Below are 136,661 nucleotides of genomic sequence, written 5' to 3'. Positions count from 1 at the left end.
CAAATGAAGCGCAGGAGTTTAGTGTAAAGTGTACAATTCTGTGTAAGTCTCCTGTGTTTAAAAACGGTTTTGAATTCGTCGGTACAGGTTGATGCCTTAAAAATGTTGGGAATGTAGATTGTTTATCAACAAAATAAATTTAGCTTGCAACCCCAAAATCACCATGCTCAAGTCCAAACAAACATACTTATTCTCAAACTTTCCAGTATTCGTCAGACCGTTACAGAGCTGAAAAAATTGAAAGGTGTTTTTCTGAGAAATGTGAGACTTGTAAAAGTATTTTAAGAATCGGCGTTAAACCACGTCATCCAGTGATCGCATATGGTATATTTTCATTCAGTTGGTAGGCAAATGCATTTTGAATTAACTTTAACTAATCTCGTATTGCTCTGCAGTTATGCTTTAATTAATGTTCACCTTCACACATGCACATAAGTTTAATCCCCCTTCTGCCGCACCCTTATAGTTCCTCTACACAGAGCGGTCGGATTTTAAATGCAACACCAAAAAAGGAGCTATTCAGTAAATAAGCAGAGACTTGGCAGGCTGCTTGTTCTCTAGGCATGTAAGGGAGGAAAGTAATTCCCCTGGAAGGTGGAGCCTGAGAACGCTGTCCTATGGGCGCTGCTTTTTTTGTTGCAGTTGTAAAGATTTACAGTACGCTCAGAACACTTGTACGTAGAAATTCCTCACGAAGATACGTCACTCTGGAGATCGTAACCATGTTTAGTGGTACGCTCCCCCCCAGTCCCACTCCCCCCAGCATATTACCAGGCTGAAGCCTGCTAATTATTGGCAGCTTCCGATTCGTTTGTCTTTTTAAGAGCGTCTTCTTCCTTGGCTGAAGTTGCCTTTTAATCGCAGCGTTAACTTCGTCACAGCTTCCTTACAGGGGAATGCTCGCGTGCTGCATGGTTTATAATTAAGACATTCTGTAAATATAAAACACCGTATGAATACAACGTTTAAGCTGTAGCACGTACATTTATTTCATATATGTATTTCACAAATCTCTCTGTAATGTAAATCCTGGGATTACCCAGGCATAATGTGATTTTTTTTTCCCCCAAACGATAAGCTGGCAGCATGACAGAGCGAGGAGCCGTATACATAGACCTGCATAAGACACCAGATTTCCAAAATGAAATATTGAGGTCTTATTCATGTATATATATATATATATAAAAGCAATCTGGGTCAGACTAATGTCAGTGTTTCCTTACAGTGGCGTACCTGCTGTGTACTTTGCATTTCCATATTTGCCTGAATTATTGGACATTTGATACGCATGAAGTCGCATCTGCTGGAAGCATGGGCGCAAATTATGGATGGAGTGGAGGATGTAACCCCCCAATAATCAAAACCGGCCAATACTCCCCCCCCCCCCGATAATCATGTCTCCCCCTAAATGGGTGGATACTTACCCTTACCCCCCTTCAAGGTTCAAACCAAAGTTACGCCCTTAGCTGGAAAACAAATGTGTTCTTCGAAGTTTATAAAATGAGACTTTACTTCAGCCTGAGTCTTGGCTGATCTTAGTGGAGCTGCTTTAATTTAATTTAAAAAAGAATAAATTGACACCATTACAAGTGTCGTGTTGTCTCCCTGAACCCCGTCCTGTTCCCTTTTAGCCACCAGAGGTCACTGCTGGCCATCCTATGCCCTTTCGCTGGGGTATATCGATCCAGCTGTTTCCTCTAACTTACCATCTGCCCTTCGTGTACTCCTCGTTACCAGTGTTTGTATGCGGCCCTCCGCATGGGCGAAAATTTCATTTTATTGTTGGTGGAGACAATAAACCGAAAAACAGCGTATGCCATACCATTGTATGTCCGTTTTCCTTCTTGCCACTTTATTCCTGGGTGCCAACTTTGGTCAGCCGCGGCTGGCAGATTTTCAATTCAAGACAAGAACACGCATTAACATCTATATAAGAGTTTTATTACTTTCTAAATAGTCTGGAGGGTCTGCAAAACTACCGCAAAGCTTTTGATTTAGTTAATTTTAGGATTATTATGGAATAATATAGATATACCGTAAGATTTCTTGTGTGAGCGTGAGTATCACGCAAGATGTGTGGGATATGGCGACCTTGCATTTTGGCACTTAATGCAAAACACTCGCAAAGATTAACGTGCTGACGTCAGGCATATTATAAAAAAATTGTAACGTGCTACTGTTATTTCTCTCATTTTTATGTGTACAATCGCACGGTTGGAGTCGAGACAGCAATGTACTACACTTAATTTTGAAATGTAATAGTTGTACAGTAATATTTTGTTGTCAAACTATATATGTTGTTGAGAGTATACAGCGAAAAAAAGCATGTTTGTGGATTTCAGAACAACTGCAGTGTATGACGGGTACGATATTTGGAGGCTACTTAAATTTTATCGTCTGCAACTGGCATATGTGAAGTGTGAATTTGGAAAGGGGTGGGGGGGCACGGCCCATTGTACAGTTTTCCGCCACTGGATTTCAGTACATATTGTAATGAACACGCAACAGGCGTATCACAAAAAATGAGACCTTTAATGAACCGTAAACGGCCAGAGCCCACACCAAACTCAAACAGGAATCCAATACTATCAAAATCAAAAGAGAGACACCATTAATGTTCTCCAGTATTATAGGGCTGTGTGGAGGCTGCCGCTTCTCCTTTTGCCCACTCTGCAGGTACCCCACGTTCCTGCTATCTCTAAATCCCCAGAGATCGGCTGATAAGGGGTGGGAGGACTGCTCTATAATAAACATTGCTAGTCCTTCAGCCACTACAATAGTATTTAAAATGACATAGTTGTGTGTGTGTGTGCATGTGTGTGTGTGGTGGGGGGCAGGCCTCATGAAGGGGGGGTTGGGGGGGGGGGGGGGGTTCTGACGCCTATGCCTCACTGTTCTGCGTTCCCCAATTCCGACACTGTCGCGTGTTCTGAGTCCGATCTCCACGTAGATCTACACAAGTATCTACTCCCCTCTGTGGTTTCCCTAATAAAATCCCCTACGGGGGAGGTAGGGCGTTCTCTGTGCCAAACCACCCTCTGGGGTTTTCACTCCTCCTCGCCTCCTCCGACACGACAAGCTTCCTTGCATTTAAAATCATTTCGCTATGAAATGTGAACTAAATACAATTTGTGAACTACAAATACAATACCTTACAAGAAGCACTGAATAGACAGCTCAGTCGAAAATAATAATGAAGAGGTGAACTGACAGCATCCGACAACGGGATGAACTTCCTTGTTTTTTTTAAATACTTTTTAACATGGTCGGATAGGATTTGATAAAGATCCTATATTATAAATAAAAATAGACATGTAATCAACCTCTTTACTGTCGTTCATACAGCCTTATGCGTACTTACTTTGCTAACCACGCCCTCTTCTGTTGTGATCCGTGTTAGGCGAGCGGGCAGGATCGGGGAATCAGTCAGGTAGACGGTGTTCGATCACACAGGGCTTTATTTGGGGCAAACTGGGAAACACACCCGACATACGTAAACGGGGGAAACAGATGCGGACTGAAATACACTGGACAAGCTGGAAATAACGCCAAACTGCTGATCGCAAGGAGAGACGTGAGACTCTTCGTTACACCGGAGGAGTTTCTGGCCGTGTGCTAGCGCTTTTTGCGACCCGTTCTTATTTTATTTTAATTATTGTGGCTTGTTTTTCATGAAAATGAAATGTGGACTGCTTATATTAGCTCTTTTTATTCAGGTAAGAGCACTTTGCTGTATTCTCATGTAATTTTTATTTAAAGTTTTATTTAAGTACGACGATCAAGTTTTTATTTTTACAAAGAAATGGGATTTTACATACGCAGAATTATCATGCATCTATATTTTATATATTTTATATATATAAATTTAGTTTATGCAGTTAATGATAAATGACGACATTGCACTTTCACTTTCACTTTATGCCTATTTGAATTTCGCTAAAATAATGTTTACAAAACTATGTATTTCAAAATATATACTAATACCTTATATTAATCCAATTAAAATACATTTTTGGTTCATGAAATTGTTACAGTAGGCCTGATAATAATAATAACCAGTAGTTTCCGGGAGGCGGGAATTTTAGGCTACTTTACGTTTCTTTTTCTGTATTTGCAGATCGCTTTGCATTCGACTACACCATTTTCTTTTCATTCCCTTCGTGAGGGAAGACGTGTGAAAAGGGAGGAATGCCAGCATGGTGATTATGTATACAAAGGGGAAAAATGCTGTAAATGTCCACCTGGTAAGAATCATCTATAATGGTGCTTTTGACCCCGAGTTATAAATCCATCCATCCATCCATCCATTTTCCAAACCGCTTATCGTACTGGGTCGCGGGGAGTCCCGAGCCTATCCCGGAAGCAATGGGCACGAGGCAGGGAACAACCCAGGATGGGGGGCCAGCCCATCGCAGGGCACAGTCACACACCATTCACTCACACATGCACACCTGGGGGCAATTTAGCAACTCCAATTAGCCTCAGCATGTCTGTGGACTGTGGGGGGAAACCAGAGTACCTGGAGGAAACCCCACGACGACATGGGGAGAACATGCAAACTCCACACACATGTGACCCAGGTAGAGACTCGAACCTGGGTCCCAGAGGTGTGAGGCAACAGTGCTAACCACTGCACCACCATGCCACCCCCCGAGTTATAAGTGTATACTTAAATATGAAGTGTACTTTAATTGTAATTGACTGATGTACTCTGTTAAGGAAAGCAGTAATCTGATTTCCTGTGTGAAGTTTTGCAGAAATACTCTGTTGCTTCCATTGCTACTCCGAAGGTTCATGCTTAAATGTAATTTTAAAAATGACATAAGGGTGCGCTGGTTTCCCTGTACTGTTTGTAGCGTGTGTTTATGCGTACTTGTATTGTTGTGGCGGACTGGTATCCCACATGTGATGCACATAGCCGTTTGTGGCCTGTGTGTTTTGGGAAACTCTCGTGAAAACTCCCCAAGATGGCTGGTGTCATTGTGGTTCTCATTGACCGATATTGTGTTATTGTTCCGTTTTATAGGTTATTATGTCAAAACTAACTGTGGGATAAATGTTCAGACAAAGTGTGAGCCGTGTCAAGAAAACACCTACTATGAAAAGCCCAATAGCGGGACGGAATGTGAGCGATGTCGGTCCTGCAATGCAAACGGTATGTACCATAAAGAGAGAATTGTTTCTGTTTTTAAACAGTGTGAGGTTGTGGCTCAGCGGGTCCTCTGTCCAAAAAGCTGGGTAGCTGAAATGGTATCCTTAAATTGCCATAGTGTGGTAGTATCTGATTGGTTACCTTGTGATTGACTGATGTCTTATCTAGGGTGTCCCTATCATGTGCCATTTGAACTCAGTAGTCGGAATTTTCTTTTTTGGTTTTAAGCCTAAAAGCTTTCAAATATCAACAAAGCAAATAATTGCCATTCGGCTTTAAACGTGTATGATTGTAGAACACATAAGAGATTTCAGTCAGAACTTCCGTGTTATTCGAGTGTTGGTGTTCTGTATCAGCTGATGAGATCTTTATTCAATTTTTCTTCCAGTGCATCAGGAAACAGAAGAGAAATGTACAAAACTCCAGAATACAAAATGCAGGTGTATGCAAGGATATTGGGGGGTCTGTCAGGATAACTGTCAGTGCCATTCTTGTGACAAGTAAGTTCAGACATTCAGCTGTCTCTGCTTGCTCCCATTAGCATTAACATCCACAAACGCTGTTCCTCTCCTCGCTGTCTCTGCTGGCTCCCATTAGCATTAGCATCCACAAACGCTGTTCCTCTCCCCGCTGTCTCTGCTGGCTCCCATTAGCATTAGCATCCACAAACGCTGCTCCTCTCCTCGCTGTCTCTGCTTGCTCCCATTAGCATTAGCATCCACAAACGCTGTTCCTCTCCCCGCTGTCTTTGCTTGCTCCCATTAGCATTAGCATCCATAAACGCTGTTCCTCTCCCCGCTGTCTTTGCTTACTCCCATTAGCATTAGCATCCACAAACGCTGCTCTTCTCCTCGCTGTCTTTGCTTACTCCCATTAGCATTAGCATCCACAAACGCTGTTCCTCTCCTCGCTGTCTCTGCTGGCTCCCATTAGCATTAGCATCCATAAACGCTGTTCCTCTCCCCGCTGTCTTTGCTTACTCCCATTAGCATTAGCATCCACAAACGCTGCTCTTCTCCTCGCTGTCTTTGCTTACTCCCATTAGCATTAGCATCCACAAACGCTGTTCCTCTCCTCGCTGTCTCTGCTTGCCCCCATTAGCATTAGCATCCACAAACGCTGCTCTTCTCCTCGCTGTCTCTGCTTGCTCCCATTAGCATTAGCATCCACAAACGCTGTTCCTCTCCTCGCTGTCTCTGCTTGCCCCCATTAGCATTAGCATCCACAAACGCTGCTTCTCTCCTCGCTGTCTCTGCTGGCTCCCATTAGCATTAGCATCCACAAACGCTGCTCCTCTCCTCGCTGTCTCTGCTTGCTCCCATTAGCATCCACAAACGCTGTTCCTCCCCTCGCTGTCTCTGCTTGCTCCCATTAGCATTAGCATCCACAAACGCTGCTCCTCTCCTCGCTGTCTCTGCTTGCTCCCATTAGCATTAGCGTCCACAAACGCTGCTCCTCTCCTCACTGTCTCTGCTTGCTCCCATTAGCATTAGCATCCACAAACGCTGCTCCTCTCCTCGCTGTCTCTGCTTGCTCCCATTAGCATTAGCGTCCACAAACGCTGTTCCTCCCCTCGCTGTCTCTGCTTGCTCCCATTAGCATTAGCATCCACAAACGCTGCTCCTCTCCTCGCTGTCTCTGCTTGCTCCCATTAGCATTAGCGTCCACAAACGCTGCTCCTCTCCTCACTGTCTCTGCTTGCTCCCATTAGCATTAGCATCCACAAACGCTGCTCCTCTCCTCACTGTCTCTGCTTGCTCCCATTAGCATTAGCATCCACAAACGCTGTTCCTCTCCTCGCTGTCTCTGCTTGCCCCCATTAGCATTAGCATCCACAAACGCTGCTCCTCTCCTCGCTGTCTCTGCTTGGTCCCATTAGCATTAGCGTCCACAAACGCTGCTCTTCTCCTCGCTGTCTCTGCTTGCTCCCATTAGCATTAGCGTCCACAGACGCTGCTCCTCTCCTCGCTGTCTCTGCTTGCTACCATTAGCATTAGCGTCCACAAACGCTGTTCCTCTCCTCGCTGTCTCTGCTTGCTCCCATTAGCATTAGCGTCCACAAACACTGCTCCTCTCCTCGCTGTCTCTGCTTGCTCCCATTAGCATCCACAAACGCTGCTCCTCTCCACGCTGTCTCTGCTTGCTCCCATTAGCATTAGCGTCCACAAACGCTGCTCCTCTCCTCGCTGTCTCTGCTTGCTCCCATTAGCATTAGCGTCCACAAACGCTGCTCCTCTCCTCGCTGTCTCTGCTTGTTCTTCTGTCAGGTTTTCCGGTTCATTTCCGCTCTCATTGGATTCCAATGGCTTTATTGCTCTATTGTGTTATGTCTATATTTCGCTTTAAGTATTTTACAGTAACTCTGGCATTTATTGTGGATGTAAAATGTATTTTTCCCTTTCAGATCAAAAGTCAAACAGGCAAAACGTAATTTAGGCCAATGTATATCAACACAAATGATTTTAAATATATACATTTCTTATACATTTCGAAAGTTCAGTTTGCATTTGTTCCAGTTTAACTCAAATTAATTAATGATGTCGGGTGTAGTGTTAGAGGTGATGGAGGGGGCCTGAGAGGTGCAAGATTGCCGAGTGCACTGAGCCAGTGGTTCAGGGGCTGAGCTCTGGCACCTATTAAGTGCTGGTGACGCAGCTCAGTGGATGCTACTGATCTCCAAAGTTGGGGCTTCAACTCCCAGCCCCAGATGTGCATGCGTCAGAAGTTTGAGTTTGTTCATGGGTTTCCTTCCTCATTCAGAGAGTCCCTCCTTCTTGTTCTGTCAGCAGTTTCAGAATGTTTGAAATCGTATTACTGTCTTGGTCTGAAAAATAACTTTTTTCTTCTGCTTGAAGATGCGAGGGCCATGATATCCTTGCACCCTGCACAGGCACAAACAACACCGTGTGCGGAGAACCCTTCGGTAAACACCAGATCTTTCTGTAAACACACACGCACACACTGCTGATGCGTTGTTCCTGCATGCTTCTCTATACGGCTGTAATTTGAAAAATAATAATAATCAGGCACAGGTACTGGGTGACAAGTGGAAACACCACTAATATTTTTCCACTATAATCCCAATGTTTGATAGCCATCTATATAGTGAGAATGCTTTAATGTCGATCAAATGACAGCACACAACATGCGTTTATATACATGGCCAAATAGCGATCAGTCAGTCAAGACTATCTTCCTGCATATCAGCTATAATATTAATTGTCACAGATGATGTAACCGAGGTTCTCTCCTCTGACCTTTCCGTCTAAACCAATATTTCCCAATCCGGTTCTCGGTGAACCACAGACAGTCTACGTTTTGCTGTAGGAGGGAGCAAAAATGTGGAGTGTCTGGCCGAGTGCTGAGAGGGAAGAAAAGCAGGGGTCGTCAGGGGGTTCCCGAGGATCGGGTTGGGAAACACTGGTCAAAACACATTCCTCTATTTGGACATTGTTTTCTGGAGCAATGATGTGTCGTTATGCTTGTTTTAGTTCAGGGGTAGCAACCCTGATCCTGGAGCACCGGTACCCAGCAGGTTTTCCATCCCACCTGGTCTCTGATGAACCACATCTGATCTCAGGCAGACAGTAACTCATCCACGTAGGATAGAAAACCTGCTGGATACCGGCACTCCAGGATTGGAGTTGCCTACCCCTGTTTTAGTCCAGTGTTAACTTTGTTGTATTCATTGATTATTATTTTTTATTGTGATGTTGAATAGTTTCTGTCTGTTTTAGGTGACATCCATCATAAATGGATTGTTCCAGTCATAGTGATACTGCTTTTTCTTGTACTTGTACTTGTACTTGTACTTGTACTTGAATTTTTCTGGAAGAGAAGCGGTAAGTACCATTAGCAACAGCAAGTGCCATAAGTGCATAATGACCGTCAAAGTGTAATTAAAAAAAATCTAATTTTAGATATACATAGATCTAATTTGCTTCATTTTTGTAAATAGGAGCTGGCAGGAGTAATCCAGAGGTAGGTAACATTTCATGCTTGCATGTATATGGTTGAATATTTAGTAAAAATGTCTAGTGGAACTGAATATGTGTATGGTTGAATATTTAGAAAATTGTGTGAGGGAATTTACACGCATGCCACATCCTTATTAAGCTAATTTAGTATAATTGTTAAAAAATTAGTTTAATTAAATAACCCAGGAATGGGCACCAACCCATTGCAGGACACACTCACACACCAATCAGTCATACATATGGGCAGTTATGATTTTGGACTGTGGGGGGAAACCGGAGTACGCGAAGAGCATGCAAACTCCACACACACGGAATCCAGGTTCCCAGCACCATCATGCCGGCCATGATTAATTAAATTACATTTTGATATTTTCTTTATTATGCTACTTATCTAATAAACTATATATAGTTTTCAGATCTTAAAGTAGCTCATGAAAACCTGCAACTTATATCTCCACTCTGATCAGACTATCCCACTGCTTTTTTTACACTCTTTTTTAGGAATAAAATTTTTACTAATACAACAATAATTGTGATGTGTACGCAAATTAGTCTTCAATACTCATATTTCAGTAATGGGAGTATCTTGGCACGTTTCCTTTCTATATTCTTCTCACTGTTAAAGCCAGCAAGTACAGAAAATAGTAAAACGATAAACAAGCACCCTAAGTAGCTTAATCTACGCTAAACTCAACCAGTGGTTCTCAAATAGTGGTACTCATTGTGATCGTAAATAAGAAACTGCTCTTAATGCTTTGTTCGCTAAAATAAAGGTTAATGAATGAATGAATGTACTCGGAGTGCTCCCAGGTGATATACGACAATCATGGCAATTTTCAACCATCTGGTATTAGTCTGCTATCGCTTGATCCAAAGTGCTACTTGGTCCAACAAGTTTAAGAAACATTGATATAGAATATTTAGTGGTGTCTGTATGCCTGTTTTTTCAAAATAAATATTAGATAATAGATAATAAATCTAATCTAAAAAATGCAAAAATTTAAATGTAACTAGTGCAATTTATTTGTCTTTTCTAGGAAGTCCCCTTAGTGCCAGGTTAGTACACTATTCTACATATTTTTTTCTTTTCTACTTGTTTTTACTTAGTTTACTACAATTTATGACTATTAGCATTAAATATTGCATAATATTATTGCTTGCAGACTAAGCCAATATAACCTCAGTTCACAATCCCAGATTTGCTTAAACTCTAACAAAGGTGATTTATTGTTTTACGGAGTGGTCTGCTGTTAACCTGGAATCTCCTGACCTTCTGTAGGTGTCGACCTCTCGAACCACTTGTACGACATCGTGGAAGAACTAGGACCGCAGCTGGTTAAACAGCTGGCAATCGGGTCGGGCGTGAGGGAGACCCAGATAGAGATGCGCATCACTGAACACCCACAGAACATTAAGGAGCAGTGTTACAGCATACTGAGGGACTGGTACGAAAGAAAAGGGCTGAACCAAGCGTTTCCAGAGCTCATCAGGTTCCTGCAAAGAAAAGGCAAAAAAGATAATGCAGAAAGACTTAAGAAGTTAATTAACCCGAATCCCAGAGAAACTGCATCTGTAAATATGGACAATCCTGAGCACCCTGCCTAGCACTTCCATACATTTTTAAACTTCTGTTTATTATACATTTAATACATGTTACAAATGTAACATTATTAGAAAACTTTGGGTGACCTTTTGATAATTGCAGATGCCAGTTTTCCTTGCTACAATCTACTTTTATGGGGAAAACAGCATCTTGTGTGGTCAAAATTGAAATAAATGTTTACGGAAAGGTGTACAGTTTGTACCAATGGGTCTGCCTTTGCTTTTTCGTTTTTCAAAAATTCCAGTGTCATTTAAATTTCCTGAATTATTTGAATGATATGTGTCATATCAAGTATAAGGTGTTTTTTTGTGCAATTGATGTTATTTTTAGATTAGCAGTGACATGAGATGTGATGAATGAAATGGTTATTTTATTATCGTGTTACATAAAGTGTTTGTTTAGGCCTTGATGTTTACATTTAGCTGCTTAACTGCAGATATTTTTATTCAAAGCAACTTACAGTGTTACTCATCTGAATATTTTTGTGGAAAAGTTCAATAAGCACAGAAAGTTTTGTACTTATAAAATAAGTCCCAAAACTAAGAAAATGGTCAATTTAAACAAATTAGGCCGCTTTTCCACTGCTCCAGGTACCGTTATTTTGGTAGTAAAAATTTGGTACTTACCGGGTTCCAGTCAGGCACCCAAAAGTAGCAGTAGGCAAAGTACCAAACCAGCTGGGGTACTTTTTCGGTACTTTGGGGCGGGACTTTGAAATGTGTTTATTGTCAGTTTGGTTGTGCAAATAACCATTCTAGCAAACAAAGAAACAAAACATCTGCTGTCCTGAAGAAGTAAACGATACAGAAAACAACGATAAATTAAGTAAAAGAAAAAAAGTAATAATGGACACAAGGACAAAAGAAGAGACTCAAATTTTAATTGACAACTGGTCAGAAGAACAGATTATTCTTTTCTGGGGTATTTATAAAGCAAAAAAGGACTGTAAAATACATTTCTTGCTAACCCATCTAAGAATGAGTTAAACACTAAGGATGAAAATGATTGTGATTGTCTTGGAGAGCGAATGCAGAGCTCATGCAAAAGCAGTAGGAGTAAACTTTTTAAACATACACTAGATAATCTTGGAAACGAACAATCATTAAAACTGCAAAGCTTGATAAGTTTCGTTTCCTACAACTGAATAAAATGTTTTAGTGAAACTTAAACCCCCTGCACTATGATGTCTGGACAGGATGATGAAGCCTGATCTCACATCAGCTGACTATCGCGGTCTTTACGATGCGAGATCTGCATGTTTTTAAAATTTATTTAAAAATACTCCACCTTGTTGTGATGATGTCATTCAGCACCGGTACCAGTTCTCATGCCAGTGGAAAACAGAAGAAGTACTGTAGTTCTGGTGGTTCTTCAAAAAAGTACCCGGTGCAGTGGAAAAGTGCCCTTAGCAATATAGTACCACACTTCGTACCTTTACCTTTGGATGATTTATACAAATCTTATTGTAATTTTTGTGATGCAATGTAAACTTATGATTCAACAGTATTTGTATAATAAAGCATAATTTCTTGCTTTGAATCACCTAGTACTATCCAGCATAGAGACGCTTTGATGACCAGTTTTGGACAGGATAAAAATGATTTGTATGTTTTCAATAGCTGTTTTTCCACTGAGAGCCTCAGTAAAGAGGAGGAAAGTTACTGTAATAAAGTTACAGACAATGGCCCCTGATTGATTTCATTTTTCTCACACAAGCTATTGCACACAGTGATAATACATGTGAATGTGATGTGAGTGTACAGGGATGTTCGAGAGAGAGAGAGATGATACTGTGATAAATGCAGTCAGCAAACAGTAACTAATGGGACTGACAATATCTTGTATGACTTCTGGGTGCCCCGTGACCTTACACTATATTTTTTTTTTGGGGGGGAATTAATTTTACATGGGGGGGTCTCCAATGATAAATACCCATATTAGAAAATGCCCTTTATGGCCACTATTGTAAGTTAATCTTTCAACTTTATGAATTTGTTCATGCATTTATGTCATAAATAGTAAGTACAGTATTACACCTGTGTAATGTTTTACTGACGTGTGCATATCCTATGTTTTAGTTAGCGTCTGCCTTGAGTTTGAATGTCCTGTAAATTTCAGCCTCCCCAGTGCCGCTGTTAGTTTGAACGTTGGCAGTGGGCCGTCATTAAAAGCTGTTTTAAAAGAGATGTCTACTTTATTTAGAATGACTCTAAACCTTGCTACAATACTGTGTATGAGAGAGTTTGAAAATGTGTGTGAGAAGCAGGACTGCTGTAAGCCCCCTCCCCTAGTCCCCCCCCCCCCCCCCCACCCCCGCACATCTATTTCCCATCTGCATACAGTTCAACTGGTTATCATTCACATATAATGCATGTTCCATTTGTACACTGCAAGGAACTTTTTTCTGGAACCAGAACCGTTTTCCGGAACTAGGTACTTTTGCCAAGCTAGCATCACAAGAACTTGACCCCATTGTGGTTCCTTGGAGGCTATTCCAGAACTCCTTTTTAGTTCCTACTACTGACTCCATACTTTTCGTTCAAATACGAAGTACTGGGGAGGAGCTTACAACGATATCTTGGTGATTGATTGACTACAAGCACAGACGCTAACTTGGAAATTACTCAGAAGTGTGGGGAAAGGACATACTGTGAAAGTAGTGGAGCGAAAACTGAGCAGATGGAATTCTTTTTGTACTTCTGTTACATTCAATGCATTTTGCCTGCATCTCCATATATCTGCCTCAGGAAATTGATCGATAACTGATATACCTTTGTCTAATATCGCCAGTGCCAGTGGTGAAGCTTACCAGCGCTTATTAGCGAAATATTGTTACATTGTTTTGTATTTTTTGGAAAATGAGAGTTCAATCTGTTTTCCAGATTTACTAATGAATTATAAACATGTCTTGGGTCATATAAATAAAATAAATGGCTCTGCCCCATTTTGATCAGAGTCGATCCTCCCAATAGCCAACAAATAGCAAACAAAAAGTTTACCCAAATACAGTGATCCCCTGCTATATCGCGGTTCAGCTATGGCTCCCCCGCTATATCGCAGATTTTTCCCTGACACATCACAGTTCTTTGCGATGTGTGTGTGTGTGTGTGTGTGTATATATATATATATATATATATATATATATATATATATATATATATATATATATATATATACACATTACATATTATTATTATTATTATGTCACTCATATCCTTAGCCCGACATCCACATATCATATGTGTTTACAAAGTGTGTTTTAATAAGTTTACATGTGTTTAAAGCGTGTGGGAGGGGTATTTTAAGGCTTAAACTATAAAAAATGTTTATTTATATGGTCTTTCTATATCGCGGATTTTCACCTATCGCCGATGGGTCTGGAACGTAACTTCGGCGATAAGCGGGGGATCAACTGTATATATTTTGGCTAATTATTCCAGCAGATTATTTAAACGTTAGATGTCCCTTTTGGACCGCTGTTGGCCCAGGGACAACTGATCCAGTTCCCTCCTGCCAGTGGTCCTGGTGAGAAGGACAACTGTGTGTTTAAGAGAGTGTGACACAACCTCTGAGAAGACGAAGTAGGGATTTTGGCCTACGCTCACATACATGATGACCTCATTGTGAAAAGAACCCAACCCAAATGAAGGTGCAGCATGTAAAGGGGTGGATTAATATGTAGGTTATCTAAGGCTACAGCCTAGGGCCCTGGCAAAATCAGGAGCCCCGCCCCACCTTCAGGAAAATGGGACGGTTTAATATATTGAATCTGGTAAATCTATCCTCTGCTACAATGCCCCTCCTGGGGAAGTTGTAACACCAGCACCCTGCGATATTGATCGATGACAGCGCTGACCTTTATTCGACGTCAGAGCTGACGTTGATTATTGATGTTGCATCACTTTTAATTCAATGTTGTCAGCTCCACTAAATAGCTCAAGTGGCCATATTAGCCTAGGGTTCCAGGAGGAGTTAGTCTGCTCCTGTAAACACACAGCTGAGTCTGGACTTAAAAAAAGCATCACTACTGTACTTGGTATCTGGTACCTCCATGTGCAGCTATGCAGGCAGTGTCCCTTGATCTCATGCTCTGTGTAAGGTTACCTAGGACGGCCTGGGGCATTGTGTCCCTCTCTTCCTGTAGTGCCCTGTAGCTGAGAACATCGCATAGGTCAGTAGGATTCAGGCCCAGTGGGAATGGTACCCAGGGCATTTTTTGGGAATTCTGTTGCTGCTACTCTTGTATAAACCAAGCTGCATGAGGAGAAGTATTATCATGTTGAAACACAGTGATGTTTTGGTGCTGTTGCAGGAAGGGGCTCAAGGATTTGGCCTATGTATCGTGAGCAGTGAGTGTGTCATCCAGTGTCACAAGAGTGGTCCAGTACCTGCTGGGGATTCCAGCCTGCACCATTACGTTAGGTAATCCCCAGCGATTACACTCTCATACGGCACATCGGGCATACCTTTCACTAGGTCATCAACAGACACGTCCTCTTCAGTCAGGACAGTCTACACAAGAGCGTGATTCGTCATTTAGGTCCGCTCCTCACATGTCCGACGTAAATGCCTTTGGCATCACTGCAGATAAGACAGGATAAGACATCGCAGACGTCTTCCTGTACAGAGCAGCCGATCATGCAGTGAAGAAGCTCACTGTATTATTGCCGCGCAGGAGTTTCAGGATACAGGACAACACGTCTCTCTTGGTCAGGGATTCCAACCCAAGGCCTGCCAAGTCTGAAGTGATCGGTGTCCCAGTGCCTGCATACAGTGTGATTTTGCAGCCTCTGAACACCCTAGACATGTAGCAACTCATCTCTGATTCTCTCCCGCTGACAACGTTCCTGCTGCCTGAAGGTGCTGCTCCAGGATCAGCCATGGCTTCTCTAACTTCTTCAGTTTTTCCGTTCTTCTCGCCACGGCATAATGACAGCAAGGAGACACACGACACATCCTGAATCTGACTTCCAGCCTATACCTGCTCACCTTGTTTGCAAATTGGTTTCTACAAACTCAGTCAACCACTCAGTTCTCAATCAACCATGGTCAGGTGATTGGCTCAATAGGTCCTTACCTTAGATACTATAGTACAGTATTATATACATTACGTCACATCACAGAAATTGCACACTACCCCACTGAATACCTCAATACCTTTCTTTTTATGGTCAGTGTTTATACTTTTTTTAATCACATTTCCATTTATTTCATAAACTGCAGATTTTTTTTTATTCTCGTTAAGCATTGGAATGATGAATAAACATCTATAAATGAAAATATAAGTCAAATAAAACAAATTTCCACTATAACATGGAAAGAATATGTAACAGTGCATGTCTGACATCCTATTAACTGGTTGTGTGGTGATGGCATAGATTTTGGCATTATATCTCTCAGCTGGCCTTGGAACGCCTTGGTATTCCCCCAGTGAGAGGGAGGTCTGGGCATCCCTGCTTTGACTGCTGCCTCTGTGACCCCACCCCGGATAATCGTCAGAACATGGATGGATGGATGGATGGATGGATGGATACAAGCCAACATCAAATACACCTGATATCCAAATTTGGCTTTGAAATGTTTCTATGGACACCATTACTGATAGCACACCCTTCATAAAATATTTATTATTTTATTGATGACGTGATGTGAAACGTTAGTTAGCGTGATCTAGCCCATTTATCGCAATGTAACAGAAACCCAACCTTTAACATGGTCAGGGTGGCCTAGCCTAATGCTTATATACATGTTGCCTAATGCAACATGTATCATACAATTATCTTCACTCCAAACCCTATACCAGGTCGCTGTTTTGGAACGTTTCTTACACGTAGTGATCATTATTTTGTCTTACAGGATGATGTGCCGCCTGCGCGCCCTCCCTGACTATGCTGCATGGAATTTGGGAATTTTGGGTAGGGGAATTTGGTCTGCTTCCCTGCGGTTGGCTGGTATATAAAAAACTGGCAATTCGCAAAGCGAACGGGTGGGGGCGCCAACGATCTAATTTTTATGGACACAGTCTGGTTATCTAAAATAACACCCAAATTTCGTTAGATGAAACACGTCATCGTGATTAATATCATCCATCCATCCATTTTCTAAACCGCTTATCCTACTGGCTCGCGGAGGGTCCGGAGCCTTTCCTGGAAGCAATGGGCGTGATAATGTTTTATCATTAAAACACTAAAACACTTTCAATGTGATTTCACAGGAAAGGGTGGTCAGTGACGGGATCTGTGGTTAACTTCCAATACTGAAGTTTATCCAAAGACAAATACTGATCTGAACTTAATATAAACAGCAGAATGGTAAAGTACACACACGAGCACTGACGCTATGCGCTTGCAAAGGTCATAGAATGATAATATATTAATAGAGGTTATAACAAATCAATGCTGAAGTAAGGTGTCTGAATTCGGTTATATTTCCAGAAATAATTTCTTTAATAAGCGACATTAAAATAAATAAATAAATAAAAGTAAGTTATTCCGTGAAATATATGTCGTGATGTATACTGTCTTTACTGTAGTGTGGGTGAACGTCACCGTTTTTTTAACAGTATAACAAGTGTGACGGCACAACTCTCCCCGTTTTGTTTCCTAACCACTTTCCGGTGTTATTTCTTGCAGTGGATACGAAAGTGCACTTTTCTGCAATATATGAAATTGTTATTTCCGACAGAGACATGGGGAGGGCACGCTTTACAGTATTAATCACTGTTATTTCCGCTCCGGGAATTTCCATTGCATAGCGACCCTACGATGTCCCTGCTTTGACAGTATTAAGGGAGCAAATTCAGTCCGTTTTCTCTAAATCCCATTAGCGAAATCGCTGATGATAAGGTTTCTTAATTTTGGATTTTTGTTGTACTACACACAAATGTCTGCTAAAAAGTTTAAATGAACTTCTGCCCCCTGTTCCCTTTGTACATATTTGGGAAAAGGAACCGGATGTAACGTCCAGCCCATATATGGTAGTTTTGTCGCAAGAGAAAAGCCCCCTTTTTCAGTAGAGACTGATGCCAATCGAAAGTGCTTATTTTGATGTGGGCAAACCAACAAATGAACTCACTTTACACAGAACACATCCATCCATTTTCTAAACCGCTTATCCTACTGGGTCGTGGGGGGTCCGGAGCCTATCCCGGAAGCAATGGGCACGAGGCAGGGAATAACCCAGGATGGGGGGCCAGCCCATCGCAGGGCACACTCACACACCATTCACTCACACATGCACACCGAGGGGCAATTTAGGAACTCCAATTAGCCTCAGCATGTTTTTGGACTGTGGGGGGAACCCGGAGTACCCGGAGGAAACCCCACAAAGACATGGGGAGAACATGCAAACTCCGCACGCATGAGGAGACTCGAACCCGGGTCCCAGAGGTGTGAGGCAACAGTGCAAACCACTGCACCACCATGCCGCCCCCACAGAACACATGCCCAGACAAATTTAGGGATTAAATAAGCATTTCAGGGCAATATGTTGGGGTAATCAAGTTTGGACATTACAAAGCTAAAGGGATAAGTATTCGGAAATAGATCCGAAGTCACATCTTAGATTGAGGTCATGTAATGTCATCCCACTTGGTATTTTGAGTTTCATTCTTTAGCTGAACGTAATTGTTTTTAATCTGTTTCTGATTTTTTTTTCCAGGATATTCCAGATAATTGTTATATCTGAACCAATACTACTAAATGTCACGGTGGGACATGGTGTGGACAGGAAGAGAGTGACCATCCACTGGCGGCTCTGAGATCACAAGGGGCTTATTAACAAAATGAATCACACTGCAAAATCAAAAGGACAAGGTCATAAAGAAACAGGGAAAAACAGTAAGTTGATAAATTAATACTGACACAACCAGGAAACAGAACTATTAAGGACTAACTAACCAAAAGGAAACAAAATTAGGGAACAAGGCAGCACCACGAGCAAAAATAGGTTAAGGAACAAAACAACTGATACACAGTATCATAATCACAGCACACCAGCACATCATGCGGTGACTGATTCAAGAGCAGGACAAAAGCAGGGCCTAACAAGGGCCAGGTGTGGCTACACAGGACCAGGGGCAACGGGGATCAGGTGAGGACGATCCAATCGATTACGGCACAAGACAACAGGTGGAATAAATTACAAACACAGGAACTAGAGAACATTGTCAAATACTGAGGGCAAACAGGAATTGACAAGGACTAGGAACCCGAACACGAGCAGAACAGAGCAGAACCAGACAGGAGTAGGATAAACCAAAACAGGAAGCAAAGATTACTAGTAAACAATAAACGAAAATCAATAAACAAACAAAGCAGGTGAAGCTGGCCTCAAACCCATGACCAGAGGGTTACTGCCTCGGTACTGTACACTCTATTGAGCTATGCAGCAGTCCAGGGCGAATGAAAAACACACGAGGGGCTTAGAACTAAGACAGAAGGAGCGGGCTGCTGGCTGAAGGGGGATCGAACACATAGGACAGCGATGGACAGGCACCGACCCTGACACTGAAGTGTTCAGATAAGGTAAGACAGGGGGTGTCGTATGATGAATTTTGCCCACCAGCTCACCGGGAAATTGCCAGGCATGCCAGATGGGCCCACACCTGTACCAGCCTGCCCCCGAGCACAGAGTGTTCCACTGGTGCCAGCCCAGATAGGGTTCCTCTTGGTACTGAGTGCATGCCCCTTGCCTCTCTCTCCTAATGTAAATGAACAATGTTTTCTGTATTTTGAACGCAATGCTAGCTGTGTCGTTAACTTTTTAAGTTTTCAAAAACTCTTGCGTCTACTAGTGGCTGGGGGCTGGTTGGTTGCAGGTAGCCAGTACCACCTTACTAGTGCAATGCATGATGTAGGCTTCGGATTTGCTCGGCGCAGTCATAAAAAAATGAACTCAGGGCCAGACAAGATAACAACGTTCCTAATATCTCACTTTCAGAGCTGTCAGGCACATCAGATATTTTGAGGATGTTTCTTAGAGTCAAGAGTTACGGTAATAAAACAATGTGTGCTGTATGTAAGATGTGCAAAATATTTATAAAATACAACAAGTTTGTCTTAAAATCATCCCCACCCCCCCTTCCCTCTCCCCAAGATCCGGATGGGACTGGGATTCATTCTTCCCGGATTGGGATGGGACTGGAATTTTCTTGTGGGAATGGGACAGGACAGCAGTGAAAACTCACGCTTGTGTCACCCTCTACCACAAACCATCCATAAAACCTATTCAGTTCAGTATTCAGTAGAGTGACATCAGAAATGGTAATCTGACTTTACCCTTTGTGGCTAGTAATGGCTTGCAGGCCCGTCCACAGATGTCTTGTGTCAACATCTCAACATCTCCACACAGTGACTCCATCCTGCCTCTGTAATCCGGTCTTGCATGTTCGATAAACCCTCCCCAATCCGAGCCTGACTGCCCAGAACCGCTCACGGTTTCCGGAGTTCAAAGTGTTCCCTATAATTTTCTCTTTACATCATCATAGAAATATGGATGCAAGCTGGTTACAACTCATTGCCATCTTGGCTGTGATAGAAATTTAATAACTAAATTATGTTGCTAGTAGGCACTTTATCCTTTTTTGTTTCCGTGTTTTGTTTCTGTATTAGTCATTTAATTAAATGTAGACTTGCACTATGTTAAAAAAGATCATTATAATATATAAAGGACAATTAATTATATTGTGATAGGTGGTGTTCATTTACTTCTTGTTGTTACTTGTCAGTTTCTTTTTTTTTTATTCCCTGGATGGGAATAATGTCAGAGTGTTTTTGTCTAGACTAAGTTTTCCCGTCCACTGTAAACAATGCTATTCTGTTTATACAGCAGTCAGGCATTGCTGCTGATTCCAGTAAACAATTTCTCTCTAGCTTTTGATGGATTCCATGTTATGATTTCTGTAAATGGTTCTCCCTCAGCTCTCCAGGCTTTGCTGTCAGCCGATGTGCAGGAAAGATACCGAGTTAGATGCTGTTATGGTACTAGATGGGTTCCTTGAAACTACAAAACCAAATCTGTCAGATAATAAACAGCAAAATTTAAAACACTGTATTGTGTCTCCAATTAGTTCCTGCTTTTAGGGTAAGACTTTACTTGACAGGGCACAAATAATATAAGAAGGGTGTAATTATAATATATATCGGGAGGGACATGACCTCCCAATATTCAGATGTGCTCACAATGTCGCCCTCAGTAAATTATGATATATCACAATATAATTACAGCCCTGATCCACCTTTGACTCCATGGCTATGGCCTTGTAATGTTGCATTGTACTATTTCTTATGTATTGATTAACCACAAACTAAGTCTTAGTTACATACTGACCTCTTGTAAATTCATCATTAATGATTTGTGATGCATGTGTTACCTGACGGAGTTATGATATTTGTTACTATATCAGAATCATAAAAAACTTTATTGATCCCATAGGGAAATTGCTTAATGTCTGTTAATTATGTAAACCTTTTTAACTACTGAAGGAACTACTAAGGAATAACACAGGTTGTTGATCACATGTTTGTTCGTCATTAATGAATCCCGATGCATTTTTTTTGTCAAGTAGCAACTACAGTGGCGATCAAAATCAGAGAACAAGAGAAGTTCTTGTAATATTCAAAGTCACAGCTTATCCAAATTCAAACATATTCTAACACGAATAGAATTTATTTTGTGATGTGGAAATAGTGTTCACTGATGAAATATGATTAAAATGAATCTCTTCTATTCATGTTAGAATAACTTTGAAGTCAGATAAGCTGTCACTGTGTATATTACAAAAACATCTCTTGTTCAGGAATTTTGATCTCCACTGTATATTTGTTCATTATTTGTTCATAACTTGTAATTCAGTTGTAACTGAGTTATTACTAAGTGTACCCCGTCGAGTAAAGCGTTGCCTCTTTCAGCTGGTTGCTGCGTGCTTTAACAAGCCCCTCATGCTTTTCTGCCACATGCATGGCGTTTACTCTGAGTTCGTGCACAGGCAGGACTGCTTTCGTAATGCATCAATGAGCAGAAGCGCAGTTAGCGGGAAGGTTTCAGAAACACTGCTTCATAGCATGCATTGTCGGGCAGAATGAAACTCATGTGCCCCGAATTACTCAAGCGGTGGAGCAAAATGAAAGATAGGTATAAAGTATTTATCTGCCCACCTAGTACAGGCTTGTAGTGACTCAGAAATTTTAAGAGATACCAGGAATAAGGAATAAAGAAATACAGCTACTATTTGCTAACAAACAAGAGATACCTTATTACTCTCTTAATACACAGAAATGAGACATTGTCATTTTCATTGTCATGAAAATTGACTTTCCTGTTAAACAACCTGCCTCAATGGACTATCAGGACATTAATAAAACATTTCTTTGCAGCTGAGTGTTTTACAAGAGGGAAAGGCAATGAAGGTTTGTAATAGCAAGGTATTAAAGGTATTAAATCCTCCAGAATACTTGTGACACACACAGTGGCAGGACAATTATACACTGGACCCTGGGGCTAAAATGAACCACGCCCCCCCCCCCCCCCCCCCACTTCCTTAAATTTTCACACCTAAAGCCAGTCTACACCAGATGCAGCAGTTAAACAGCCGCCCAATGTCATATCCAACATCCCATCATGCATTGCAGTAGTTAGCAGATTAGACAAACATACTTTTTTCATTAAATACATGCCTCGGCAATATAGTTCGACTACAAAATATTACAACTATTACAGTGCAAAATTGTTTTAAATATAGTACCGTTTTTTTGTTTTGACTCCCACCATAATAAGATTATAAAATGAGATACATACTGTAAAATAAGGGCTATAACAGTGGCATGTGAAGAGTCTGTATGTACAATGTCAGTGCCTTGATCCTCCGGAGTGTTTTGTATATATGTGAGAGTTGTAGTTGGAGTATTATTTCAAGCCCACACCTGTACCAGCCTGCCACCGACCACACACTTCCAATGGTGCCAAATGAAAAAAAACAATGAATCACATGCGTGATGAATAAGATATCAACTGGCCTTCACCCTGAACAAGAAGTTGATCACACATATTTTCACTCGCAGTAATACTGTGGGAATGTACGCCATTATTTTGTTAGTGACACATTATATGTCGCAATTCATTAACTACAGACTCTTGCAGAATCCTTAGATGAACCAAAGAACCAAGGGACAATACTTACCATTCAGTTGAGCATAGAGAGTCATAGTCACAGAGTACTCAGCCGATTGGTTGAAACAAAATCCTGGTTTGGATTTTTACTTTCTGAAATGTCCGCCTCTGCCATTCAGTGAAAGAAACTAGCAAGGAATAAGAATGGAAGTAGGCTTATGATGATGACTAAAACCTACTTTACAAGCCCATTTTGTCTTGGGAAACGTAAAAGAAAATAAATAATCAGATGCCAGAAATCTATTAGTACTAGTTCAAGCAAAGGGGGAAAGTTCAGGTCCAGAAAGAAATAATCCAGACCAAGATTTTGTTTCAACCAACTAGTTAAATGTAAAGTGTCACAGTCGACTCAAATGCTTGGCTGAAACGAAATCCAGTATTCTCTACTTTCCACTTTTTGTTTATGTAAGACCTGCTTTTGTTTGTACTTTTATATAATCATGTCAATCCAGGTTCTTGCTCAACTATAACACAATCACAGATGACTGCCTTTCCCAAAACTATTCAACAAAATATTCTAGAGACCCAAAGACTAAAATCGAGCTGCTAAATGTCAGTGTTACAAGATGCACTATAGGCTTTGGGAGTGTGAATCACTGGCCCCTGGGTGATTCGATTGAACTGCGATTATTCAGTGAGCAAAAATTTCTGTTACAATTTGATCATCAGTTATTTTCCATCCATCCATTTTCCAAACCGCTTATCCTACTGGGTCGCGGGGGGCCCGGAGCCTATCCCGGAAGTAATGGGCATGAGGCAGGGAACAACCCAGGATGGGGGTAACCACTGCACCACCATGCCACCCCCTCCAATGGAATCGTCTCCATTATTTTAGTAGTGGTGTCTTTAGTTCTGGTGCTGCTAATTTTGAATACTGATAAAATTTCAATATCAGCTAAGATCGACACATCGGTATCCTGATGAAAATCGGCCGATACCGACATGTTGACCGGTATCTTGTGCATCTCTGAGGCTATGGCCTGGAACACACTGGATGCATGGCGTGAGCATCGCAGCTGCCAAAGTACCTGCATGAGACAAGTGTCTCACGGCTGGTCTCTGCGACGCCTCATCTAGAGATTCTGAGAGGCACCTATATTTCACTCGGGCGGTAAGCATTTCTCAGCAAATACCGACATTAAAAGATCTTTTGATAGCCATACTGAAATCATTCAAATTGAAATATTACTTAACCATTTTCCAACTGCATGTTATTAAAGGTGAAACTGGAGATTACATGTGTACTCTATAGTCCGAGCAGTAAAGACAGTGTAGCTATAACTTAGTTTAGAACTTTATGGAATAGCTTATCTTACCTTTATAAAGAAAAGTAATTTTATTTTACAAGAACATATATATTAAGCTAACCAGAAATTAGATTACAATAAGTGTATTAAAATGTATTATTTGGGAGTTGGGAGTAGATAATGAATATTACAGACTCCACAACCCTTGAGGGCACAGAATACTTTCGATGCAGCAGACCATCATGAAGACGGAAAAAAACATACTGCGGAAAAAGACTGAGCCATTTTAATAAATGACATGACATTTTAAGATGAACGTTACTATCTTTATTAGCATCCTGTCACGCCCACACTGCGAAAGCAGCTGACGCCAACTACCACCAATTGACAGCCGGTACTTAAACCTCACACTGGCAACAGCAGAGTGTGAGGTACTGTTGCTATGCCTGTGCTAAGCGATTTAACTCTGTATTTTTTGCCCAGTTGCGTTCTGTCTTTCTTGCCCTTCCTGAGCCCCCCGCGCTTCCTGTCTGCCCTCCTGCGAAGCCCCTTGTCTATTTCCCCGTGTTCATCGTCTACGTCCCAGGTTTGGCTTTTGGCAATACGATCGGATGGCTATTGGACAACGACTTGGACCCGGCTCACGACCACCCCTTGTTTAATCTCAAATAAACTTGATTGCCTGGATCCACTTCCGTCCGTCTTGTTTGGCAGGACACATCCGCTATCATTTTAATACTAGCAGCGGCACAGACAAAGAAGCCAACAATTTACGCGACATTCAGAGATACCCGCTAAACACACGCATTGTCAGGGCTCACTCTCATGCACACGCAGGAAATGATACATCAAAACTATATTACATTAAGTCAAAACACTCGTTATAAAACATCATAGGCCTTTGTGGCACCATCTATTCCCTTTTTTTGTCTAGACCCCAAATATAAGAGGACACCACTTTTTCCAGACGCATTTTGTCGGGAAACACCCACTTACGTATATTGAGGTAAACATGGTAAATTAAGTTTGTAGTGAATTGAAACCAAACGTTTTATTATTGATGGCCATTTTCCAAGGTAAATTCAATGCAGAAACAGCGAAGGCAGTGGTGAGAGGAAAGGTCATATCGTTGTCATCATGCAAAAAAATTAACAGGAACCTGGAAAAAAATCTCGAACAAAAAATCAAAAAACTGAATGGCACTTATGCTAAAACAGAGTGCAAAAGGAATCTACAGACACCAAATAACAGTGCAACAATATTATTAATAAAACACAATTTTAGACATTAAATTCTTAGACATTAACATTTTGAACACAATAACAAATCAGGGAAATATCTGGCCAACCAACTCAAACAAAACGAGGCAAAATCAATTATACCAGCAATGAAGAACAGATCTGGGCTGACCATGTATTCAGACAAAGAAATAAACCACACTTCCTGTACAGTATTTTGGGAATTTTGCACAAAATTATACACCTCTGATAAAAAGCCCAATCAATCAGATATCACCACCTTCCTTAATACCATAGATTAACTGTAACTTAATAAGGACCAAGTAGATGAATTAAACACACCCTTAACAGCTAAGGAGTTCCATATAGGTAAGGAGCGTGCACTGATTACAGAACGTTGCCACACCCACCACTTGACAAACCACCTGTTTGAGAACCTGAGTGCAGCCATGTGGCAGGTGATACCTCAGCACCACACTAGTCCAGATGGACCTGGGTGAGGTTTTTCCCAGTGGCTGGACTGCCAATCCTGCCACTAACCCCCAACTTATTCCCGGTAAGTTGGAGGACCTCCTTATAGGGCTGGATGTAGATTAACGTCATACCCAGCATGATGCAATTGCAGGTTAAGGACCTTGCTCAAGGGCCCAACAGAGTAGAATCACTCCGGGCATTCACGGGATTCAAACCAGCAACCTTCCAGTTACTAGCACAGATCCCTAACCTCAGAGCCACCACTCCAGTCATAGAGCTCCATATATTACTCAATAAAATGCCAAATAATAAGCTTCCAGGATCTGATGGCCTTTCTGTCGAATTCTGCAAATATTATCAGAATACAATCCCATCACTGTTTCTCAGAATGGTACTTGACATTAAGCACAGTTCCAAAATCCCTCAGCAGATGAATACAGCTGTCATCACATAAATAAAACCCAGCAAAGACTCACCCCTTTGTTCCAGTTACCGCCTCTATCACTCATCAGCGCAGATCTCAGAATTGTCAATGGATTAAAGCATTAAACCGGTCATTAATACATCCAGATCAAACTGGATTCATGAAAGGTAGACATTCATCAAATAGTATGGATAATTTAATTTAATCCTTGCCTCAAAACAAAACAAATTGGAAACAATAATTGTATCTCTAGATGCAGAAAAGGCTAGATAGAGTAAATTGGACATTCCTGCATGAAACACTTCTTAAATTTGGTTTTGGAGAGTCGTTTATTCATTGGATGAGAATATTATACAGCTCACCAATGGCCACAGCGGCTACTAACGGATTAACAGAGGTTGACACTACAAAGAGCAACCAGGTAAGGGTGTCCACTCTCCGCATCACTTTTTGCCCTGTTCAACGAACCTCTCGCCACTGCAATACACCAAAATGATACTATCAGAGGAACCTAAATCCTCAACACCAACATCACATTATTACTTTCCAACAATTAGTCCAAAAGAATGACACTGAGAAAGAAGAAAACCTTCAGCACCTCCCATTAAAGTATGTTAATCTAAAATCAATATATTAAACAACAATTCATTACAATGTCCACTTGTACAGTAGAAGAAATTTAAAAAATATTGCACTAATATGCACTGTACATCCTTTCATCTACTACAAACACTGAATTCTGACCTCAAGAATGCAAGAACACCTTCGCGATGGCTAAGTACACTAACCTGCAGCTAATTCAATATAAGATATTTGACAGGGCAAACATCACCCAGCACAGTGTATAAATGGGCATTCAGGAAACAGACACATGCTCACAGCGTGCACTATGAACACCAGACACCTACTTTCACTCCCTCTGGCTCTGATCATCAATTCAAAGTTTCTGGAAATAAATGACTAACAGAATCTCCACTACCCTAAGCTGCAGCGTCCATTTCCATTTGTCTACTTGGAGATCCCTCAAACATAACCCCACCAATCGAAGATGCACAACCCATACTGGTCGCCTTAATTTTTGGCAAGAAAACTATCCTGTTGAACTGGAAAACCAGGCGCACAGTAAATAGCAAGTCAAATCTGAGCAGACCCTCAACTTACTCATAAAGTTAATAATGAGTTACCATAATTATACCGGTGCATTTCAGCAAATTGGAATATCATCAGAAAGCTACTTTATTTCAGTAACTCAATTCGCAAAGTGAAACCTATATATTACATAGATTTATTATACATCGAGTGATATATTTCAAGTGTTTATTATTCTCATTTTGATGATTATGGCTTGCAGATAACGAAAACCCAATATTCAATATCTCAAAAAATGTGAATATTGTGACAAAGGGCGATTAGGAGGCCAGATCTGAAAGTGCCAATTTTAGCCAGGATATCAGGGTACCAGCGCTGCCCTTTCAATGATGCTCAGGAACCTTCAATGACATCAGAAAGTCATAGATGATAATTGCAGTTTTTAAAGCAGGTGGAATGTTTCCTGTCCGGAGGGAGAGATTAGTAATTGAAGTTATCAGGCCTTAACCAGAGCTGGGGGGTAATGGATCAAGGGGGCGGGAAGAGAGTTTTGTCCCACTAATGATGTGCACAACTTGATTGGTTTTATCTGTGAATTCTGGGATTTGGTGCAGCGTCACAACCAAAGCTCTCACTGTGTTGAAAAGTAATGTCATGTATTGCCTTTAATGTTAAGTGGTGAAAATAGTAGTGTGCATGGGTCCACCGTGTGGAGTGGGTAGTCAGGGTGACCGCATGGTAGGCAGTGTGTGAGAGTTGTTGGAGTGAATGTTCGGGTGCAATAAATGCTACCTTGCCATTGAATCATAATGCCTCTGGCCTTTTCATTGCACCATCCAACTCCATAGGAGAACTATATGCTACAATGTCTTTTTATTACTTTATTGCAGATCGTGAAGGAAAGTGATGTATTACTTCACAAAATGACTATATAAAATTGCTCGTCTTGATTGCATAACTCAGGAAACATCTGCTTCCTAACGTCTACTTGGATGTTTTTAGATTTTCTGGGACTTTCTGCCAAGTTTTGCTCTAAAGATTTATTTTAAGAAACCAGCCAAATGACCGACATCCCATTTATCTTGAAAGGGCATCGGAGGTAAATTGTTTTTTATGATGATTACTTGCATGGGCACCACATGACTATGGGCTGGATGGTGTGGAGGAATGGAGGCTGAATTAAACAGGGCTAGGGCTGAACGATGTAACAAAATATTTAATCACAATATATTTTTTCCATATCAGTTGATAATTATCACAATATAATTCAAGTCATTATTTCTTTAATTTAAGGATCCATTTTTGCTTAAAATTCCCTTAGCATCCCCCTTAAACAGATTCAGAACAAGACAAATTGAATTAACTGCAAAGTGAAGTCTAATTTTAATAAATATATCAAACAAAATTTTGTTTTGGTAATAGAGCACAGTGTTATAGTTTTGATTATTGTTGCTTAGTTTTTATTTCATTTCATTTTCAACTTTCAAAATAATGAACAAATTAGGGGCGGCATGGTGGTGCAGTGGTTAGCACTGTTGCTTCACACCCCTAGGACCCGAGTTCGAGTCTCCGCCTGGGTTACATGTGTGTGGAGTTGGCATGTTCTCCCCATGTCATCGTGGGGTTTCCTCGGGGTACTCCGGTCCCCCCCCCCCCCATAGTCCAAAAACATGCTGAGGCTACTTAGGAGTTGCTAAATTGCCCGTAGGTGTGCATGTGTGAGTGAATGGTGTGTGAGTGTGTCCTGCGATGGGCTGGCCCCCCATCCTGGGTTGTTCCCTGCCTCGTGCCCATTACTTCCGGGATAGGCTCCGGACCCCCCACAACCCAGTAGGATAAATGGTTTGGAAAATGGATGGATGAGCAAATCATTACTTTATCAAATTGGAATTTAAAAATGCTAACAAAAAGTATTTTTCATTTGTTTTTTTCAGTTAGTTTATTTATACAATATTTATAGTTCTTGTTTATCTGTAGTTTTATTATTTTATTTTTATGTCATATTTTATTTCAGTTTATGAAGATGTATTCTTGTACTTTTAGTTTTCGTTATGTATTACCCTTGTAGGACGTAACACCAGAAAACGCCGACAATTTGCTTTGCTGTTTTTTTTCTCTGCTTGATTCGCTGCTCATTCCAAGTAATAAGTTTGATATGGTTGAGTTGCCATCAATCCTGTATTGAAAAATAAAATGCTGTGTTCTGCTTTGAACCAATACAGGATGTGATTTGTCTCGTATTTCGCTCCCCCCCCTCCCCTCCAGAAATTATATTGTCCAGGGGCCTGGGGTTAGGGTGGTGTCTGAAAGTTGATACCCTAATTGCTGGAGTCTGTGACTATGACAGCTTGCATTTTGTATGTGCTACTTGAATGCGATGCTTCAAGTGAAGAAACACATTCGTATTATTTTCAGTTTTCGTTGGCACAAGTTTTCATCAGTTTACAATTCGCTAACGCTTTGTTGCATTTCTGACTTTAAAATGCCAATGCACCGTCTTTTTATCTTGTTACTCACAATATATCTTTTTAAAAAATACGTAGTAGCTGCTGAGCTGTTGTTCTCTTCACCGACACCTGAAGTTCCCTCTGCGTGAGCCATAACCTCTCCCATGAATCACGTACTGGCCTGTTGCCAAAACGGTAGCATGCGGCGTGCTGTGCTAACTCAGTCAACCTTATTGTGCGCTTGTCATAGGAGCGGTGTCCTTTAAGCCTGCATTTGAAGACCTAATGTGGTCTAGAAATGAGTCCTTCTTTTCCCACTCTGTGAAGGATGCACTAGATGGATCCTTCTGGATCCTTTGCAGCTCAACATATCCCAAGGTTCATTGCGCAGAGGTAAAGTGGGGGTGTCCCAGCTAGGCGATAACTCAACCCTTCATGGCTCAAGGGTTAGGTTGGGGACAGCTGGCGAAGCAAATAGGAAATTATCTGTAAGCCAGACCGTCCAATTTGATAATGCGTTTTGTGTGCCTTCGTAGACCACGTCCTTCGAAGGATAAAGCACCTGAATTCAGTTACAGCCAGGCGGTCTGTTCTTAAAAGACAACTATATAATTGGTTGGACTTGCATTCATTTCTGTAATGTGATAGGCTGGTGCATGCTATCAAGCAATGTTCATTATCGTCACTTTTTCGAAGTTTATCATTTCCTTATCCTTTAAATGTTATATCACTGTAAGTCGATATATTGTTTACATTACCCAGCCCTAAGCAGGTGCTGACAGAATGAAGCCATTTCACCAGAATAATAGTGTTACGCCACAGCTGTTACACTCTGACTGCTGAACTGTGTTTATATCTTGATGAAGCTATTGCTCAATGCTGCCGTAGCAAGGGCTTTTCAACTTTCTTACACCATTAGTGTAATTCAGAATGAACCTTTTCATATACGCAGCTGCATTCATGAGCAAAACGTTTCAAGTTTAAGAAATTCCTATACGCTGTTAGATATTGTACAGTGTTGTTATTCCTAATGTGCCAAGTATACTGTTATGGAGGATGAAACGTGACTTAAAAACAAATCAATCAATCAAAAAAAAAATAAATCTTATTAATAAATTGACCAGTAGTAGATGTTAATAAATAGAGCAACTTCCATTTTAAACGTCTTATCATCTTCATTGCCATTTGCCACGATACGTTTATTTGCACTCTGTATGTGGGTCTGCTGTATTGTCATAGATCAAATAATGCAGATTGTTCTTACTGATGTGTTTGATTTTATTTTCTTCACTTGTATACTAATTAGTTTTGGTATAATGAGAGCTAAAATAATATTATTATTGGTGCACTTAAATAGCGGTTTTATAGACGAATATGTTGCTAACCTACCAATGTCATGCTGACTCGTTCATTTTTGTCTAACAGCGATGTCAGTGTCTTTGATGGAGTCCATAAATTGTTTCAGTTTTTCTAGTTTCTCATCTAATCAAATAAATAAATAATGCATCTTTGGTGTGTATTCGTTTGTTAGTTTATCCATGACAAATATTTAATTTGTTTATACCAAAAAATATTCTCTTTATTTAATCGTTTGCTTGTTTATTTTAACGTTACGTTTCATCCTCCACAGTGTTGGGAAAGTTACTCAGAAAAATAATCCATTACAGACAGTATAGAAAGTTTAGGTCTAGACCACGGTTTTGTTTCGCCCCGCCTGTTGAATGCTCTGTGACTGTGACTCTTTTAGGAATGCAGCAGTACACGTATTCGGACCGAAATTTTTCTTCACGGTTCTTTCGGGTCGTTACGCATAATTATGTACCGAACGAATGCAGCAAATGTGGAACCTTTGTGTGTTTCTGCATTTCCCCCGAGCAACATTCGGAAAGGGGCGGACGAAGCCGCGCCACTACGCATGCGCGTGTACCTCCTGACGTTTTATCTGGAAGCTGTTAATGTGAATACAAGCACAGCAGATGTGAATTTTTGAAATCATAATCCATCCATCCATTTTCCAAACCGCTTATCCTATTGGGTCGCGGGGAGTCCGGAGCCTATCCCGGAAGCAATGGGCACGAGGCTGGGAACAACCCAGGATGGGGGGCCAGCCCATCGCAGGGCACACTCACACACCATTCACTCTCACATGCATTCCTATGGGCAATTTAGCAAGTCCAATTAGCCTCAGCATGTTTTTGGACTGTGGGGTGAAATCATAATAGATATTAAAAAATTTTGTTACGCTTTGAATGTTTCAGACAATATTTGTGTTGCACAGTTCTAATATGAAGCTGAAAGCTGCTAATATGAATACAGTACAGATAAGGTACAGTTACATTTCTAAATGTGCATCTTCATGGATGTTTATTTTAGAGAATATTTATATTGATTTATATTGATTAAGTACATTTTAGTTTTTTATTAGTGGGTTGCAACAGTATCGACGGAGACTTTTTATTTAAGAATTAAAGTCATACTTTGTTCAGTAAACCACTGTTTAATGAGGAAAAAACGAAGCAATGTATGTTTTGTTTGTTTCAGCCCTGCTGTACCAAAAACGTACCGAACCGTGCCTTCGAAACCGAGATACTTACCGAACCATGATTTTATGTACCATTACCCCCTACACTTTATACTCAACTGGCTGGTTGAAACAAAAACTTAAGTCTGGACTTGTACTTTATGGACCTTAATAGGCGAATATGTTGTACACAATGGATTACTTTTCCACCACAGCTCCTCCTGCTCTTGCTGTTCCACCCATTTTCTGTAACTACTTAACCATGTTGCGAGAAACACAAGCCTCAGGCTCGGACCATTCTACCCAAAGGGCGATGCAGACGCACCAATTCACCTAACCCAATGCACGTAGGCTATTGCCACAAACATGGGCGGGAAAATAGGTGGGGCGGGAAACAACCCACAGCCCTGGAGGCATGATGTCACTTCACCATTACACCACTTGTTGTGTTACTAGCATTGTATAAGTAGCAGTATATCTTATTACATTCTGCAATTGAAAAGGCTGATAATATTAACCTTTGTGGGCCTTAGAATTCAAGGTGGTGTCGAGGTTCTTAAATATGTCTTTCCTTTTTACTATTACGTTGGGAGCAGTGTCTAGTGTGTAGCTCGGCATGTTAACGATCTGTATTGCTGGGTACAAATCCAGTGGCTGACAAAGCAAATTAAGAGCATCATCATATGAACAAGGTCTTAACCCCGGTTGCTTCTGTGATGCTGGATGCTGGTTGACCCTGCAGTGTGCAAAAGTATTTCTCACTTAAAGTATGACACAAAATTTTTGGGTTGTCAGATATTGTTTAAGGCTATTTATTTGGGTAGTAATTCATATTTGCTCAAGAAAAGAAGCACAATTATACATTACAATATATGCAAATGAACATTAACACAATAAACAATGAAAAAAAAATCTAAAATATCTGCTAGATGAACTGCTTCAGTTCCCAAACCTCTCCTCAGGGCACCTCAGCCGTTCCATGTATTCATTAAATTTCATCACCAGCTCGCTTAATTAAGTAACTTAATTTGAGAGGTATTCATTAGCTATAGAAGGAATTCTGGTGGTCTAAGGAATTCTGGTGGTCAAATACACGAACCGTATATTGGACGACTCCTGCAAATACTGGAGTGGCTTAAGAATAGGTTTTGAAATGGCTGAACTAACATACTTCGCCAGGTATAAAATCATAGTTTTATAAAACATAAAGATAATTTAAACATCATTTTCTTTGACACAGTGAAGTAAACTGTATTTGTGTGTCTCACTTGGAGAACAACATGAGTTATATGAAAGCATCTCCACAGAGATGAATGAAATACTCTGATTGAATTAAGTAATTCATTAACCACATCAGTTAAATGACAAATTTAAGCACTTGCATTTATCGCAGCATATTAAACCAGTCGTTGCATCTGTTTTTGATATATAATATTTTTTTAATTTGGCCTGTTTCTCAACCCAGTCTTCGGGAACCCCCAAACAACCCACAATTCCTCTCCTTCCCAGCTTCTAGCCAATCAATAACTCCAAATACCTTGCATGGGTGTGTTTGAAGCTGGGAGAGAACAAAAATATGGTGTGGGAATCCCCGAAGACTGGGTTAGGAAACATTGCCTTGTGATATTATCGCGCAGTCTGCAGAAGGAAACCCAAAAAAGCAAGGGAAAAACTTTCGTTTCCCTCACTGCGTCTGGAGGAAGTGAGAACCGAAGGGGTGCCAAAACAGGATATGTCTGGTCGATGGCGTAGTGGAATACCCCCAAATTATCGACTAATTGCAATAATAAGACTCTGGATTCCGGAATAATGTATTTTGGGACGATTTTGACTGTCTTTCTTTGTTGGACCATATGCTACATGCAGCTCTTTCTCCAGTACTGCTTGCACTGCTTGTACGGTGAGTGGCTCTACAGGCTGGGGCTCTGTACCCATGATCAGAAGGTCATTGGTTTGAACCTCCGGCCTTGACAGAACAGTTGCATGTCTGTAGGCCCTTAACCTCTAGCTCCAGGGTTGCTGCATGATGGTTGATCCTGCGGTGCAACACCCCCCCCCCCCCCCCCCCGAGCTAATAAGAGAAATATGGGGTAGGTTAAGAGACAAAGTCCTATGTAACTGTACTTGTGCAATAGCCAGCGAAGGATTATGCATGTACCTGGCCATGTATTAGAAGCTCAGCCTGGCCAAGCTTACGCCTCGATAGCTAATATGTGACCCGTCGCCACGAAATGAGTCTTATGTCGCACTGGTAGAACTGCACCCATAAGACTCATTTCGTGGTGATGGGTCACATATATGGGCAATTTGCCATTTGCCTCACAAAAGCATCGGCTAAATAAAGATAAGTAAGATGTAAATGGAATCTCACACACGCGGAAGGTCAACAATGTCGGGTTTTGACGGATGTTTTCCAGGAGTGTAATGAAAGAGTAGCAAGATCCAAGCCCATTTAATGATTCACAATCAGGAATGACAATCAAGGTAAGGTAATCGCGGTGAAATAGGGGACAAGTAAAGAAACTAGCAAGCAAGAAGTCATCTTCAGAAAACAGGCAGTAAAATGCAGCAGTGATACTGTATTTATGCAGGAAATGGGTTTTTATCACAGACACAAATACAAGTGAAGCTTGGGGGTCACAGCGCAAGGTCGGCCTGTGTCTGGCACCGCCGGGGAAACTGGGGGTTCAGGGCCTTGCTGAAGGGTCCAGAGATGACATCAGTCTGCCAGCCACAAGGTTTCAACAGGCAGCCATCTGATCACTGGCATGGAGTCCAAACGCAAATTCTAAGGCCGTTGTGACCAGTGGGGGTGTTCCATGGAGCAGGACTTCAGTTAGCCGGGTTAACTTAAGCTAACCAACACTGTCCAGCAGGAATGCGCCTTACCTAAACTGTACAATCATTACTTCTAGCTGAAGTTAACCCAGATAAGTCTTGACGGACAGGACAGAACAGTTTGCTTTGGGGGGTTGGGTGCCAGCCTCCCATCTCTGAGACCAGGTCTGGGTTTCCACCCCAGCTTTATGTGTCATTGTAGGGTTTCCCCAAGTACTCCGGTTCCCCACACAGTCTAAAAACATGCTGAATGGAGGGGTGTCGACATTTCCGAATTGTCCATAGGCGTTTGAATAAGGGGTGTCTGCCGCGTCCTGGGTTATTCCCCGCCTTGGGCCCATAGCCTTCGGAATTCAGATGCAGCTTCAGATTCTTGTGACCCTGCAAGTGGGCATGGAAGAGGAAGACGTGTTGCTTTGGATAACAGAGTGTTATTGTACTGTTGTACAATTGCCCCCACCTTACTGGTGCCCTGTGTTACCCAGTAGGAGCTTTATCACTCCCCCCCCCCCCCCCCCCCCCGCCCCTCCATGATCCTGACGAGCATAAATAGTTAAAAGACAGATGACAGATGGATGGATGGATGGATGGAACAGTATCTCTTATAAATCAGCATAGCCAATAGCATTTGTTGCATTTTCTATGTATATTTTATGTATATTTATGTTGCCGTGTGGCTGTTCTGTGCCACATGTGTTGCGTGACCCCCCCAGAAAAAAAATACCAGTACTCCTGACATACCTGGCAAGTGTTTCGGAATCTGAGTCTGACTTTATATGAAGAGCAGAAGTGAAAGTTTGTAATATGTGGCAAAATAAGTCAAGGACATCTAATTTATAACAAGTAGGGAAATGAAACATTTCACTAGTGCGGAAGTGGCAAACATTCTGAGAAGTTCCACTGTCTCGAGAGTTTTTCTACGTATACATTACTGTGTATGCTGTGCTGCTCTGACACACGTTAAGGATTCTCAGTCTAGATGGATGGATGGATGGATGCTTACATCAGCCTGAATGGTGATGCCTGCTTCTGCAACAATGCATCAGCAGATTAGGGTTATAAGCTATAGTCCGTTGCAGCCTGTTTATATCTGCCAATAATCTGCAGGGAGGCTCATTTGTCATTGGTACGGCAGAGCCTTTGTAATTTGTGACAAAGTTTCTAAATGTTGAAATGTGACATCATCACAACCGATTATTATATCATAAGAGGTAGCTGGATACACAAGGCTGAGCCCAATCCATTTGCAGCAATATGACAGGCTTGTGAAGATCTGGGAAATTGCACTTCGTAAGATTTGTGAACTGACATCTTCACCCATATAAGCCATGAGTTTCTTTTGCTATTTTGTGTTCTTTTAATAATCCTGCACACAAATGTAATTTCAAGGAATTGTGCATACATAGACCAATAACAAATACTTTCAAACTACATTATATATAACATATAAAGGAAACCAGAGCATGTGTTTACTAAATAAAATCTCCATGCATGGCAGGAACAAGCAGCAAATGAGGGAATAATGGGGTTTTTCAAAGGGGCTTTCCAGTCTGGAGTTTTTGACATTAAATCCTAGCTATAAAGTAGGATAAATTCATCCTTAAAAGGATAGGCAATCATTTGACACTTTGCATATCTGGGCAAACAATGGAATTTCCCAGAAAGGAAGTGAGTCATCCAGGTTCAAACGTTTACATGACTTTATCAGTGAAATGAATCTATTCTAAAATAAACACATTCAAACATGCTCCCTGGACACTTTATGATTACAGAAAATGTATTATTTTGGGACCATAAAAAAAAATAGCGCTTTTGGTTATTCCCGAAAAATGGTAGGAAGGAAAGACATGAAAGTATGATACAAACAGAGAGAGGAGCTGTTTCCTGTGCTTTTCACTTTCGATTCTTCCACTCCAGGACCGCACGCAAAAAGGCCACGTCTTAACTGTACTTTGGTCATGTGACCACTGCTCTCCCTACAGAAGCCAGTTCATAAATTACATTTACAAGGGTGCAGCCCCAGTGAAAGTTTTACACGTTTAGATTAGTTTACTGCAGCGGTTCTACAGAGGTGTATATCCAGTAGAGAATTCAATTTCATACACATTTTTTCTGTAGATGAAGTTATTCTAGATTATGTTTACAGCCTAATACCTACTGGCCTAGACACATAAATTGGGGCCAAGCCTTGAGGTTTGTACATTTTCATGTTTCTTCTTGTATCATGCGTGGAACCTGTTGCAAAAGTATAGTGGAAATTTGGGAAGGAATAAATCAGCAAGGCTGCTATTCAGACAAGCCCTCAATTGGAATTCACTGAACCATTCTAGCAACTAGCATCTTTTCTGTGATTTATGATTTATTAAGAAATGTGTCTTCTTGTGTCAGCAGGTGTTCAGTTTGCTTTTGCATTATAAATGAAGCTCACGCCACAATTACAGAAAAATAAATAATAAATATTTAATTGTACTAAATATGACACACACATGCATCCATTCATCTCCCAGCCAGCAGGGTGACAACCTATATGGGATGCCAGTGCCTCCCAAGGAACAAATATAAATTTAAAAAAAAAAATTGAAATGGTTAAATAAATTAATACTGTTGTGTAAAGCTCTTCATCTCATCTTTTATCAGTGCAATCAGTTCTCTTTGAAATACGCTAAAGTTGGCCCGGAATTTGGCGTGACCCTCGTTGAACCTGCAGTCCATATCTGCGTCAAGGCAGAACTTCACTCCACGTGCAAAGTTCCAAAGAGTCGGTCCCAGTGCGTGAAGTATGGGGCGTAGTTGGACTTGAACCTCAGGTGGTGCAGGTCATGATGGGGGGCTCCCCCAAACAGGCCAAATGGAACCAGTCTATGCGTGGACCAGGGGAAGTCATAACCACAGTGGTCCTCCACCGAAAGCCAGATGTTCAGCACAAAGAAGAGCATCTCTGTCATGGGGTGGCAGCCCAGCAGCCGCGGATTGATGGAGGCGAAAAAGCCGAGGGATAAAGTCTCCCATGCGCCTGAGTACTCCGTGGTGAGGGCGAACGTGGTGGTGTACTTGTGGTGGACCTTGTGAAAGGTACGGTAGAGCCAGGGCACTTTGTGGTGGAGAAGGTGCCAGACGAAGTACTGGAAATCGAAGATCAGGAGACAGGCGATGATCTCCAGGATCACACGATGAAGCTCAGGAGCATCTGACGGAAAGTACGTCGGCCTGTAATACCAGTGAATCACAGACAGTGGGAAGATGAAAATCACGTGGTTGTAGAGGCACTGTGCCACGCAGTTCCACATCATGCTCCAGGAGATGTCGTTCTTCTGCTGTATCCTGTACCTTCGCACCAAAGCCACCCTGGGAGCGAGAAGATCTAAGATGACAAATGGCAGGCAGAAGCCAAGGTAAACGGAGAGCGAGAAGAGCACTGGGAAGAAAGGGGATCTGAGGCATTGATGGTATTGTTGAATGAAATCCCACAAGTTCTGCAATGCCATTGTGATATGCCTTGTAGGGAGGAATGAGTTAGTCTGTCTTTTTAGTTCAGAGCTACTCCTACTTAAACACATAAAAGCCCCTCCCACCTCAACCTGGTGGAGAACTTTAACTCATTCCGAGCTCGTGGTATCCACTTCATATAATTAATTCTCAGAATTCATAGGTAGTCCTGGAAAGCATGGGTGATTATGAGGGTACCCACACATGTAGGGGGCGGTAAAAAAGGTTTGAAGAGCAAAGCTTAAAAACGAAGATGTACGTTGGTGTGTGAACCATAAAAGTTATTTTGTCACGCGTTCTATTTACTTTACTTTTACGTCGTTTTGGATAAAAGCATTTGATAAAGTTAGTGAATGAAGTTATTAAGATATTAAAATATTTTAACAAAGTGTGGGGACGCTTAAATTCAGCTTATTTAACATCATCTTGCAATTCAATTAAAGCAAAACTTGCACTGGTAACTGGATATTATTGCGCGTTATAGATAATATATATATTTATATACAGTATAAATAGTCTATATATCATACAGGAGTCTATTATACGTTGCGCCGATAGAAGTTTCACATACACGTCGTTAATTAATTAGGGACGATACACTCAAAACACATAGAATATATTTACATTTGCGTAGTTTTTTTTTTTCCCAAAAGATTGAATTCTGTTGGCTGTATACATATAACTTCCTATCCTGAGATTTGTGGCGCAGACATTCGAGGTAGGACGCAGATAGTCAGTCATAGAAGATGATCGAACTTCTGCTGTAGTTGCCACACACTGAAGTGCTGAGGAGGGGCAACTGTAATAGGAAGAATAATGAAACATATATTTTGTTTTATTAATAATTCCACAGCATTTCCTATTTATATGCCCATAAACTTACAAATAAATTGCACTTTTATTAGTTGGTCTGGAACGTACGTCACGCATTAGTTCAATGGAAATCAATAAATTTCTTTTCCATTTACGTAAATGGAACGTAGCTACAACGTGTATTGAGTACCCCCTGTAGGCATACATGTGAATTCTGATCCGAGTTTTCTCGGCGTCCCGATTTCAGAAATCAGCAATTTTCGGTTCGTTTCTTTTTCGAATGGCGCCATCTAACGTTGAAAATTAATGATTTCTCACATACTCAACGGCGCTGCAATAAAATAATGCAACATATTTCAGTACAGTCTTATACGTCTTTTATGAAAGATGAAACAATGGAAAATATATAACAATTATCTCTAGTGAATAATAAGCTAGCTTACGTTTTACAATAAGTCTGGTGTAATATTGTGTAACCGGGTTATTCAGCGCCGCCCATCAACAAACTATAAAGTGTTTAGTTTTCGGTTTCGTTTCTGGAGAAACTGAACATCCTTGTCGCAACCAACGCTCGACAGCATTAATTCCGTCTAACGTTGAAAGGATAAGGTAAAATCTGATATTTCATAACCCTGTTCTACTTTGTTTGTTTTATTATTTTGCTGAAACCCTTTGCTGCACGTCTGATATTCAATCAATTAAATATATTCTGAAATGTGTTCTGAGAGCCTAATGCTTCACCCGTCTGATGCTTATTTTAAGAGACTTTAACATCTAGCTGCATCATGTCTGCCATATATGATCCCTAAATTAAATGTGACATTTGACATTGGTAAAGCTAGCTCTTAGCATTTGCAACATCATTGCATTGCTTAGGATGACTGTTTTTTTTTTTGGGTTCTCCAGTGCCGGTGACATGGAAGCAAAGCTGAAAAGATTGGAATGCCCTTTTACTTGGAACATCAATGAATCTGACGTTAAAGACCTTTGCGACATCCGAGAAAAGCTTCTGGATCGAGTGAAATTTGGCCCACGCAGATACCATGCGACATACCTGAACATACTAGGTTTTGTGAGTCATCTGCAAGGGGACAATGAGCGCGCCTTGGAGTTTCTCCTTAAAGGCCAGGATGTCTTAACGGAGGACAGAAAGGCCGACACGGAGTTTCTGGTAAACTTCGCTAACTTGTCATGGGTTTATTATCATTCTGGGAATCTGAAGGACGCCGCGGCCTACCTTAGCAAAGTGGAAGAAATCTGCAAGGGTGTTCCTGGCTCCTCACAGTATTCCTGCAGTTTGCCCGTAATTGATGGTGAGAAAGGCTGGACCCTCTTAAAGCTTGCGGCCTCGTTTTATGACCGGGCAAGGAAAAGTTTTCAGAAAGCCCTCCAAGGGGACCCAGACAATGTGTCCTACAACACAGGATATGCGGTGGTCCTCTACCGCATTGAAGGAATGAACCGAGACACAACGATGAAGCCAGACAGCAGTGAGGCCGTTTCTCAGCTTAGGAGGTTGTTACTCTTAGAACCCGATGATTCTGAAATAAAGGTGCTACTGGCCCTGAAACTTCAGAGTAGCAGTAAACAAGAATCTTTAAGACTTATTGAAGATGCCCTCAGGCTGTCTCCCGCTGTCCCCCAGGTGACAAGGTATGTTGCTAAATATTTACGGGCAGAAGGATCCACTGAGGAATCCCTGGAGATTCTCAGAAAGGCGGTAAAACTGGCACCAAATTCCTCCTTCCTGTACCATCAGATTGGACTGTGCCACAGACAACAGCTAATCCAGATGTTGCAAACAGACAAGGCGACCAAGTATATTCCTGTGGCTCGGAAGAGGGATAAAACTGAAGAATGCATCTATTATTTCAGAAAAGCAGTGGAATTAAAGCCTTCTAACATACATGCCCAGGTCAGCTTGGCTGAGGCATACGCTGAAAACCGTGAGCTGCTTGAAGCAGAGAAGATCTTCACTGATTTACTGAAGGACGACTCTCTGCAGGAACCAGACAAGCAGCACTGTCACACCAGGTATGGTGTGTTTCTCCTGTACAAGAGGAAAGCTGAAGATCAGGCTGTGGCTCAATTCAGGATCGCTTACCAGATGCAGATAAAAAGCTCCGACAGGATGCAAGCAGGAAAGAAGCTCAGGCAGATAGCAGAGAGGTGGACTCATGGCCGGCGGAGGGTTAGGGAGGCCTCTGAAATTCTGGCTTTTCTGTCTGCCATGGATAGGCAGATGCAAGTGGGGGATTATGCGAAGAAGTCAAGTGATTCCTCTTCTGAATCCGATGACCTCACAGCTGCCTTTGCGGAAAAAATGAAACTCAAATGAAAACCAACACTGAGTCGAGAATTTCAACTGCAGCACCCCCTGAAGTCGGAGTTCCGACTCGGAAAGCCAGAGGATCCTCTACTGCCCCGACCGCAGAATTCAAGATGGCTGCGCCCTTCATCAACAGAAGTGAAAGCTGTAGTTTATATACTGTTTATTAGCACTTACATATTTGTGTCTCATTAAATTGGTTGTACACACAGTACAGTCTAACAAACCACTATCTGTGGACATATTGCTATGGTTTTTGCATGTGCTGTAATCTACTGGTATTGTTAACAATAGCTAACAATGAACGTGGCTATAACTGGTATTGCTAATGATTTCTGACTTATACTGCAATGCTGTTAACTCGGGTGTGACGTTATTCCCAGCACTGGCTTCCAACCCCCAAGGTAAATGGAATGCAGCATTAGCTACAATTAGCTATATGCTATGTGCTACAATGTTAATGGGGTAATTAATGGGATACTAATGAATTCTGTCGCATGTAAAACTTTGCTTCTTGAATAAAGCAGAACTGGTATATTTTAGATTATGCATTGAACTCTACCTTGATAATTTAACGTTAAATCAATCAAATAATGTTTTAGCAATCTTACAGCATCAGTCTTCTTAAGTGCTGTTACTTTTTATTCTATGCATATTATGTGGTTCTGTTTTGATGAGTCTTTCATCAATAAATCATTCTCATGATGTAATTAAAAGTCTACGTATCCTTGTTTTTAAAGATAGACTAACTATTTCAGAAAAATATTCAAATACATTGCTGTACAGATTTGTACAGCATTTGGCAATATGCAGTGATGAGAGTGGTGGCTGTTGACCAAAAGTTTCAGTGATTAAAACTCTAGACTGACTGTAGCCCTATTTAGTCTGTTTTCTCAGCCTTCGATTGTGTAGATATTAACTGGGTGAGCTGATGCTTAGAATGTGATGCGGACCGTAATTGTGCTTTTATCCGTTTTCAACAGGTGCAGTCTTCTCTGCAATACAGTTATTATAGAAGTACAAGTAAAACTAGATTTGCATAGCAGATATTCTGAGGTCCGAGCATCCCAAAACAGTTGGGAACCCAAGGCACCCTAGCCAGGGCACACCAAGAAGCCAAAAGACCTTGCAGAAGTATGTTTGTATGCTTCAGAGAAGTCAGGCAGCGTACCACAGGCCTGCGTGTGTGACCGGTGTCGCACATGACGTGTCGTTTGTTTAGTGAGATCTTCTTTGGCCTTCTGTGATTATTACTCCTCACGTTTTATCTAAACACACACAAAAGAAATGTATTTTGCACAAAACCTGCTTGAAATATTGGCCAATGGTTGTTAAAGAAATATATTAAGTTAAAATGATAATATATATAGGGGCGGCATGGTGGTGCAGTGGTTAGCACTGTTGCCTCACACCTCTGGGACCCGGGTTCGAGTCTCCGCCTGGGTCGCATGTGTGTGGAGTTTGCATGTTCTCCCCATGTCGTCGTGGGGTTTCCTCCAGGTACTCCGGTTTCCCCCCACAGTCCAAAAACATGCTGAGGCTAATTGGAGTTGCTAAATTGCCCATAGGAGTGCATGTGTGTGTGAATGGTGTGTGAGTGTGCCCTGCGATGGGCTGGCCCCCCCATCCTGGGTTATTCCCTGCCTCGTGCCCATTGCTTCCGGGATAGGCTCTGGACCCCCTGTGACCCAGTAGGATAAGCAGTTTGGAAAATGGATGGATGGATGAATTATATTTATCAGCATTACGACTGACTTATAACAAATGTAACACACTGCACATTCTATTACTGAATACACCCTTCATACACACATTTCCCCTGGATTACTATGCATTACAATCTGGTTTCTCACAAACGTATGGGCTTGCTACTGACTATTTGGTTAACAAGGTGCAGAAGCAGCAGAAATATTTGCTCCAGTGGGCAGACATAAAAAAGGATACTGCTTCCCAGATAAAGATAGAGCAAGGAAACACCAAACCAGCCTGCAGGAACTCTCTCCACACAGTGACGCACATACTGCCAATCTCTTAATAACTGGATGCTTTTCAAAACAGCATTACACACTACATCTATGTAACACTTACTCAGTTATCACATTGACACACATATATGATATATATGTATACAGCTCTGTTCATAGGTTAATTTTCCTACCAAAATGGCAAGTATGCTGTTTAAAGAGTATGTGACAATGAGCGATGCTACTTATTTTATATATTAAAACCCAAAAGATGGGTTCCTACATGTGTCTAGCAGGCAAGACTGAAAAAAAACGAGTGACATGGAGCAATAATCGCCATTAAATGAAAAATTGACAGCAAATTTATTTATCATTGTCACGTGAGGCAAATACACCGTAAATCATAAATGTCTACAGTTCATATTAAAACAAGGTTTGAATATGGTGTGTTTTCAGTAAATTGACTTTATCAATGAAGCTTTTGAAGCGTTAATCGCACGTGTTGTGCCAGAACGTGATTCGAGGTTTCGAACCAATATTTTTAGCCTAAGGAGACACCTAGTGGATGTCAGAACGTATAGCAACGCTTTAAACAATCTGAGGGTGACGTCTCCGTGTTTGAAATGCACGAATAATGTTGGTCGGTATGACACCAGCATCTAATTGTATTACGCTAAATATAACCTTAAAAATACTACAAGTGTTTCTATAAGTGTACTTGTGACTAATAGCTTGAATTGCAAAATTATGGTACTATGAAAAAGAGGAAATGTGTCTGTGAAGCATTCTAGGAATTTCTGTTTAGCTACCTGCGTAAAACAAAACTTAAGCATGAATAGAAACTGTTCGACGTGACTTTGGCTACTTCACTTACCTCCATATTACTCATACAGACAGTTAATTATCTGTTCAAAATTTAAAAAGTAACAAGTTTAATGAGTACAACATTGTTTTAAATAATTATTTATTTATTCATTATTTTAAATGTTATTTTCATCAGTAGATTATATATTCTAGAGATTTACATCTAACTTTGTGTACAGTGGTATTTAGGTTTTTACTATTTCAGAGCAAGAAATGTAGCCAATGGACAGCTTTTGAAACAAAAGAGAAACAAAAGGTATTCTGCAAGTTTTGTTTCCGCTAGAAGTAAACAGAAATATTTGCTTTGTTTTTTAAAGCACTGCGTCATAGTCACTCCTGTTTTAAAGAGATGTGTCATAGTCACTCCTATCTCATGTATATAAAACCGACAGCATTTTATCAGACCGGAACCGATGATATCAACAACACACCGAGGTCAAGATTGGCATTAACAGCTTTATTTTGCTGCGATGGCGTAAGTATAATGGGGTAGAGTTTTCTGTGTTATCGGACATGTATAGACGACTGATCAATTATTTCAATAACAATAACAATGCAAAATACAAAAATGTTAGTTTCATATTTTGCACCTGTAAGATATAGGTATGTTTACAGAGAATAATAGGCCTAGTTTTAATGTATGGACAGAAAGTTTTGACTAAATATAAAAATGTGAATAGATTAATAGTAGTTTCAACAGGAAATATTAAGTAAATATACTGCTGTAATATAGCAGCTGGATTGTTAACCAGTGTTACTGACAATAATACTGTTTCTCATTTGTCTACAATGCTGCTGTAGGTTGAACCAGGAAACTTCACTTAAAATAAAACTTATTCAACTTCAGTGCCACTTCACCTGGGGTCTCAGGAAAGAGGACACTGACCTCAGTAACCTGCAAAATAGACTGGAGGATGATATCAATTTCAGTTCACCTGATCAAGCCGGGGGCAAGCACTTATTTAGCTATTTGGCTTTTGTGAATTATTTGCAAGACCAGCCAGAAGAAGCACTCGCTAACTTGGCAAAGGCTGAAGACCACATTCGTAAACACAACAAAGAATGTGAGAAAATGCTCATTGTAACATATGGAAACTTTGCATGGCTGTACTACCACTTGAACGACCATGCAAAATCTATGAGTTATCTGGAGAAGGTGGAAGATATTAAGCAGCGATTTCCAACACAGTCTCCTACTGCTTTTCATGCGGAGGTCTACGGAGAGATGGGATGGACCTTCCTCATGTATTCTAAGACGTACCACGAGAAAGCTAAAGAGTGCTTTGAGAAAGCCTTGAAAGAGTATCCAGACAATCCTGACTGGAACTGTGGTTATGCTACAGCGCTGTACCGGGTTGAATCTGAGAGCAACACAACTGCAGATTCACCAGCTACTAAACAGCTAAGGCGTGCCTTAGAGCTGAGCCCTGGGGATTCTTATATCATGGCACTTTTGGGGTTAAAACTAGCTGATTGTGGCATATTGAATGAGGCAGAGGAGTTGATTGAACAAGCTCTTATGATTTCACCAACCAACCCTCATGTCATGCGGTACGTTGCAAAGTTTTTCAGAAGATATGGATCTATGGATAAGGCCATAAACCTTGTGAACTGTGCCCTTGAAAAAACACCCAATTCAGCCTTTCTTCATCATCAAATTGCAGTCTGCTATAGGAATAAAAGAATCAACTTGTGCAGAAATGGAGGGAGAAACAACAATAGAGAAGAGGTTGAACACCTTCTCCTACTTGCCATCCATCATTTTGAGAAGGCTATTGAGATGAAGTCCTCCTTCGTTACTGCCATCACTGATCTAGCTCTTTTACATGCAGAGAAGAGAAACCTCACCAAAGCAGAGGAGCTGTTTCAGGAAGCATTTCAGGTGGCCAGAGCAAAAAATGACGACCTGCAAGATGTTCATAAAAGTTATGGCGACTTCCAGCTGTATCACAAGAGATCAGTGTCTCTGGCCATAGAGCATTACATGAAAGGGTGTCAAATTCGGAAAGATAACAGAGCAGGGGAGCAGTGTGTTCAGAAATTGGAAATGATAGCAAAGAGGCGCATTGACAGGAATCCGAGTGATGGGGAAGCTTTTGGGATTCTGGGATATGTTAATAAGCTAAGGGGTGACAAGCTTCAAGCCATAGAGTGCTATGAGAAAGCTCTTTTACATAGCCCAGGGAACGGTGAGTTTCTCACAGCTCTCTGTGACCTTCGGCTTTCTCTGCACTAGTCGCTGGCCATGTTTACCACTACCTGTGCTCACTGTCTGTAACTCTTTGAAATTTGAATAGTTGATATTGAAAGTGGTTAACATTTTTTTAATGATTATCTTAATTTTTATCATTCAGTATATTAACGCTTATTTGACTTTCATCATCTTATAGGCATATAACATGCATTATATTTGCAACTATTTTGACTGCACACAAACCATCAGTTTCAGAGTTTCATCTCCTAATCTAAACCAATCAATATTTATTATGAGAAAGTATTTTTTTCATGATTTACATAAAAAAAATTAAATAAAATGAAAAAGAAAATTCACTGCACACCGAATCGAGGGGAAACACATTGTATAATAAAAAAAATTGATGATTTTGCCAAGGGCGGCATGGTGGTGCAGTGGTTAACACTGTTGTCTCACATCTCTAGGATATGATTCACTTTGGAAATTAACTCTTCTTATGTAACTGAATATTTGCTAGGGGGCACAAAGGAGTAAATGAAAAAATCTGAATGGCATTGGTTGTGTGGTAAGTTTGACACTATTTAAAGTATAGTATTTATTTATTTATTTGTTTATTTAAATATTTCATAATAAGTACCATATGACACTATTAACTTAAATCACACTCCACTGTGAATGAAACAATCTATTCTAATGACTTCTTGTTTGATTTTAAATGGCTGTGTATTGCTATTGTCACGATCTTCAAATAAACATTTCAATGATCATTTCATTTCAATCTAACTACATTTTTTTAAATGATCATTTTAGATACAACATATTGTTGTGAGCTTGTTTGGAACAGGGCTGTTAAGGCGTACAAAATGTGCCGCAAAGCACAGCCTTCTATTTAAAAATGTATACCTTTATTATGAATTACAAATGCATTTACCCATCCATCCATTTTCCAAACCGCTTATCCTACTGGGTTGGCGGGGGGTCCGGAGTAATGGGCACGAGGCAAGGAACAACCTCTGGATGGGGGGCCAACCCATCACAGTGCACAATCACACACCATTCACTCACGCATGCACACCTACGGGTAATTTAGCAACTCCAATCAACATGTTTTTGGATTGTGGGGGGAAACCAGAGAACCCGGAGGAAACCCCACGACGACATGGGGAGAACATGCAAACTCCAAACACATGTGACCCAGGCGAAGACTTGAACCTGGGTCCCAGAGGTGTGAGGCGAAAGTGCTAACCACCGCACCACCATGCCGCACGACAAACACATTTAAATTAAGTTAAATATTGTTGCATGACAGATTAGCCGAGCATACAAAGCAGCTGCTTCCTTGCCGTATAACTACAGTGGCGTTTATTGTTCCCCAACCAAATAGCTAAAATATGCGGACTATGCACGCCGTGTAACTTTCGTATTATGTGCTTTTGTACGTATTTATTAATGATTGTAAGGCGTCGATTTACCGCCAGTGACTGCAAGCACATTATGAAGTGTATACACAAACATTGAAATATGCATTCAAATTCGCCCATAAATAAATATGAAAAATCAATTTGTTGAAAGATATTACAGTCAAAAAACTGAATTAAGCTAACTTTACCTGCCTGAGTTAAGGTTTAAACCTGAAACCACTCTCAGGGATACCTACCTGGTATTCACGCTTCATGATATATCTGAGGATATGCGGATCTATACTGAAATATCCTAAAAACGGAATTTAAACCTTAACTCCAACACCACGGTATAGTTAGCTTTGTATGCACTTTCCGGCTGTAATATTTTTCATATATTTCATTGCTTGTGTGCGTATTTCACGTTCAACAGTCCAGCTGTGTTGCTTAAAATCACCAGCGGTGAATGGACACAGTGCAATTATTAATAAATAGATGCACACAAAATCACACTATTGAAGTTGGCCTACATAGTGTGCATTGTACCCCATAGTTTATAGCTTAAAGCACACCGTACAGGACATGTCTGTATCACTTAGGTTGATACTTATTCGTCAATAGATAAATTTCCTTTTGCAGTTTAAACAGACACAGAGCAGTTATTACTGGTAATTGAAATGTTTTTGCTTGATCTCGCAAAAGTCCATCCCAGCTTAGTGAGATCTCGTAATGTGTTTTTCAATCACCGATTTCTTTTCTCTCCAGTATTCAAATCCCACTGGGGCGATGCAATATTCTAAAAGGCGTTAATTCCCACTTTAGGGGAAACGAAACTGATTCTGTTAATCTGGCTTTTGCAGACCAACAGGACATGTAATATGGATACAATGTAATAATGATAACTGTTAGAGAAAAAGTGATCTTGAACATCCAAGGGGTGTGGAGCAGAGGGACCTTATCAATCAGACTTGTTGATCATCAGCACGTATAATATATGTGAGGCAAATACAGTGTAAATCATAAATCAAATTTCCTATAGTTCATATTAAAACAAGGTGTGAATACGGTATTTTTCACTAAATCCTAGACTTAGTGACAGGCCGATAAATCTTCATGAAGCTTTTGAGACGTTCCCCACACGTACTGGGCCGCAACGTCTTTGGAGGCTTCAAACCTATATTTTAAGCCTAGGGAGACACCTAGTGGACTTGAGAATGTACAGCAATACTTTAAACAATCTGAGAGTGACGTCTCCACATTTGCAATGAATGAATGATGTAGTTGGTATCTAATTGACCGTCTGTCTATAACCATAACCACTTAATCCCAACAGGGGTAGCAGGGAGACTAGAACTTATTCTGGGAACAAGGGGCGCAGGTGGGAACCAACCTGCCAAACACCACAGGGCACACACACGCACACAACCACAGGGCCAGCTTAGAATTGCCAATTAACCTACCGTGCACGCTTTTGGACCATGGAGAAAACCGGAGACCCCAGCAGAAACCCACATGAACCCGGGGAGTGTAATACAGGCTACATTGCAAAATGATGGTATCAAAAGAGGAAAGGTGTCTGTAAAGCATTCTTGGGATTCCTGTTTGGTTACCTGCGTAAAACGAAAACTTAAGCGTAAATGGAAACTGTTCGATGTGACTTTGGCTACTTCAATTCATTATATGTTACTCATAGTCAGAGTTAAATATGTTTTCATAATAAAAAATTACGTGTTTAATGAGTACAACACTTTAAATAATTCCAAGAGGGGTATGTTCCAAGTAGGGCTCTGAGTTTTGCATTATTTTAAATGTTGTTTTCATTAGTAGGCTATATGTTTTAGAGATTTAAAGATTTGGTGTAGAGTGGTAATTAGGTTTTTCACTTGCCTGGTTTATTTAATTTCTCCCACAATATCTACCTGTGACGCCCGCTCCGTCCGCTCCTCGTGTGTGCCACGCCCCCTAATTACCCACGTGTGATTTCCTGATCGTGCCCAGTCGTGTCTTGTTTCCTGCTGCCTTGTTTCATGTATTTAAGTTCCTGATTTGTACTAACCGGGGTCTGTCATTGATGTTAGTTGGCGTCTTCTGTTCCCTGCCCCGTCTTTCGGAATAAACCCCTTGTTTGCCCTGATTACGGCGTGTTTGCCCGTTTCTGCCTGCTCGCCCGCACGATCGCCGCTCTGCCCGCGATCCAGTGTGACACTACCCAAATAAACATTTGACTGAATATCTGTTAAAAGGACAGGATTTATTATTATTTTTTTACGATTTCAGAGGAAACATTGTAGCTAATGTGTGACTGAAACAAAAGGGAAACGAAAAGTATTCTGTAAGTTTCGTTTCTGCTAGAAGTAAACAGAAATATTTGCTTTGTTTTTTAAAGCACTGCGTCATAGTCACTCCTGTTTTAAAGGGATGTGTCATAATCAATCTTGTCTCATGTATATAAAACTGACAGCATTTTATCAGACCGAACCGACAACATCAACAACACACCGAGGTCAAGATTGGCATTAACAGCTTTATTTTGCTGCGATGGCGTAAGTATAATGGGGTAGAGTTTTCTGTGTTATCGGACTTGTATAGACGACTGATCAATTATTTCAGTAACAATAAGAATGCAAAATACAAAAATGTTAGTTTCATATTTTGCACCTGTAAGATATAGGTCTGTGTACAGAGAATAATAGGCCTAGTTTTAATGTATGGACAGAAAGTTTTGACTAAATATAAAAATGCGAATAGATTAATAGTAGTTTCAACAGGAAATATAAAGTAAATATACTGCTGTAATATAGCAGCTGGGTTGTTAACCAGTGTAACTGACAATAATACTGTTTTTCGTTTCCTTACAATGCTGCTGTAGGTTGAACCAGGAAACTTCACTTAAAATAAAACTTATTCAACTTCAGTGCCACTTCACCTGGGGTCTCCGGAAAGAGGACACTGATCTCAGTGACTTGCAAAATAGACTGGAGGATGATGTCAGTTTCAGTTCAGCTGATCAAGCCGGGTACAAATACTTATTCAACTTTTTGGCTTTTGTGAACTATTTGCAAGACCAGCCAGAAGAAGCACTTGCTAACTTGACAAAGGCTGAAGACCACATTCGTAAACACAACAAAGAATGTGAGAAAATGCTCATTGTAACATATGGAAACTTTGCATGGCTGTACTACCACTTGAACGACCATGCAAAATCTATGAGTTATCTGGAGAAGGTGGAAGATATTAGGCAGCGATTTCCAACACAGTCTCCTACTGCTTTTCATGCAGAGGTCTACGGAGAGATGGGATGGACCTTCCTCATGTATTCTAGGACATACCACAAGAAAGCTAAAGAGTGCTTTGAGAAAGCCTTGAAAGAGTATCCGGACAATCCTGACTGGAACTGTGGTTATGCTACAGCGCTGTACCGGGCTGAATATGACAGCAACACAACTGCAGATTCACCAGCTACTAAACAGCTAAGGCGTGCCTTAGAGCTGAGCCCTGGGGATTCTTATATCATAGCACTTTTGGGTCTAAAACTAGCTGAATCTGGGAGATTGAATGAGGCAGAGGAATTGATTGAAAGAGCTCTCATGATTTCACCAGACAAACCCCACATCATACGTTATGTGGCAAAGTTTTTCAGAAAACATGGATCTATGGATAAGGCCATAGACCTTTTGAACCATGCCCTTGAAAAAACACCCAATTCAGCCTTTCTTCACCATCAAATTGCAATCTGCTATCGGAGTAAAAGACCCAACTTGCACAGCAATGGAGGGAAAAAAATCAATAGAGAAGAGTTTGAACATCTTGAGACGGCCATTGAGATGAGGCCCTCCTTCATTATTGCCAGGATAGATCTAGCTCTTCTACATGCAGAGAAGGGTAATTTCACCAAAGCAGAGGAGCTGTTTCAGGAAGCATTTCAGGTGGCCAGAGAGAAAAATCTCAACCTGCAAGATGTTCATAAAAGTTATGGTAACTTCCAGCTGTATCACAAGAGATCAGTGTCTCTGGCCATAGAGCATTACATGAAAGGGTGTCAAATTCGGAAAGATAACAGAGCAGGGGAGCAGTGTGTTCAGAAATTGGAAATGATAGCAAAGAGGCGCATTGACAGGAATCCGAGTGATGGGGAAGCTTTTGGGATTCTGGGATATGTTAATAAGCTAAGGGGTGACAAGCTTCAAGCCATAGAGTGCTATGAGAAAGCTCTTTTACATAGTCCAGGGAACGGTGAGTTTCTCACAGCTCTCTGTGACCTTCGGCTTTCTCTGCACTAGTCGCTGGCCATGTTTACCACTCCCTGTGCTCACTCTCTGTAACTCTTTGCACAAGACCTCCATACTAGGCACCATTATGGACTCTCTCCTCATTTTGTATATCTCTCATAACACTAAAGGTCATCAGAAACATCAGTAAACGAGGCTTGGGCAGGATGCCTGATGCGTTGCCACCAGAGAATGTTCCAGGTTTGATATTACAGGCCTAGAAGAAGCTGACCTCATCAAATGAAGCCTCAAATTACTCACACAGCCAGTCTTGGGCTCCGCCCTCCAAGCTAAGACTGTAAGTCCACAAAAAGTTTGTTACACAGCAGTGAACATGAGTGACAAGTTATAAAATCTGAAATGCAAAGGAGCCTCTCTTGGAGCCGATGGTCAAAAAGACGATCGCTGAAATCTAAAGGTGCTCCAGACCTGGGAAACAGCAAACCTGCATAATTCCTGAAATCAATGCATTAGTGAATGCAATTGGATGCTGGGATACATTTATCAAGTAAAAACTATGAAAGGTCCAACTGTACAATGCTATGCAGTGGCTCTATTACATGATCATGCAAATGGAGAACTGGGAAGCTGGTGTGAGCTTATAATTTGAATAGCTGATATTTAAAGTGTTTAACATTGTGTAATCATTATCTAAATTTTTATCATTCAGTATATTAATGTGTATTCGATTTCTTGAGTTTTATTTTATGTTACAGGCATATAACATGCATTATCTTTGTAACTATTTTACTGTACACAAACCATCAGTCTCAAAGTGTCATATAATCTAAACCAATCAGTAGCTATTGTGGAAAATGATTTTTTCATCATACACACACACACACACACACACACATACAAAAACTTTACATAAAATGGGAAAAATCCACTCCAAATTGAGGGGAAACACATTATATTAAATAACAAGATTTAATAAAAAGATATGATTCACTTTGGAAATTAACTCTTCTTATGTAACTGAATATTTGTTAGGGGGCACAAAAGAGCGAATGAAAAAATGGGAATGGCCTTGGTTGTGCGACAAGTTTAGCGTTATGTTAAGTATAGCATTTATGTATTTATTTATATATGTATGTCTAAACCAATACCGTATGACACTATTAATTTGAATCACACTCCAATGTGAATGAAACAATCTATTCTAATGACTTGTTGCTTGATTTTAATGGCTTGGTATTGCTATTGTCACGATCTTCAAATAAACATTTCAATAACATCTAAAAACGTTTTTTAAATGATAATTTTAAATGTGAGCTTATTTCGTACAAAATGTGCCCCAAAACACAGCCCGACTTTTTCTATTTAAAAATGTATACATTTATTATGAATTTCAAACGCATTTAAATTAAGTTAAATATTGTTGCATGACAGATTTTTTTCCTCTCCAGTATTCAAATCCCACTGGGGTGATGCAATATTGTAAAAGGCGTTAATTCCCACTTAAGGGGAAACGAAACTTGTTCTGTTAATCTGGCTTTTGCAGAAAGTAAAAGCCAATATTTATTTTGGATTTTATTTAACCGGATGCATCGTAGTCCCTCCTGTGTCATTTAAATAAGACCGACAACGTCTTGTCAGACCGAAAAGGACGTTATCAACGACACACCGAAGTCGGGTTTTACACTAACAGCTTTATCTTGCTGCAATGGCGTAAGTATATACTGCGACCGTTCATTAATTTCAATAACAACAACAATACAAAATGAAAAATATAAGTTTCATATTAATTGCACATATAAAATAAACATTTACAGAGAATATCTTTGATGTTTTGACAGGATGTTTTGACAAACTGTTTTGAGTTTGAAATGCATGGTCTATTGTTGGTATGACAGCAGAATCTAATTATATTATGCTAAATATAACCTTAAAAATACTATCAGTGTTTCTATAAGTATATTTGTGACTAATGGCTTGAATTGCAAAATTATGGTACTACGAAAAGAGGAAAGCCCACGTAAAAAGAAATCAAGCGTAAATAGAAACTGTTCAATGTGACTTCGGCTACTTCAATTCACAGCATATTACTCACACCTGGGACGGATTACGGACAGGGCCAGCGGGGCCGCTGCCCAGGGCCCCTTGGGGTGCAGGGGGCCCGTGGGGCCCCAGCCCAAAACAATTTGCAACGCTTATTAACAATGTATTTTCGTTTGTCTATTTTAGAGGGCCTACATTCTTTGATCCTCTGCCTACAAGGGCCCCTGACCCTATAGGGAGGGCGTTTGGCTGCCAAGGGCCCTTGAATTGTGGTGGTGGTGGTGGGGGGGGACCCTCGCGAACGTTTTGCCCGGGGGCTCACACAACCCATAATCCGTCCCTGACTCACACAGATAGTATATCTTGTTTTCATAATAAAAACATACATGTTTAATGAGTACAACGTGTGTATTGTGATTGTAAATAACAGAAAGAGGGGTATTTTTAAGTAGGTCTCTGAATTTCACATTAAGTGTTTTCATTAGAGTTAAATATGTTTTCATAATAAAAAATTACATGTTTCATGAGTACAACATGTATGTATTGTGATTGCAAATAATACAAAGAGGGGTATGTTCTAAAGAGGTCTCAGATTTGTATTAAGTCTAGTTTTCATTAGTTGGCTATATATTCTAGAGATTTACATCTAACTTTGCATACAGTGGTATTTAGGTTTTTCGCTAGCAATGTAGCAAGCAATGTAGCCAATGTGCGACTTTTGAAACAAAAGGGAAACGAAAGGTATTATGTTAGATTGGTTTTGCTAGAAGTAAACAGCAATATTTGCTTTGTTTTTAAAAAGGATCCACCCTAGTTACTCCTGTCTTATGTATTTTAAACCAACAGCATTTTATGACACTAGATATACCTCTGTGATAAAGCAACTGGGTTGTTAAACCAGTTTTGCACATTACTTACAATAATACTGTTTCTCGTTTGCCTACAATGCTGCTGTAGGTTGAGCCAGGAAGCTTCACTTAAAATAAAACTTATTCAACTTCAGTGCCACTTCACCTGGGGTCTCCGGAAAGAGGACACTGATCTCAGTGAGTTGCAAAACAGACTTGAGAATGATATCAATTTCAGTTCACCTGATCAAGCCGGGGACAAACACTTATTCAGCTTTTTGGCTTTTGTGAATTATTTGCAAGACCAGCCAGAAGAAGCACTCGCTAACTTGACAAAGGCTGAAGACCACATTCGTAAACACAACAAAGAATGTGAGAAGATGCTCATTGTAACATATGGAAACTTTGCATGGCTGTACTACCACTTGAACGACCATGTAAAATCCATACATTATCTGGAGAAGGTGGAAGATATTAAGCAGCTATTTCCAGCACAGTCTCCTACTGCTTTTTATGCGGAAGTCTACGGAGAAATGGGATGGACATTCCTCATGTATTCTAAGAAATACCACGAGAAAGCTAAAGAGTGCTTTGAGAAAGCCTTGAAAGAGTATCCGGACAATCCTGACTGGAACTGTGGTTATGCTACAGCGCTGTACCGAGCTGAATCTGAGAGCAACACAACTGCAGATTCACCAGCTGGTAAACAGCTAAGGCGTGCCTTAGAGCTGAGCCCTGGGGATTCTTATATCATGGCACTTTTGGGTCTAAAACTAGCTGAATCTGGGAGATTGAATGAGGCAGAGGAATTGATTGAAAGAGCTCTCAGGATTTCACCAGACAAACCCCACATCATACGTTATGTGGCAAAGTTTTTCAGAGAACATGGATCTATGGATAAGGCCATAGACCTTTTGAAGCGAGCCCTTGAAGAAACACCCAATTCAGCCTTTCTTCATCATCAAATTGCTGCCTGCTATAGGAAAAAAACATTCAACTTGCATGGAAATAGAGGGAAAAACATCAGAGAAGAGATTAAATATCTTCTCCTACTTGCCATCGATCATTGTGAGAAGGCTATTGAGATAAAGTCCTCCTTCATTTATGCCTTGATAGATCTAGCTCGTCTACATGCAATGAAGAGAAACCTCACCAAAGCCGAGGAGCTGTTTCAGGAAGCATTTCAGGTGGCCAGAGCAAAAAATGACAACTTGCAAAATGTCCATCAACGTTATGGTGACTTCCAGCTGTATAACAAAAGATCAGAGTCTCTGGCCATAGAGCATTACATGAAAGGGTGTCAAATTCAGAAAGATAACACAGTGGGTAAGAAGTGTGTTAAGGAATTGAAAATGATAGCAAAGAGGCGCATTGGCAGGAATCCGAGTGATGGGGAAGCTTTTGGGATTCTGGGATATGTTAATAAGCTAAGGGGTGACAAGCTTCAAGCCATAGAGTGCTATGAGAAAGCTCTTTTACATAGCCCAGGGAACGGTGAGTTTCTCACAGCTCTCTGTGACCTTCGGCTTTCTCTGCACTAGTCGCTGGCCATGTTTACCACTCCCTGTGCTCACTGTCTGTAACTCTTTGCACAAGACCTCCATACTAGACACCATTATGGACTCTCTCCTCATTTGCATATCTCACAGCACTCAAGGTCATCTGAAGCATTGTTAAACCTCATCAAATGAAGCCTCAAATTACTCACACAGCCAGTCTTGGGCTCCGCCCTCCAAGCTAAAACTGTAAGTCCACGAAAAGTTTTTACACAGCAGGGAACATGAGTGACAAGTTATAAAATCTGAAATGCAAAGAAGCCTCTCTTGGAGCCGATGGACCTGGGATACGGCAAACCTGCATAATTCCTGAAATCAATGCATTAGTGAACGCAAATGGATGCTGGGATACATTTATCAAGTAAAAACTGTCAAAGGTCAAACTGTACAATGCTATGCAATGGCTCTGTTACATGATCATGCAAATGGAGAGCTGGGAAGCTGGTGTGATCTTATAATTTGAGCTGATATTTAAAGTGTTTAACATTGTGTAATCATTATCTTAATTAATATACTGAATGGCGGAAATTATTCAATTGATTATATTTTATTATATGTTAGAGGTATATAACATGCATTATCTTTATAATCATTTTGATGGTTTGTGTACAATCAGTCTCAGAGTTTCAGTTCAAACCAATCAGTAGCTATTATGAAAAATACATTTTCAGCATATAGACAAAAAACTTTAAGTAAAATGAAAAAAATGCACTGCACACCAAATTCGGGGAAATAAATTGTATAATTTAAAAAGCCATACTTTTTATAGCATATTCTGGTGATGTATAATTTTCTGTAACTGTCTGTTTAACTTATTAGGTTCAAATGCATAACTTCTATTTACAGCAGGCACGATGTTTATTAACAGTGCAACTGCAAATACATGTAAACAATAAGATTTGACTGTTAGACCATTTTGGAAACGAACTCTTCATAAGTCACTGAATATATGTTAGGGGGCACAAAATAGTGAAAAACATCAGAATATCCTTGTGACATTACAGTTATTTATAGCAGTTTTGATGTTGTTCTGGTTTTTTCCTTCCCCACCAATCAGGAGTCAGGAGCCGCTTGTGTAGATCTTCAGATTCAGTCTTCATTGCAACAATGAAGTTACAACCAAGGCCGGACACTTAAAGTGTGTCCAATACTGTTTTACACCAATTTTTATACATTATCTTATTGTGTAACAATATCTCGTCACTTAAGCATCATCATTCCCTCAACCATTCACCGTCGTTGTTTTCTCCCTTGGTCCACACCCCTAGATGATAAGTATGTCAATCATCTCTTTGACTGGTTGGTGCCTCGGCTCAACATAATGGTGGCGTGACCATCTCTACTCGGTTTTTTTAAATACCCAGCCGTGAACTTTTGGTGAACTCAGGCGAATCCCTTCCTTAAGTAGCAAACCTTGGCAGCGTCTGCTTGTAGCACAGCGTCTGGCTAGAGGGTTAATAATATATTTGTCCTTCAACATAGTGATAAGCTGCAGCACTAATAAAGTACATATCCACACATCGAAGGCTTACAAAATAGCTAACAGATACAGAAACTCCTAAGCCGACACAAGGTGCTAATTCATACTTGTTTTTCGTCACGTTGTGCACAGCAGTAATTGGTCTGCATTCTCTGAAGGTCACAAGGTCACTCTCTGCACGGTTTACATCAGCTTCTTAACAGAGTCCTAATGATTACATTCTCTATGCGTTATGAAGTGCTAAATAATATTACATAATATCTCACTACTTTTATTGTAAAACAGACGTCGGTTTACATCAGCTTCTTAATAGAGTCGTACAATGTGCAATGGGACAATACATGAATGCGTTCATAACTTTAAAACTAGACAAGACAGGCACATCTAGTGAAGTGTGCTTTGATCAGTGGACTACAGGGAACAATGCACACCTCTTGGAGTTTTAGATTATTTTTGTCTGTAATAGTTATTAATTATTATACTGCGTCCATTTAAAGTGCAATGGGGCAACACCCTAAGGGGTTAACAGCTCTGAAACCAAATGAGACAGGCATGTCCTATGAAGTGTGCTTTGATTAGAGGAACCTGGGGGATAATGCACACCTCCTACATTTTCAGAACAACTTTCTAACAGTTATTAATTAATACATTGTATGCATATTACATGCCATTGGGGCAACACACTAATGTCACACCCATCCAGGCGGGACCTAGTTACGGAAGGCGATCTTCCGTTGATTATCTCAGCGTCATAAGCAGATCAGACGCGACTCCCGGTGCAAAGTATTGTTGCCGATGTTGTGGAACACTACCGAGCGCTTACTTGTCTCTCATCTCTCCCCATTTCCCATCCTGCTCCGTCTTGCCTGCCTCGTCCGTCCATCCCTCCGGTCCCGTCCTCGTCAACCCGGCCTGCTGATCGTCTTTCTGTCCCTTCCATGTCTGTAGGATTGACTCGACCGGCGATTGACCTCTGGCTTGTCCCACGACCACGATTCTTGTCTCCCGATTTGGCTCTGTTGCTTGTGTCCTTAATAAACCTGCTACGTATCCGCAATCAGGGATCCGCTTGCTTTTTGCCTCCGTCGCATAACGACTAAAACTTAATGCTAATGTGTTAAATGTGATGAAACACGTAATCAAGCAATTCAGCGGCAGTACATTTGCTTTGTCCCACAGTGCACTGCTTGAATCACACCTTACAACTAATTTATGGGTTAATATTGTTATCGATTAACTGTCAATATGTATGAGATGGAGCAATAGCATGTAATATGGATACAATGTAATAATGATAACTGTTAGAGAAAAAGTGATCTTGAACATCCAAGGGGTGTGGAGCAGAGGGACCTTATCAATCAGACTTGTTGATCATCAGCACGTATAATATATGTGAGGCAAATACAGTGTAAATCATAAATCAAATTTCCTATAGTTCATATTAAAACAAGGTGTGAATACAGTATTTTTCACTAAATCCTAGACTTAGTGACAGGCCGATAAATCTTCATGAAGCTTTTGAGACGTTCCCCACACGTACTGGGCCGCAACGTCTTTGGAGGCTTCAAACCTATATTTTAAGCCTAGGGAGACACCTAGTGGACTTGAGAATGTACCGCAATACTTTAAACAATCTGAGAGTGACGTCTCCACATTTGCAATGAATGAATGATGTAGTTGGTATCTAATTGACCGTCTGTCTATAACCATAACCACTTAATCCCAACAGGGGTAGCAGGGAGACTAGAACTTATTCTGGGAACAAGGGGCGCAGGTGGGAACCAGCCTGCCAAACACCACAGGGCACACACATGCACACAACCACAGGGCCACCTTAGAATTGCCAATTAACCTACCGTGCACGCTTTTGGACCATGGAGAAAACCGGAGGCCCCAGCAGAAACCCACATGAACCCGGGGAGTGTAACACAGGCTACATTGCAAAATGATGGTATCAAAAGAGGAAAGGTGTCTGTAAAGCATTCTTGGGATTCCTGTTTGGTTACCTGTGTAAAACGAAAACTTAAGCGTAAATGGAAACTGTTCGATGTGACTTTGGCTACTTCGATTCATTTTTATTCACTTGCCTGGTTTATTTCATTTCTCCCACAATATCTACCCAAATAAACATTTGACTGAAAATATGTTAAAAGGACAGGATTTTTAATTTTTTTTTACGATTTCAGAGGAAACATTGTAGCCAATGTGTGACTGAAACAAAAGGGAAACGAAAGATATTCTGTAAGTTTTGTTTCTGCTAGAAATAAACAGAAATATTTGCTTTGTTTTTTAAAGCACTGCGTCATAGTCACTCCTGTTTTAAAGGGATGTGTCATAGTTACTCTTATCTCATGTACATAAAACCGACAGCATTTTCAGACCGAAACTGACAATATCAACAACACACCAAGGTCAAGATTGGCATTAACAGCTTTATTTTGCTGCGATGGCGTAAGTATAATGGGGTAGAGTTTTCTGTGATATCGGACTTGTATAGACGACTGATCAATTATTTCAATAACAATAACAATGCAAAATGCAAAAATGTTAGTTTCATATTTTGCACCTAGTAGTTTCAACAGGAAATATTAAATAAATATACTGCTGTAATATAGCAGCTGGGTTGTTAACCAGTGTAACTGACAATAATACTGTTTTTCGTTTCCTTACAATGCTGCTGTAGGTTGAACCAGGAAACTTCACTTAAAATAAAACTTATTCAACTTCAGTGCCACTTCACCTGGGGTCTCAGGAAAGAGGACACTGACCTCAGTGAGTTGCAAAATAGACTGGAGGATGATGTCAGTTTCAGTTCAGCTGATGAAGCCGGGTACAAATACTTATTCAACTTTTTGGCTTTTGTGAACTATTTGCAAGACCAGCCAGAAGAAGCACTCGCTAACTTGACAAAGGCTGAAGACCACATTCGTAAACACAACGAAGAATGCGAGAAGATGCTCATTGTAACATATGGAAACTTTGCATGGCTGTACTACCACTTGAACGACCATGTAAAATCCATGAGTTATCTGGAGAAGGTGGAAGATATTAAGCAGCGATTTCCAACACAGTCTCCTACTGCATTTCATGCGGAAGTCTACGGAGAGATGGGATGGACCTTCCTCATGTATTCTAAGACGTACCACGAGAAAGCTAAAGAGTGCTTTGAGAAAGCCTTGAAAGAGTATCCAGACAATCCTGACTGGAACTGTGGTTATGCTACAGCGCTGTACCGGGTTGAATCTGAGAGCAACACAACTGCAGATTCACCAGCTGGTAAACAGCTAAGGCGTGCCTTAGAGCTGAGCCCTGGGGATTCTTATATCATGGCACTTTTGGGTCTAAAACTAGCTGAATCTGGGAGATTGAATGAAGCAGAGGAATTGATTAAAAGAGCTCTCATGATTTCACCAGACAAACCCCACATCATACGTTATGTGGCAAAGTTTTTCAGAAGATATGGATCTATGGATAAGGCCATAGACCTTGTGAACCGTGCCCTTGAAAAAACACCCAATTCAGCCTTTCTTCATCATCAAATTGCTGCCTGCTATAGGAATATAAGAATCAACTTGTGCAAAAATGGAGGGGAAAACAACAATAGAGAAGAGGTTGAACACCTTCTCCTACTTGCCATCCATCATTGTGAGAAGGCTATTGAGATAAAGTCCTCTTTCGTTACTGCCGTGATAGATCTAGCTTTTTTACATGTAGAGAAGAGAAATCTTCCCAAAGCAGAGGAGCTGTTTCAGGAAGCATTTCAGGTGGCCAGAGAGAAAAATCTCCACCTGCAAGATGTTCATAAATGTTATGGTGACTTCCAGCTGTATAACAAGAGATCAGAGTCTCTGGCCATAGAGCATTACATGAAAGGGTGTCAAATTCGGAAAGATAACAGAGCAGGGGAGAAGTGTGTTCAGAGATTGGAAATGATAGCAAAGAGGCGCATTGGCAGGAATCCGAGTGATGGGGAAGCTTTTGGGATTCTGGGATATGTTAATAAGCTAAGGGGTGACAAGCTTCAAGCCATAGAGTGCTATGAGAAAGCTCTTTTACATAGCCCAGGGAACGGTGAGTTTCTCACAGCTCTCTGTGACCTTCGGCTTTCTCTGCACTAGTCGCTGGCCATGTTTACCACTACCTGTGCTCACTCTCTGTAACTCTTTGCACAAGACCTCCATACTAGGCACCATTATGGACTCTCTCCTCATTTGTATATCTCACATAACACTAAAGGTCATCAGAAACATCAGTAAACGAGGCTTGGGCTGGATGCCTGATGCGTTGCCACCAGAGAATGTTCCAGGTTTGATATTACAGGCCTAGAAGAAGCCGACCTCATCAAATGAAGCCTCAAATTACTCACACAGCCAGTCTTGGGCTCCGCCCTCCAAGCTAAAACTGTAAGTCCACAAAAAGTTTTTACACAGCAGGGAACATGAGTGACAAGTTATAAAATCTGAAATGCAAAGAAGCCTCTCTTGGAGCCGATGGACCTGGGATACGGCAAACCTGCATAATTCCTGAAATCAATGCATTAGTGAATGCAATTGGATGCTGGGATACATTTATCAAGTAAAAACTATCAAAGGTCAAATTGTACAATGCTATGCAATGGCTCTGTTACATGATCTTGCAAATGGAGAGCTGGGAAGCTGGTGTGATCTTATAATTTGAGCTGATATTTAAAGTGTTTAAAATTGTGTAATCATTATCTTAATTAATATACTGAATGGCAGAAATTATTCAATTGATTATATTTTATTATATGTTAGAGGTATATAACATGCATTATCTTTATAATCATTTTGATGGTTTGTGTACAATCAGTCTCAGAGTTTCAGTTCAAACCAATCAGTAGCTATTATGAAAAATACATTTTCAGCATATAGACAAAAAACTTTAAGTAAAATGAAAAAAAAATGCACTGCACACCAAATTCGGGGAAATAAATTGTAGAATTTACAAACCCATACTTTTTATAGCATATTCTGGTGATGCATAATTTTCTGTAACTGTCTGTTTAACTTATTAGGTTCAAATGCATAACTTCTATTTACAGCAGGCACGATGTTTATTAACAGTGCAACTGCAAACACATGTAAACAATAAGATTTGACTGTTAGACCATTTTGGGCATCGCTGCCCTGAGCTTTTCTCTGGCTTTTCCCTCCATCTTTGGCCCTTACTTGCGCTTTTCGCCGTCTTGGAGGACTGCAGTTCGTTTTGGCAGAAATAGATACGACTCGCTTTGGAAACGAACTCTTCATAAGTCACTGAATATATGTTAGGGGGCACAAAATAGTGAAAAACATCAGAATATCCTTGTGACATTACAGTTATTTATAGCAGTTTTGATGTTGTTCTGGTTTTTTCCTTCCCCACCAATCAGGAGTCAGGAGCCGCTTGTGTAGATCTTCAGATTCAGTCTTCATTGCAACAATGAAGTTACAACCAAGGCCGGACACTTAAAGTGTGTCCGATACTGTTTTACGCCGATTTTTATACATTTTCTTATTGTGTAACAATATCTCGTCACTTAAGCATCATCATTCCCTCAACCATTCACCGTCGTTGTTTTCTCCCTTGGTCCACACCCCTAGATGATAAGTTTGTCAATCATCTCTTTGACTGGTTGGTGCCTCGGGTCAACATAATGGTGGCCTGACCATCTCTACTCAGTTTTTTTAAATACCCAGCCATGAACTTTTGGTGAACTCAGGCGAATCCCTTCCTTCAGTAGCAAACCTTGGCAGCGTCTGCTTGTTGCACAGCGTCTGGCTAGAGGGTTAATAATATATTTGTCCTTCTACATAGTGATAAGCTGCAGCACTAATAAAGTACATATCCATACATCGAAGGCTAACAAAATAGCTAGCAGATACAGAAACTTCTAAGCCTACACAAGGTGCTAATTCATACTTGTTTTTCGGCACGTTGTGCACAGCAGTAATTGGTCTGCATTCTCTGAAGGTCACAAGGTCACTCTCTACACGGTTTACATCAGCTTCTTAATAGAGTCCTAATGATTACATTCTCTATGCGTTATGAAGTGCTAAATAAAATTACATAATATCTCACTACTTTTATTGTAAAACAGACGCCGGGTAGCTAGTTAACAGCCAGATAGTCCGTCCTCCTGAAATGTTTTAATATAAATGAATTGATCGGGGTTGTTTTCTGCTGCTCTGGAGGGAGTGGCGGGCGTCAGCAGAACCTCGCCTGGGACGCCAGAACACCCAGAGCCTGCCGTGCTTCCCCACAATACCTACCCCGAAAAACATTTTACTGAATATCAGCGTCTTCAGGTTTTAGCAGCAAATAATGTAGCCTCAGCGCGGCTTTTGAAGCTATATACATATATCCTGCCAATATCTTAATTTCTTTGACCTAACTATATACAGTAGCTTTGTCCGTCTTCAGTGTGTTCGTAAAACAAAATCTTTTGAATTGGCAGGCTGCATGGTCTGAATATAAAATAAGTAGTACATTTATAGACTGCTGTAAATATAGCATTCCTCAAATGCTACGGCAAATCTTATAGCACATTTCGTTGAATAAATCTCACTTCAAAGGAAACGAAACTTGTTCCGTTACTTTCGTTTTTGCAGAAAGCGAAAGACAATGTTTGCTTTATTTTCAAAGCGGCAGCGTCGTACTGACTCGTGCGTCAAGTAAGACCGACAGCGTTTTGTCAGACCGAAAAGGACGTTATCAACGACACACCGAAGTCGGGTTTTACACTAACAGCTTTATCTTGCTGCAATGGCGTAAGTATACTGCTGTAGCGTTTTCTGTCTTCTGTCTTGTATAGGCGACCGTTCATTAATTTCAATAAGAATGACAATACAAAATGAAATAAATGTTAGTTTCATATTAATTTCTCGTACGTATAAGCTATACATTTACAGAGAATAATATCCTTAATGTTTGGACAGAAGGTTTTGAATAACTAAATATGGAAAATGAGAAGTAGCTAGATTAATAGTTTCCCTCGACAAGCAGTATCATATGGAAGCCCGTTTCCACCACAAAAAGAAAAAAAATAAGTCATAATAACGAGAAACTTTCTCATTATTACGACTTAGTATCTCATAATAACGAGAAACTTTCTCATTATTACGACTTAGTATCTCATAAAAACGAGAAACTTTCTAATTATTACGACGGCTTAGTATCTAATAATGAGAAACTTTCTCATTATTACGACTTAGTATCTCATAATAACGAGAAACTTTCTGATTATTATGACTTAGTATCCCATTATTACGAGAAACTTTTTTTTTCCAACGAGAATTTTTTTTAACGAGAATTATTTTATTTTTTTTTACAACGAGAATTTTTTTTAATGACTTTCTGAGTCCTTCTTCCGTTTCCGGAGTGAGCTCGAAGCCTTTCATGCCTCATTCAGTGCGTCTCATGCATCATGTCTCATCCAGTGTCTCATACCTCATGCAGTGTGTCTCACGCCTCATGTTTCCTGCAATCATATACTGGATAAGCAGTTATGGAAGAAGTATGGATGGATGGATGGATGTTGTGGAAACAGAAGAAGCCTCAGAAGGTCATTTAAGTAGAAGTCATGAAAAAAAAATTCTTGTAAAAAAAAAAAAAAAATTCTCATAATAATGGGATACTAAGTCATAATGAGAAAGTTTCTCGTTATTATGACTTATTTTTTTCTTTTTGTGGCGGAAACGGACTTCCATAGTATTATGTAGATATATCTGTGAAAAAGCAACAGCATTGTTCAGTATAATGTTGCACATTACGGAAAATAATACTGTGTCTCGTTTCCTTACAATGCTGCTGTAGGTTGAACCAGGAAACTGCACTAAGAGAAAAAAAAAGAGAAAGTTTTGACTAAATATAAAAATGTGAATAGATTAATAGTAGTTTCAACAGGAAATATTAAGTAAATATACTGCTGTAATATAGCAGCTGGGTTGTTAAACCAGTGTTACTGACAATAGTACTGTTTCTCGTTACCTTACAATGCTGCTGTAGGTTGAACCAGGAAACTGCACTAAGAGGAAAACTTATTCAGCTTCAGTGCCACTTCACCTGGGCTCTCCGGAAAGAGGACACTGATCTCAGTGACTTGCAAAATAGACTGGAGGATGATGTCAGTTTCAGTTCAGCTGATCAAGCCGGGGACAAACACTTATTCAGCTTTTTGGCTTTTCTGAACTATTTGCAAGACCAGCCAGAAGAAGCACTTGCTAACTTGGCAAAGGCTGAAGACCACATTCATAAACACAACATAGAATGTGAGAAAATGCTCATTGTAACATATGGAAACTTTGCATGGCTGTACTACCACTTGAACGACCATGCAAAATCTATGAGTTATCTGGAGAAGGTGGAAGATATTAAGCAGCGATTTCCAACACAGTCTCCTACTGCTTTTCATGCGGAAGTCTACGGAGAAATGGGATGGACCTTCCTCATGTATTCTAGGATATACCACGAGAAAGCTAAAGAGTGCTTTGAGAAAGCCTTGAAAGAGTATCCAGACAATCCTGACTGGAACTGTGGTTATGCTACAGCGCTGTACCGGGCTGAGTATGAGAGCAACACAACTGAAGATTCACCAGCTGGTAGACAGCTAAGGCGTGCCTTAGAGCTGAGCCCTGGGGATTCTTATATCATGGCGCTTTTGGGTCTAAAACTAGCTGAATCTGGGAGATTGAATGAAGCAGAGGAATTGATTGAAAGAGCTCTCATGATTTCACCAGACAAACCCCACATCATACGTTATGTGGCAAAGTTTTTTAGAAAACATGGATCTATGGATAAGGCCATAGACCTTTTGAAGCTTGCCCTTGAAGAAACACCCAATTCAGCCTTTCTTCATCATCAAATTGCTGCCTGCTATAGGAATAAAAGATTCAACTTGTGCAGAAATGGAGGGAAAAACAACAATAGAGAAGAGGTTGAACTCCTTCTCCTACTTGCCATCCATCATTGTGAGAAGGCTATTGAGATGAAGTCCTCCTTCATTTATGCCTTGATAGATCTAGCTCTTTTACATGCAGAGAAGAGAAACCTCACCAAAGCCGAGGAGCTGTTTCAGGAAGCATTTCAGGTGGCCAGAGCAAAAAATGACAACTTGCAAAATGTCCATAAATGTTATGGTGACTTCCAGCTGTATAACAAAAGATCAGAGTCTCTGGCCATAGAGCATTACATGAAAGGGTGTCAAATTCAGAAAGATAGCAAAGTATGTGAGAAGTGTGTTAAGAAATTGGAAATGATAGCAAAGAGGCGCATTGACTGGAATCCGAGTGATGGGGAAGCTTTTGGGATTCTGGGATATGTTAATAAGCTAAGGGGTGACAAGCTTCAAGCCATAGAGTGCTATGAGAAAGCTCTTTTACATAGCCCAGGGAACGGTGAGTTTCTCACAGCTCTCTGTGACCTTCGGCTTTCTCTGCACTAGTCGCTGGCCATGTTTACCACTACCTGTGCTCACTGTCTGTAACTCTTTGAAATTTGAATAGTTGATATTGAAAGTGGTTAACATTTTTTTTAATGATTATCTTAATTTTTATCATTCAGTATATTAACGCTTATTTGACTTCTTGTGTTATAGGCATATAACATGCATTATATTTGCAACTATTTTGACTGCACACAAACCATCAGTTTCAGAGTTTCATCTCCTAATCTAAACCAATCAATATTTATTATGAGAAAGTATTTTTTTCATGATTTACATAAAAAAAATTAAATAAAATGAAAAAGAAAATTCACTGCACACCGAATCGAGGGGAAACACATTGTATAATAAAAAAAATTGATGATTTTGCCAAGGGCGGCATGGTGGTGCAGTGGTTAACACTGTTGTCTCACATCTCTAGGATATGATTCACTTTGGAAATTAACTCTTCTTATGTAACTGAATATTTGCTAGGGGGCACAAAGGAGTAAATGAAAAAATCTGAATGGCATTGGTTGTGTGGTAAGTTTGACACTATTTAAAGTATAGTATTTATTTATTTATTTGTTTATTTAAATATTTCATAATAAGTACCATATGACACTATTAACTTAAATCACACTCCACTGTGAATGAAACAATCTATTCTAATGACTTCTTGTTTGATTTTAAATGGCTGTGTATTGCTATTGTCACGATCTTCAAATAAACATTTCAATGATCATTTCATTTCAATCTAACTACATTTTTTTAAATGATAATTTTAGATACAACATATTGTTGTGAGCTTGTTTGGAACAGGGCTGTTAAGGCGTACAAAATGTGCCGCAAAGCACAGCCTTCTATTTAAAAATTTATACCTTTATTATGAATTACAAATGCATTTACCCATCCATCCATTTTCCAAACCGCTTATCCTACTGGGTTGGCGGGGGGTCCGGAGTAATGGGCACAAGGCAAGGAACAACCTCTGGATGGGGGGCCAACCCATCACAGTGCACAATCACACACCATTCACTGACGCATGCACACCAACGGGCAATTTAGCAACTCCAATTAGCCTCAGCATGTCTTTGGACTGTGGAGGGAAACCGGAGAACCCGGAGGAAACCCCACGACGACATGGGGAGAACATGCAAACTCCACACACATGTGACCCAGGCGAAGACTTGAACCTGGGTCCCAGAGGTGTGAGGCGAAAGTGCTAACCACTGCACCACCATGCCGCCCAACAAACACATTTAAATTAAGTTAAATATTGTTGCATGACAGATTAGCCGCGCATACAAAGCAGCTGCTTCCTTGCCGTATAACTACAGTGGCGTTTATTGTTCCCCAACCAAATAGCTAAAACATGCGGACTATGCACGCCGTGTAACTTTCGTATTATGTGCTTTTGTACGTATTTATTAATGATTGTAAGGCATCGATTTACCGCCAGTGACTGTAAGCACATTATAAAGTGTATACACAAACATTGAAATATTCATTCAAATTCGCCCATAAAGAAATATAAAAAATCAATCGGTGTTGCTTGCTTTTGTTGAAAGATATTACAGTAAAAAAACTGAATTAAGCTAACTTTACCTGCCTGAGTTAAGGTTTAAACCTGAAACCACTCTCAGGGATACCTACCTGGTATTCACGCTTCATGATATATCTGAGGATATTCGGATCTATACTGAAATATTCTAAAAAACGGAATTTAAACCTTAACTCTAACACCACGGTATAGTTAGCTTTGTATGCAGTTTCCGGCTGTAATATTTTTCATATATTTCATTGCTTGTGTGCGTATTTCACGTTCAACAGTCCAGCTGTGTTGCTTAAAATCACCAGCGGTGAATGGACACAGTGCAATTATTAATAAATAGATGCACACAAAATCACACTATTGAAGTTGGCCTACATAGTGTGCATTGTACCCCATAGTTTATAGCTTAAAGCACACCGTACAGGACATGTCTGTATCACTTAGGTTGATACTTATTTGTCAATAGATAAATTTCCTTTTCCAGTTTAAACAGACACAGAGCAGTTATTACTGGTAATTGAAATGTTTTTGCTCGATCTCGCAAAAGTCCATCCCAGCTTAGTGAGATCTCGTAATGTGTTTTTCAATCACCGATTTCTTTTCTCTCCAGTATTCAAATCCCACTGGGGCGATGCAATATTCTAAAAGGCGTTAATTCCCACTTTAGGGGAAACGAAACTGATTCTGTTAATCTGGCTTTTGCAGACCAACAGGACATGTAATATGGATACAATGTAATAATGATAACTGTTAGAGAAAAAGTGATCTTGAACATCCAAGGGGTGTGGAGCAGAGGGACCTTATCAATCAGACTTGTTGATCATCAGCACGTATAATATATGTGAGGCAAATACAGTGTAAATCATAAATCAAATTTCCTATAGTTCATATTAAAACAAGGTGTGAATACGGTATTTTTCATTAAATCCTAGACTTAGTGACAGGCCGATAAATCTTCATGAAGCTTTTGAGACGTTCCCCACACGTACTGGGCCGCAACGTCTTTGGAGGCTTCAAACCTATATTTTAAGCCTAGGGAGACACCTAGTGGACTTGAGAATGTACAGCAATACTTTAAACAATCTGAGAGTGACGTCTCCACATTTGCAATGAATGAATGATGTCGTTGGTATCTAATTGACCGTCTGTCTATAACCATAACCACTTAATCCCAACAAGGGTAGCAGGGAGACTAAAACTTATTCTGGGAACAAGGGGCGCAGGTGGGAACCAACCTGCCAAACACCACAGGGCACACACACGCACACAACCACAGGGCCAACTTAGAATTGCCAATTAACCTACCGTGCACGCTTTTGGACCATGGAGAAAACCGGAGGCCCCAGCAGAAATCCACATGAACCCGGGGAGTGTAACACCGGCTACATTGCAAAATGATGGTATCAAAAGAGGAAAGGTGTCTGTAAAGCATTCTTGGGATTGCTGTTTGGTTACCTGCGTAAAACGAAAACTTAAGCGTAAATGGAAACTGTTCGATGTGACTTTGGCTACTTTGATTCATTTTTATTCACTTGCCTGGTTTATTTAATTTCTCCCACAATATCTACCCAAATAAACATTTGACTGAAAATATGTTAAAAGGACAGGATTTTTTTTTTTTTTTTACGATTTCAGAGGAAACATTGTAGCCAATGTGTGACTGAAACAAAAGGGAAACGAAAGGTATTCTGTAAGTTTTGTTTCTGCTAGAAATAAACAGAAATATTTGCTTTGTTTTTTAAAGCACTGCGTCATAGTCACTCCTGTTTTAAAGGGATGTGTCATAGTTACTCTTATCTCATGTACATAAAACCGACAGCATTTTCAGACCGAAACTGACAATATCAACAACACACCAAGGTCAAGATTGGCATTAACAGCTTTATTTTGCTGAAATGGCGTAAGTATAATGGGGTAGAGTTTTCTGTGTTATCAGACTTGTATAGACGACTGATCAATTATTTCAATAACAATAACAATGCAAAATACAAAAATGTTTTTCATATTTTGCACCTATAAGATATAGGTCTGTGTACAGAGAATAATAGGCCTAGTTTTAATGTATGGACAGAAAGTTTTGACTAAATATAAAAATGTGAATAGATTAATAGTAGTTTCAACAGGAAATATTAAGTAAATATACTGCTGTAATATAGCAGCTGGGTTGTTAAACCAGTGTTACTGACAATAGTACTGTTTCTCGTTACCTTACAATGCTGCTGTAGGTTGAACCAGGAAGCTGCACTAAGAGAAAAACTTATTCAGCTTCAGTGCCACTTCACCTGGGCTCTCGGGAAAGAGGGCACTGACCTCAGTGACCTGAAAATTAGACTGGAAAATGATATTAATTTCAGTTCAGCTGATCAAGCCGGGGGCAAGCACTTATTTAGCTATTTGGCTTTTGTGAATTATTTGCAAGACCAGCCAGAAGAAGCACTCGCTAACTTGACAAAGGCTGAAGACCACATTCGTAAACACAACAAAGAATGTGAGAAAATGCTCATTGTAACATATGGAAACTTTGCATGGCTGTACTACCACTTGAACGACCATGTAAAATCTATGAGTTATCTGGAGAAGGTGGTAGATATTAGGCAGCGATTTCCAACACAGTCTCCTACTGCTTTTCATGCGGAAGTCTACGGAGAGATGGGATGGACCTTCCTCATGTATTCTAGGATATACCACAAGAAAGCTAAAGAGTGCTTTGAGAAAGCCTTGAAAGAGTATCCAGACAATCCTGACTGGAACTGTGGTTATGCTACAGCGCTGTACCGGGTTGAATTTGAGAGCAACACAACTGCAAATTCACCAGCTGGTAAACAGCTAAGGCGTGCCTTAGAGCTGAGCCCTGGGGATTCTTATATCATGGCACTTTTGGGTCTAAAACTAGCTGAATCTGGGAGATTGAATGAAGCAGAGGAATTGATTAAAAGAGCTCTCATGATTTCACCAGACAAACCCCACATCATACGTTATGTGGCAAAGTTTTTCAGAAGATATGGATCTATGGATAAGGCCATAGACCTTGTGAACCGTGCCCTTGAAAAAACACCCAATTCAGCCTTTCTTCATCATCAAATTGCAACCTGCTATAGGAATAAAAGAATCAACTTGTGCAGAAATGGAGGGAAAAACAATAGAGAAGAGGTTGAACACCTTCTCCGACTTGCCATCTGTCATTGTGAGAAGGCTATTGAGATAAAGTCCTCCTTCGTTACTGCCGTGATAGATCTAGCTTTTTTACATGTAGAGAAGAGAAATCTTCCCAAAGCAGAGGAGCTGTTTCAGGAAGCATTTCAGGTGGCCAGAGAGAAAAATATCAACCTGCAAAATGTCCATCAATGTTATGGTGACTTCCAGCTGTTTAACAAAAGATCAGAGTCTCTGGCCATAGAGCATTACATGAAAGGGTGTCAAATTCAGAAAGATAACACAGTGGGTAAGAAGTGTGTTAAGAAATTGAAAATGATAGCAAAGAGGCGCATTGACTGGAATCCGAGTGATGGGGAAGCTTTTGGGATTCTGAGATATGTTAATAAGCTAAGGGGTGACAAGCTTCAAGCCATAGAGTGCTATGAGAAAGCTCTTTTACATAGCCCAGGGAACGGTGAGTTTCTCACAGCTCTCTGTGACCTTCGGCTTTCTCTGCACTAGTCGCTGGCCATGTTTACCACTACCTGTGCTCACTGTCTGTAACTCTTTGCACAAGACCTCCATACTAGGCACCATTATGGACTCTCTCCTCATTTGTATATCTCACATAACACTAAAGGTCATCAGAAACATCAGTAAACGAGGCTTGGGCAGGATGCCTGATGAGTTGCCACCAGAGAATGTTCCAGGTTTGATATTACAGGCCTAGAAGAAGCTGACCTCATCAAATGAAGCCTCAAATTACTCACACAGCCAGTCTTGGGCTCTGCCCTCCAAGCTAAGACTGTAAGTCCACAAAAAGTTTTTACACAGCAGTGAACATGAGTGACAAGTTATAAAATCTGAAATGCAAAGGAGCCTCTCTTGGAGCCGATGGTCAAAAAGACGATCGCTGAAATCTAAAGGTGCTCCAGACCTGGGAAACAGCAAACCTGCATAATTCCTGAAATCAATGCATTAGTGAACGCAATTGGATGCTGGGATACATTTATCAAGTAAAAACTATGAAAGGTCCAACTGTACAATGCTATGCAGTGGCTCTATTACATGATCATGCAAATGGAGAGCTGGGAAGCTGGTGTGAGCTTATAATTTGAATATCTGATATTTAAAGTGTTTAACATTTTGCAACCATTATCTTAATTATTATACTGAATGGCGGAAATTATTTCATTGATTATATTTTATGTTAGAGGTATATAACATGCATTATCTTTATAATCATTTTGATGGTTTGTGTACAATCAGTCTCAGAGTTTCAGTTCAAACCAATCAGTAGCTATTATGGAAAAACACATTTTCAGCATATAGACAAAAAACTTTAAGTAAAATGAAAAAAAATGCACTGCACACCAAATTCGGGGAAATAAATTGTATAATTTACAAACCCATACTTTTTATAGCATATTCTGGTGATGTATAATTTTCTGTAACTGACTGTTTAACTTATTAGGTTCAAATGCATAACTTCTATTTACAGCAGGCACGATGTTTATTAACAGTGCAACTGCAAACACATGTAAACAATAAGATTTGACTGTTAGACCATTTTGGGCATCACTGCCCTGAGCTTTTCTCTGGCTTTTCCCTCCATCTTTGGCCCTTACTTGCGCTTTTCGCCGTCTTGGAGGACTGCAGTTCGTTTTGGCAGAAATAGATACGACTCGCTTTGGAAACGAACTCTTCATAAGTCACTGAATATATGTTAGGGGGCACAAAATAGTGAAAAACATCAGAATATCCTTGTGACATTACAGTTATTTATAGCAGTTTTGATGTTGTTCTGGTTTTTTCCTTCCCCACCAATCAGGAGTCAGGAGCCGCTTGTGTAGATCTTCAGATTCAGTCTTCATTGCAACAATGAAGTTACAACCAAGGCCGGACACTTAAAGTGTGTCCAATACTGTTTTACACCAATTTTTATACATTTTCTTATTGTGTAACAATATCTCGTCACTTAAGCATCATCATTCCCTCAACCATTCACCGTCGTTGTTTTCTCCCTTGGTCCACACCCCTAGATGAAAAGTTTGTCAATCATCTCTTTGACTGGTTGGTGCCTCGGGTCAACATAATGGTGGCCTGACCATCTCTACTCGGTTTTTTTAAATACCCAGCCGTGAACTTTTGGTGAACTCAGGCGAATCCCTTCCTTCAGTAGCAAACCGTGGCAGCGTCTGCTTGTTGCACATCGTCTGGCTAGAGGGTTAATAATATATTTGTCCTTCAACATAGTGATAAGCTGCAGCACCAATAAAGTACATATCCATACATCGAAGGCTAACAAAATAGCTAGCAGATACAGAAACTTCTAAGCCGACACAAGGTGCTAATTCATACTTGTTTTTCGTCACGTTGTGCACAGCAGTAATTGGTCTGCATTCTCTGAAGGTCACAAGGTCACTCTCTACACGGTTTACATCAGCTTCTTAATAGAGTCCTAATGATTACATTCTCTATGCGTTATGAAGTGCTAAATAATATTACATAATATCTCACTACTTTCATTGTAAAACAGACGCCGGGTAGCTAGTTAACAGCCAGATAGTCCGTCCTCCTGAAATGTTTTAATATAAATGAATTGATCGGGGTTGTTTTCTGCTGCTCTGGAGGGAGTGGCGGGCGTCAGCAGAACCTCGCCTGGGACGCCAGAACACCCAGAGCCTGCGGTGCTTCTCCACAATACCTACCCCGAAAAACATTTTACTGAATATCAGCGTCTTCAGGTTTTAGCAGCAAATAATGTAGCCTCAGCGCGGCTTTTGAAGCTATATACATATATCCTGCCAATATCTTAATTTCTTTGACCTAACTATATACAGTAGCTTTGTCCGTCTTCAGTGTGTTCGTAAAACAAAATCTTTTGAATTGGCAGGCTGCATGGTCTGAATATAAAATAAGTAGTACATTTATAGACTGCTGTAAATATAGCATTCCTCAAATGCTACGGCAAATCTTATAGCACATTTCGTTGAATAAATCCCACTTCAAAGGAAACGAAACTTGTTCCGTTACTTTCGTTTTTGCAGAAAGCGAAAGACAATGTTTGCTTTATTTTCAAAGCGGCAGCGTCGTACTGACTCGTGCGTCAAGTAAGACCGACAGCGTTTTGTCAGACCGAAAAGGACGTTATCAACGACACACCGAAGTCGGGTTTTACACTAACAGCTTTATCTTGCTGCAATGGCGTAAGTATACTGCTGTAGCGTTTTCTGTCTTCTGTCTTGTATAGGCGACCGTTCATTAATTTCAATAAGAATGACAATACAAAATGAAATAAATGTTAGTTTCATATTAATTTCTCGTACGTATAAGCTATACATTTACAGAGAATAATATCCTTAATGTTTGGACAGAAGGTTTTGAATAACTAAATATGGAAAATGAGAAGTAGCTAGATTAATAGTTTCCCTCGACAAGCAGTATCATATGGAAGCCCGTTTCCACCACAAAAAGAAAAAAAAAAGTCATAATAACGAGAAACTTTCTCATTATTACGACTTAGTATCTCATAATAACGAGAAACTTTCTCATTATTACGACTTAGTATCTCATAAAAACGAGAAACTTTCTAATTATTACGACGGCTTAGTATCTAATAATGAGAAACTTTCTCATTATTACGACTTAGTATCTCATAATAACGAGAAACTTTCTGATTATTATGACTTAGTATCCCATTATTACGAGAAACTTTTTTTTTCAACGAGAATTTTTTTTAAGGAGAATTTTTTTTTTTTTTTTTTTTTTTTTTACAACGAGAATTTTTTTTTTATGACTTTCTGAGTCCTTCTTCCGTTTCCGGAGTGAGCTCGAAGCCTTTCATGCCTCATTCAGTGCGTCTCATGCACCATGTCTCATCCAGTGTCTCATACCTCATGCAGTGTGTCTCACGCCTCATGTTTCCTGCAATCATATACTGGATAAGCAGTTATGGAAGAAGTATGGATGGATGGATGGATGTTGTGGAAACAGAAGAAGCCTCAGAAGGTCATTTAAGTAGAAGTCATGAAAAAAAAATTCTTGTAAAAAAAAAAAAATTCTCATAATAATGGGATACTAAGTCATAATGAGAAAGTTTCTCGTTATTATGACTTATTTTTTTCTTTTTGTGGCGGAAACGGACTTCCATAGTATTATGTAGATATATCTGTGAAAAAGCAACAGCATTGTTCAGTATAATGTTGCACATTACGGAAAATAATACTGTGTCTCGTTTCCTTACAATGCTGCTGTAGGTTGAACCAGGAAACTGCACTAAGAGAAAAAAAAAGAGAAAGTTTTGACTAAATATAAAAATATGAATAGATTAATAGTAGTTTCAACAGGAAATATTAAGTAAATATACTGCTGTAATATAGCAGCTAGGTTGTTAAACCAGTGTTACTGACAATAGTACTGTTTCTCGTTACCTTACAATGCTGCTGTAGGTTGAACCAGGAAACTGCACTAAGAGGAAAACTTATTCAGCTTCAGTGCCACTTCACCTGGGCTCTCCGGAAAGAGGACACTGATCTCAGTGACTTGCAAAATAGACTGGAGGATGATGTCAGTTTCAGTTCAGCTGATCAAGCCGGGGACAAACACTTATTCAGCTTTTTGGCTTTTCTGAACTATTTGCAAGACCAGCCAGAAGAAGCACTTGCTAACTTGGCAAAGGCTGAAGACCACATTCGTAAACACAACAAAGAATGTGAGAAAATGCTCATTGTAACATATGGAAACTTTGCATGGCTGTACTACCACTTGAACGACCATGCAAAATCTATGAGTTATCTGGAGAAGGTGGAAGATATTAAGCAGCGATTTCCAACACAGTCTCCTACTGCTTTTCATGCGGAAGTCTACGGAGAGATGGGATGGACCTTCCTCATGTATTCTAGGATATACCACGAGAAAGCTAAAGAGTGCTTTGAGAAAGCCTTGAAAGAGTATCCAGACAATCCTGACTGGAACTGTGGTTATGCTACAGCGCTGTACCGGGTTGAATCTGAGAGCAACACAACTGCAGATTCACCAGCTGGTAAACAGCTAAGGCGTGCCTTAGAGCTGAGCCCTGGGGATTCTTATATCATGGCGCTTTTGGGTCTAAAACTAGCTGAATCTGGGAGATTGAATGAAGCAGAGGAATTGATTAAAAGAGCTCTCATGATTTCACCAGACAAACCCCACATCATACGTTATGTGGCAAAGTTTTTCAGAGAACATGGATCTATGGATAAGGCCATAGACCTTTTGAAGCTTGCCCTTGAAGAAACACCCAATTCAGCCTTTCTTCATCATCAAATTGCAGTCTGCTATAGGAATAAAAGAATCAACTTGTGCAGAAATGGAGGGAAAAACAATAGAGAAGAGGTTGAACACCTTCTCCTCCTTGCGATGCATCATTTTCAGATGGCCATTGAGATGAGGCCCTCCTTCCTTATTGCCATGATAGATCTAGCTCTTCTACATGCAGAGAAGGGTAATTTCACCAAAGCAGAGGAGCTGTTTCAGGAAGCATTTCAGGTGGCCAGAGCGAAAAATCTCAACCTGCAAGATGTTCATAAAAGTTATGGTAACTTCCAGCTGTATCACAAGAGATCAGCGTCTCTGGCCATAGAGCATTTCATGAAAGGGTGTCAAATTCGGAAAGATAACAGAACAGGGGAGCAGTGTGTTCAGAGATTGGAAATGATAGCAAAGTGGCGCATTGACAGGAATCCGAGTGATGGGGAAGCTTTTGGGATTCTGGGATATGTTAATAAGCTAAGGGGTGACAAGCTTCAAGCCATAGAGTGCTATGAGAAAGCTCTTTTACATAGTCCAGGGAACGGTGAGTTTCTCACAGCTCTCTGTGACCTTCGGCTTTCTCTGCACTAGTCGCTGGCCATGTTTACCACTACGTGTGCTCACTCTCTGTAACTCTTTGCACAAGACCTCCATACTAGGCACCATTATATATTCTCTCCTCATTTTGTATATCTCTCATAACACTAAAGGTCATCTGAAGCATTGTTAAACCTCATCAAATAAAGCCTCAAGTTCCTCACACAGCCAGTCTTGGGCTCCGTCCTCCAAGCTAAGACTGTAAGTCCACAAACGGTTTTTACACAGCAGTGAATATGGGTGACAATTAGCAAAATTTTAAATGCAAAGGAGCCTCTCTTGAAGTCGAAGGTCAAAAAGACGATCGCTGAAATCTAAAGGTGCTCAAGGCCTGGGAAACCTGCACATTTCCTGAAATCAGCGCAACAGTGAAGACAATTGAATGTTGTGATACGTTTATCAAGTAAAAACTAAGAATGTTCCCGGGAGTGTTCATCATTAGATATCACAGACCTGTAGCAGCCAGTAATGTAATAACTGCCAATACTGTAACTGCTAATACCATAATAGTGTTTCTATTCTTGATATAATAAAGGTCAATAATGTTACAACTAGCCATTAATGTAATACGTTTTCTGAGATATATAACACAATAACCATTTTCCAATATTGGTCACTTATTACATTCTCGCCTTTTGTTACATTAAGAACTGAGAAATTAATTGTTATTGGCATATTATTACATTATTGGTAGTTATCGCTGAATATATGCATTTTATTTTTTACTATACAATAGATGGAATATGCCCATTCTCTGTCTACCGATAGCGTTTCACAGGACCAATGATAGGATGTTTTATGAAGTTGTTTAACTTGCATCTCCATTGGATGTCAGAAGCATCAATCAAAGCCAAGCATTTCCCGCCTCTTATTTGGAGAAGCGTCCACTAATTTTCCTCAGCTAATAACTGTCACTTGAAGTCAGAAGAAAGTGTTCTTCGCAGTTTGTTTGGGTCAGATGCAGCTGTCAAGGTAAAGTAACACCCTAAGCTTCTTGTCTGAAAACAGTATTTATGTTTGTACTAGTTAACATATGTATTTAGGATGGTTGTTTGCATGGAAGACTTTATATGGCTAATTTTAACAACAACATTCATAGCTAAATAAAATAGTAAGACAAGGCTCTGGTTAGATCCAAATATTTATACTAGCCATGGATGACATAAGCAAAATAAATGTACATCATTATAATGCATGATAATGAAACCATGTACCGTATTTGCTGTGAACAATCCCTGCAAGTCCATTAAAAGCATTAAACTGTTCACTGATGGTTATGTAAAAACAAGTCTCCATGTAAACTGTGCTTCTAGGATCATGGTTCCGACAGCTCACCTTGTATGGTCTGTGTGACAGATACATTGTATGTCCATCTCCAGTGCTTGTGATTTACTGTCCTGGCAGCTTCGGAGAGAAGACAAAGGGGCGGCAGTCAGGAAATTGGGGGGGCACGGGGTTTAATCAAAGGGTAGATATACACAGGCAAACACGCACTGACTTTACAATGACCCGACTGGGGAAACAAACTTAAAAGCAGGCTTAAATACATTGAACTAATGAGAACAACAGGAAACACCTGGTGAACGAAGGGGCGTGGCACACGGAAGGAGCGGACGATGGGGGCAGGACAAAAATGGTAATGCTGTCACCAAAAAAAAATCCAAATTTATTATTCACCGATTACAATAATGGCATTTTTTCTGTGCGTACATGCCAAGTAAATTTTCCATAGCACATTTTTAAACTTGTGTATTTGGTAACTTACCAGACTAAATCTTATATTGGCCCAGGGCACAAATCTACGAGAAGAGGTGACCTTTGGTGCCAGATAAATGCAAAAATGTCATGGAAAAGGGAAACAGATGGTTGTGTCGAGTGGGGACGACACGTCACACTCCTACTGATTTCACCCCTACCGGCAACTAGCATACCGTTAAGTACATTATCTTTGCTGCTATCCTGATTGCACACAAAGCATCAGTCTCAAAATATCATCTCTCAATCTGACTATTATAGTATTTTTATTTATTTATATAGTATCATTATACTAAAGTATTTTTTTCAGCACATGGACAAAAAAACATAAAATGGACAACAGTGTGTTTTATTAGATTTGACTTCTATTTACAGTAGCCACAATATTTAGTGCAACTGCAAACACCTGTAAGCAAGAAAATATTACTATTAAACCATTTTTGTTTAAAAAAAAAAAGCCATATATTAAATACAGATTAGCACTATTTGTCCACAAATCTCTACAAAATAGACATATACCTCGTAATTCATTTTGCTACTATATGCTGGTATATGTTCCATAAAATTACTCAAATGCTGCCATCTGCTGGATCACTTTGACCTAGACGAATGGGTGAGTAACCTGTCATGGACAGATGCACAGATACCCTAATGAATTTCTCCCAAATAGAAAGCCAGTTTGAATATTGTTCTCGAGATAACGTGAGGGAATGTGACAAAGAAAGTAATCCAAATGACAGAAAGGCCGGAAAGGCAGAATCTTTGAGGCCACGCACAAAAGCAGGCCAAAAAAACACATTAGGAGAGGTCCGCAATGTCTTTCGTATTTTTATTGTACATATACAGTAGGCTTTTGGTGTTGCACAAAGACTGCAATGTAGAACAACCAGGGAGAGGAGTGAGCTTCGGTTCCACCTTGGGAGTCCGAACAATCAATGGCTGTTGACCAAGCTGTGCAGCTTGGGGTTGGTGTGGACACTGTGCTTCCGCCGTCCCCGGCAACTGTGAACCATGGCGGCTACGCCGAGCAGCAGGGAGCTGCAGATGAGAGCGAAGCCGCTGAGGAAGAAGGTGGCCGTGTAAGAGCCGGTGCGGTCGACGAGCCAACCTGCCATGAAAGCAGAAGCTATCAGCGCTGGGCACGTGCTGTACAGCAGCAGGCCTGTCTTACAGAACGCACATTCATGAAGTGAGGATGGGAGACTTAGAAAAATACATAGTACAGCTGCATGATATCACATCGCGATTACACGGAATTTCACTTACGCCCACAATTTGATAAGCAGATTATTTGTGCGCCTAAAATATTAAAGAGAGGTGTATCATGACACCCAAAAATTAGTAATCTGTATTTGGCGTGCCTTTTTCTTTAATAAACGCAAAAATTGCACAACAGCAAAAAGTACCGCCACACCACAAACATCTGTTTACTTTGTTTACCCATAATCTCCTCTTTTAAAAGATGCCGTGGCTGCTGAACTGTCCGTTTCTTCACCGTTTCTTCAGTACTTATTGCTTCTGTGATTTACCAAAACAGTAGCATGTGGCGTGCTCTGCTAGCATAATTTAATAAACATAAAGATACCCTGAATTCATGCAGATTACTAGCTTTTCGGTGTCACAATGTGCATCTCATTAATATCTTAGGTGTACATTAATCTGATTACCAAATTGTGGGTGTAAATAAACATGACAAATCTGAACAAATGTCACACCCATTACCTATAGCCCTGGTGAATATTGTGCATGTGCCGTAGAATTGCGATTAAATTGCATATCGTGCCCTAATACACAGCAATGTGCAAAAATCTTTGGTAGCCAAAGGAAAACGTTACAAAGTATTTATCTGAACATATGCGAATTAGCACTGCCAATAAAGATTAAAGAGGATTTCATCTGTTCTCCAAAACGTTACTGATATCCCAAACCTCTCCTCAGGGGCACCACAAGCAATCCATACATTTGTTAAATTTCACTACCTAGCTCACTTAATTAAATTAATAAAATTAGATAAATGACTAATTATTGATTATCCAATTAAGGTGAGAGGTTTTGAAATGTCTAAGCTGACACACTTTGTACCTACAGAAAGATCATTTAAGCATCATTTTCTTTGACTGCCTGAGACTTTAGCCCAGGGTTGTATTTTTAGAACTGGTCCATGGCTAAGAGGCAATGCCACATGTCTTCACCGGTGAGTGTGAAGGGCCGTTGGAACATACCTCCGATGGGCGGGCTGACCAGGTATGGCACGGCGTGGAGGAAGTACACGACTCCCAAGGCAGAGGAGAGGTGGGCCGTGCCCACGGCATCCGACGTCACCACTGGAATGAGGGCCACATAAGCCCCATCGAAGTAACCGTAGAGCACCGCAAACGGCACTAGCAGCTGGAAGCTCCGCAACAGAGGAGCAAAGAGGCAACATAAGCCCTCCAAGCCGACGGCTAGCATGTAGCACACACTGCGGTGCTTCCTCAGGCACCTGAGTGGAGGGCGGGGACACACGTTACCCAATTAGCTAGCTGGATTTCATTAGGTATCAGACTGTCAGAAAAAAGTTGCAATTTGTTCCTCTGAGGGTACAATTACTTATCACTAGGGCTGTACCCTCAAAGGTCTGCTAATTGTACCCTTAGCTGTAGGTAAATGTACCTTTAAAGGTGCAGAAATGGACTCTGAGGAGCATTTTTGTACCATTGGGGAACAGCAATGTTGTTTGTACCATTGGGGAACAGTAATGTTGTTTGTACCTTGGGGAACAAAAGCGTACTACAGCTGTAACGTTTTTCTGACAGTGCATGTGCAAGTTTGAATTACAACCTTTGTAAGATAACAAGCCTGCTGAACTGTTGAGCTTTAACTACTGGTTTCTGAGCAAATATACACTTAATTCCAATTTTCTATGATTATTTCTAAGATTTTCTTTGACTACACAGTCCTGCATGTATTCCCCACAAATGGTTCCAGAATTACACAAGGCTGCACCAGCTCTGGCCCCGGTACCTTCTGTCAGTAAGCCAGCCGAAGGTGACATTGCCCACAATGTCGATGACCCCCAGGATGGACATCAGGAGGGCAGCCTGCTGGTGGCCGACACCTACATCCAGAGCATAAGGCACCAGATAGACGAAGGGCAGGCTACAGCCACTGGCGAGGAGGAGGAAAGATGTGGCCAGGACCACAAAGCTGGGCATGAGCAGGAATCGGTATTCCTGCATGGGCCGGAAGCAGCAACGATGGTGCTCCTGGTCATCGCAGCATCTCGCAGTCACCGCCCTGTCCCTTGCCTCGGACTCCGCCACCACGGACCCGTTCTCGACCCCCGCCGCGGAGGTGAGAGGTCTCAGCAAGGCCCCGCAGACGCACAGGTTGGAGACAAACCCCCCAGCGATCAGGAGCGCCCCACGCCAAGAGAAGTGCTCTATCAGGAGCTGTACTGCTGGGGCCAGGATGAAAGTCCCGATCCCACTGCCGGACATGGCGATCCCGTATGCCAACGCCTTCCTTTCGTGGAAATAGACGCCAACCATAGCGATGGCTGGCGTGTAACAGAGGGCAAACCCAACACCTGCAGACGGAAACCTTTGCACATTAACGGCAACCTCAAGTGGTCATATCGGGGAACTCAAAGAAAGCAGGGGTAGTGTGTACTACCTGTGAGGATGCCAAGGGAGAGGTAAAGGTACTCGAGGCTGGTGGCAAAGGAGCTCATGACCAGCCCGGTGGAAGCCAAGAAGCCTCCCAGGATCACCGTGATGCGGAAGGACAGCCGGTTCCCAATGAAGCTGCCAAGCGGAGCTGCCAGGACAGTAAATCACAAGCACTGGAGATGGACATACAATGTATCTGTCACACGGACCATACAAGGTGAGCTGTCGGAACCATGATCATAAAAGCACAGTTTACATGGACATTTACAATTATATTAAAGACACAGCTATGCAATTAAAGTATGTCATATTACATATTTATGATATATTGTAACAGGAAATCTTATTCAAAATTTTGTAAAACATAACAGTACTTTTAATGCACTTATAATAACTTTTGAACTAATGGCTAAAAACATATATGACATACATGACAACATAATTATGAGATGTAACTGAAATGGTAAAACTAATTATCTATCCCCTCTCTTAAGAAAGTCGTAAATCGGCATTCTGTCCAGGGTGTCGTCTGTCCTGTGTCCCGTCCATGTCCCCTGGGACATAAGATGTTATGGAAGAACGATACAAAATGTCATAAGCTGTACTTTTTGGTGTCATGTATAATTAAATACCCATTAAATATTATTTGGACTTATTATATGTTATATATAACTTTGCATCTTTCAGCAAAATGCGTCTTACGTAATTTGGTACTGTAGTACATTCTTACATCTCACCCCTGAAACCATTAACTGGTTTCTCTAGTCTGACATTTTTTTGTGGCCTCGGCACTTCAGAGTTACATATTAAACAGTTTAAAGATCCACTTTCTTTACCTATGGGCTACAATTTAAACAGAACATATGGCATGTGTTGTGCAGTGAACATTATACTTATTTGCAGAAAGAATTCTGTCAATACAGGCAGATTAGTGACATTTTTGGACAGAAGGTTAATGCATCATCCAGGATGTAAAATATCAATAGGATTCTGGTAGATGAAGTAAAGTCCACAACATTCTGCTCAATCTATAGTCAGTCCCAGCCTGAAGAGGCCGTCTTGTGACTTTCAGCTTTATGGATACCATGAAGGCTAGAACTGTGTTCTTCAGGATAAATCTATTCGTAAACCAACACCAGGTCCACAAACAGGAGTTCTGAAAAGTGCCACACAAACAGGGTTGACAGAAACGCAATGAAAAGCAGAGTTTGAGCACTTGATAGCATTTCCCCGCACTGCTTTAAACAGGGCGCAAAACTCACACATGACACAGGGATGTCGCAAAGGCCGCTAATCACCTAACTTGGGGTCCTGGGAAATCTACAGCAAGCTATACAAGATTCAGAGCCTATGCAACATTAACCCCATAGGGAGTTACTGTCAAGACAACACTCACAGGGAGACACCCATTTTGGTACAAGGCAAGGGAAGCCTGGGACAGAAAAGCCAATAGACTTTCATTCACTAATTATTAACATTAATAGTATTATTATAACACAATTATTAATCATTAACAGTAAGTCCTGGATTGTGTGATAGGCCCATGCAAATATGCAGGAATAATACGGCAGATTAAATTCAACAAAGCTAACCCGCTTACCCAACATGCCACCCCAGAACATTTAGGAGACATACATGATAAATTTAGGCAGGACAGGAAAGTCCAGGCTCAGACCAAGATTTTGTTTCAACCAACCAGTTGAGCATAAAGAGTCACAGTCACAGAGGACTCAAGTGATTGGTTGAAACAAAACCTTAGTTAGGATTTGTACTTTCTGAACCTGAACTTTCCACTTATGAATTTCAATAGATACAACTGATACTATTTATGTGTAAACAGTCCTTATATTGCAGACTCCATGACTACATACAACTACGTGGAGTGGAATACCTACATGTTTTGATATCAGCCACAAAACCATTGGGTTCCCAACTGGCTTCCCCTGATCTTACATTTCAGAGTACATGGAGATCACAGTTAATTTATGTTCGGCTTATGTGAGAGATACATGGAAGGGGTAATAAAATCTCAGATTTGATGAGGCAAGTCTAAGGAACTCTTACCACAAAGCATAGTGGTGCAGTCCACCAGCGAATGAATCCATGCAGTGCCGGCATAGTCATGCCCAAAGTGCATCTGAAACTCCACAAAAAAGATGGAGATACATCTAAAGAAACAGAAAGACACAAGTTTGTTCATGCTCTCTTCGGCTCGGAGCGTGATTCAACCCAAATGATAAAGAAAACGAATTAATGCACTTCAGTGATATGCAGGAAACAGTGCAGCCATGGTGCCCAATCCTGGACTGCATTACTGCATCTGACATGATTCAGTATCACATGGTGATATCACAGGCTTGGGATCAGCGAGGGATTACACCAATCCGACCGGAACATCATCATTCAAGAGCAATACAGTAGGGAGGCCTATGTTATGTATTACCAGGGGCCAGTGTGCGTGGGGGGCTTGAACCTTGAAAAGAATGGGCCAGCATCTGTACAAACACACAGCGATCTCCATGAGGGGCGACCGAGGTCACGCCGCCCGGTTCGCAAGTCAAACCCTCAAATCTCTTTGGTTACAAATCCCTGACCGGAAAGCAAACAGCAGGGATGGGCGTGGGCCGCTGGAGAAGTTATCTGTGAACCTCCCGCCAAGCAAACGCAACCGGCATTCTCCAGGCCAGGGCCTCTGCAACGTAATCGCCCAAGGCCTCGTGCTCAAGAAGACAGGGCGTGCTTCAGTGCTTCTGCAGGATAATGGGGACTCAAGGAACCGATCTTTTCAGAGCATCAGCCAGATGATCGAGGAATGCAACCGGACACCGAGGGCTTCGGGTAGGGCTTGTGGTTCAATACGGAGGGTAAGTTTTACAAACCTAATACAAATATAATGACACCTAAAGCAGACATACATTGGCAAGGGTGTATAATGTGTAAACCACAAAACAGCCAAACCTACTTGCATTATTAGGTCATTTAAATATGGAAAAAATAGAAGGCACGGATTTACACATACCTCTATGACGATGTGAAACACAAGCTGGTAACTATACTATATGAATCATTACTTATTATTAATCACGGATTATTATATGGGCTGGCCCCCCATCCTGGGTTGTTCCCTGCCTCGTGCCCATTGCTTCTGGGATAGGCTCCGGACCCCCCGCGACCCAGTAAGATAAGTGGTTTGGAAAATGGATGGATGGATGGATGTATAATGAATATAAATATAAAAGTTAATTATTCTGTAAATGTTTTAAATATTAAATGAGATTTTTGCCTACCCCATCTCGCTCTCCATGTTACACAGACGCATACAGGTGAAAAATAGGCTGGCAGTGAGGAGCGACCCCCTGCAGTGGTGTCCATGGAGCTGGGGGCTAAGGGCCTTGCTCAAGGGCCCGCAGACATGACTGTTCTGCTGAGGGCAGCTTCAAACCAGCAACCTTCCAATCATCGGCAGAGAGGCTAAGCCTGTTGAGCTACATGCTCCCCACCATTCCCAATAAGAGAGTTATTAAAATAAAATATTACACGTTAATATACATATAATTATATAACTAAATGATAATAATATATCCATCCATCCATCTTCCGAACTGCTTATCCTACTGGGTCGCGGGGGGTCTGGAGCCTATCCCGGAAGCAATGGGCACGAGGTAGGGAACAACCCAGGATGGGGGGCAGGCCCATCGCAGGGTGATAATAATATATAATGTACATAATTTATAATAATCAATAATAAAGAAATGATGAGCTTGCAGATAAGGAAATGCTGATCGAGCCAGTTCAGCAAGGACATTACAGGGAGGAATGTAAAACCAGTCTGGAAGGGATAACAGTGTCGTCAGCGAACACTCCCCCCCCCCCCAACTCCCTAAGACCACATGCAGTATTCAGGAAGTTACTCACAACAGTAATCGATTAAAGACAGACGTGGAAAGTTCAGGTCCAGAAAGTACAAATACAGACCAAGTTTTTGTTACAACCAACCAGTTGAGCATAAAGAGTCACAGTCACAGAATCCTCAACTGGTTGGTTGTAACAAAAACTTGGTCTGGATTTGTACTTTCTGGACCTGAACTTTCCACCTCAGTGTTTTGTGAGTAACTTCCCCAATACTAACCACAATACCTAGCCTGGCAATGATCACGGATTCCGTGACTCGTTTGCATTTTTCACATCACGTTTTGATGAATATTGCAGTTTACCCAGAGGAAAGAGAGAAAGGCGGCGTTACTGGTATTCAAGAGGAACACCCAGTGAGGTTTAACTCTTTACCGGTTTAACCTGAACCGCAAGGTGATCAGGCCAATGCGAACTTGTCGAACTCGTCGTTTTTGTTAATTGGAGCCTCACTTCCACTACATACTACAAAATTCTTAAAGAAGATTATGAGCAAGACATTATAAAAACACAGGACATTTACTGAATACATGCGTTACAGCAGATTTTCCAAAAAACTTTTTTTTTTTTTATCCAGTTTCATCGAGGCGCTAATGTATTAGCTTTTTCCTAAGAATAAGGCAAAATACGCTAAATATTGCTAAATGGGGTGTTGAGCCAGCTAAACAGGACCAAAGAGCAGGTCATTTTCCTTTGCTGTTCCCAGCACTACAGCAATGGCTGCCATTTCGACGCGTCCGGTTTACCTGGTGACGGCCCGGGTGCAGACGGTGACGACGAAACAGCCAGCCACGATCATCCAGCCCCAACCTCCGTCGGGGGGGGCAGCTCCAGCCCCCCTACCCCCCTGAGCCATGGGGGCCTGTGTAAACGCCTCTCTAATCTCTCCCCAGCCTTGGGTTTCAATTTCACTCAGTAGGACGCCCCTCACTGCAGACTGCCAGACATGGAAACACCTTCCTCTGTGTCAGGACAAGAGCAGAGGGGTGATCACTTAAGGTTAAGATCGAGATTAAGGTAAGTTCTATTCACCCTCGGGGGAAGTTCATGTGCATACAAAAGGGAGTAGGTACACTATATGGAGAAAAGTATTGAGACACCAGGCCATTTCACACACAGATAATTTTATGACATTCCATTCTAAATTAATAGACATCAAGCTATAACAGTTGCCACTCTCCTGGGAAGACTTTCCACAAGATTATGGAGTGTGTCTGTGGGAATTTTTGCCCGTTCGTCCAGTAGACGAATTTGTGAAGTCAGGCACTGATGTTGGACGTGAAGGCCTGGCTTGCAATCTGCATTCTAGTTCATCACAAAGGTGTGTGATGGGGTTGAGGTCAGGGCTCTGTACAGGCCAGTCAGGTTCTTCCACACCAAACTCATCCAACCATGTCTTTATGGACCTTGTTTTGTGCACTGGGGCACAGTCATGCTGGATCAGAAAAGGACCTTCCTCAAGCTGGGCCCACAAAGTTGGAATTGCCCAAAATATCTTAGTATCCTGAAGCATTAAGAGTTCCCTTCACTGGAACTAAGGGGTCCAGCCCAACCGCTGAAAAACACCCCCACACCATTATCCCTCCCCTATCAAACTTTACAGTTGGCACAATGCAGTCAGGCAGGTAAAGTTCTGCTCACATCTGCCAAACCCAGACCCATCCATCAGACTGCCAGACAGAGAAACATGATTCCTCCCTCCACAGATCATGTTTTCACTGCTACAGTGTCCAGTGGTGGCGTGCTTTACACCACTGCATGGGCCATGGAAGCCCATTTCATGAAGCCCCCGGTGCACGGTTTTCATGCTGGTGTTAATGCCAGAGGAAGTTTGGAACCCTGCAGTTATTGAGTCAACAGAGCGTTGGCCACTTTTACATAATATGCAGCTCAGCACTCAGTGACCCTGCTCTGTTACTGTATGTGGTCTGTCACTTCATGGCTGAGTTTCTGTTGTTCCCAAACGCTTCCACTTTGCAGTAATACCACTTACAGCTGACTGTGGAATATCTAGCACAGAAGGAATTTCACTGACTGACTTAATGCAAAGGTGGCATCCTATGACAGCACCACACATGAGTTCACTGAGGTCTTCAGAATGACCTAATCTTTCACAAATATTTGTAACCCTGACTGCATGGCAAGGTGCTTGATTTTATACACCTATGGCAGTGGATCTGAATGAAACACCTGAATTCAGTGATTAAGAGGCGTGTCCCAATACTTTTGTCCATACAGCGTAGATCATTGATGAACATATTGTGCGAAACAGAGTGTACACAGTGCAAAAAAGTAAACCTGGTACAAGCTATTTAAAAAGTACACAGTATACGTTCTGAAAAACAGAATGCTGGAATATTAGGGAAATAAATATTTGAAGATAAGAATAATAATAGATTAGCAAGTCCAATTAATTCCAGTCATGTTCAATTCATCATTATACAGCATCTTTCTCAACACAATCATAGAAAGTTTAAAGCGCACACACACACACACACACACACAAATATGCAAACATACATACACACACAAACACGATAATTTATGTCTAAAATGAGCAAATTGTTCAGTAGAGTTACTATTTAAATAAAGTATCATATTTTCTCTACATCATAAACAGAGCTCTTACAATGGCAGACTTACCTGAAATAACTTAGTAGGGGATGAAATGTAATGTTAGAGGTTTGGGGTGGAGATCGTTTCTAAGAGGAGTGTCCAGGGACCTCAGGTGTTACACTTTAACTCCTTTGCTTGACCTCTGGGACCCCATCGAAAAACAGACGCACGTGTGTGTCTCTCCATTCAAGCCTTACTTTTGGGAAAGTGTATGAAAAATCCAGCAGGTCCCAATCACATACAAATGCTCTGTCATCATAACAAAACAACAAAGAAAAAAAATGTAAATACAGATATTTTAGTTGCATTAAAATAAATTGTTAACATCGAATACTCAACTGTCTACATCATTTTTTTTTTTTTACTTCAAAGGCATAAAACATAATTTAGAAAAGGTCAGAGGATGCCTTTGTTGGTGTTCAGATTAGTCCGCTCTTGGCTCCACCTTTCCTCTCCTCCACCTGAAATGACGAAAGAGGGCCAGTTGCTCCCCTCTTGGTGTCACAACGCAAAGGAAGCGGAAGGACCAGTTCAACCACTAGGGCTTTTTTTCTCGTTCCCTCCCCAGTGCCCTGTTTCCCACAATGCCCTTCCCCCACCTTTCTCCCGGCCCGGCCTTTGACTGGAAATGAACCCCTATCGCGTGTGTGCTTTTTCTTTTCTGTCGAACCACTTGTCTTGCGCTGACCAGTCAAATACGGTAAAGGTTTCCGCGACCCGTACATGCTTATGGTGCGCCCAACACAGCTATTTTGTTTAAGTTTCGACGATTAGCGCCATCTTTCATTTCAATGCAATATTAACACTGTTACGAAAGTGCCACCACACTGAATGCACATGGCTTAATTTTCAGAGACCTCCCGTATATAGAAAAGGGAGAGTTTTGCCTGCAGTTCAATGCATTCGGTTTCCTAATACTACTGCTGTCCATCCGGTTGGGAAATGCAACAGGACGCGGCAATTCCTCAGATCCAGCTGCTGCACCGTCGGCCACCACATGCCTGGAGCAGTAAGGCCACTTCTGCATTGTTTCACGGCAGGAAAGCTGAGCCGGGAATCGCCGGAGTCCGTCTTTGATGCGTCTTCGGTAAACACAGCGTTACGTAATCCGGCCGTATGATAAACACTGGGAGTCCAACAAAAACATCACCGGCTACGAATGACCGTTTTCCAGCTATTCATATTTGGTAAAAAAAAAAAAAATAGATATTTCATTTATAAGCAGAGTTCGCTTTTTTCATGGAAGCATCAAAGATACCGCACTTTAAAACGTTTACAGAATCAGGTGTTCACATTTAGTTTAGGAACTTTTTTTGCTGAAATAAGTAATAGTATGATAATAATGCATGGAAAATGTATGGCGACCACGAAATGATTAGTGTTTAAAAAATAAGACTTGCAATATAAAACAGTATAATAGCTAGTGATATAAAACAATAGTACTTAAATGCACTTATTTCATTCGGAACTGATGACTACCTGAATGCGTGAAGAAAAAAAAACTTGGTTGATGTTATAACAGTTAAACACCACCCACTGCAACTATTTATTCCAGAGGCTATATATTGCCACAGTATGATTTATACTGAAGAATTCAACTTTATTTAAAGTGTCATTTATTTCCGGACTAAATGAGATAGTTAACAGTACTTCGAGTTCGCTAAACTGTAATACTTTTTCTCCCATGTGTTGTGTTTTATTCTATGCAAAAAATTAAACTTTCATCCAAATACGTCGTCAGTCTTTACACTACACAGCTAGTCTGCATTGCAAGCGTTTTGAAATTAATGAATTAAAGAGTTAAATGTGCACGCTGCTCGTTCACGTTAGACCATGTTAGTTCTAAACAATTTATTAAGTAATAGTTACTAAAAGCTGTCTTAAAAAGGCCAGACACACCAAATGCACACGTGTACGTGGATATTTCTGATGTGGGTTTTCCTCTTATGCTACATGTATTACCAACATGCACACGAAGCTCGTCCTGTAAAAATCGCTGAGTCAAAGTGTTTTAAATGTGCATGTTTCAGTTTTTACACGAGTTTCGTCACAACTTATCCATCGTTCTTTGCACCCCTCCTCCCAAAACAAACTGCAGTCAACAAGTCACACAAGAAAGCAAAATGAAAAAAACATTTCATTAATCTAAATATTTAGTGAAAATAATGGTAGAAATGTATGTTATAATGTTATAATTTGGATTGTTATTCGACGTGCAGTGTTGTTCTGAAAGTAAAAAAAAAAAAACATCTGTTAAGAATTGTCTTTTTATTTATTTTTTTGTTCCCTAACCAAACGCTAAGTACAGGTTGGTCTACCTAATAAACATTAAGATATTTATACTAAACTATAAGTGGTAAATATTACTAAGTGTCGTTTTGCATTATTTAATTGTCTAAAATGGAGAAGTATTAAATTATTTGAATGGTGATTTTACTATTTTCTTGCAAATCAGTAATTATTTTAAAGCTACACTGATGAAAGTACATGAAGAAAATGCAAATTACAATTTAATTGTAAATCAATTTGATTATAAATCAAGACATTTAAAAAAACCGGCGAAACTTACTTTTTGCGGAGTAGCAGGCTTTTGCCTCCCTTCGATCGACATTTGAATTCCGTATTCTTACATTAGGATCATACATATATATATATATATATAAAACATTTATCTGTCTCAGCAGAAGTCCATTATCTTCAGCCCAACATGTAAAACAAAGTACAGAGGTCCCAGGGGGAGCCTCATGCACGGTTGTATATCACCCCTCCCAATTTTAAGACGTCGAAAGCGACGAGGAAGCTGGTTCTGTGGTGTAACAGAAGTTGCCTCCAATGCCGACTACGTTAGTTTTCGAGTCGCCTATCAGCGATTTTCAGTGTGTTTATACCGATTTGTGTGTGTCTGTGTCAAACGCATAGGCCTGTTTAGATTTGTGTTCAGTACATTTAAGTACTACTAGTACTTTGCTGCAATGGGCTGGGTTTTATACCAATAATTGTTCCGTATTTACGTCTATGATAGGATTACTCACGTAGAGACCCTTTATGTTTTGCTGCTAATTCATCAACTTCCTAGCGTATTTCGCTTGAATTTCCCTTCCCTTGTCTGGGAATCTCACAGATCCAGTCTGAATGAAAACATCGTTATAAACCCTGGCTACTCAGTTTAACCGTCTGAGATCATAAAGCAAGACAGAGGTTTGGAAATCCGGCCAGACAGCAGGAGCCTGAGGACAGAAAGGGAAGCCAGTGACAGGCTGGTGTCAAACAGCCTGAAAGAAATGTCACTCTTTGGATGAGTGGCTACAATATTAAAACAAACACCGCCAAGGAAGTGGGGGTTTATTTTCGGACAGCATTAACCCTATGGCTAATACATTGTTGAAGAGTAAAATTGTACATTAAGTAAATTACACGGATATTAGAAGTGTTGCCAAAGGGATCCCTAAATTCTTCATACATTATTTTTTAAATTATGCTTGAAGAACAAGATACGCTTGTGTGCCATTTAACCTGGGCCGTCTGACAGGGAGCTCGTAGGTCGTGTATTAGAGAGAGATGTTTGAATGGGGACAGAATCCAGACCGAGCTTCTGTCCGAGTCCAGCTCCATTGCCGTAGATTCGGAAAACAGCTTATCTCCATTGTCTGCTCCTGTAATTATACACACGTTCACATTTATGTACAACAACTCGAACTACGAAAAGTGATCTGCAGAGAGACTGATAATGGTACTTTGGTAAATCTAGCAGCTGTTAATCTGTTACTATTGCCGTTTGCCTGCCTTGGTAATGCTTTCTGCATATATAGGGAGAGGTAATTTACTGGCACAGTGCACTAGGGTTCTGCTGAGGGGGGGGGGGGGTGGGGGGTGGGGGGGGGAACAGAGAGAGAGTGGAAGAGTTTCAAGAACTCCTGTATTGCAAGGCCTGTTCTTGTACAGTGTCACAGTGTTTAAATATTTAGTGCACAGAGGGAGAAAAACAAACACATTTTTTGCATAAATTCACATTTAATATTTACAAATTCCAACTAATACAGAAAGAAATCAAATGTCCAGCATAGGAAAACACTGAAAATCTGTTAGAAAGGTAACTGCATAGCAAGAATAGCTAAATTTGTGGTGTTAGACCGCGTTCCCGATCATCCCTTCCATACTGGATGCTGCGGAGCTCCTACTAACCGACACAGGACTGAGCCGAGGTGTCCTGATACGGACAGAGACTGGTTCAAGCTTCAATCTGTTCAATTCAACTGTGCCCCGAGCAAATCAGGAATGAAAACTGCAAAAGCAAATTTCAAAAGCACGCCGAAATCATTTTAAGCTCGTCCGCCAGCCATTTCCCCCATAAAAGTACAATTATATTAACTTTATAAACATAGAATAGTCCATTGTTAAAATTAACACACCCTGTTACTCCAATGCTATAAAGATACAAAGCGTCACCAGTGTATTTAGGTACCCGAATTAACATTAACCAGTAAGCCATTGCGTAAAATACAGGAATGAAACACTGTTAGTAGGATTCAGCTATACGCGCCGCCTTACTGGTTAGCGCTTCCATCAGACGAGTCATGAAAAAAAATTAAGCAACAAGGCAACCCTGAAAAATCAAAAAAAAAAAACAAACACTATGCAAAATAGTTAGAATGTCAATGGTCCCCCAAAGACAAAGGCCAATAATATTCACTTCCTCTCCAGTTTTACAGGAAATTAACTACCATGTACAAATGTCACAGACAAGCATATCAGTGGCTCCGTTTGCAAAGAGATTTCAAAGACAATTTTGTAATGTCTGCCATTATTTCAGCATCAGCTGTTTACTTCTTTCCATCTCTACTTTTCTTAGCCGTTCTTTTGGTGGCATCCAGATGTTAAATTAAAAAATGCAAAAGGGCGAGGAATGAAAACACCACCACAACAAACCAACCCCCCCCCCCCCCCCCAAAAAAAAAGACCTGAATAATAATAATAATAATAATAAAAAAAAAAAAAAACTACTCACACAGAAATAAAGTGAGAGCCATTCGGTTCACACCCAAAACACGTCGTTAAGGTTTAGTGGGGAAATGATGTTTAATTTAAGGTCTTTGTTTAATCTGGTCCTTTGACCGTTGTGTGCCATTTTGCTTCGTATTCCATGTTATTTTCCACGCATCTTGAAATAGGTGAGCCAGGAGCATTAGCAATTGTGTTGTGAAGTACAACGTGACTAAAGAACTTAATAGCTTAGGTAACCTAGGCAAGATTACTGCTTGAAGACAGAAATGCAGAGGATGCCGGTCGCATCTGCTCACAGTGACATCGTCACTAAGTGCAGGGATTCAAAACGATAAGGACAAAGACAACTGCGTAAAATGGAAAATCAGCTTAAACGTACTCCGGAATGGCGGTTTTTAATTTCTCTGTACTGGCACTCGGCATACAGGCAAGGCTGTCGGCCTTTACAAAAAAAAAAAATAATAAAAAGTTCATGCTGTGTTTTATCCTCTGACGATTAAACAAACCCAAGTTTGTTTTATTGATAAGTCATGGGCTTGCAGTTTGGATGTTTCTTCCATGAACCACCTCAGGACGGGCCCCCAGCATCACTGCGGAGGTTCCAACGCATTGCAAAATGTATAGAATGCATTAGTCCCAGGGCTGCTTGAACACTAGGGTTAAAAGTCTATGCCACACTGACAGTAACATACAAAGTCTTCAAGATATCTGGCTGAGTAGCTGCTCGTTGGTTTAAAAACTCAAGAGAAGGCTGGGCTGTATATAAAATAAAAAATAAATAAAGCATAATGCAGTTAGCTCTGCTTATTACTGTTCTTTGAACTTCCCAGAGGTGTTTTGTTTACCTTAGAGTAAGGCCAAAAACACACACATCAAAGCTGTAAGCAGTCAAGGCAAACAGATATAACGACAAACTACAAACACAAATCCATGTATAGTTCTTGGGGGGGGGGGATCAAATTTCCATTCAATCAGTATAATACTTTTATTTTCTGCATAAACTTGCCTAATCTCTCTTCTTTAAAAAGATGACTTTTAAAAGCTGCAATTTGTGAGAGTTTAATTGGAAAAACACTGACGTTAGTGTTATGTGCAAAATATTTTTGCAATGCAGTGAGTGTAGGCAGCAGACCTTTTAGACTCACTGCTTTAAACGAGGGTATCGGAACTACAGTCAGGCTAGACGACAGCAGTTCACCTACACAGACACGACCAAAACTGTAATTCACCGTAATCTCGGTTTGGTATTACAGATGGCCAAGTACGCTGTGCCTATGCGAGGACACACCGACAAATTCAACTCAAGTCGTAAAGCCACACAAAGTATAACGCAGTTGACAGTGAAATTACTAATGCATCCATTCCTAAAGTCAGGAAGAAAATGCAACATCTTTTTTGTTAATCAAGGCAATCGGCAGCATTCTGAGGTTTTTGTGTGAAATAATATATATCGTTGCGGATTCCAAGAATCAAAAAAGGCAGCTGAACCGTGGTGTACATAAACGCTAAGAGAAATTAATGAAAAAAGTCAACGTACATTAAACCCAGCAATCTAATTCAGGCGATTTCCATACTACATGTATTTCCAACACCTTACCAGAATCCTCCAGTTCCAGTGCATTAAAACCTTCCCGACCCCTAATCAACACACTTGCTCAAATCCTACTTTCGAGCTCCATACAGTCAATGTTTTTCTTCTCGAAATGACAACCTTCCCGTGGCTAATGTCCAACGGCGCATCTAAAATGGCAAAGGTGCCGATTTGCGAGCGATCGACCTTCCCCTCTTGGTTACAGCTGGAAACCACCAGCTATGCAAAGAACAAAATGCTCTGTACAGTAACGTGAAGGATGTCAGTCGGACTCACTAGTTCAGGTGATGAGGAAAGGTCACAAGAACAAGGCAGGTGAGCGTAGTTCACAAGCCAACTTTTTAGTTTCACTTGAAACCGAGATACTATCATGAAATGTCATGAAAATCAACCAAAAAGGTCTGAATAAAATCTCCTGGGGGGTACTTGTCACAAAGAAAAAAAAAAACAACATCATAAAGGGGGAAAAAAAAAAAAGATTCACACTTTGATTAAAAAGTACACCTCAGAAGAAAGAAGAAAACGGACCCCTTTTTGGCAAAGTTAGTGATACGCTATGTGGACACCCCTGGTAGAAGATCTGCACCTTACTCTCACTGGGCATGTGGGATGAGACTGAACTATCTGAACTTTGAGAGGGAACAAAAACTGAACATTAAGCGTCTAGTTTAGTTCCACCTTCCATATGACCAGGACATTCTTCCTTGGGTGTTTGGGGGGGGGGGACAATGCACAGACACTAAAGGACTAATGTGGACTACGTTCGAGCAAATTACAGGAAATTAAATTATTGCTTTTCGTCACAGCTACTTTTGAGGCATTTCTCTAACAGGAGATCAATTAATCTCATCACACCTCTTGAGGGACAGAGTAAAAGCAAGGAGAATAGTGTCACAGAGCTAGGGAACTATAGGTCCATTTTCTTGATATAGGTCCTCACAGTTTTTAAATCTACCACAATCAAATATAACCAAAATATAAACAAACAGAAGGTCAGAGTTCGGCTTTGGCACACATTCTAAAAATACATATTTACACACAGTACCAGGAAAGTGTGATGTCCGAGATCCAACTCGTCTCCTGACTGCATCGGTGTTTTTAAATTAGTTTATAAAAATCTTAAGGGAGCAAGGAAACAAGAGGAGAGAGGAAAAAAAAATAAATCGAAACTATTTACACTCGTTAAATTATTAAAATGGCTTTTTGAAATTTCATATGCTGGCTTTTCTTCAAAGCCGTGCAGCAGCTTCTCGGATGAGGCAGGTTCCTCGTTTTCCCTCACAAATCATCAGTCAGCTTCAGCAGTTCCAGGAAGGCACCAACAGCCCCAAAGTACCCCTACGGACAACGAAGAGCACAAAACACTGGTTCCACATCACTATCTCACATACACCCATGTAAAGACGTGATGGTCTTGGTGAATAACCATCTTCACATGACATATGCATGCATTTATATCAGGAGTCTCAAACTCCAGTCCTGGGGGGCCGGAGCCCTGCACATTTTTGGGTTTCCCCTCATTTAACACACCTGATTCAACTCCTTGCAACTCCTAGTGCCAATTACTAGACAGCTCTTCAGCTGAATCATTTGTGGTGGAACAGGGAAAGACCTAAGCTACGCAGGACTCCGGCCCTCCAGGACTGCAGTTTGAGACCTGTGATTTATATGAACAATTGTACACTTAACCCGAAACATTAACCTAGACCAGGGCTGCCCAATTCTGCTCCTGGGGAGCTACCACCTGACACAGATAATCAGGCCCTTTAGTTATATCTCAGTATGAGAACCATCTTATATATATATATATATATATATATATATATATATAGGGGTTGGATAGTAATAACAGAAACACCTTAAAAATGGTAATATCAAGGAAGAATAAGAAGAATGTGAGCGGGGGCACTTTCGGCCTACAGAAAAGACACAGTCCTTCTTGGAATGCTGTCATACATGTCCTGACCTGCATGTGATGAAATGTTGGGGCAATATTCGAGAAGATAAGTCTTTGGTTCTTTCAGAGATGAAATTAGAGGAGATCTACTTTGTGTCTATAAATTCCACGAGGGTTCAATGATGTTTAGGTCTGGTTAATGGGAAGGACAGGGAAGTCTGACTTCATGCTTGTTCATGAAACCACAATGTGTTTAGCAGAATGTATGGGGGCATTATTTTCTTGGAATATGGGACCATCACGAGAGAATAGTGTTTGCAACACAAGGAGCACCTGGTTCTGTAAAATGGCCTCCTTATTCCATCGCTGGCATGACTATCGTGAGATGGCCGTCCTTTATCGGCTAAGACTGGTTTTGCGCTCGTTACATTGGGGTACGCATCTGTATACACTGGCTTTAGGTAGATGGGGCTCCCAAAAGGAAGTTCTGCCATCAGTTTTGAAGTTCACAACATACTGTTATTGAGACTGGGTCACGGAGATCCGGAGTCAGTTGTGCCAAAGTTTTTCTATGATGCTTAGCAACTACCTTGCTCCCCTTCGGTGATGCGGTTTCTCCACACCTGACATGAAATGTCGTCATTTTTGTGACTATTCGCCTTGATGCATTTCATAATTCTGGCGTAACTATTTGGAATTCTTGGAATGTTATCAGCTGCATCATCCATCCATGTCAGGGCCTGGAGGTATCATTCTGCTTTGAAGCCGATTATTGTGCATTTCATAACTGACATACTGCTTATTGATATTCAAACTAATATAATGCACTTTGAAGTAACAATCACAATTACAAAGGCAACTACAAGGTTAAAGTGCCTTTTTACAGTGTGTTTCTGTTATTTTGTCCAACCCCAGTAAGCATATGCATAAAAACAGACTCATATAGCCCTATCTTTACCTCGTGTTCCAAAAACAGGGCTTTGAGTTGTCCTTTTGACCAAAAGTCCATGGCGTAGGCCAGCAGCTTTGTCGACACCATATTTATCCGGAGGAAGTTCCCAACAAAAACGATCCTGTCAATTTTCTAGAAGGGATGGAAAAAATGTGACCAGAGAATACCTTCAGAGAATGCCTTCAGGTCACTTCAGTGCCAAGAACTGTTCTGCTGCCACCTAACTGTGGAGTGTTTAACTGCACTGGTTGACCACACATCAAAAGTTAAAGATCTATAACTGAGACACAATCGGTGATTAGCGTTACGCACGTGGGTAGTTCACGTCATAATGAAATCATTCCTCAGTTCAAAATCTAAATTTTAATTCTAAAATAGTACAGAGACTTCAAGCAGAAAGGAAAAAAGTTCTAAGGCCTGATACAAGTGGTTTATCTAACAGCCCAACATCAAGTTGATGATATTCACCCAAGGAAAAACTAAGTTGTGAAATGTAAAGCAATTCCTGGACCACGATGCAAGGAACAAAGGTTCTGATGTTAGCGGTTGCCACTTTCAAGGGTAATTTTTTAAAGATATTCACGGACATTGAACATTTATCCAAGGCCATCATTTGCAGCCTCCTCAAATGTCACGTGAACACGGCTTCCAAGTGTTTACAAGTGTCGTCCTGAGCGCTCTGGTAGCCCTGTACAATGCTGCTTGATCACCATGCCACAAGGCAACACTGTAAAGAAGCTCAAAGCACACAGAATTTGGATGAACCACAGAGCTGCTTGCGTCTCCCCACCCAAAGTACAGTATAAGCTCTCATATGTGACATTCGAGTAATAAGCGGAATTCTAAAATACGGAGCAGCGCGTCAGAAGTCCTTCCATATCTTCCACTACTGTTTATCTCGCAATTTCTCGTGTTATATTGAATATCCAATATTGCATCATGTTAAAATAGCAGTACAATAGTTTGCGTGTATAAAAGGATTAAAATAAGTGAAAGAAATTGTTATTCAGTATTTTTTCCAAGACAAACATTCAAGTATCAGGAAATTATCGACTATCCGGCAGTGGAGCCTATAAGAACTCCAGACAGGTATGGTCGGCTTCATGTACATTCATTTTGGTTCATAATACTTCATTTCCAAGTGAAAAAAAATATTCTTTAAGCATGCAAAGATGCTGCGTAAATCGATATTTGACCAGAATTGATCAGTTCTCACATTTAAACAAATGCAAAATATGCTTCCTATTTTTTTTAAATGAATATCTCCAACTCCAGCCAAAATGCCCATCACCCATCTCTCACAAGTCGAAGCTCACAGACGTTCTAAGAACATCTGCAGGATTTTCACCACACATATAAAGGCATTTCATTACCTCATTCACAGCACACATGCGAGCGATGGAGCCAATGTTGTTGGTGATGGTGACCAGGGTGGCTCTGGCAAGGTCTTCTTTACTGATGGTGTCTCTTTTCTCTTTGCTCATCATGTGGCCAAAGCTGTAGAAGAAGAAAAAAAAGCAGGAAGATGATTGAGAAATGCTGAGTATTACGTGGCTAGTTATATGCGAGCCGCTGACCAGAGATGAAATGGGGAACAGGCTGAACGGCCCTCACCTGGATGCCACCGCTGACCCTTGCAACCCGAAGCGCTCATAGTCTCCTCCGTAGATGTCTTTCACCAGCTTGTCCACATTAGTGCTGTCCCCCTTGGCCGCCATCTCCAGGGCTTCCTCGAACGTCTCGCAGCCAGTCAGCAAGCAGCACAGGCCGAGGAACGTCCCACCCCCCAGGCTGGCGGAGCAGGAGGGGAAAAATCAGACCATAGAGATCCGCTAACTTGGCGTTTATATCGGTTCGTGTTCAGACCTGCAGGTAGAAGCTCAACTCAAATGACATCATCCACCTCAAGCATTGGCTGCCATTAAAAACATTATCTATTATTCAAGACTAGATCAACTGGTCAGACATCACACTAAAAAAAAAAAAAAAATATATATATATATATATATATATATATATATATATATATATATATATATATAAAAAATTTGTTAAACTTTACTGTTATCATACGTCTGTGCGCTTTCCCACCAACGCTGCATTATCACAAGTGTCCCTTAACACAGTTTTGTTTAACACAGTTAAATAAAAAAAATTCAAGTTCAAATTCAAACAATCCCAAAAACTCCCGATCGATATATTTAACTGCGTAACAGGAGGCGGAACTTACACAAACCTCCTTGGTTAACACGCACAGTCAGTGCGTTGAAAGCACGTGTGTTTATTAAGTCTAGTTCAAATAAAACATTTTTTTATATAAAAAATATTTGCCCACTTAACTATGTCTAGGAAGAGTGATGCCACAATGGTGAATGAAAAAAGGAAAGTGATTACCTTAGACAAACTTGAAATAACATAGTGAGAGTAAGATTGGAAGAGAACTAGGCTATAACAAGTCAGCAATATGGACTATTCCTTACCAGACTATCATATTATGTAAGAGTATTATACCATGTGGGTTACGTATGCTTAATTATATTGAGAACAATCAATAGTAGAAATTACATTTTTTACAATTGATTATATTTGATTAGTAAGGTTTCAATTAACGCTGGAGCAATTATAATACAAATTAACTGTATGCGTCAAATGTTTGACATATGTGAAGATTTAATTGTTAAAAAATATCACTTCTTGCACCATAATCCCATGTGCTTTCAACAAATTTTTTTCCTTCAATCCACAGCTCTGTAACTGCTGTTTTATTTTTTAACTGTATAGCGAATCACCAGTCATTATGAGGAATAGTTAATATCTGATTGGCGGAACACAGCGATTCTACTCTGGCAACCACCAACTCGCAGGCATCTGATAGGTCAGTTAAGCCATATTGTAGCAGACCGTGAAAACAACCCAAGCAATTTGCACTTCCAATGTTTTGCCACCAGGGGGTTCATGAACACAGCTGGCAAATGACAGAGCTCTGATTAGAGCTGAGATTTGGCTAAGCCACTTGAAAAGCCCTAGAACAAGTGATTCAGACAGGATTGAGAACTGCACTGAACAACCGAACAATCTGTACAAACGTATTTCTATTTATTTTTTTATCCTAGGAACAGTCATATCGCCATTAGTCATTATCAATGAAAGGGGGATCATCATATTTTCTCAGTTAAAAGACTTCTGTGACACGCAATTCGCGTAAACACGTGTGACTCGAGCAATAAGGACGATGCACCTGCCTGGTCCCAGTGACCCGTTTGTAGTCGTCCTTGGAATAGACCGCCAGTATGCTGACCCCAGATCCGATGTTCACCAGCAGCATAGGGAAGGGGTTGTCCAGGCTGCATGGCCTCTTGACGCAGTTCTCCGGGTCTGACGGGTTTTCAAAGAAGTAACACTCCGGATGGCCGTTGAACCCGACCGAGTCAACATACAAGAGGCCCTGGATGAGGCAGTCGAGCTCATCCAGTTTCAGGAGCTGCAGGTCAGCCATCTGCAAAGACACAAAGGAGGGAAAAGGGGAAAAAATATTAACACAGGCAAGGGGGTCCTCTTCAGCAAAGGGCTGCCCTTTACTCTGCCTCATTTAAAACATTTAAAGTGATACAAGGAGATGGGGTACACCAACACTCATCCAGCGGAACATGTAACCCAACCCTCGGCCCCTTCACCACCAACCCAACAATGTAGGCAGAAGAAAATCGCCATCTTCCTCCCACCCGCACCACCCAGAAGAACCACCGTCCGCACGCACCGTTCTGAAGTCCTCCTCGAACTTGTAGGCCCCGCCGCCGGTAGCACACAGCGTGGTGTGCAGGCTGGAGAAGTTCTTGTCCCGGCCCATCTGGATGAAGCGGTGCATGGCCTGCGTAGGGAAGCGGATGAAGTGCAAGTTGCCCTTCCGGCCACACATGGCCAGGTCTTTCAGCTCCAGGTGGACGTCGCGGATGCCCGTGTTGCCGTAGGCTGTGTTGTACGTCAGGTACTTCCGGATGCTCTTCAAGTTCTCCACCTCCTCCTTCTCCTCCTCCGCCGTGATGTCCTTGGGCTCGAAGTACACCAGCTTGACCAGGGTCCCACCGATGTCCATCCCAAACCATGGAAAGGCTGCAGCGTAGAGTCAATTTAACCACTCAAACGAATGAAGAATTCAATCTATGCTGCAGAATCCTATTTCGTTCCCCTCCACTGATTTTTCAAAATCCGACCAGACGACGCCTCGCAATATCATAATGCTGCATTTAATTTTCTGCGCGATATCAGCACGCATTCATCCATGAACTAATCCCGATTAAGATGGCCACAAAAGGAGCCCATCGCTCGTCGAACATGCCAGGAGAAGCCACTCGATGGTCCTCATCTTGCCCGTACAGAAACGTCTAAATACGAGGCGGGTTTAGTGAACGTCCAGTGGTTCTGCAGACCGAGCGGACGAGCAGAGCATGATGAGGAATCAGCTCGCGTTTGCCGGAACCGGCTCTGCACCTGGGGGCTGTGGTTGTCATGGAAACGATGGTAAAGCAAAATGTCTGCATAGAAAGTCAAATTTAATAATAAAAAAAAAAAAACTAAACCTTACTACATGTACTGATAAATTCTCACACAGTGACAATAAACAAACGGCACATAGTAACACAAATTTGGATATATAGATGATGAAACAAAAAGATGCGGACTGAAAAAAAAAAATCTAATTACTGTATAGCAGGCCAAGTGATATTTTAGATATGTCGCCTGTTATAAAGGCAGGTTCTCTGCAACTGGGGCATGTCATAAAAAAAATAGTTATGAAGGCAGTCGGCCATCAAACCAGAAGATTCACAAACTGTCTAGCTGCACTTAGACGGAATGTGGCTATTTGCGATGTGTAACAAACACCATTGGCCTTATAAAGAACGCCCAGCCCACACTGAACACCGAGTGGAGAACCAGCCAGAACACCAGAGCAGAAAAAAGCTACTTTGATTTTTCTGAAGTGGAAAAAAAACAGCATATCTAAAATTCTAAATGAGGACCATAGTGAATAAGGGCCAACCTGACAGAGGAATTACAGAAAGCTCGTCACAGGGAACAGGGCAGACTTCATTGGCGTAAACCACCTAGCATTTGCACGGGATATATTTATACACACAGCAACTAAAACTGGTCACATCCAAGATAAAACTGTTAAATTTGGTTACGAACCAGCTCCTCGGTTAAGGATAGTCCCAGCACACCAGTGCCGCATGCTGAGGAAACTAATTCTCTGCATTCTGATTTTCACCGCATCTGTGTCAATTCCAAATTTCATCATCATTAGCACCTAAGACCATGTATTGATCCGTAACATCCATGTAAAAGCAGAAAACCACAGCCACCAGCAGAAAGGTTTAGAGCCAATCGCCTAGCTTGGGACGGAGTCGGGTTACAAGAATTATCAGTGCTCATATTTTCCACCTGTCTCCCGTTCTCCGGCTGTTTGCAGTATTTCAGACCAGCGAGTCCTAATTCTCCGCCATCTTTCTGTACCTCACAGCTCTGTCCATGGGCCCTGCCCCATGTTTTTTTTCCCACAACCATTTATACACAATTAAAGCATTCCCGTAGTGTTGCAGTCTATTACCGCCTCGTCTTGTCATTTATCGGAAGGTGGGCATGACGCTTGGATTGCACAATAAATGCAGCCACGTCACACGGTGATGGAGGAAGGAACAAGGACTTAATTTGGGCGATGACAGTGGAGACAGGGTTAACAAAAGGAGTCGGAGGAACAAAGACAAAATGCAGGCATTGTGGCGTCCGGGAGAGAGCAGATGTGTAAAAAAAAAATTTTTTTAAAGTGTAACAGTAGGACCACAGCGTGGGCGGAGTCGAGAATTGGGATGGGCGTGTCCAGGGGGCTGAGAGGAAGCAAAATTCAATCTCAGTCACTGATAACAGCTTCATTGGAAGCTCAGCCTAGCCGCACTTATGCCCAATTACTTCCTTGACAGCCCATGTGTGTGTAATGTACTATATGCCTCACAGGTACATTGCTTTGGACAGAAGCATCTGCTAAATAAAAATAAATTATAAATGTAAATAAACATAGGAAAATACTACCTCACAAAGCAGACCGGTGAAGGTATCGGATAACACAGACATGTAAAACTGTATGCTTACTCAATTATTACTTCAGCCTTGGCTAACCTCAAATTGCAGTGCCAGCGATATCTGCAGTCCGTGATGAATATTGCCGTAAGAAGCGGCACCCCTGACCTTTGAACCTCACATTCATCTTTGTCTGTCCTTTGTTGTGACATTTGACACTTCGTGCCTCATACCATAAGAAATTAAACATTAACTGACACCATGTTCATAAAATCTTACATAACTAATATTTAAAACATCAGCTGTTGCAATGAAACCAATCATGATTTTTTTTCCACAGGTGGCATAAGAGAAAAGCATAGGCAGTCAATATTGAATAAATTTACCAAATATCTAGTAGCACGGGTATCAAGAGAGGTTGAGAGTAAAGATCCAGACCAAAATTTTGTTTCAACCAACCAGTTCAGTGTAGAGAGTCACAGTCAGAGATACTCAACTGATGGATTGAAACAAAATTTTGGTCTGGACTTGTACTTTCTGGACCTGCATTATCCACCTCTGGGTATTACAAGCCCAAAATATTTGTGGGGACACATGATGAATTCAAATACACTGGCAGATCAAAAATATCAGACAAACAAGCAGAGATGAGAGAATCGCACACCTCCTGTCAACGGACCACTAGCAAGATTACATGGCTTCCTCATGTGACCGTCTGACTGCCCTGGACCCTGCGATGCCCCTTAAGGACACCATGACAAGGAGCATGTAGGTGAAAGGTGTGTTTACTTTCCTTCCACGAGGCTCATCGCGCAAAGTGCGCAGCGGCCACAGGGGGAGCAAGTGAGCAGTGCTTCAGTCACGGAAAGAGCACACACACCTACTACCTCGAAAACTAACCCATTATTGGATGTAAAAGCAAACACTAACCGAGGGGGGTATGCAGGGAAATACTGGCATATAGAAAGAGAAATTGATGTCCAAATTCAATAAGGCTATTAAAACCCACAAACACTAAATTGTGGTTTGAGATGAATATCAATAAATGATGACCCTATCAGACATACAACAAAAATGTTTAATAATAATTATCTTTGTATTAATGTGGTCTGCACTGTAGCTGTACACGTAATTATTTATGGAGGTCAAAGCCATATTTTATGATACTGCAGGCCGAAGGACATTTAACACTTAACATGCCACTTGAGCCTAATTTAATTATAGGGGAATTATTTGTGTACCTATTCAAGAGGAGATTTCTGTCACTATTAAGTTCATTTCGTTACTGCTGTCGTGATTTATCTGTGATGGACAGCCAGCTGATTAGGAGAAAGAGCTGTATAACTTAGAGCAATCTGATCAATATCCTCTAACTTAAAATATACCCTACACTGATACGATAGGGAAATTTACAACACTTTTTGCAGCCAATGTCAATAATTAACAGAGATGGTCTTGCAAACTAAACAAATTTGCTCAGCTGAATGTGGATAGGTACTTAACGTATCACAACAACATTATGGTCCAAGCACCCACTGGACATTTCTCAGGTAAATCGTTCCCCCAAAACGCACTCAAGGGAAATCCATGATAGATGCTGTGAACAATCTCCCCAATGGACTACACCCAATGTTGCTACATTATATTTTGCATTATAAACAGTCGCAAAATGGGATGGCAGATTCATAAAACGATAAACAGAAATGCCCTTCCTTGTCCTGGTAGCTAACCAATAAAGCAATACAGATTAACATCCTGAACTCCTCCCCCTGGGCTTTGGCACTTTGACACTGATAAGCGTTTAACGTGAACTGTGACTGAAGGACTACAGCTGGACGCAAAAAATAAAAAATAAAAATTTAGAGCACCCCTGTGAACAGTGAACTGCAAACCTTGCATGCTTCTCAGAGAAAACTCATTTCGTAGACTAAGGCAAAGGACAAATAAAAGAAAAAATTGTGAGTCTGAAACACAATACAGCTGAAAGATCTCAAATAAATACGACAGTCAGATATTGCCTGAAAGACAGACGTGTAGAAAGACGCTCACACTTAACTGAAAGACCCTTACCTGGCTTCTTAATACCCTTAAGCTTCATAGTGATGTTCAGGTGTATGCAAAATTGACACGAGACTTGTCTTTGGAATTAATTCAATTCAAGCCAATTCAACGCACTATTTATTCCTTAAATTTATATGTGCTGTGAAGTTACTGGAGCTCGATGCTAGCTTCCCTGTATTGCCGGTGTAAGAAAACTTTCTGCTTCTTAGCATGGGGGGCGAGGGGGGGAGCGCATTCCCCGCAGTTTTATGTGCCGGCCCTGCCCGCAAATGCCGGCCCGTCGTTGGCTGAGGAGGCCCGGCCTTCGTATCAGCAGCGCTCTCGGCACAACCTCCTGACTGGGAGGCGCCCAATGAAACGGGACTGCGAATTACCTCCAGCATTTCATCACAACACAAGAGGAGGAGGTGCCTTTCCTTACAGTTAAAGCGACCAGCTTATAAGCGGCTATAATGTCGTGCGATCTAACTCAGTGAAATAACCAGCGCCTTGATGATCGCATCGATTTGCACCCACTGCGATTTAAAAAGCACGTTGGTGAAAGTGCCGGCATTTACGCGTCCGTTCATACTTGGATGGATTGGAGGTGCCCGAATTAGTCATTTATAGACAGATCCACCAGTGGTACACTTAGACAAAACGAAAACCAAGTGACGCTTTTTAAATTTCCATGCAAGATGTTGAAATAGCAGCAACATAACATAACACACGTTTCGTACATACAGCGCGTATCTTCCAAAGAGCAAGAGACGGGACATCTTATTATAGACCAGCTGTGCGCCGCTGAAAAGGACGGCCTGTCCGTCCCCGGCAAGTTATCGCCTTTAATCGCTTTCCTTGGGGAAATAAAAGCTGGAGGAAATACTTACGCGGTCTGTTCTTCTTCCCCGAGTCCATTCTCCTTCGCAGCCTGCACCTTTTAGCAGGGGACCCATTATTCTGCGGATCCTGGTGAAGATGGTGGAAATTTTCAATGCCACTATGGTTGCCGCTGGTGCCGCCGCCGCCGCTTGATCCATGACCGCCGACGCTCCCATTACTTAGTTGCGGTGCGCAAAACCCATTTTGTAGCCCGTTGGTAAAACAGAAACCGGCGCTTTTCTGATCCGCAACTGACTTGCCTTGATCCATATCTGGCAGTCTAAGCGAGGCGAGCTATTTCAGTAAGAAAAAAAGGGGGAGAGCCGATTTTGCCTGTCGATGATCCGCAAACTCCCCCGAGCTGTGCTACGGAAGCTGCTTGCAAAACACGTATATCCACCCTAACTGGAACACGCACTTAGTCGTAGCTTCATTAAAAAAAATGTGAATAGAGAATTGCTAAAGCTCTTGATTGAGGTCACTGTCGGTCATTTTCCCCTTTCACACTCCTCCACTCTTTCCTGTTAAACAGCCGGCACCCTACGTCACGATTCCTGACTCTCCACCCCCATTCGGCACTCAAGGGGAGAGCAAGGAACGAACGCGCTCCTCTCCCGGCGCAATACAACATTTCCTGTTTAATTGTTAATATTTGTACTTGACACCTATGTATACAATATTACATTTAATAAAAACGAAATGTCACGGAGTTCTTCATTAAACAAATTATGCACCTCATTGCCATGGGCAAATATGATAAAAATAAAATAAAAAACCCTGGAGGACGGCTTCACTCTTTCTATTTACAAAATCTATTTCATTACAAAATGTATATACATAGGTTGATATATGTATGCATATATACCATTAAATGCCTAATATAAAATACCTGAATACACAGTGTAAACCGTATAGACCTGCTCGGAAGTTATTAGACAAGACGGGTGTCGTATTTGAACAATTTAACCTTCAATAGACAATAGGCAATCCTTAAAGACAAAGAATAGTTCCAATATCCATCCATCCATTATGGTCGTAGGGTCGGAACTGGAACCTATTACAAGCAGTAGGCTACAGAGAATATGGGTATAACTCCTTCTGATGCGCCATAATAATTAATAATAAATAATATATTATTGTTGATAATAAGAAAACTAAATTACTCAAGTTCTGAATTCCTCATTTCTCAAAGTCTGCGCAACATAATGGAAACACAGAGTCATCATAAGGGCCGCCAATTAATAGGAATTGGTGTGTTATGACACCAGGGGCCGATTGCAGCACATCTGCCCGAAGAAAGGGGGATTTCATAACATGTTGCTTTACCAGGGCGCTTTACCGTTTTCTTCTTAGCAGTTGACATCGTTGTCAAGTTTAAAATCTTGGTGTGGCACATTTGTAACTTGAAGAAAAATAACTAAAAATATGCCAGAGTAAAATGTGCTTCGTTTCTCTTTTTGTGCTGACGAACGTTATTTTCACCATTGTAAAATATTTACCGTGCTCACATGATCTGAAATGAAAGTTATTACACAGAGCGTCAGGATGAAGGCAGAATTGAATGTTTCTGTCAAATAAACAAATCTACTACTGCCAGTTTAGTCCTAAATATAAGCCATACTGTTTCATACTATCATATAGACTACTGTATTATAGATTAGTATTTTGCAGTCTCTTGTAGACAGCTATGCTGCATCAGACTTTACTGATCAAGTGTTTATGAACTTTTCCGGTTGTTTAACGCATGTATATGCAATGACATAAGTTTGAAGAATAGCAATTTCATGATGTCAGTGTTCTGTGCAGAAATTCCAAACTGTCAAGCCTGTAAATCGAGTGAAATTCGTGGAAGGAGCCAGGGAATATAGTCAGAGTCAACCTCCACTTCATAGGAAGCCTAAATGGAATCTCAAAGAAGTCAGATGTACACTGAATAAAAAGAGGACCTGTCAAGACTGAAGTCGACTTCAGTGGAAAAACACGCGGGAATAACTGCAAGCACACTGACACGATCATTAATCAAGATTCTTTATAGGTGATTATTCTTAGAGTTTACATAATCGAAAAAGCATCTAGTTCAGCGAGCCATCAGACACACGTGTGAAGTAGTCTGCTGACATACAGTACGGTCATACCTCACTGCACAAAACACTTCTAGTCCTTCGTGGTAAAGGTATTACGACAAGCAATATAGGTGTTTCTCACTGGTCAGGTGCCTGCGTGCTGATTATGCGCTCATTCGGTGACTGTAATTGTGTAGAGTTTAACTTTTTATGCTTGGATTTTATGGCTTGTTCTCAGTAATCAAAAGATGGGTTATAAATCCATACAGCTTCTCACAAAAATGTATTTCAAGTAAATACATCCTTCTTGGAGTACTGACATGGAATTCTATATTCATCGCTACAATTCAAAGCGTTTGTTCGGCATTAATACTGATACTAACACCCACATAGGCCAACAGTGCACTGATACAACAAGAAGACGTGGTGTAAGATGATTTATAAATTGGCCACAGAAATCTAGCTACATTTAAAAAAAATAGCATGCCTGACCTCACAGAATGAACCTGATTTAATGTGAACACATCTCGCATTGCTAAATATTGCTTCGAAGAAGTGGCATGACCCACTTGTAACACGCAATTACCAAATTAAAATAATATAAATATGAAATGAATAGGTAGGCCTATTCCAAAACTTAGACACGTCGCGACAGTGTTTCACTGACGATTTCAAAACGAGCTTTTCGCTGCTAGTAACGTTCCTGATATAATTTGATACTAATTTGATTAGTAATCGTCCGTCTTAAATAGGTTCCTAAAATATGACAGTAGCTAAGAACAACACATTTTCTTACGCTTCCTTTACAAAGTAACCGCAAGATGGCAATAGAGCATCATTCGATTATAGTCGCACAACAATGCGTCAGTGCCACCAATTGCCCATTTGTCAAACTGACTAAGCAGTTAAGCTGTGCCTTATAAAAAAAGTGTTTATCAAGCTCCCGACAGACGTAACAGCTAAAAATAATGAGTCTTAGTTAGCGTTATATGAGTTCGTTTGTAGCGTTCAGGCTCAAGTTACTAGTTGTTATGAAACATTATTAATGTTGAAAACTATAAAATGTAAAGAATGCTAGAAAATATATGTCTTGTATTGAACTTGACACTTAGGGGGATCCAAAAAAACATTAAATATGGTTTTATGCCATGGCGCTCAGTTTGAATTTGTTATGAACTTGATCTTATGCTGAATCTGGTCATGACGTCATAGATTGTGTGTGACGCTCCTTTTACTTCGGTCTGATCACTTCGCCTCAAGTGCTGTTTGTCTGGGGAGGCAGCAGCGCGCCAGTGCTTCGCAGCGCATCGCTCCTCTTCAGCATCTTCTGCTGTATTACTCTTTCCGCTGATCTGGAGCATTGCTTTTTAAAATAGATAACTGAGAAACTGCTATCCTATTTCCTCATGCAAAGAATTCCAAGCTTAATGGGGATTCTAACTTGGCATTTCTGGGTCTTGAGGGCAAAAGCCTACTCTTAATGGACCGCGGCGTAAAACCATGTTCGTCGATTTCAATGGCAGTTTTCTCGTCGTTAACACGAGGTCGTACATGGCAGAAGAGAGAGTTAAGGAACTTCGCACTGACGACATGATCTCGGGGACGGTGCACGCGCGCCTGCCGGCTGCGCAGACGACACCCGCGACTTTGCCAACTTCCAGCATGGTGGAGAATGACACGAGGTGTGGGGAGCAGATCCTGAGCCACGGCAACATGGAAAAAGTGCTCATTGGGGTAATACTAACCATGCTTACCGTTCTCACTATCTGTGGGAATTTGCTGGTGGTTATTTCGGTGTGTTTTGTCAAAAAGCTGCGGCAGCCATCTAATTATCTGATAGTCTCTTTAGCCGTGGCGGACCTCTCGGTGGCGCTGGCCGTGATGCCCTTTGTCAGCATTACGGACCTTATTGGCGGACAGTGGATTTTTGGCAAGTTCTTCTGCAACGTTTTCATTGCCATGGATGTCATGTGCTGCACTGCCTCCATCCTGACGCTCTGTGTAATAAGCATAGACAGGTAAGTGCACCTTTACGTGCTCCTCTAAATCCATCGACCCACACCACCATTCATTTATGTCCCATAACATATTCATTGTACGGTAGCGGAGAGCCTGGAGCCTATCGCGTGGACCCCCGGGCACAAGGCAGGATACGTCCGGCAGGAGATGCGCGTGTCTAAAGGCGACTAACATTGCATTTTGGATGCTAACGGCAACGTGCAATATTAATTGCGCTGATAATTATAACTATTATTAATAATGCTGGTGGTTATACCCCAAGATGTACGTATTTCACCATTTTTTCGAAGTCAAGGACTTTATATGAGGACACCTGACATCCAGATGTTTTTTCTCTTTCTCTGTCTCTCCTTCGTATCACAGGTACCTTGGCATAACAAAGCCCTTAACATACCCAATGAGACAGAGCGGCAGGTGTATGGCCAAAATAATCCTGTCTGTCTGGCTCTTGTCCGCCTCGATCACTCTACCACCTTTATTCGGCTGGGCGCAGAATGTAAATGATAACAAAGTGTGTCTGATCAGCCAGGACGTTGGCTACACCATCTATTCCACCGCCGTGGCTTTCTACATCCCCATGTCGGTGATGCTGATCATGTACCACAGAATATACAGGGCGGCCAAGGTGAGCGCAGCCAAGCACAACATCGCCGGATTCCCTCGGCCGGAGGAAGAGGACAGCGTGGACTGCGTCTCGGCCGCCCTGAAGCTGCACAAGGAGGCCGAGGAGTGCTCAAGCTTCTCGCAGCTCCTGCGCGCCGACCGGAGGAACATCTCGGTCTTCAAGAGGGAGCAGAAGGCTGCCACAACTTTGGGCATTGTAGTGGGGGCGTTTAGCGTCTGCTGGCTTCCCTTCTTCGTGCTGTCCACCGCCCGTCCGTTTATCTGCGGGGTGCGGTGCAGCTGCGTCCCCTTGTGGGTGGAACGTACGTTGCTGTGGCTGGGCTACGCCAACTCGCTGATCAACCCCTTCATCTATGCCTTCTTCAACCGCGACCTGAGGACCACCTACCGTAATCTGCTCCGCTGCAGGTACAGGAACATCAACCGCAAGCTGTCCGCCGCCAGCATGCAGGAGGCCCTCAAACTTGCAGAACGAAACGACTCCATGCTTTAGGTCGCGCGTCTGTAAGCGGCTAATCGAAGTACAGAAACTGTTACACTGTTCAGACCTGTAACCTCAGCCAACGGAAGAACTGAATTGTATCATTTGTAATTGCGCATTGGTAACCAATTATATTATATACTCGGTATATTGGATATTTTTGGCGATATGGGACAACGGATTTGTAGATAGCTGTCGTGGATAATTACATTGTGATTTTTTTTAGTTTTTAACAAATAAATCTAATTCTCAGACGGAAAAAAATACTTTTAATATTAAATATCTTATTAAACTATATTAAATAACTTTACACATCCTATTTGGTGGGTCATTAACGTTTAATTTTCAATAAGAAATCAATATAGATTGCAAAGAGAAATGTATCCCTACAATTAATTTGTGTAAAACATAACCCTCCCCGGATTAAAGCACCAGACTTAAATTTATTTACTATTTGTACATTTTTAGAAAATATTCTTGCTATCCTCTGTAAAGTATGCAATGATATCCAGATACCAGACGATCCTTTTAAATATTGGTAGATTAATACTCATTAATTATGAGTATGGTTTGCTAGCACGCAAGTATCTGAAATAGCATATCAACTATAATTTAACATTGAGCTGTGGAATTATTCTCTCAAAGGCAACTAGAAAAAGAAGGGAAATATTATACCTTCTGCAAAGGAGATGTGTTGTTTACATGATATACGTACCATATTCAGTATATATACCCTTAAAACTATTGAGTATATTGTAGAAATTGGGACAACAAATTTGTCTAAGCTAGTCTGATTCATTTGTACAGGTCCCGAGGTTTTAATATAGAGTGTTTCCTCTGTCTGCTTCAAAAGCACATAATCTAATTATTACTGGGATGTATTCTTCAAAAAAATAATAGTTGTTAGAAATCATAATGTAGTGTGCTGTATATGTGGATAGATCATGAATTTAAATGGGTGTTTTACGGTTTCCTTGGAAACTTCTTGTTGCCGAGTTGAATTTCATTCACGTTCTTATTGGTAATACCGATAACAATAATATCTGTAATCACAAAAAGTGTTGTTAATATTATTGCGGGAAAAGGACAAGCAGCTCTCAGAACCCTTTACTTTCGTGGTGTCAGATAGGATTTATTGCCGTAATTGCACAAGGCGGCAATAAGCATTTATTTTAAGGCACAGCTTAAGTGACTGTAAAAGGTTAGCATCAGTGCTACAGTTTGTGCCACAGCTATCTGTCAGTGTATATAGACACCAGAATAGGTATTTCGCTTGCCTGGCATTCGCGCGACGAACGTTTAAACAAAATAAACTGTGAGGTGAGCTGAAGTCTGTTTTGTGTGTGTCTTTATTGTCGTTCCTATGCATTTTTTCAAAAAGAGAAGTTAATACTCGTCGCCCCCTTATGGTAGCTGTCATCCAATACAAATGGTGTTCGGAGAGAAATGATTGGAATTAACAACAACCGTGAACTTCTTTTAACGGTTATGGATATAAATACTTCAGCACATTACATGTTACACCAGCTTAGGAGCCGCAACAAACAAAATATTTGGTTTAATGTTCCAGCAGACAGCTGATATTTTGTGGGAATGAGAACACAAATCTTCAATAGGCCCATAAGAAATAAATTTACATAAACGGCACCAAACATCATGGTGAGCAATCAGAATCAAGTAACGGTGATATTCAGAAGGACAGTGCTGTCTTTTCTCTGTGACCTATGGTCCGGTACGCCAGGAGGCATGGCAATCCACACCACTGACAGGACCAGTGAGGACGCAGAACGGCTTTATAATTAGAAAGAGAACATTAACTGTCTTCCAGCTGTGAGGAAGACAGGAGGAGGTGCAGGAAGGGAGGAGGCGCGGGAAGGGAGGAGGCGCGGGAAGGGAGCTGCCAGGTGTCTTTTATTTTCCAGTATAGCACAAGCCAACAGATGGCCTGCAATTTGTCAAGAGCAGTTGCTGCTGGTGGTCGTAACCAGGCCTATTGGTACCACCTCCAGCGGGTCCAAAACCTGAAAGATGAACGCCAGCCTGGAGCATACGCAGAGAACAAGGCGTGAAGCATGCATGCTAAATAACCTTTTCAAACACATTCCGTGACCTTGGGGAACGATGCCTCGTGCTTATCGTAGCGATACTCAAAGTTCAGTCCTGCAGAATGAACAGTAATAGTGTGGCGTTCGGGAAAGGTAAGACTGTCAACAGCATCACATCAAAAACAAGGAGTGCATCGGTGAACCTGGATGAATTTAATACACTCTTTTACACCGTGAGCCAGCTACATAACCTAAACGATGCACCACTGCAGACACACAGCTATGCAAAAGTGCAAGTTCATTTCAGCAAAAGTGGCAGCTAAATTGCTAAGTAATATGACACTGCACACCAATCATGCTCGCAAGAGCATTAAAAATAATGGGCTGTCTGAGTTTGTGTTGCCGTGGACAACCTAGAGAATCCTCAGAGAACCTATGGGATGCAGAGGATAAGGTGATAGCCCCTAGCGAAACGATTCTGACAGACAAACTACCTGGGTCTCCATAAAGTTATAGTATAATTGCCAAGATTCATGCCACACACCCCTGCACATGAACTTCACTGTGTTTAAGTATTTCATACAGTCCTGATGGCAAACGCCCATCGAGACAAAAATTACATCGATATGAAGGTCTGATATGGGGAGTGGGCAGCCTTATTCGGCCGTTTAGCCGAGGGCTTTGCAGATTTATGAGGAGAGGCAATAGGGACAGGCGGAGTAAATGAAATGGGCCGCAAGGACACAGAGAGTGCAGCAGAAACAGCAGCAAAGGTATCGATGTAAACAAGCTTTAGAAACACTGACATTGATGGTGGGAATGCAGCTGGGGAAGTACTCCACCCCCCCTCCACCCCCCCCCCACTGCTAAACCAGCCTTATTAATTACCCTGTAGCTCATATGTGCTTTAAGATTAAAGAGCATAGAAAAGTTTATATATATATATATATATATATATATATATATATATCCATGCATCTTTGAAATACTCGTCGTGCAATGAGGTTATGTCATATTTCATTGTGCTATTTTGTGTTATGATATTGTGTTATAATTATCTAACCCATCTTATGACTTACAAACAGGTTATAATAAAAGAAGATGTAAAATTGACATGTTTTGTAAGCAAAAATGGAGGTCACGTTTGATAGGTTGCATAAGCCCTAGGATATTATTTTCGTAAACCAGTAAAATAAATGGAAATCAGGTATACTATATCAGTTCACTGAAATTAAAATAATATGTCAACTGAAAGCAAAAATAAATTGTAACTGACTAGGGACATTTAAAACTAAACCGTTCTACAGTGTTTTAATAAGAATGATAAAACAGTTGAAACGTAGTATATCTTGCTTGGTTGACCTAGCTGACCATGACAGCAACTGCTGAGTTATAAATTGGACTGGAGACAAATTTCAAAACATATTTATACAAAAAATGTAGGGCAATTCATAAAGCGCAGGTGTGGAATTTTTGAGGTGTTTTTTTTTTTTACCAGCCTGAGAAGTTGCAACCAGCCCAAAGTGTTAAAAATCTTGCACTGACAGGCAAAATCACTACTAGTTCTTAAATGGCTCAGACATTCTGACGTGAACAATAAACTGCGAATGAGTAAAATGTCATTCTCTTCAGAGCAGCACCACTGTGCTGAGAGAGTTGCAGGTCAGAGCTCTGAGTACGCTCCCTATTACCTATAATGAGGAAGACAGCGTGGGTGAAAGTCAGGTGCATTTATTTCTGGTGTTTGTTTTCTGGAGAATGATGGTCGCACAAACAGGTCCCCTTTCAGGAACCTATATAGAAAAAGAGGTCAAGAAATTTGTATAAAAAGTTCTTCTGTGTTCAACTGCAGTAAGATTTAAAGGACAATTATAGAGAAATTATATTGCTGGTTGCAAAATTCAATACTTGTTACATAAAAGAAATATTGGTCAATTTCACAGGAAAAGATCTTTGATCCTCCATAATAAATGGTTAGATTCTAATTCTTTCCTTGTTTCATTATAACTTCCAGGATAACAGCGGCTCAGTTTGTGGGCTGTTAGGGTCCATATTTAAAACATGTCCTTCAGAAGACATCGAAGGAAGAAGAGCCAACCTCAGTCACTTAGCAATTAGCACTGTCACGTCCAGCCCGCCATGTCCACCTGGCCCTCCTGCCTCCTCCCTCCTTTGTCTTGACTCTTGTTCCTACCCTCGTGTTCATCACTCCCAGCTGCCTCTCATTAGCTCCCTCGTTAGTCTCATATATACACGCTTCCCAGTACTGTATTCTACAGTCCTGTCTTTGATGTTATGCCTTCTTGTTGTCTATGCCCAGTCCAGCAGTTTTGATCCTTGTGATCCTGTTTGTTTCCTGCTTTTGTTCATCATCTTCCATAAACTTCTTTTGTTTCTCCACCACATCTGCCCTTAAGCCCTTCATCCCATCTGTCTTGACAAATACTGCGAGTATATAGTGAGTTTTAATAAGGTCCAAGATTTATAAAGACTCAGGGAGACCTTAGAGCAGAAAATGTTATGTCATGACTATTTTTGTGTGCAAGGGACAGGCCTGTACTAAACTACAGAGGCTGCATTTTCTTGTTAACTATATGACACTCATAGAAATCAGTCTGCATTTTAGAAATTTTTGCTTTGTGGCAATTGGCAAGTTATATATGTGGATTTTTTTTTATAATTCATCATCACTCGTTGGTTATCATCAACAACAAGAAAGTTTTCAAATAGTATATTGAGATATATATTGCAAGCCATCTGAAATTTGGCGTTTCGGAATATTTTTTATCTTCCCTTAAATTAGACCCCAAGGCCTTACTGGTGAGAAAGATTCCTGTCTGATTCAAATACTGGTCATTTAATTGTCCTTTCGCAAAATGAAGTACACATCTAGGGAAACACATTTTCATTTTAAAATATCTACTTTAGAAACTAATTTTTACAATGAAACGCTGCCAGTTTTTACAGTAGGACAGTTTCCTGAATTTATCAATAGACGCAACTGCTTAATACAGGCGACAAGTCTTTCAAAATCAGCATTTGCATAATGAATATGATAAATCGGGTTACTGTAATGGCAGTTGTTTCTGTCAATACGAGGCTGACACAAGTAATCAGCTACTACTGTTTTAATACAATTTAGAGGAAAATAAACACACACTCATCCTTACAGTTGGCACAGGATGCAATTATATACCACAATATGGGCATTATGCATATAAATAAAACACAAAGATCTCAAACACTTCGTAAATATATTTTATATAAAATACGGTAACCGCTACCCATCCTGCAAGTTAACTCAAGAGCCATACGGCAGAGGGACTTAACATACATAATGTTTTAAATTTTATTTCAAGTGCCGATGATCCTCCTCCTTTTCAAATCCCGCTTTTAGTAATTCCGCATCCGTTTTTTTTTTGGTCAAATAAATGATCCCAGATAGAAATGCACATAAAGACAGCAGAGCTTGTCATTGTTACTCTGCAATTCCACTACTTGAAGCGTACTTACAGTATACTAGAATTAGGTGCACACGGTAGGATCTCTGTGCTTAAATGCAGTAAGAAAATATGAATTCGGGGTAGTGATATTACTGTCACTGTAGTGTGTTCTCACGCACGAACATCGGATAAACGGAATGACGATGAATCAAATGAACGTTAACCTCCAGTTGTCCTTACGTAGCTGTTAGTTGTGGGGAGGCCACCTGGAAAATAGAGGAAGCTGATGAAGGATCACTCCACATTAACTCGGTAACCGACCAAGATATAAAGCCTACCAGAAAAAAAAAATATTACTGCAGAAAAAATGTAGAGAACAATCCAACAAAAAAGGGACGAAAACCAGAGATATAAATTACTTTTATATTTCCAGGGAATCTTTTTAGTCTCATAGGTTAGATAAGGAATGAGATGCTCTGTCAGCAAATTTTGAAATTCTTTCTGGAGTCTGAGGACATACTTCTCCACCAAGATACTATGCCATATATATTTTCTTTTCAATTTCAGTGAAGGTAACTTAATTGGAGCATAATTTATTTGCTTTTGGTGACATGCACATGAGAATAGACTTTTTTTCCCCCCGCAGCATATAAAGTGGCTTCCTCTTCCTGAGGGAAAAAATGTTAGCAGTAAAGGGATGATGAAAAACGAGTTTTGGAAAGCTCCTTCAAGGTGACCTCACTGCAGTTAATCGATAATTTAACAGGGGGACAAGTTTAGATAGAGGATTCAGGATTTAATCCATTGCTTTGACGCTTGCATTCAAGCATGATCACTCTGAATTACTGAAGGCTTTTTGATGCCTTTTAATGGTGCCTAGAGCCCAGCAAGACAGGAGTAAGTAACAAGGACGGCAAGAGCAGGAGTTATTCTGGTGTGTAAAAATACACACAAACGATACCGGAGTGGCTCCCTGTGACGAACAGCTTTCTGGCTCAATAAATCGGGTCTCACCTTTATTGAAAGTCTGGGTCACATTAGGCCAGGAATGTAAAATATCCCAAAATCCTATGAACAAACTTAGATGGACAAGTGGCCCATCAATTGTTATTTATTTTGAGTATCAGGGTTTGCTTATTTGAACTTACTCTAGCAAACTGCATCTGGAGATTTTTTATTTTTGCCTTAAATAATATATCACAGTTAGTTAAATAAACTGTATTTATGCATCATGTCCAGTGCCAAAATGCATGCTGAAAAAGCAATGAATGTTAATCATTTTCTGTAATCATATCGATGCCACAAAGACAAATTATACATGTGTAGCACTTCACTACACCATCAGCTTAGTACTGCATGCTAGACACTTTCTCTTTACTTAACAGTTAAATGTTAAAGGTAATCTACCCAATGTAGCAGCGCCTCGACGCATTAAATACATATCAGTTCCTCCACTGCTAGGTCGTATTCCAAATGAACAGGAACATCATTATTTACCCAACTGTTAATAAATTTTTTTACAGGCCTTGCCAGGATGCATTTATTCATACTATGTGCTAGAACTGGCCAATAATCCTTTGCTGTTCCTGACTGATGACAGGCAACAGTCATTCTAAGATGCAACTGGTCAGACCAGATCATATTAGAGGCAAAGGTAAACAATACATGTTTTAGAGGAATATGAAATAATAGAGTAGTTTATACTATATAATTATAGAAAAGTGTATTGCAGGTACCCTTTAACAACTGATATAATAATGAGGGCTCTGTGCCAATAACTGGAAGGTTGTTTGCTCACATCCCATAAATGCCCAAAGTAATTCTACTCCATTGGGCCCTTGGGCAAGGCCCTTAACCTATAATTGCTTTGTCCTGGGTATGATGTTAATCTACATCCAGGCCTATAAGGAGGTCCTGCATCTTACAGTGAATAACTTGGGGGTTGGTGGCAGGATTGGCACTTCAGCCACTGGGAAAAAGACTCAAACTGGTCCACTTGGACTAGTGTGGTGCTGAGGCATCACCTGCCACCTGGCTGCACTCAGGATCTCATCCCCGAGGTGGTTTGTCATGTGGTGGGTGCGACAACGTGCTGTTATCAGTGCACGCTCCTCCTTACCTTGTCATGTTTAACTGAAAATGAAAGCAGAATAGTATACTGTACTCACCAATAAATAAAAATAATGTGGCTGGGCTCAATTATAGCATATACTTATGTATCAGTTTCAAAGTAATATAAACATAATGAAGTTTGATTTATTTAATCAAGGATAATGGGTGTTTCTTTTTGTCAACATATAAACGAGATCACATTCAAGCTGGGTAGTCTGCACACCTTTTGCCCAATTAATCCTCTCTAGAAGGTCAGTCAAAATATAAGCGGGGCAACCTTTAATTATTGAAGGGCAATCTTCATTTGAACTGGTTCTTTTTATAACCTCATATTTACAGTGTCAAAAAGACGGCATAATCTGTACAGTTGCTTCAAGCTGTCACATTAAAACATCAGTCAGCATGACTAATTGAAGTGACTGTGGCTTTAATCTTGTTTTAATGCCGTCTGGGTGACCAGGAATACTTATTTTACCCTTGAGACAGAATTTTTGAGAATTTAATTAATGTCATTTTTGTATAGTTACTATACCTCTTAGTAAGTGTTAAATATCTTGGGCTTTTCCTTGAAAGCCCTTTCCCCAGTTGTATATCCCCATTGAGGAAATGCAGCATAGACCAACATGATTTCCATGCTGGCCTATGCTGGTTAGTGCTGGTGGACCAGCATAGCTGTACTGGCCTACCTGCACATAAAGCTGGTCCACAAGCATTATTTCATTATTCATGGTGTCCCACCAACACCTAAACACAACATATGCTGGTATAACTAGAATGCATGATGCTGGCCATGCTGGTAAGCAATTATGCTAGTCTATGCTGTTTTTTTCAGCATTCATGTATTACTTTTTAAATTCGTAACCCACAGCAAGTTTCTTAATTTGGTGACCCGAGTACTTTTTTTTGGTAGATCACCATAAACCACACAGTTCACGGCACAACCTTGAGGATTTCAGGCGACAGGGCGTGTAATTAGAATAATAGCCTGTATTGATCGCAGTCTTCAATGAATTATTCTCCTTCAGTGATTATTGGTGATTTCGTGGCGTCCAGTAACATCAATCCGAGCGAATAAATCAAGGGACCTGCGGATGAATGAAGGACACGTTGCTAAGGAGGTACCTGCTCAGCGATGAACCTCAGTACTCTACCTCGCACGATGCATACAAACCAGCAGGCTGCAAGCCGACGCGCGTGACAGCAATCCCAGTGCGCGAGGTCAGTTTCCCATAAATCGCAGCGAGTCTTTTCGCCCTTACGTCTCGCTCTTATGTCGCGGACATTATCGCCGCGAGCGCGAGACGGTTCGACGTCATTGCCGTATGCCGGCAAATCAACAAGTGTCAGTGTCAGTTGGAGGCTGGACGGGATTTGTCACGCTGATTATATCGAGGACAGCTGCCGATCCCGAACTCCAGTCGCTGCCACTTAATGAGAAACAGTTAGCCTGCTAAGCGGAACGACTGTTTACAGGCTGACACCTCAGTCTTCATTTCAAAAGCTCCGACGAATTGTTTTCTCAACCCGAAGAACGGGTTTATTCTTTATCCATCCATCTTCTACCTTCTTCTGAGCAGGCTCTGGAGCCAATCCCAGTCAGCACAGAACATAAGACAACGGTTTGCCCTGGACAGTGTTGAGGAAGTTACTCACAAAAGAGATCCAATATCCCTAACTTTCTCAACATTGGCCATAGGTGACTGCTAATATACCACTTAGAGGTAAACATTTAATAGTGACTATTCTCATTACAAACTTGTTGTACCACTGACTGGAAAAAAACGTTTTTAGTTTTTTATTTTTTTTATATACAAATTATATTCTTCTGCTGAAATCTGTCAGGGCTCATTGTGAAATGAATATTTCATGACCTGTCTTTGTGTGCAGACTCCAGCACCGTTGACAGGTTGTGACGGCTCTACTAGCCTGATGTGAGATGGGAGACGCGGTCTCCTCTTTGTCAACAGCAACAGCCTCACCGTTCTCCACTAAATCTCTATGTTAGTTGCTGGGTTTTCACAAAACTGCCCTCATACTTGGTCTTAGACCTGCATCCATTGAAGTTTTTTGAAACGGTACTCATATTTTTTATTGGTTGCTGTGTTTGTTGTGTTTGCAATCATTGACATCATGTTAACCTTCTTCATAATATGCAAACTGGAGTTCTGAAAGATATAAATTTGAAAAATAGGAAAATAAACTTCAAAACAATTAGACAAAAGGATGGTTGAGCTTTAGAATAGAATATTTCCCAGAAAGGTTAAGCTTGTGTTTTGGATACTGCCATAACTGGCACATTGAAGTATTTTGTGGTATATATTTTCCTGTTGATATTCAAATTTGTTGATAATGTACCTCGAACAGTATGACCTCAAATCCATCTTTTCGAGCTGCTAATGGAGGTCACAGAGAATAAAGTCGATCAGCAAAGCAAGAAGGAACAAAACAAATATAAAAAAAATATATGCATAGATAATGTGATGGATTTGAAACCACTTTCACCTTATAAAAATCTTCCTGAAGTTTCTTGGTGGGATGATACTCAGAGGCAAAGTTATAATGAACCCGGCATCCATTCCTGAAGGCACTCTGTGCGTTCCAGCATTTATTTAAGCATTACATTTCATTAGGCTAATTAAAACAAAATTCAATATGTGTGCAAATGATTAATATATAACTTTACACTGGAAAGTATACTTCACTGAGTGTGCTACTCTTTCATACAGTACAGGCCAAAAGTTTGGACACACCTTCTCATTCAATGTGTTTTCTTTATTTTCGTGACCATTGGTAGATTCTCACTGAAGGCATCAAAACTATGAATGAGCACATGTGGAGTTATGTACTTAACAAAAAAAGGTGACATAACTGAAAACGGGTTTTATATTCTAGTTTCTTCAAAATAGCCACCTTTTGCTCTGATTACTGCTTTGCACACTCTTGGCATTCTCTCGATGAGCTTCAAGAGGTAGTCACCTGAAATAGTTTTCCAACAGTCTTGAAGGAGTTCCCAGAGGTGTTTAGCAAGTGTGCAAAGCAGTAATCAGAGGCCTGCTCTGCAAAGGGTGGCTATTTTGAAGAAACTAGAATATAAAACATGTTTTCAGTTATGTCACCTTTTTTTGTTAAGTACATAACTCCACATGTGCTCATTCATAGTTTTGATGCCTTCAGTGAGAATCTACCAATGGTCCTGAAAATAAAGACACCACATTGAATGAGAAGGTGTGTCCAAACTTTTGGCCTGTACTGTATATACTGAACTGTGCAAAAGTTTTTAGGCAGCTAAAATGCTTCAGCATATCAAGACATTTTGGACAATTTTATGCTTCCAACTTTGTGGGACCAGTTTGGGAAAGGCCCTTTTCTGTTCCAGCATAACTGTGCCACTGTGCACAAAACAAGGTCCTTAAAGACATGGTTGGGTGAGTTTGGTGTGGAGGAACTTGACTGGCCTGCACAGAGCCCTGATCTCAACCCCATCAAACACCTTTGCAATGAACTAGAATGGAGACTGAGAGCCAGGCCTTCACATCCAACATCAGTGCCTGGCCTCACAAATGCTCTTCTGGACGAATGGGCAGAAAATCCCACAGACACACTCAATAAACTTGTGGAAAGTCTTCCCAGAAGAATGGCATCTGTTATATCTGCAAAGGGGGGGACCAACTCCATGTTGATGCCTACGGATTGAGAATGGGATGTCATCTAAGTTCCTGTAGATGTAATGGCTGGGTGTCCCAATGCTTTTATCCATATAGTGCCCTTTGAGTGTCAAAGACTGTTGCACAGTACTGTACATCCCTGAAAAGAGCATTTATCCTGGACAGTATGACAGGGGATCCAGAAACACAGGCAGCAAAGGGCACACGGTTACTCTGGATAGGATGCCAGTCCGTTGCGCGGCACACAGTCACATACATCTGCATGTCTTTGGACTGTGGGAGGAATCCTGAACAGCATGGGGAGAACATGCATATTTCACACCCAGAGCAGGGGCAGGATCTGAACCCTTAGGAGGCGTGAGGCATCGATGCTGCCGACTCGGCTGCCTTGATTGGCTTATTAGTAATTATGCAAAATGTAAATTAGTTTCCCCTTGTTAAATTAAAGTAAATACTCACACATAAAACACACCAGGCAGTCAAACCACCCAGCGATAACTTAAATTACCGGAAGCTCTATTTATAGATCCAGTCTAAGAGAACGTTGCAGAAATGAATCATATGAATCATCTAGGCGGATAAAGGGATCGTTGTGCCTGTGTTCAGTGCCGATGGTGCGGCACTGAACCATTGAGGGTTTTCCACTGTTCTTTATTTTTTCTTTTTAAATATTTTTTGACATCCAGTTCAGACATTTAGTTCTTTTCACATTAATTATGGTCAGATGCCATACTGAAATAAAGTTAAATATTGCATAATTTGCAAAATTATGAAGCCTGTTCCATTTCTATGGACAATATCCTCAAGTGTAAGCAAATATAATGATCACAGCGATGGGTCCAGAACTGTCCCCTGAGGAACACCAAGTAAAATGTAAACTTTTTTTGGTTCAGAGTGTCAAACGTTTCACTCTTCTGTGGGGACCAATCACCCCACCATGGTCGCCATTTCGGGTTTTATCCCAGTGCTGGTCAGTCGGTTTCAATATCAAAGATTAGGCATAACAAGAGCCCCCAAGCTCTGCTCTGTGTGAGCAGTGACACTTCCCGCCATCTGCGTCACTGACAGACGAACGCATGCTGGCGTGCTGAGTCTGGAGGACACATGCTCATTTGGACGCTTCCTTCCAACAGGAAGAAGTTAAAGACCGGTAAAAAAAAAAAAAAAAACAAATCACATAATCTAAGGCAATGCACCAGTCTTTCTGAACGCGGCCCTTACATCAAATATACTCAGGTGACCAGCATCTGCATTAAGCTATAAATCTGTCTGTGCGTTGATCGAGACAATCTTCATGCTGTGCCAGACACAAATTAAGCCACTGAAATTTAACTGAGATGTTGTTTCTGCTGAGAATTTGGCCCTTTATGTGCTTAGCAATGAATTATTTAGTTGCTCTTTCAAAGTAATGGCTTGACTAGAACCAAAAAGTCCATCAAATATTTACACTTACCAACACACAACCAACAAAAAACTATTTTTTCTATATATATTATATTTCTATACTGTATATATTTAATAATATATATATTCCATCCATCCATTTACTCTAACCGCTTATCCTGTTTGGGTCGCGGGGGGTCCGGAGCTTATCCCAGAGGCTACAGGCACAAAGCAGGGAACAACCCAGGATGGGGGGCCAGCCCATCGCAGGGCTCACTTACACGCCATTCATTCACACATGCACACCTACTATATGGGCAATTTGGTAACTCCGATTAGCCTCAGCACGTTTTTTGGACTGTGGGGGAAACCGAAGTACAGTAGGAAACCCTACAATGGCACGGGGAAGATTGTATTATTTCTCTCTATATATAATATATTATATATACAGGTATTAAGTCGGGGGCGGCATGGTGGTGCAGTGGTTAGCACTGTTGCCACACACCTCTGGGGTCCGGGTTCAAGTCTCCGCCTGGGTCACACGTGTGTGGAGTTTGCATATTCTCCCCATGTCATCGTGGGGTTTCCTCCAGGTACTCCGGTTTCCCCCCACAGTCCAAAAACATGCTGAGGCTAATTGGAGTTACTAAATTGCCCATAGGTGTGCATGTGTGAGTGAATGGTGTGTGAGTGTGTCCTGCGATGGGCTGGCCCCCCATCCGGGGTTGTTCCCTGCCTCATGCCCATTGCTTCCGGGATAGGCTCTGGACCCCCTGACAACCCAGTAGGATAAGCGGTTTGGAAAATGGATGGATGGATGGTATTAAGTCAGAACAGGTTTCACAGCTTGCACATTACAAATGTTATTTGCTGAATATTTTGCATCAAATGACCAAAAGTACCCTTATGAGCTTCACATTGTGTGACTGATATCTCACCATCGCACGTAACAGATGGTATATTAGCCATTACAGTCATCATTTAGAAATAGTTAAAAAAAAGCCTTACATGTAGATAATGAGCTGCCATTAGGGAGACTGCGACGACTGGTTCGAATACGTCAAGTGGTCAGTTTGGAGAAAGAGTCGGGAATCTTTGAAGGATGCATCTTTCACTTTTACTGGAGCATGGTCAACGGCTGATCACACACGACGATTTGATGCGTTCGGCTGCATCTGCCCTTAATATTGTGATGGGTGGGTTTTCATACATATTTTTATCACAATGTAACTTTGTCTCTCTACTGCGACTGTCCATCCCTGCTATTTGTGTCATGTTGATGGTTCTGCCGCGGACATTATGCTATCAAATCTAACACATTCTTAATCACGGAATGTAAAGGCCCAGACAAAACGAGCGACGGTCTCCCACAAGCGAATTCAGTTTTCTCAGAAGATTAGAATGCGCTTTATCATTTTGAAATGTTCCCCTATAGTTAATTTAATTCCACTGATGGCAAAATCTCCCCCCCCCTGCAGAATGTACTTTGGTAGGAGCTCGCTGTGCAGAGAAAACAGTCTTTGGTTTACGCATGATAACACTAAAGGGGTTCGATAAAAGCATGGGCCGGCTAACATTCTGAAAAGCCTTCCATTCCATTTCTAGCACCTCCTGCTGGTCTCTGCTAATGTGGCTAGTCACTACTGGTACCTATGACATGTTTCCAAATTAAATAAACGAGGATGCAATTTAATTATGGTCGCGCGCATTCTTCATTATTAAATGTCCGTCTCAATTAAATGGATTATAAGCACCAGTTACGAATTTAGTCACAAGCCTGGCACCGTCTGATAGACACGATAGTCTCTGTGTCTTACAGGTTTGGCATGGCAACTGTGGCAGGTATGTGAAACATGCGCTGTGTTCCTTTAAGGCACCGCTGTGCCAAGGCAACAGAAGGACCCTAATTAAATGATGCACTGCAAATTTAATCTGAATCCTGGGAGCACTGTGCTGCTGATATCGCGTATTTCTCTGGATAAGATGACACAGTATTTGCGTTCTGAGCCTTCGCCTGAATTACAGTGTTGGTTGAGGGACTAAGGTACTCTTCTTGTCCTTTCACAGGACTCCTGATCTGGGGTAGCATGGTGACTTCATGATTCCACCAGTGGAATTTGAATCCTGCCTCTGGTGAACGTCAGGCTCACACGTTATTCTTGAGTAGTGCAGGTTTCCTGTGATTAATCTGGTTTCCACTTGCAGTCCAAAGACATGCCCTATGCTATCTGGGGCAAACTCCAGCCCCCCCCCCACCATGACCCTGCCCAGGATTGTTGGTTGGCTGGAAAATGGATGTGTGTTACTCAGGATTTTAGATGAGGGTGGTGTACTTGCACAGACTAATTAATTACAACGGCTTTAAAAGTGTAGTCGTGATTTTCTTTTGCCAGGACTGTTCCCTGTCCTGCCCCTTCGGTATTTCCGTTCCCTGTTTGGCCAGCAGGTGTCACTGGCCATCCCGTGTCCTTAGCTTCTAGTACTCTACTGGTTGTCTCATGGTTTAATTGACTAAGCAGTTGGCCGTCAACCCTTCTGTGGTGGGTTTGAGGCTACCATGTTTGTGTTTTTTAGTTTTCTCTTTTTGGTTCTTGTCTTATTCCTGTTGGTGTATTGTTCCTTGTTTTGTCGCTTCGTTAATTCCCGCTTGTGCCCCAGGTCTTGTGTCTTGTTACCCTGGTTTCTCCTAATGTTTGAACCCTTAAGTGTTTATTATAACCCTCACCTGTGTTTTGTCCCCAGCCGTAGTGTTTGGTTAATTGTTTTGGTCTGCACCTGCCCTTCATGTAGTCCTTCTTATCTGTCTGTGTTCTGTTCCTTTGTTGGTCATTGAGTGTTAGTAACTGTGGCCCAATGGTTGCTACTATTCTGCTGTGGTTGTTTTTGTGCTGCTCCCTGCCTTAGTTTTATCATTTTCCTGCTTTGTGTTGTTTTTTCACCCCTCACAGTCCTTTTGGTTTCTTATGTGTTTTTTTGAGTTTAATAAAGTCTGGTTTTGTGAAGCACAATGTGGATCATCTGTCCTTATTCATGTCCATCACTAGCATTTGTCAACATTACTAATTTGCTATTCTCAGACTAGTATTTTAATGTAAACATTACTTATTCTATGTGTTATGTGTACTACACAGACTATAGCGGTGCTTGTCAAATCTGGACCTCGATTCCAAATCCAGGCCTTGTTTTCAGTTCTCCCAGGTTGTTAGTTTAATAATTACTGATTCTGATTGGCCAACGAGATTTCACACCTGACTCATAGGTAAAGGAAGGCTGGGAAATCAGCAGTGCTGGGACCCTGAGGGCCGTGATTGGAATAACCCTGGTGTATAGTATCATATGACTTTTATATTCTATTGTGTGCTTGTCTCCAAAGATTAACCGGATAACCACTACTACAAGTACTTCTAGAAATGTGCACATGCATGTAAAATTTAATACAAAATATCCATATCAGCTCATCCTGCCAAGCTAACCGCTTAACCTAGCCAGGGTTACAGTGAAACCAGATGTAAACTGAAGAACTGCAGGACAGGGGAGCACCTCCGACAGGATACTGGCAGTTTACAAAATTATTATAGTTTCGAAGTTTCAAAGTAACCTGACTGAGACAAATACCTGAGCACTATGGATAATTTTAAACCTGCTAATCCTCCAGAGAAACATGTGTTTGTCCAGGAAACCCAAACACGACAGGAGCACAGAATGACTCATAGACCTTGAGCACAGGCAGTGTTTAGGGCAGCTACGAAGCCACATACTATAAGGTGACATTTTCCCTGCCTTCATGCTACCTAGACAGTGAAACTGTGAAGCAGCCCTTGTATTAGTTGTATTAGTGTCGCACAATTGATTCCACGCCGCAGTCTTGGTGCACTGTCGGTGATGGTGATGGAGTACTCTGAGCGTGTGGAAACAAACAAGTCAAGTGAAGCAGAGCTTTATTCTCATGACAGACATATTCAGTACACTGTGTAAGGTGATGTGGAATAACGTTATATAAACATCCACACACAAAGCAAATCCCTGGACACTGTCACACAAACTCTATTACTACTGGTATATATGCAGATGCACACCTGCGATGGTTTCCAGCCCCCCCCCCCCCCCCCAATGCAAACTTGCTCAGTCTGGATTTAACTATATTTAAATGCTGAATTTATGTATCACAGCTGGAATTAGGGGCACTGTAAAGGGGGAGGGAAATTAGGACCATTCCATGCGCCCCTGAGGGACAGGGGTCCTAAAATATATGTGACGTAATTGGATTGATCTGGCTTGGGTGCCCAATACGATATCATATGCTATCATAATATGATATCATATGCTAAGTTGTAAGTCGAAAATGACCTCCTATGTTAAGCACAACTGCTTTAGCATAAACTGCGACCTCACAGGCAATGTAAGCATCTATACTTTATTGCTATACCACACTCAGCTGTTAAATGTTCACATAATTGTACAGCATTAATTGCCTGCATTTCCGCACCTTCAAACTGTCAGACTGATGCGGAAAGGTGTGTTGACATAATGAGAGGTCGTCAGCATCTCGCAATGCAGAAATTATTTTCTACAGCAGGGAACATCTACGGGTAACAATGTCCTTGTCCACAGTGCCAAGCTGTCAGCGGTTTAAAGAGCACTGGGAATTAGCAGCCCGAGAAGCCTTCACAGAAGCTGACTAAAACTTTTTCAATAAAACTAGATGCAAATAGCAATCGCATTGAGTCCAGTTTCTTTTTCCTGAATCACACTGACGTTGTCATTCTATTATATACAAACCATTGCAGATTTTCCTCACTGTGTCTTATCCAAAAAAACCTCATAATCAGACTAAATTGCATGCCATCCACCCACTCAAGTTACAGGAGGAAGCCAGCTGGAGTCATTCTGGTACGAGAGTGTGGCTGAAACCAAGGCTGCATGTTTTCGTCTCGTACCAGCTGTGCCATATCCAAAGGAAATCTGGTCCTGCAGAAATATTCCTCATAAACGGGTGACTTTCAGCTCAACAAAGCACACGTCCAGCTGTAGAAGACGAATAACATGATTATTAAAGGGAAGTGAAAACTGAAGCTGACGACGGGTAACCAGCAAGACATTTTGGTGTTAAATAACACAATGTGTGCATGACGAGTTGATATTCATGTAGCTGAACGTTCCCAGTTTTGCTCGCCTTGAATTCATCCATGCATGTTCTTTAGCTGCCGATCTATTGCGTGATGCATCTGATGCATCTCAGGAAGGACAGGGCATGAGGCAAGGAGAGGCTAGACTGGATGCCAGTCGATTGCAGGGCACATGCTTACATTGACCTTGGGCAATTTGGAAACACTGGTTCACCTCGACTGTTATATAACTGGAGGTAGCAATACCAGGGCTGGAAGGCTCAGCTCCAGAAAGTACAGATCCAGACCAAGATTTTGTTTCAACCAACCAGTTGTAGTGTAGAGAGTCACAGTCACAGAGTACTCAACTGGTTTGGAGTTGTACTTTTTGAGCCTGAACTTTCCACTTCTGCCGAGTGCCCAGAGTAAACCTGTACAAAGCAGGGAAGGACTTGCAAACTCCTTATGCTTAGTAGGGGCCAGAATTCAAGCCCTCAACCTTGGAGATGTGAGACCACCAAACCGACCTCTGGATCACCACACTGTTCAGGTGGTATTTAACATTTATTCATTTATGTGATGTTTTTTTTTTCCACTTGCAGTAAAGCAGTGGTTCTCAATCCTGTTCCTGGAGGCCCCCCAAATCCCCCCCCCCCCCCACCGCCAGCATATTTTCATTCCAACCCCATCTTAATTAGGCTCAGATGGTCCATAATAGGTTAATAATGACTGTAGCAGGTTTAAAGCAGTCCTGGTTTGAATGAAAACATTCTGCCAGGGGGTCCTCCAGGAACAGGATTGAGAACCACTGCAGTTGAGGGAAGGGCTACGATTTTTGTCTCCTCCCTGCATTCTGAGAAAAAATTGTAGCTTTGCTTGAGGCTGTACCCTTGTAATTGTACCTTTTAACATACAGAAATGGACTCTTAGGAACATCCCAAAGGTACAAACAGCATTCATGTACCAGCAATGGTAGAGAAATGTTCCTCAGAGTCCATTTCTGTACCTTACAAGGCACATTTACCTACAGCTAAGGGTACAATTGACAGATCCTCAAGGGTACAGGCACAGTAACAAGCAAATGTAGAAATTTTTACCCCTTATTCTGAGAGTGTGGGATTCAAACCCATGACCTTTGCGTTGTTAGCTACTACACCACATTTTCCTTCCTCCTCACACGAATTGGTGTCTCTAAATTGCCCATAGTGTGTGACTGTGTGTGTGTTTGCTGGTGTATGTTCTGTCTAAGGAAAGTGGCTGGCTAGAACAAATATACCACATCACTCCAATTTCCATCTTCCTTGCACAGGCTGTCTCTTAATTTCACAGCTAATTTGCCTGCAATTTTTGATTCTTTTGATTAATTACAAAGGCGAGGCACGCTTTGCCATCATAATTCCGTCCATTTGTCACTCGGCAACTCAACAAGACACCTGAAAGCTGCAAATTAGGGTCTTCCCAGGTCTGGGGATTTTTTAACTAGACCTTTTGCCAAATAAGATTTTCACAGGACCTGCGTAAATATGACCAGATGTAAGGATAACCGTCATTTTTTGTTGTGCATGCCCATGTGGTACTAACCAAACAGGAAACATATGGGCATTCAACAGTCAACAGGCCTTTTAAACTTCCCATGCTGGATGTGAACAGCTCCACCCTTCTGCGTTGGTCTAAACCAGCATTTCCTCGGGGACCCACAGACTGTCCACGTTTTTGCTTCCTCCCAGCTCCCTACCGGCAAAAACGAGGACTGTCTGGCAGGGAGCAAAGTCAAAGGCTGTCTGTGGGTCCCCAAGGACCCCGTTAGCAAACACTGGTCTGAACAGTTTACCTATGAATCACAAGGTTAAGTCCTCTGTGTTCAGAGCCTATAGTCCAGGGATCTTCAGTTATTTTTTCCCAAAGGCCAAATTCCATCAACAACACAAAGCAGGGGGGCTGTAAAGGGTGGGTGGGGGGGGAGTTAGGACATGACTGACAGCGGCCATAAAAAATTTGGAATATAAATGAATTGGTGTGGATTGGAAGGCCTAATATTGTACGCCTTCATGGGGCCCTGACACATAGCCAAGGGTCACTGCACTTGGTATTGTCTTCTTGTTCCAGTGTAAGTCAATAAAATTTGTGAGGGGTGGGGCATAGTGCTGATGATAAAATTTACAGAGCTGGCATGCTGGGGAACCCTGCTGTGGTCCCTTTACAGATTGAAGTACCTGAGATCACCCTTTGTATTTGAGGTTCTAGGTCCACCCGGATTATTCAAAGTTATGTAAGATCACCTGTAATGAGTGGGATGGGGGGGGGGGGGGGGGTCACACCCACTCGATCACCTGATTCGCCCTCTGGGCCCAACCTGAGCTCTGCCTCCCCTCACAGGAAAGTAGTTGATATGATGTCATGTTTGACAGGGAGCAGCAACCCTGACACCAAAATATAAAGCGCGCTGGACACAGCAGCCCCTGACAGGAGGCAGACGAGGAAGAAAATGAAAACTGACGGGTCGCAGCTCCTTTCAATGTTTAATGCCAAAGCGTGACCAGTCCACTCTGGCCTGTGTGAACATTCAGTCTCCTTCCTGTCCGCAAGCATCACTGACGTGACCCCACAACCTACAGCAAGGACGCCCGCTCGTTCTTCCCACTGCTTTTTAAACTAGTCCCTCATTAGCATCACCTCCGCTTAGTTACTTTCAGTCATTCAGATGGAAATAGTCCATAACTTGCTAATAAAGACAGAAGTTTAGCCATAAAAAAGGAGCCTAAATTCAACATGAATTATCAAAATTAGTGTCTGAACCCCCACAGAGACAAAATATTAAACTGCCGAATTTATGCTCTGTTGATGTCTTGTTATTTAGAAAAATAGTTGACACTCAGCTGAGCAAGTAACAACACAGATTAATAGCACAAAATATCGTCATAGTATCATCAACACCATCCCCACCATTACCATTATCATCAGTATTACTGTCATTATAAAGAGACAGCAGAGGATTTAAAAATATCCTGATGCTAAACGTTTCTCCAACCAAATGGGCCATATCGAGTCAGTAAGTCTGTCAACCTTATTCACCAACATTGAACCTGAGCTCTTGTAGTGTAAACCGCCTCCATACCAGTGTACAGGCCTCCGAAACCACAGCAGAGGTACAGCAGTCATGTGATGACCCCCGGCCCCTCCCCACCGCTGACTCAAGGCAGATGGCCAGTAAAGATGAGATGAAACATGGTGTGCTTTTTCCATCGGGAAGAATGGGTCATTGGTGAGGGTCGGTGTCGAGCAGCGACGGGATCAAGCCATAATCCTTCCTCAGTCGCGGAAAGCGACTGCGGGACAGCAGCCTAGTTGGATCGGGCTCGCAAACCTGAGCCCCGCCGGTAATCCGAGCTCACAGTCCTCCCTGCCGTGAACGGCTGGCACATTACCTCAGCCCACTTTCATCCCATACAACAGGGCCGGGGATAACAAGTACATCTGACGGCTAACTGCCGCGTATCGGGGTTTATCGCACACAACAGCAAAGCCTCGACCAGGCTGAACATTAACCAATATCGTATACACAGCATCAGCTGTAGTATGACCATGACACTGTGTTAAATTCACAATCACCACAAAAAGTACGCTGATGATGGTATGATGTAAACAAAGAGACATATAATAAAGACCTGGTCATGACATAAACAATGATTTAACATGCAAACATGACAAGACAAACAAACAGACAATTAATATATATAATAAGGCAAAAGTACAAAAAGAATTATAGAATAAAAGTGAAACAGAGGTAATAAAACAAAGATAATGATGTGGAAGCAATCCTTAGATATGTAGACAAATAAAGCAGGACAACCAAATAGATGTTGCAAGAAGTTTAGAGAACGTGCAAATGAACTTATGAGGCCAATAAGAGTCTGAAAGTGGAACAGTGATTAGATCTGAAACAGTGTAAATATTATAAAGCAAAATAGCAGAGTGAAAAGGCATTTTGATTAAGCAAACGTCCCTGTGGTTTTTCGTAAACCACAGAGGCCCAATTTGCAAGCTAAAATCGACTTCCTAAGTAAAATCTTCACCGCACACCACAAATCTCAATTAAGCAAGTTCATTAGGTTGGGATGTGCTACAATCATTCAATCACAATAAACAGAATTTGTGTTCATGCAAAATATGCATGCAGTTGCTAAATACATTTACAACAAGTACCCATTGTCCCTTGAGTCAACAATACAATCTTGATTAAACTGATTAATTAACAATGCAATTCCCATTTGCCAGAAAATCAAAACGGGTCACGAATGTTAATTTTGTTTAATTGGCATTCAACATTAATTTATTATCTGTATGCTCAGAATCAAGCGAAGGGTAACAAATCACAGTGAGTCATCAACTAATACGTTTGGTTTAACATTTAAATTAGGTTAATTATTCAGTCAAATGCAGTCAATTAAATCAAAGGGAAAAAGGTTAATGAATTAAGAGCTTAGCTGGAAAGAAAACCAGCAAAGCGTGCTGGTCACATGGACCGGAGATTGACTCCGCAGGCAGCCTGGATGCCGTAAAATCAGCGCATCTGACGCGCTGTTAGTCGCACAGCTCACCGAATGAACACTGAGTGCTGTGCCAAGAATATCTGTCTGCTGAGGCATGAGATCATGTCACGGATAAAGCGGAGCAGAGGAGGACCTAGAACACAAACACATATTTTCTAATCGTTACATGCCTAGGGCAGGTTGGGCAGCCCATTGACCTTTGACCCCCCCCTACAAAGGGTTCTTTCTCCTATATTAAACTGTGGGGAGTTTGCTGTTTCAGGTTGTTTGCACTGTTCATTTACACTATTCTTACCATAAACTCTTACACATCAGTAAGTGTCATTGTCTGTTAAGCACTTTGGGGCCACAAGGTAAGGACAGCCGCTAAAAAAATAGACTGAAGCTCTGAACATGAGGGTTACACCAGCCTCCCTCTCTTCTCT

General features: G+C 41.1%; 10 protein-coding genes across 19 annotated transcripts; 7 read left to right on the top strand and 3 right to left on the bottom strand.

Annotated features, from left to right (window-relative positions):
• The first annotated feature begins 3,181 nt into the window (after nucleotides 1-3,181).
• On the top strand, nucleotides 3,182-12,416 carry LOC125715866 (tumor necrosis factor receptor superfamily member 6-like). The gene is made up of 9 exons (XM_048987893.1): nucleotides 3,182-3,716; nucleotides 4,118-4,244; nucleotides 5,027-5,155; nucleotides 5,541-5,652; nucleotides 8,008-8,075; nucleotides 8,890-8,994; nucleotides 9,111-9,133; nucleotides 10,167-10,185; nucleotides 10,409-12,416. The coding sequence occupies exons 1-9, from the start codon at nucleotides 3,672-3,674 to the stop codon at nucleotides 10,732-10,734; spliced, it is 954 nt and encodes a 317-aa protein (XP_048843850.1). The 5' UTR covers nucleotides 3,182-3,671; the 3' UTR covers nucleotides 10,735-12,416.
• Nucleotides 12,417-37,613: 25,197 nt separating this feature from the next.
• ch25h (cholesterol 25-hydroxylase) lies at nucleotides 37,614-38,718 on the bottom strand. The gene has a single exon (XM_048987053.1). The coding sequence runs from the start codon at nucleotides 38,661-38,663 to the stop codon at nucleotides 37,911-37,913; it is 753 nt and encodes a 250-aa protein (XP_048843010.1). The 5' UTR covers nucleotides 38,664-38,718; the 3' UTR covers nucleotides 37,614-37,910.
• A 1,235-nt stretch (nucleotides 38,719-39,953) lies between these two features.
• ifit9 (interferon-induced protein with tetratricopeptide repeats 9) lies at nucleotides 39,954-42,516 on the top strand. Its single transcript, XM_048987049.1, has 2 exons — nucleotides 39,954-40,086; nucleotides 40,384-42,516. The coding sequence occupies exon 2, from the start codon at nucleotides 40,394-40,396 to the stop codon at nucleotides 41,813-41,815; it is 1,422 nt and encodes a 473-aa protein (XP_048843006.1). The 5' UTR covers nucleotides 39,954-40,086; nucleotides 40,384-40,393; the 3' UTR covers nucleotides 41,816-42,516.
• Nucleotides 40,538-47,611, top strand: LOC125715485 (interferon-induced protein with tetratricopeptide repeats 1B-like). Of its 2 annotated transcripts, none has more exons than XM_048987045.1 (3): nucleotides 40,538-40,648; nucleotides 45,027-45,109; nucleotides 45,436-47,611. In XM_048987045.1, the coding sequence occupies exons 2-3, from the start codon at nucleotides 45,105-45,107 to the stop codon at nucleotides 46,868-46,870; spliced, it is 1,440 nt and encodes a 479-aa protein (XP_048843002.1). In that variant the 5' UTR covers nucleotides 40,538-40,648; nucleotides 45,027-45,104; the 3' UTR covers nucleotides 46,871-47,611. The 2 variants fall into 2 exon arrangements, with proteins under 2 accessions (XP_048843002.1, XP_048843004.1); XM_048987047.1 differs by lacking the exon at nucleotides 40,538-40,648 and adding an exon at nucleotides 44,855-44,890.
• A 3,039-nt stretch (nucleotides 47,612-50,650) lies between these two features.
• LOC125715484 (interferon-induced protein with tetratricopeptide repeats 1B-like) lies at nucleotides 50,651-79,646 on the top strand. Of its 6 annotated transcripts, XM_048987042.1 has the most exons (6): nucleotides 50,651-50,771; nucleotides 51,098-51,452; nucleotides 61,420-61,499; nucleotides 66,824-67,252; nucleotides 72,447-73,071; nucleotides 78,433-79,646. In XM_048987042.1, exons 1-5 carry the CDS (start codon nucleotides 50,767-50,769, stop codon nucleotides 73,012-73,014), a joined length of 1,437 nt encoding a protein of 478 aa, XP_048842999.1. In that variant the 5' UTR covers nucleotides 50,651-50,766; the 3' UTR covers nucleotides 73,015-73,071; nucleotides 78,433-79,646. The 6 variants fall into 6 exon arrangements, with proteins under 6 accessions (XP_048842999.1, XP_048843001.1, XP_048842996.1 ...); XM_048987044.1 differs by lacking the exons at nucleotides 51,098-51,452; nucleotides 61,420-61,499; nucleotides 66,824-67,252 and having other exon boundaries at nucleotides 50,702-50,771; nucleotides 71,583-73,071; XM_048987043.1 differs by lacking the exons at nucleotides 50,651-50,771; nucleotides 51,098-51,452; nucleotides 61,420-61,499; nucleotides 66,824-67,252 and adding an exon at nucleotides 64,967-65,151 and having other exon boundaries at nucleotides 71,583-73,071.
• LOC125715706 (interferon-induced protein with tetratricopeptide repeats 5-like) lies at nucleotides 54,884-56,950 on the top strand. The gene is made up of 2 exons (XM_048987555.1): nucleotides 54,884-54,901; nucleotides 55,399-56,950. Exons 1-2 carry the CDS (start codon nucleotides 54,884-54,886, stop codon nucleotides 56,884-56,886), a joined length of 1,506 nt encoding a protein of 501 aa, XP_048843512.1. The 3' UTR covers nucleotides 56,887-56,950.
• On the top strand, nucleotides 75,178-79,646 carry LOC125715486 (interferon-induced protein with tetratricopeptide repeats 1B-like). The gene is made up of 2 exons (XM_048987048.1): nucleotides 75,178-75,701; nucleotides 76,944-79,646. Exons 1-2 carry the CDS (start codon nucleotides 75,697-75,699, stop codon nucleotides 78,373-78,375), a joined length of 1,437 nt encoding a protein of 478 aa, XP_048843005.1. The 5' UTR covers nucleotides 75,178-75,696; the 3' UTR covers nucleotides 78,376-79,646.
• Nucleotides 79,647-79,821: 175 nt separating this feature from the next.
• Nucleotides 79,822-93,173, bottom strand: slc16a12b (solute carrier family 16 member 12b). Of its 3 annotated transcripts, none has more exons than XM_048987050.1 (9): nucleotides 92,881-93,173; nucleotides 90,651-92,537; nucleotides 90,339-90,560; nucleotides 88,442-88,657; nucleotides 85,851-85,954; nucleotides 83,791-83,934; nucleotides 83,140-83,704; nucleotides 82,359-82,618; nucleotides 79,822-81,244 (listed from the first exon to the last, which is right to left on the bottom strand). In XM_048987050.1, exons 4-9 carry the CDS (start codon nucleotides 88,549-88,551, stop codon nucleotides 81,069-81,071), a joined length of 1,359 nt encoding a protein of 452 aa, XP_048843007.1. In that variant the 5' UTR covers nucleotides 88,552-88,657; nucleotides 90,339-90,560; nucleotides 90,651-92,537; nucleotides 92,881-93,173; the 3' UTR covers nucleotides 79,822-81,068. The 3 variants fall into 3 exon arrangements, with proteins under 3 accessions (XP_048843007.1, XP_048843008.1, XP_048843009.1); XM_048987051.1 differs by having other exon boundaries at nucleotides 90,911-92,537; XM_048987052.1 differs by lacking the exon at nucleotides 90,651-92,537.
• Nucleotides 93,174-95,272: 2,099 nt separating this feature from the next.
• On the bottom strand, nucleotides 95,273-109,277 carry LOC125715851 (pantothenate kinase 1-like). Of its 2 annotated transcripts, none has more exons than XM_048987857.1 (7): nucleotides 108,755-109,277; nucleotides 103,510-103,862; nucleotides 102,995-103,248; nucleotides 101,367-101,543; nucleotides 101,126-101,249; nucleotides 99,759-99,884; nucleotides 95,273-98,241 (listed from the first exon to the last, which is right to left on the bottom strand). In XM_048987857.1, the coding sequence occupies exons 1-7, from the start codon at nucleotides 109,014-109,016 to the stop codon at nucleotides 98,182-98,184; spliced, it is 1,356 nt and encodes a 451-aa protein (XP_048843814.1). In that variant the 5' UTR covers nucleotides 109,017-109,277; the 3' UTR covers nucleotides 95,273-98,181. The 2 variants fall into 2 exon arrangements, with proteins under 2 accessions (XP_048843814.1, XP_048843815.1); XM_048987858.1 differs by lacking the exon at nucleotides 108,755-109,277 and adding an exon at nucleotides 107,895-108,429.
• A 2,803-nt stretch (nucleotides 109,278-112,080) lies between these two features.
• Nucleotides 112,081-115,252, top strand: LOC125715725 (5-hydroxytryptamine receptor 7-like). The gene is made up of 2 exons (XM_048987583.1): nucleotides 112,081-112,827; nucleotides 113,192-115,252. Exons 1-2 carry the CDS (start codon nucleotides 112,310-112,312, stop codon nucleotides 113,943-113,945), a joined length of 1,272 nt encoding a protein of 423 aa, XP_048843540.1. The 5' UTR covers nucleotides 112,081-112,309; the 3' UTR covers nucleotides 113,946-115,252.
• The last annotated feature ends 21,409 nt before the right edge of the window (nucleotides 115,253-136,661 follow it).

This window comes from Brienomyrus brachyistius, chromosome 20, assembly GCF_023856365.1.
Source record: "Brienomyrus brachyistius isolate T26 chromosome 20, BBRACH_0.4, whole genome shotgun sequence".
NCBI classification, from domain to species: Eukaryota; Metazoa; Chordata; class Actinopteri; order Osteoglossiformes; family Mormyridae; genus Brienomyrus; species Brienomyrus brachyistius.
This window is presented reverse-complemented; position numbering and strand designations above follow the sequence as displayed.

Excerpts from the sequence above, each read along its gene's own strand:
- LOC125715866 (XM_048987893.1), top strand. The coding sequence starts at position 3,672 with ATGAAAATGAAATGTGGACTGCTTATATTAGCTCTTTTTATTCAG. Across the intron at positions 5,653-8,007 it reads CAGTGCCATTCTTGTGACAA|ATGCGAGGGCCATGATATCC; the intron begins GTAAGTTCAGAC and ends TTCTGCTTGAAG. Across the intron at positions 8,995-9,110 it reads ATTTTTCTGGAAGAGAAGCG|GAGCTGGCAGGAGTAATCCA; the intron begins GTAAGTACCATT and ends TTTTGTAAATAG.
- ch25h (XM_048987053.1), bottom strand. The coding sequence starts at position 38,663 with ATGGCATTGCAGAACTTGTGGGATTTCATTCAACAATACCATCAATGC.
- ifit9 (XM_048987049.1), top strand. The coding sequence starts at position 40,394 with ATGGAAGCAAAGCTGAAAAGATTGGAATGCCCTTTTACTTGGAACATC.
- slc16a12b (XM_048987050.1), bottom strand. The coding sequence starts at position 88,551 with ATGGCTCAGGGGGGTAGGGGGGCTGGAGCTGCCCCCCCCGACGGAGGT. Across the intron at positions 85,955-88,441 it reads TGCACCCGGGCCGTCACCAG|ATGTATCTCCATCTTTTTTG; the intron begins GTAAACCGGACG and ends CTGTTTCTTTAG. Across the intron at positions 82,619-83,139 it reads GGCTGGCTTACTGACAGAAG|GTGCCTGAGGAAGCACCGCA; the intron begins GTACCGGGGCCA and ends CCCTCCACTCAG.
- LOC125715851 (XM_048987857.1), bottom strand. The coding sequence starts at position 109,016 with ATGGATCAAGGCAAGTCAGTTGCGGATCAGAAAAGCGCCGGTTTCTGT. Across the intron at positions 103,863-108,754 it reads GGGGAAGAAGAACAGACCGC|CCTTTCCATGGTTTGGGATG; the intron begins GTAAGTATTTCC and ends TCTACGCTGCAG. Across the intron at positions 101,544-102,994 it reads AAACGGGTCACTGGGACCAG|CCTGGGGGGTGGGACGTTCC; the intron begins GCAGGTGCATCG and ends CTGCTCCGCCAG.
- LOC125715725 (XM_048987583.1), top strand. The coding sequence starts at position 112,310 with ATGTTCGTCGATTTCAATGGCAGTTTTCTCGTCGTTAACACGAGGTCG. Across the intron at positions 112,828-113,191 it reads TGTGTAATAAGCATAGACAG|GTACCTTGGCATAACAAAGC; the intron begins GTAAGTGCACCT and ends TTCGTATCACAG.